Below are 144,179 nucleotides of genomic sequence, written 5' to 3'. Positions count from 1 at the left end.
CAAAAACAGCAATGATCCCAATACTGACCCCTGGGGGACACCACTGCACACTTCCCTCCAGTCAGAAAAACAACTATTCACCACCATTCTCTGCTTTCTGTTTCCCAGCCAGTTCTATATCCATGCTGCCACTGTCCCTTTAATACCGTGTGCTTCTATTTTTCTTACAAGTCTCTTATGTGGCACTATATCAAATGCCTTTTGAAAATCCATATAAACTACATCAACTGCATTATCTTCATCCACCCTCTCCGTTACTTCATCAAAAAACTCTATCAGGTTTGTTAGACATGATTTGCCTTTAACAAATCCGTGTTGGCTGTCCTTTATTAACCCATATCTTTCTAAGTGAAACTTTATTTTGTCCTGGATTATAGTCTCGAGAAGTTTCCCTACTACTGATGTTAGGCTGACTGGACTGTAGTTCCCGGGTTTATCCTTATCCCTTTTTGTACAGGGGAGTAACATTTGCAACCGTCCAGTCATCTGGCACCACCCCGGTGTCCAAGGAGGATTGAAAGATTGTGGCCAGAGCCTCCGCTGTTTCCACCCTTACTTCCCTCAGTAACCTCAGATGCATCATGTTCGGACCGGACTTATCTACCTTGAGCACCGTCAACCTTTTTAGTACCTCCTCTCTGTTATGGATTATTGGAACAAAATCCTGTATATTTTACTTGTTTTCCAATCAAAGTCCCCTGCTACTGAGTAATTTGCTTTATATGGAATGTCATATGACCCCTTTTACAGCTGGGAGGCCCGGAGAGTTTGAGTGAATGTTCTTCCATATTTGAATGTTGGAAAACACAAATGCAGTAATAAAAGGTAAAATCAGGGAGTATCAGTGAAAAACCTTCACCTGAGGTAGATGTCTTGGCTTTCATATAATACAGTAGTACATCAGTAGAGTCACGAGAATGATACCAGGAATGGGGATGTTAGCTATGAGGACAGGCTGGAGAAGTTAGGACTTTTCCCATTAGAGCAGAGAAGGTTACGTGGGGACCTGATAGAGGTCTTCAAGACCATGAAAGGTTTCGACAGGCTAGATAAGGAAAAGCTGTTTCCGCTGGTAGGTGTGTCTGTGACCCGTGGTCACAGTCTTAAGATATGTACTAAAAGAAGCAGAGGGAAGGTTAGAAGAAAGTTTTTCACTCAGAGAGTTGTTCGAATTTGGAATGATCTGCCTGAAAGGGTAGTGAAGTCCGATTCAATAACAGCTTTTAAGAGAGAACTGGATAGGTGTCTGGGGAAGACGGGTTTGCAGGGTTATGGGGAGAAAGCTGGTGATTGGGGTTAGTGAAAGTGACTTGCTCTGTCAAAGAGCCGGCACAGACTCGATGGGCCGAATGGCCTCCTTCTATGCCGTAACATTCTATGAATCTATGAATCAAGTTGTCTGGATGAGAACTGAGAAAATGTATGTAATGTATCCAACTTAAACACTAATGTTTGAATAACCAACAGCCTTGGGTCTCTAACAATTTTTGATCAACTGTTTTTTATTTGTTTTGACAGCTTCAAGAGAAAAACAAAACAATAATTTCACTCCTGCATATATTAACAACACTTTCCAGGTCAGAGAATTCAATGCAATGAAACTTCATTAATCCCAATAAGAACACATATGTTAACAGTAATCGTTTCACTAAGTATTTGTTAAACTGCAACGTTGATCCATCCTTGAACACAATAAGTTCTGTGATGTTTTAAGCTCCTTCTTAGTTCAAGTCAATTACTATTGTTTTGTTGACAATATTTGTGAATTGAGCCGATGCCTCAGTAACCTCAGAACCAGAAGAGATGAGACAATTGATTACAAGGATTATACCAATGATATTAACACATGTTTAATCTCCATTTCCTCCACAAATCCGTCTTCTCACATGAATAGTGAAGATGTGAAGCAATGGTTCACACATTCATAAATTGGATTCACATGAAGAAGACCCTTTAATAATACTAATCATAATCTTTGCATTTGACAAAGAGTTTTTCATGTTGGGAAACGGGAGGACATCTCAATGTGCTTCACAGGATATACTGCAAAGTGTAGTGATTGTGTATTTGTAGGTGAACACAACAGTTAATTGTGCATAGCAGTGACCCACCAACAGCCATGAGGTTGAATGTCCAATTTTATTTGGGGGATTGTTGGCCAGGACACCAGGAAAAACTCCCTTCTCCTTTCTCATTTGATCTAATCCTTCAAGAATACTCCACCATCCTCTCATCACATACAGTATTAAGATGTTTCTTAAATAAGTTCAGAATTCTGGCCTCAACCAACTTTCCTCTGAAATAGTTTCTGGTATCTTTCCTGAAATTGCCTTTGTTACCTTGAATTTGTGCCCTCTTGTTCTGCTGCGTGGCATATCTGTACAGTACTATATTAGGTTTGGGTTTATTTTCTTGATCACATTTAAGATTTAATACATCTGTAAGAACACATACCCAGATGTCTCTTTTCAAGGTTAAAAAGCTCTAACGTGTGTAATCATTGCTCAAAGCTCGTTCCTTTAACACCGGTGATCATCTTTGTAAGATCTTTTCTGTCCTTGTCTGATTCCACAGATATCCCCAACTTGGTGTCATCTGCAACAACAAACAACGACTTGCATTTGTATCTTTTCATCCCCCTTGCGAAGAGGTCGCATTCTCACATCCTGCTTCCGTGTTGGGAGTCCCGTAGTGTAGCGTTTAGAACACTTGCCTTGAGAGGACCCGAGTTAGATTTTCGACAGGGCGGAACCTTAGGCAAATTTCCTTACTCCACGTGCCTCTGTTTACCTAGCAGTAACTAAGAACTTGGTTAATAGTCAATGGTGAATCGTTTTCTGGTGGTAATTATTAATAATCTATTTATTATTTGGTCACTCAATCCACGACTGCTTGTGGGACACTACTGTTCAATTGGCTACTGCTTTTCACCCACAAAATACAGTCAACCCACTTTACTGTGTATTCTGTGAAACGCTTTGAGACATCTCAAGAATGTGATAAGGTTCTATATCAATGCAAGGATTATTATTATTATTATCTAGCGCCCCTTACGCAAGGAGGGTCCCAGCGTGCTTCACAGTGGTGGGACCAGGGGGGGGCGGGACGGGGGGACATGGACTGATTAGGAGTATCGGAGGGTGGGGAATAGAAGTAGGAGAATTTCCAGGGATGGTGGGTGGGGGGGGGTGGATCGGGTCGGCAACCAAAACTTGCATAGCGTGGCGGGGGTTAGGGGAGACAGCACAGAGGGGAGAAAGAGGGGATGAGACTAATGGCTTTGTTTGGACCAAAGCCAGAGAGGGAGAGAGATAATGGACTGGGTGCAAATGAGGAGGTCAAGGAAGAGGTGAGGAAATGGAAATGAAATGAACAATATACTTAGCCTAATCTAATGTTCGTGCACTGAGTCTGCAAATCCAGGTCACTAATGGTCCCTGGTCAGATATCCCCGCTTAATACCCCTCTCGATTTCTATATTTTGACCTAGCTCTCCTAATAACTTCCCTCTGCCTCCTCCCTTCAGTCATTCCCGCTATAATGTCAATTTTGCCACTTCAATAATATACACTGCAAGCTTTTTTTGTTGCCTCAAACGGTCTCAAATTAAACACTAATACTTAAAGAAGCAATTTTGGCATCAATAGAAATTCCTAAGGCTATAATACTTGGCAGGAATGAGTAATGGCTAGCATAGTGATTCTATCAGAATACAATCTAAAATATAACCACCTTTTTAAATGGAGGAAATCATTTGGTTAGTGCCAAATTCGACTATGCTCTCTCTGTTGCTGACACCACCCTCAATAACTGCCCATTGGAAAGACAAGTGGTGATGTGACTGCAATTAAATGTGAGAACATGGGAGAACAAATGGTATTCTATCTCACTGCTGAATAGTCCACATCAATACTGTACTTTTGCAGAGAAAGGCTGGCAGTGGTGTTGTCCACATATTCCATGAAAGTTTCAAATTCTCTTCAGTCACAAATGTTTAGCTCCTTAGCTTGTCATCATATCTGACCTTTGATGAATGTGGGGAAATAAGTGACAACAATAGCTGGAAATGCTGTGAGAACTTTCTGCCTGTTCAAGTGGATGTTAAAGATCCCATGGCACTGCTTGAAAAGAGAAGGGAGTTTCTCCTTGCGTCCTGGCCAACAGAAAACAACAACAAGAACAAGATTACATTTGTATAGCGCCTTTCACGTCGGGAGGAAGTGCAAAGATGCTGGACAGTGTACAGCAATTCAGACCTGAGCTGGGAAAGAACTGGGAGACCCGACCCGAGAAAAAAGTGCTCTTTCACTTAATGGCAAATTGGCTGCCGCCTGCAAAATATAGTCACTATACTTTACAGTAAAATCCTGTGAAGCACTTTGAGATGCTTCGATGCTTATTCTTTGCAATGGCAAGCTCTATGGTTTCAGCTGGCTAAATTTCTGCAGTACTCACATTGCACAAACTACAGTCCCCAAACCTTGGCTCTTGCCAACCTGTACCTAATATTCTCCAGATTTTGGTACGCAGCTTTTGTCCTTTCTCGAGAGAGAGGGTAACATATTCCATTTCAGTCAAAGTGAAATTTGCATGAGTGGGTGGTACGAATCTGGTTTAGGAATCGTGATGGGATTCCACATATGTCAAACACACAGCTGGCCAAAAAAAAATTATCCATGAAGCATGGCTCTGCACAGTGATAGATATTGCTGCCTTATTTGGCAGGGTGCAGAGAAAACCCATCTCATCTTATCTTGGAATCAATACAGTCCAAAACCATAGACTGCATTGTCGTTGCCAAGGATGACTTACTCCATAGTAAGACTTATTGCACATTTCAAATCAAGAGATTTTGCTTGGGCTGTCACTTCTGTGCAAATTTATGTCTATGGTACAGCACCACAAGAGTTTGTAACACATAAAACAGTACTCTCATCAGGAACATCCTTACCATTATGCTTTAGGGGAAAATGTATATTTTCAAGATGTTGATAAATGAGATTCTTAAAATGATAGCATGATAAAAAATTTCAATTTACTCTCTGGAAGAATCATAGAATCACAGAATTATACAGCAAAGAAGGAGGTCATTCAGCCTATCGTGTCTGTGCCGGCTCTTTTAAAAGAACTATCCAAATCAATGCCACTCCCCCGCTCTCTCCCCATAGTCCTGCAAACTTGCCCTCCCCAAACCTGCGTATTATTGTATGAACTGACAACCCTTTGCAATATTTGCAAAAAAAAAAAAGTAATAATAAATTGGTCATTTTCAATCCATGACTGTTTGTGGGACATTGCTGTGTGCAATTGGCTGCCGCGTTCGCCCACAAATATAGAGTCAATTCACTTTACAGTATATTCACTTTACATTTTACAGTATATTCTGTGAAGCGCTTTGGGACGTCTAGAAGACGTGAAAAGCGCTATATCAAATGCAAGGATTATTATTATTATTATTATAATATGGTACCGTGACCAAAATTAACCATTCTTATACAGTTTGAGTTGAATTGTAAAACCATTAAATTGTAAGCCACCTGGGGATATTGTGCACTGTACACACCATCACTCAGTGGCACATGATTATGTGTGCCCCCATAATGTGAGTGACTACATTAAAATACAGTCATCTGGGTCCAATATTTCAGGCCTCATGTTATGAGTAAATGCAAAAAAAGTCCTAATTCGTGGTAGTCAGGGGACCACCATGTCACTTCCTGCAGGTTGGCCATGCATGTTACGTGCAGGAAGTGCCACTAACAAGCAAATGGTATTGATTTGCAGATCAGCTATGATCGAAGAAGATGGTGCAGCAGACTCAAGGGTCTAAAAGATCTGCTCCTGTTCTTATGTTGCTAACATCACTTCCTAACATCACACCTGCACTATGAATAAAAAGAACTGCCAATGTGATTTCCTTCACAAATTGATTTTGCTGTGCTTCCTGTGCATAACACACACGTGCATCACACATGTTGGCAGTGCTTTCTGAGCGTAGCTTGCTTAGAGGCAACACACCAGCAGTCATTTCAGCAGTAAACCAGAAGTCAACCATTTTTCAGAATGGGAAGCCAGTTTGTCAGCAGTAAGAGTCCACAGTAGACCTGTGCTCTAAGCAGACCCACATTTAACTGGTGGGTTTTATAACAGGGTTGCCTTTTACTATGGCTCTGTATGACTCAAGGTATCAAGTCATTCAGGTATTGATTGGAAAGCTCATGGGAATCTGTCCCAATTGTGGTGTGCATCAAGTCTAGCTTGGACACTTTGTTTCAGTACCTCCATAAAAGAGTCAATGTCTCTTTAATGATAGAAAAGTCCCAAAGCAGGTATAAGACTTGTGTCTAAACAGTTCTCTTTCACAGATCTGAAAGCTAACAGCTGCACTTGTATGGCAAGCATGATCTCTTTATTTTATCTGATGGGTCATAATATTTGAAGAAACTCCCTTCCCTTTTCAAATGCATCAAGTGCAATGAGATCATTAATGTCCACCTGAACAGACAGACAGGAAAACACTTTAACATCTCATCCAAAGGACAGCATCTCTGACTTTGCAGTGTTCTTGAGCACCGTACAGGAGCGTCAGTCTGGACTATGATTTCAAACTCTCAAAGTGAGATTTGAACCTACAGCAATGTCCATCAACTTCCAAAAGCAACAGTGCCAGGAGACACCAGGATACATGATCCAGGCACTGCCTCTGGTGGTATGTTTTACTTGGCACGGACAGGCTAATATACATAGATAACTGATACAAGCTGCCTCACCAACACTCCTCCCCCCATTAATATTAATAACAATCTTTGCATTTGATTTAGCGTCTAATCACTTTGTTGAGATGTCTCAAGTCACTTCACAGAATATACTGTAAACTGAATTGGCTGTATATTTTGTGGGGAAACGCGGCAGCCAATTGTGCACAGCAGTGTCCCACAAACAGTTGTGGATTGAGATTTGGTGATTAATAATAATAATAATAATCCTTGCATTTGATATAGCGCTTTCCACGTCTTCTAGACGTCCCAAAGCGTTTCACAGAATATACTGTAAAGTGAATTGACTGTATATTTGTGGGCGAACGCGGCAGCCAATTGCGCACAGCAATGTCCCACAAACAATCTTGGATTGAAAATGACCAATTTATTATTGTTTTTGTTTTTTTGGAGGGATTATTATTAGGCGTGTGGAGTAAGGAAACTTGCCCAAGGTTTCGCCCTCTGCCTGGAATTGAACTCAGGTCTCTCACTTGCAAAGCGAGTGCTCTAACCACTGAGCTACAGGACTCGATTATTCACTTTATCGCATCAATAGGTCAGTTATTAGCCTGGCTCAGTTTGCAGCACTCTCCCCTCTGAGTCAGGAAGTTGACCCACATTGGGTCTTTGAACTTGTATTCTTTGAACATTATCAGCTGATACTCCAATGCAGTGTTGGGTGTTGTATATCTGGCTAACTTCCCAGCTATTAATCACTTACATCATTCACTGTTTGTGGGACGTTGCTGGGCACAAATTTGCTACCGCGTTTGTCTACAAATTGCAATACAAATTTACATTTATATAGTGCCTTTGGGAATTAGGAGGACATCCCAAGCCACTTGACAGTCCTAGCTTGGCATTCGAGCTGAGGGTGGGAACTGAGAGGGCTGGGAGGGGAAAGATAACCAAAGGGACAGTCAAAGAGGAAGATCTTGAGACGGTCCCTGAAAAATACAGTTACTACACTTTATAGTATATCCTGAGAAATTCTCCTGATGTGAAAGGTGCTAAATCAAATACAAGTATTATTATTATCCATCTGTTAAAACAAATAATAATCCTTGCATTTGAGAAAATGCCTTTTTCAGCAAGCAGATGTCTCAAAAAGGTTCACAGGATTTTAATGTATGTTTTCTAGGGAAACGCAGTGTACTCAGAGATGGAGAAACCTTAACTACCGCATATCAATTAAGAATAATGTGCAAATTGCTTGCATCTCTGCTTGCAACAACAGGATGAGATCATGAGTTGTCTTGAAGGTCGCAAGTGTTTATGTAATGTAAATTAACAATTCAAATCAGAAATGGAGACCAGTTGCTGACAGATGTAGCCACTTATATCTGAGGCTAGACTCTAGATCAGACAGCATCGAACACCACCTGCATTATATTTTGAATGTGTCAGAGTTGAATTAAAACCTCGCGGGTGAGGGAATTTTAGGGGTAAACACATGCAGTTATCATTCCATCTGCTGAAAGAGGTTTATTCTTAATTGATCTGATGAATGCACTTGAAATTGCTTGATTCCACTTCATCTGCTGGAAGTATCAATACATTTCATATGAGGAAGTGACAAAATGCTACATGTGATATGATCATCATCATCACGTTGCCCATTTATCACCTGCACCTGCTGTCAGATTAAATATACATACTTTTGCTATATGTGAAATCCTGTAGTGTATTGGTTAGAGCACTTGCCTCGCAAGCGAGAGGACTGGGTTTGATATCTGGGCAGGGCGAAACCTTCGGCAAGTTTCCTTACTCCACATGCCTCTGTTTACCCAGCAGTAAGCAGGAACCCAGTTGTTAGTCATTTGGCTTTTCCAAGGGTAATAATTCCTTCTGAAAGTAATAAATAGAAAAGAGTAGTGGTGTTTGGTCACTCAGTCCGTGGGACACTCCTGTGCGCAATTGGCTGATGCGTTTCGCCCACAAAATGTTCAGTCAATTCACTTTACAGTATATTTTGTGAAGTGCTTTGAGACGTCTCGAAGACTTGATAAGGTGCTATATCAAATGCAAGGATTATTATTATATTTCGCATCACCTGAATACGATTCCAAGATGTTCTCATTGTAATGGAGAGTTCTTTCATTCCAGAAAGATGGCCTTTGAATAGTTACTGCAATTTAAGTACATATTTATAAGCAAACATCACTTCAGAAATTTATTGGAATAACATGCTAATGTTCTATTTTGCTTCTGAAGTTTTAAGTTTGTGTCAAAATCTCATACTACTGTCTTTTCGTGAATTAACTTTCACATCAGTAGATCAAACTAACATCTCAAGCACGGTCAGTTCCTTGGATGATGTCAACGACACTGTTTGGAAGCTATCCACGAGGATCAGTAATTCTGCAGACCAACTAGGAAACCTAAGTTGATACTAGGATTTGCATTTGGATCTCATGGTTGGAGGTCTAATTGCAAAGTTATTCAACTGGCACTTGTTCAAATTGATGTCTGCAGTGGAGCAATGTGAGACAGCAGTCTGGAGTTATAATGCCAGACTCAATACTGCTCCTGATTTGGACTGAATGCTGAGAAGCAGAGTTCTGTGCAGGTACAGAATTCTATTAAACTGACATCTAAAATCTGGTTTATATTTCTTAAAGAACTGGTAATGCTCCCAGATCGTTACTCTCTGAAGTGATCTCACACTATTTATCTATATTGGGCAGTCATTTTCTGTTTACTATTACAACAACAACAATTTGTACATAGGACTTTTCACGTGGGGCAGTGTCTTGGAGCACTTAGTAGTGGCGGAGCCTGATGCTGAGCTGGGGGGAGAGGGGAGGAGGGAGGTGCCCTTAAGTACAATCTACCAGTTAAAGTAAAGGTATACTTTCAATATCTAGATTTTTCGGGGGTCAGCTGGGAGTTTAGTTGTCATTTCTAATTTACAACAGCCATAAACTGAAATAGATGCTTTCTGGAAGAAAACAGATGTTATGAACATTGCGATGTCCTTTTGATAACAATTGAAACAAGAATTGTCTGAACCAGCAATTAGTGGAATTAACTTGAGGAACTGTAACAAATTATATAATTGTGATAAGTTAAATACTGCTCAAGTGATAACAACAACAACACATTGGGAGGACATCCCAAGGCCCTGGGCAATGAGGGGTTTTCACCCAAGCTGCGGGTTGGGATCAGAGAGGGGAGGAGAAAGGAGGGAAAATAACCAAAGGAAGTTCCTGAGACAGGACCTTGAAAGAGGCAAGAGAAGGGGTGAGGCGGATGGGTTCCGGGATGGAGTTCCAGAGGTTGAGGGCAGAAAGGCTGAAGGCCTGACCACTGTTAGTGGTATTAGGTCACAAAGCTTAGTGTGGGAGAGGATACAAACTGCAGAGTATTGATTAATCTGCAGCTTGTGGAGGGAAGAGTTGGGAAATCCAACGAGCAGAGTATTATCATCGTTAAGCCAAGACATAATGAATGTGTGAATGGTTTGTTGGGCAATGTTGCAGAGGTGGGGGAAGGCAGAACGGGTAATGGCAGGAATGTGGGATTAAAGGCAGTTGAGGGTCGAAGAAGACACCAAGTTTTCAATGGAACAGTTTTATAGAAGAAATCACTCCAAAATAAGCCTGATTAAGTACATACATCTACTTTACATCTTCACTCTGTGATCAAGTGATATGATAATTTCTGATGTTGGACCAATTAACTCTAGAAAGTCCATCTATAATGAATCATTATGAATGTAATTTATGTATGATTTAATGCAGTACAACGACAATCAGTATAGGCATGACTTAGCATGATCTTGTAATTTTCCATGTTGGTAAGGAATTTAAAATACTACCTATGTTATTCCTATCTGCTGCTATCCGTTTCAGATAATCTGACATCATATCTATCATAAAATTCTTAACTTTGTGAACTCAAATAGCATAAGTGATCTTTGTTGGATCAAAAAAACAATTCAACTAATCATTAACACATTCTGATGTATTGTTAGAAAATGTATATTCATAAGAACACTGAAGATAGATTTCCTTCTTCCACCACTTTCTTATATCTATTGATACTGTGAAATGTTGAAATAATAATAATAATATTCCTTGAATTTGATATAACACCTTATCACGTCTTCAGGACGTTTCAAAGCTCTTCACAGATTAAACTGTAAAGTGAATTGATTGTATATTACATGACCTTCAAGGCTGTTCCTATGAAGATGGCCAGTCAGACAGTCTTCACAGCTGTGCATGTTTATTGATGGGGCTGTTTTAGAATTTCACACGTTCAGTCTGTGGAGGAAATCATCTCCCATAAGCAGCAGAGTTCCCATTATGTCAAAATGTATATTAGTTTGGGGACTTGGTGGTGTCATTAGGTAACATGCTGTCTTTGTTAAAAACTGTATATACAAGACATTGATTAGGTTGCAGTAGAAGCACTGTGTTAAGTTCTGGATGCCTTGTTATGAAAAAGGCATGGAGAAGAAACGAATAAACAACTTGCTTCAGTACAGATCCCAAAACTGTTAAGTACAGAAGGTAAAGGACGGTACTGCCATGTGTCTGTATCCTCATTGCCAACAAATTCATTTTGACTAACATTTTGTCTTGTGCGGTGTCTCTCAGGGCTCTGTCCTCGGTCCCCTCCTCTTCACCCTCTATATGCTCCCCCTTGGTGACATCATCCGCAGACATGGGGTTAACTTCCACATGTATGCGGATGACACCCAACTCTACCTTTCCTCCTCTACCCTCAACTCCACGACCACCGATGTCCTGACAGCTGCCTGTCCGACATCGAGTTCTGGACGAGAGACAACTTTCTTCAGCTCAACGTGCGAAAAACCGAGGCCCTCCTGATTGGCTCACGTCAGCGCCTCCGAACCTCAGGCGCTGACAGCATCAGCATCCAAGGCTGCACTCTCCACCTCTCAAAGCCAGTCAGGAACCTCGGTGTTCTGTTCGACCCTGAACTGTCCTTTCTTCCCCACATCCGCACCACAACTGGCACCGCCTTCCACCACCTCCGGAACATCACCAGACTACGGCACTACCTCACCCCTCACGCTGCTGAAACACTGGTCCACGCCTTTATCACCTCAAGGCTGGATTACGGGAACTCTCTCCTCGTCGGCCTTCCCGGCACCTTCCTCCACACTGCAGGTCATTCTGAACTCTGCAGCTCGTGTACTGTCCCGCACCAGGCTTCGCGACCACATCACTCCCACCCTCGCTCGCCTCCACTGGCTCCCCATCCCCCAGAGGATCGAATTCAAGATCCTCATCCTCACCTACAAGGCCATTCACGGCCTTGCTCCCTCCTACCTCTCCGACCTACTATCCCCCTACTTACCTGCCAGTACCCTCCGTTTCTCTGGCTCCGGTCTGCTCCACATCCTCCGCCCTAACCGCCCTACCATCGGTGACCGGGCTTTCAGCCTCTCAGCCCCTAGGCTCTGGAATTTCATCCCCCAGTGCCTTTGCCTTGCTTCCTCCCTCTCCTTCTTCAAGGCCGGTCTCAAGACATTTCTCTTCAACCATGCCTTCACCTCCTCTCTCGACTCTCTATCCCCTCCTCGCTCCCTCCCTTTCCTCCCCTCACCCTTACCATTTCCCCCCTTCTAGGGTCCCAACCCAACTGTCCAGTGCCTTGGGACTTCCTCCCGACGTGAAAGGCGCTCTATAAATGCAATCTTGTTGTTGTTGTTGAGCAGTACTTTCAGTGATGAGTGTGTGGAGCAAACCTTCTTCTCAAACATTGTCTGAAATTGTATTTGGTACTTACAAATCACTTTATGCTCCAGCATCTCCTTACCTCTCTGACCTACAGCTTTACCCGCCCTCTTTCGCTGTCTCCAGCCTCCTGCATCCCTCATCCCCTCCCCTCCACCATCAGCAGCCGTGCTTTCAGACACTATGTGCCGAAACTCTAAAATCCCGTGCCTTAATCCTTCTGCCTTGCACCCTTTCCTTGCCCATGTTCAGATCACAACAGAATAACTTCCTCTTTGATCGTACTTACGGTCCCCTCCTCTCTCATCCAGCTCAGCATCAAGCTCCGCCATTGTTAAGTTCTACAAGACGCACCCCCAAGTGAAAGTCGCCAAATAAATACAAGTTGTTGGTAGACATAAAGTTATACATCGCAAAAATGGCCCAATAACAGAAACATTTGTTTTTNGTACTTTTCATGAAATTTATGAAAATATGTGGCTTTATTTTATGGTTGACATTTGTCATAAAGAATGTAGGTTCAAGCCTCATGTTGGGATGCTGAGCCTGAGAACTCATATGAAGAGTCAGAGAAGCACTCTCAAATCCTGTCAAGTGGAACAGTGTAGCAGGAATTAAATGTAAAATAATCTAGCAATTTTTACTTGAGGGTATCAACATCCATCAATAATTTTCCTCCATGATAAATGTAGCAAAGCAAAACAATTTTTTTTCAATTCTATTTTTCTGTCCTCATTGAAGTGATGGATGTTACTGCTGAGCAAGAAATAATTTTCCACTTCTTGCATCCAGCATCATGATCAAGAACTGATACGTTGCATAGCAAATTCCCTTTGCTCTCTGCAAACAGAGACCAGCGACTGCAAGCCAATGATATCTTTCAATGCACTTAAGTAAATAAGTGAACAGAACCACATGTATAACTGACTTCCATTCTTAATTAATAGCATTTGTTTGTATTATTCCTACATAGTTCCAGACACCAATAGGGAATGCTGTCTCCTTGGAAAGGTTTTCATGCGAACACTGTTGTTTTTAACACCACACAAGACACAATTAAGAGGCGTCTGTATCATCTCACTGGTACACAAGAAATGTCTAACGATAACACCTGGAGCTACTAGTATTCTAAAAACCCTACACCTTATTGTCGGAAACATATGTTAAATACAACCAAACCCTTTCTTGATGCATTTAAAGTACAACAACAAATTCAACAACCCAAGGTGCTGGAAAGCTAAGGGTTTGCACCCGAGCTAGGGGTTGGATTTGGGGGAGGGTGGGGCATGGGGGTTGGGGGTTGGGGGGTGAGATGGTCAAATTCATGATCAAAGAGGAAGGTCTTACGACAGACCTTGAAGTACAATAAAAGCAATAAAAATACAAAAAAGGCAGAGCTTACACTATTAGGTCTTATTTACAACATTTCTTTTTCATGGATTTCACATTTCTGCTTCTATCTCCACCTTTTATAAAAAGCAGAAACTGAACTCAATATCTCTGAGTTACCAATATTGAGACTCCAGCTTAGGCAAATGTGTTCCAAGTGCTTTCAAGATGTGGGCCAGGTGAACACTCAGCTAACAACTTGTATTAAAATGTTATGATAAAAAATATGTAAAAAGATGCCATAACACACTTTCAAATCCGCTTTTCCTCACAGTCAACAATCTTAACCTGTTCAGGTGCATGTTAAAGACTCATAGTTGTTTGTGGAACATTCGTGCGAGCAAATTATCTGCTATGTTTGCCTACAAAAATACAGTCACTACACTTTACAGTATATCCTGCTAAGTTTTTTGAAACATCCTCTTGACATGGAAGATGCAATGATTATCAAATGCAAGGATTATTAAGATTATTATTTTTAAATAAATGGAAGGATGACCTGAGTGGGAGCTCTGGGATGGGGATTTAGGGTAAGAGCGGGGGAGTGGAACTAGTTGGATAGCGCTTTCAAAGGGCCAGCACAGGCACGATGGGCCAAATGGCCTCCTTCTGTGCTGTAAGATTTTATGATTCTAAGTCATCCGTGTTTCTTATATTTTACAATAGTCTGATTATTATTTTCAGATCCGAGTTGTTTGGATCTGGAATGCATTGCCTGAAAGGGTGGCCTGAAAGCCAATTTGATAACAACTTTTAAGAGAGAAGCAGATAATTATTTGGGGAGGACAAGTTTGCAGGGCTATGGGAAGGGAGCAGGGGAGCTGGATTGATTTGGATAGTTCTTTTCAAAGAATCGGCATAGATATGATGGGCCAAATAGTCTCCTTCTGTGTTATATAATTCTGTGATACTATGATTTATTGCCGTAACAAAGAATAGAAGTTATGCAATACCTATGTTAATTTTCAGTTTGTGGCCATCAAAGCAATTCCTGCAAAAGGGGATGTTGCTAATGCATGAGAGACCAATGATTTGATTATCACTGTTGACATACTGCAAAATCTTGTCAATGACTACGTTGATTTCCTTCAGGAGGCAATACTGAACTTGGGCACTGTGTACTGCAAGGGATTTGCTGGGACTCACCAATCCTGAAGGGTCTCACTGTCCATAAATGGATGCAAGAAATAAAATAATATACAGTAACACTAAAATGGCATTTGATACAGTTTCTTTCACATTGGGAGGATGTCTCGAGGAACTTTACAGTGAATGTATTTTTGCAGCCAAAATTTAACCTCTACATATCAGATAACACAGTTTATTTGGTGAGTGCAACACAATGCAGTATAAACATGATGAGGTATATAAAAACTTCCTGCAGTTTATGATACTATCACCACTCTGCTTCCTACTCTAATTCCTGACTTTTGATTTAGTGTTTTTTGACACACTCTAGTAGAGTTATTCCAGATTTAATTTTGCCTTTTTATGTCTGGTTGAGATTTCAGTCAAAGCAGACAATAACCACTTTCTGAACATCATAAATCACAGTGTTTAATCTGTTCTTATTTTATGCCAGTTTTCTGAGATGGTCCAAAGAAATGAATTGGTTGCAATTAACACATCTGTAAATTAACATTTTTAGTGAGAGTACATATAACAGTTGGAAATATGTAAATTCACCACTTTAAAGGTGTAAAATGATAAGTGCTGCAGATAGATATCAATCCTTTTCTTTTTAATGAGAAAAGTCAGTCAGCTAAGTGCTAAGATTAATGAATGTGCACCTGCTCCCTGCCTCAGGGGCTTGGAAACTTCCCCTGAATGTTTCAATAGAATGTATTTGCCAAGATATAGTCAGAGTCTAATATTCATATCATAATTGTTATTTAAATACTTGGGTGTCTGCAATAGTTTTGCTATTTGGGATTTGTGTGCTGTGGACTGCACAAGTTTTAAGTAAATTCCTATAACCATCGCTAGATTTACACTGTTTGATTCATGATTTTTTTATTATTTTTTCTCTGTTACGACACAATCTTCATGGGTATTTAATAATATTGCATGCCTAACATTACTTGGACTGTCTCTCACGTTTTCAGGAGACTGTAAGCAGGTGCGTTGCTAACAGCTGTTTGCCAATTATGTCACATGAGTAGACAATAAACATTGTTCCACTTTGCCTCACTTATTCACTACATTGATTTGGAATTAAGAGTATACTAATGCAATGAGATGGTTAGGAAATACTCTGAAATGTGGGTAGATTGCAACTGTGTTACCCTCTTACACATTTCTGAGGAGCAGTGTGTAAGTTTGTGGTGGATAACAATAATTCTTGCATTTGATAAAGCATGTTTTACATCGGGAGGACGTGTCATGGGATTTACCATGAAGTACAGTGACTGGGTATTTTGTAGGCGAATGGGGCAGCTAATGTGTGCACAGCAATGTCTCACAAGCAGCCATGTAGTAAATGATCAATTTCAGGAGGGGGGATTCTTGGCCATGGCACCGGGAGAAACTCTATTCTCTTTTGAGATAGTGCGGTGAGAATTTAACATCCACCTGAAGCTTGATTTAACATCTCATCCAAAGGACAGCATCTCTGACAATGCCACACACCCCTAGCACTGTATTGGAGTGTCAGCTACACTGTCAGTTCAAAGTTTCAATGTAGGGCTTGAACCCACAACCTTCCAATGTTTGCTCAACCGTTTAGGGAGTTTACACTAAGCTTCCCATTGCTTGTCCAGCTAGGACCACATTAACCATTAGGGCTTCTTTGGTTTGTAGGATTATCAGAAACTCAATGGGAAGAATGCCACCCTCAGCGACTGGTCTTTTCCTCCAAGTGCTGCCAATGAGCTGACCTGAAGTACTGTGGCTCAGGTATGAGACCAGCAAGACTGCCATAGAAAATCAACTCAATTTTGATCATTCTATTGTCAGGGGTGTTACCTTGGAGGCAATGCCCTCCCCCCACCCACCACCACATCCCAAGAGATTACTCACTAGTTAGTTATTTGATAGCTGTTGTTTTGATCCCTGGCTAGGTGGATAGCAGGTATCAAGAAGTCCTCATTGATGACACTATCATTGAACATAAAGAAATGCATCAAGATTTTCTGCAGCGTGAATTAATTTCCTGGAAAATTGACCTTTCTCGGAACTTCCTTTATGATTTCAATTCCTGGTGCCGGAGCAGATTAGTATTTCCAGTAAACGCACGTTCCTTAGCAACCCAGGACCCTTTGAGATTCTGGCACTTCTGTTAATGTCTGATTTGTTTATAAACAATATCCCTTGTGCTTTGACTGTTTAATGAGTGTGATGAATCTTGCAATAATTGTGATTTACAATAGAACATTAATATAATAATAATCCTTGCATTTGATACAGAACCTTAACACATCTTCGAGATGTCTCAAAGCGCTTCACAGAATATACTGTAAAGTGAATTGACTGTATATTTTGTGGGCGAAATGTGGCAGCCAATTGGGTACAGCAGTGTCCCACAAACAGTCGTGGATTGAACTTTCAATTCAAAGCAGTAGGTTTCAAGAGGGAAGTAGACAGGCTTACGAAACAGAAGAGCTTGAAGGGGTACGAGGATAAGGCACGGAGGTGGGATTGAATTGATCTCCTAGCTCTGTGAGCCAGTGCGGACAGATAAGCAAATGGCCTCCTTCTGTGCTGTGGATATCTGTATTTTTATTTAAACTTTTGCCTAGTTTTAACCAATTACCAAGATGCCTGTTTTTAGAAAATATACACTTGATGGAGCATTGGTGACCGACAGCATAAAGTATCATCCTCACCTGTTAAACCAAGTTATAACACTGGTTCTATTATTTGTTTCCATTTTATTTTGTTCCGTATGGATTGAGCACAATGAGGATGGTTTTGACCACGAACATGTTTGATTTCAAACTTTTCTGTTATTTCTGTGCATAGAATATGAACACGTGCCTGCTACGTAACCAACTACATATTCTCCTTTCAAATAAAAGTGCTGTTTGAATGTTGTACTCAACAAACAGCCACAAAAACTCATGAAAACTCAAAACAAAAATAGAAGTGGCTGGAAACACTCAGCAGGTCAGGCAGCATTTATGGAGAGAGGAACGTGAGTCAATGTTTCGGGTCCACGACCCTTCATTAGAACTGGGACCTGTTGAGAGGGAGAAGCTTTTAAGGGCTAACAGAGATGGGGAGGCAACCCACACAGAGTGATGGAGAGAACATCAATGGATGGATGAGTCATCCTGAGCCAGTTGTGTACAACTCTTAACTACACTTCTAAAGCCTTGGAGAAGATTGAGTATGGGTAATGTGAGGTCCATCCATGCATGACCTAAAATTGGGCAATTTTTAACTCATTTACAAAATACTTACCTTGCATGCTGATGTTTTACTGATGTAGAGTCCTGTAGCATGTTGGTTAAAGCACTCGTCTCGAAAGCGAGAGGAAGTGGATTTGATTCACGGGCAAGGCGAAACTTTATGCAGGCAGGGTGGTACTAGCTGAACAAGCAGTAGGAATGCTTGCCAGAGAGTAATACCAATGGCAAGCTATGTGGTTTTAGCTGGTTAGACTCCAGCAGTACAGTTTTTTTTATGCGTGCCTACAGTTATGTAACCAAAAATGGCTGCTTTAACAAAGTTAACAGCAGCATTTAAAAGGGAACTGGATAAGCACTTGATGAAAAGAAATAATTAAGGAGTGTTTGGTGAGAGCAGGGGAATGGAATAATAGTGGATAGGACAGATAAGATGGATCGAATGGTTATGATTCTAAGTATAACATTGACAATTCTTATAATGTTAGAACTCAGTTTCTAGCATATTTATTATAAAAATGCATCTCTTTTCTGAATTGCTGACACAAAATTATTATTAACAATAATAATAATTCTAGCATAGCGCTTTTCATATCAGTAGGATGTCTCAAGGCGCTTCACAGAATTTACTGTATATTATATACACTCCTAGTAGGGTTCCTGCTTACTGCTAGGTAAACAGAAGTGTGTGGAGTAAGGAAACTTGCCCAACATTTTGCCCTGCCTGGAATAGAAACCAAGTCTCTCGCTTGCAAGGCGATGGCTCTAATCACTGAGCTACAGGACTCCACATAATCATGCTATAAATGATAAACTATTGGAATATTCTGTAGATTCATAAAGTTGCCCATTACACAGTATGTCTTGCCCTTTATTTCCAAGACAACTGAGAGCACAAAGTAATCTCATGTAGGTGGTTGACTTCAATGTAATGCATGTTCTTAGTAAGCTCTGCAAGCAAGCCATACAATATTTTTCTCCATCATATTTAATGAAAATCAGGCATTGGTCTGTACGAAGGTGAAGAGAACAGTAAAACATTGATAAAAGGGGAAAAACATAAAAGGATTACAATATATTTCAATTGAGCTGCTTTTCACAATCAACTGGGTATATATTTCTAGCCCCAAATCATTTTCATACTCATTTATTTTAGGACAGGTGGAATACTTGAGATAAGCATACGTAGTTTCACGAATACAATTTAATCCTGTGTTTAAGAAAATAGAGTTCTAAATGGATTATGGTAGTATTATGCAAGAACAATTTCCTATTGAGTTTTTGTTCCACTTGGGAGGCTATTCTGTTCTATGCGCTGAAGTTAGTGAATAATTAGATTTGAATATACCAGTGAGCAGACTTAATGAAAACAAATTTGTTTTTTGAACTATCTGTCCAGCTCACCTCTGAATCATTTGGTAAACTGGCTTTCCAAATACGTCAATTGAGCTTGTTAAAACCTTGTTCAAAATGTTTAAGGGCAAATGCCAGCAATTATATGAAGGTGGGAAAACAAATCTAATCGTTGGTTGCTTACTTCATGTCTGACTGGCCAATAATGTGTTTTTGTAATTGGAAAGCATCTAAATGAAAGCTGAAAATACATCAAATTGCAGAGCTGTACAACTGCAATTTATTTGTGAGATTTTTCCTTTGACTTAAAGGTTGTTGAAGTCTATTGGAACATATTTTAAAATGCTACAGCAACAACTTGCATTTATGTAGAGCTCTTCAAGCGGGGCAGCATCTCTGTAGCACTTAAAATAATAATCCTTGTATCTGATATAGCGCCTTATTACTTCATTGAGATGTCTCAAAGTGCTTCACAGAATATATTGTGTATTTTGTGGGCGAAACACGGCAGCCAATTGTGCAGAGCAGTGTCCCACAAACAGCAATGGATTGAGTGACCAGATTATTTGCCTGGACGGATTGAGAGACCAACTCTCCTAATGCCTAGTTTACACAGTATTACACATCTGTCTGTGATACGACCCTTGACATGAAGAGAGTGAAAAAGAAGTTCTTCTTTGAAGTTCTGGTGACCAACAGACCCCTCAGTTGCCATTGTCACTGCCAGTGACTGAATGATCATCAGCAGTAACTGAATACCAATGACAACATTCAGTATCTTCAGAATGGTTGACAGTTTCTTTCCACCCAAAGAATTGGAGAACGTTTAGAAGAGCGAAAGGAGAATTCTGAAACTTGTAGCTCTAAATTATGCAGCAAGACGCACAAAGTCAAACCTGTTTATTCATCATAATAATCATTGCATTTGATATAGTCAGTGCCTTGGGACATCCTCCCGACGTGAAAGGTGCTATATAAATGTAAATTTGTTGCTGTTGTTGTAGTGCCTTATTGCTCATCGAAATGTTTCAAAGTACTCTACAGGATTAACTCTAAAGTGTAATAACTGTATTTGTAGATTAATGTAGCAACCAATTTGTGCACAGCAATGTCCCACAAACAGCCATGACATGAATGACCAATTTTATCTGGGGGAATTGTTGGCCAGGATACTTCCCTTTTTTTTGAATAGTGCCCAGAAGATATTTAACTTCCGTGCTCCACACCTCTGTTTACCTTACAGTAAGTAGAAATCTGGTTGTCAGTCACAGGAACATAGGAACAGGAGGAGGCCATTCAGCCCCTCAAACCTGTTCTGCCATTTAATCAGTTTTTGGCTAATCTGTATCTCAACTGATCCTTTCAATTCCAATTTCCCGCTTTCTCCCCATAATCCCTTAATACCCGGACCTACCAAAAATCTATCAACCTCACTCTTGAAGGTGTGAATGGATCCAGCATCCACGGCCTTTTGGGGAGAGAATTCCAGATTTCTACCACCCTTTTAGTGAAAAAATGCTTCCCAATTTCACTCTTAAATGGCCTGGTTCTAATTTTAAAACTATGCCTTAAATTAGTCGATTTATGCAGATCAATTTTCCAGGGGTAATAATTCCCTTAAAAAAAATTGGTCACTTCAATCCACAACTGCTTGTGGGGCACTGCAGTGCGCAAATGGCTGCCACATTTCGCTGACAAAATATACAGTCAATTCATTTCAAAGTATATTCTGTGAAGCGCTATATCAAATGCCCTATATCAAATGCAAGAATTATTATTATTATTATCCTTAATAGAGTTTTGAAGGTTGGGATAGAGACAGCAGAGATGGTGGAAGAGAATTTCAGAAAGCGGTGATGTAGTGGCTGAAAAGTGTAAGGACTGACCAGAATTGGAGGAACAAAGAGTTTGAGCAAAAAAGAATTGCAAATGAGGACCATGAAGGGATTTGATAGTCAGGAGGAGGTTCTTAGTCAATTCACTGTGCACTGAGGGCCTGTGAAGTCTGGCAAGGCTGGGAAACACTTAAGATGGATGCAACTGAGCACAATTACCTTTCTAGAGTTGAGCTCACAGTCCTCGTTAAACAGAAAAAAAATCTTTTTTTTACTTATCTCTCTGGAAATCAACTGTCAAAATCAAAGTCAAGCAAAAAAACTCTATTGAATCCTGGAGTTTGCTTGATGTTTACTAGAACTGAGGAATCTATGACTATTCTCAATTGTAAGAGCTCTACCACATGGGTGGAGCTTGTTCTTAGATCTGATTTCAATACCTTCAAGGGGCACCTGCTACCATCTAAGTAGTATAAACATTTGGCTTTCAGACAATTAGCTTGATACAGATACTATGCACATCAAATATTGTAATGGGCAATTTTATTTTACTGTGTTGATGAATCAAGCGTTCTATACTTTTTTCCATCAATAATAAGTCTTGCATTTGTTGGTGCCATTCACATCACGAGAAAGACTCAAATCCTTTACAAGATACGCTGTAAGATGTAGTGACTATGTATTCTGCAGAATGAATCTGAACGTTGCAAAGTCCCACAAAAAGCCATGAAGTGAATGATGAATTTTACTTGGGGAATTGTGGGCCAGGACAGCGGGAGAAACTCCATTCTTTTTTTGAGTGCCATGGATCTTTAACATCCACCTGACTAGGCAGACGGGAAAATGGTACAGCATCTTATCCAAAGGGGTCAATTCAGTCAATCCAGCACTCCCCCAGCACTGCATTGGAATGTCAACCTCGATTTTATGAGTTTCAAACTCTGAAGTGGGGAACGAACCCAATAACCTTCTGACTCAGAATTGAGAGCACTACCAAAGGAGCCAGACGTTCTAAAAAGCTATGGCATAACTATGGCAATAGCTAATGTAGCGAGTCCACTCAGTGATAGGGGCATAGGTTTTTTTAATGGGATATCTACTTAAACCTCACCACTTTTGCGATATCAACAATGATAAATCTCATACGTAGTTTATACATTGACGCTTTGCCCACAAGACCCTACATAAGTAATCTCTGGATGAAAATGCGCAGCTCTAAGTATTATTAACATCAGTTCCTGCATCATGTCAAGACAGCATCTGTATAAAAGAAGTTGATTTTTAATTCCACACAAGGAGGAATTCCTGCAGCTTTGTGGAAATTAAAATCGCTGACACCATATGCAGCGCTACTTCTCTGTGGATACTTGGCCAGTGCATATGTTGATACACACTGTTTCCATTCTTGCTGAAATAAACGTGACTTCTGAAGTAATCAGTTGATTCAATTTAACCAGTCTTGCAGCGGCTGAGATTTTAACCGCTGAATGCCTGAAGAAGTGCTGTTTAGTGCAAAATATACAGTCAATGCATTTTACAGTATATTCTGTGAAGCGCTTCAAGACATCTCAATGAATGATAAGGTGCTGTATCAAATGCCAGGATTATTATTGCTATTTTTAATATTAGTGTACCTTAAGACAGTCACAAATCTCATAATCTACATCAAACGCACATTGTCTAGAATTAAAGATAGATGTTACACAAAGTTATCGTTATTTTGCCAATGAAAATTTATATTCTTCCATTAATTATTATCTTCAGCTTGGTGCTGTATTCAAATTTGAACGGTGTGGTGATACTTGTGTGTGTAACAGCAGGTTTTAATTCCCCGTGCTTCCGTCTCTAAAGCTACAGGTCCTGGGTTTAGCTCCAGCAGAGCTTTGAGTCCCATTGCCATTATAAGGTCATGCCACTTGATACCCAGCAACTATGTCAAATACAGATGGTATTCCTCAGATTACCCCGCCCTGCTCAAAACTCACTCAGGTGACAAGAGCTGATGTGCCCCTCTGAACTGCAATTTCATGGGACCAGATCAATTTCACACACTCTGCATGACACATACAGCCTATAAGAAGGTACAGCCTTACCCACTGATGCAGTTCAGGTTCAGCTGCAAAGTTTATTCTTACAGAACGATAATATGAGCCTGCAGCCCACTACAAGCAGAGGAGTGAGTGTTTCGTATGGAACAGCAGTAACCAAATATGGATATCAAATGTGATTATATCCTTCAAACAAATGGCAAATAGGTCACAATATTCTTTTAACTCATTCAAAAATCTGAGATTTCATAAACAAATAGTTTGGAGGTGCACTCAATGTCACCATGGCAGCCCACTAAAACCATGTTCCAAAGGAAGCAGAAGAAATAGAATGCATCTTTTGTTTGCAACATTTCTGACTTAGTTAGGCAACATGCAACTTATGTACACATATACTACACAAGAATCTCTGAACAGAAGATAACATGTGGTTCCTTTGCATTGTTCCTGTGCAGTGCTATGATGTCTTGTTTTGGGGATTCATGTACTAGTTCACAATATCTCAAGATTGATTCATATATCTAAGGCTCTCTCATCTTTCCAGAATACTCACCTTATGGTCCTCCCATCACTGCATTAAGCTTTTTTTTCATAATGAGTTCAGAGTCCTGGCCCGCAACCACGCTTCCTGATAATCTGTTTCAGCTGTTATCACACTGTGGGTAAAGAAATATTTCCTGGTGTCTGTCCTGAAATTGCCCTTTCCAAATAATGCCATTGTCTTGGTGCATCTGAAAACATTATTATTAATATTGACCTGGGTTTACTTTTTCAATCCCATTTAAAATGTTAATCACCTCTAACAGGTCCCCTCTGAATCGTCTTCTCTCAAGACTGAAGAGACCTAGTTTGTTTACCATTTGATCATACCTATTCCTCTAACATAAGGGATTATTCTCATTGCTCTCCTCTGCACTGGCACTAAGGCCTGATCTGTCCCCTTATGTTGTGGTGACCAGAACCATTTGGCCTGACCAGAGCACTATATTGGTTGAGTATGTTAGGGATTTGAACTTATCTGATTTGGTGATATAGCCCAGCATTTTGTTTGTCTTATTTATGCTGCCTCACACTGTTTTGACACGTTGAGAGATAAGTCAATTAACAGCCCTAGATCTCTTTCAGCTTCCCCCTTGGCAAGTTCTATGTCATCCATGGAGTTTGTGTGTTTCCTATTCTTAGTTCCTATATGTAGTATAATTGTATCTATCTGTATTAGACTGTATTTGCCAGGTATCAGCCTATGTGCATACCCTCACAAGTTATCTTTGTAAGATCTTTGCTGCCTCCTCTAATTCCACAGTTCCCCCCAATTTGGTGTCATCTGCAAATTTATACCTTACACTCCAGGTCCTTAATATCTACAAGGAACTGGAGGTTACAGAGGGGTCCCAGTTCAGACTCCTGCTTAATATCTCCCTGATTTTGACCTAACATCCCTAACAATGACCCTTTGCTTCCTTCCCCTGTGTCAAATCTGAATCCATGCCCTTGTCTGGTTCTTGATACCCAGTGACCTCATTTTGTGAAGGAATCTTTCTTGTGAAATCTTATCAAGCACCTTTTGGAAGTCCAGATATATTATGTCATGTGGCTTCTGGCAGTCAATTTGGGCTGTCACCTTATCAAAAAAAAGTCTATGAGGTTAGTCAGACAAGACCTATCCTTTTTGAACCCATGTTGGTTGTTATTTATTAGGTTATTTTTATACAAGTATTCCATTTTTTTTACCTATAATTGACTCCATCATGTTTCCAATTACTGAGGTCAGACTAATAGGTCTATGATTGCAGGGATGGTTCTGTCACAATTGGGTTATGGGTCCACCATTTGCTTGCTTCAAGGCTTTTGGAACCTGACTGGTGGTGATTGATTCCCTATTAACGTCTGTCAATACTACACAAATCTACTGCCTCAGCTCCCTATGTACCTTAGGGTACAGTTCACCGTCCTTGAGCCTAGCTAGAAACTCAGCCTGACTTATGTTAAAGTCCTGGAACTCAAACCACTCTGAATGTTGGGAGGCATATTTTCGGTGTCCTCCCTAGTAAAGAACCTCCAGGAAGTCACCATTTAATATGTTTGATATGGCCTGTTAGGACTTCGAACTCATTATGGTTCATCAGGCACTCCAACACAATGCTGTGGAGGTACAGAGGTGCTGTATTTTGGATAGAATGTTAAGTGAGGGACCCGTCTGTCTGTTGAGGTGGATGTTAAAGATCCCATGACACAATTTTAAAAAGATATGGCCTTTTTTTCCAGTGTCCTGCCCCCAAATCCCTGTGAAATAAAATTGGTCATTAATTTACTTAATATTTCTGCGCATAAAATTGGCTGTCAAGTTTGCCTACAAAATACAGTCACAACACTTTACAATCAATAATAATAATAATCCTTGCATTTGATATAACGCCTTATCACATCTTCAAGACATCTCAAAGCGCTTCACAGAATATATCGTAAAGTGAATTGACTGCATTAACTGCAATCCCATGAAGCAATTAATGACCGATGTGTTTGGTGATATAATACATAAAAACTTGATTGACCATTCTGACCATATCTGAAGGTTATTGAAATAAGAGTCCCTCGACTCTCTTTTTTAAAAAATCTTTTTGTACTTCAGTGTTAATTAAAATGTCCCCTTTTATTGTTCTTTAAACTCAAAAGATAAATCCGACAAAAGTCTCCAAGTGTTTGAGATTTTAACCCCTAATGGCCTGAGATGGTGCTAATTGGTGCAATTTACATTGATCTATTTTAAGATAGCCATAAATCTGACAATTTATGACAAACGTATGATCCAGAGTTGAGAAGAATGGATATTTATTATGTGAAGACTTGTTTCAATTAGTCTTCCACTATTATGCATTAATATTGAGATAATCTCCACGGTAGTGGTGAGAAATAAAAGTAATTTTGCATTACATTTCCAAAAGTTGATGCATGGCGAGTTATTTTATAAATTGCTATTTGTATTTGCAAAGCACACTTATAAATACGGCTTAAGCTCCATGCAAAATGCACACCTAAAATATACAGCTGTAAACAATATTTCAGCTCTTTCTGCATCAGCCACTCAAGGAAGGAACTTAACAGCACTGAAAAAATCTGGTCTTTAACATCGAACAATATTGAGTGTCCTTTGATTTGCTGCCGGCTAGAGCTTACTGAGACTTAAAGGGATGATCAATGTCACCATGGCAGCCCATTAAAACTGTGTTCCAATGGCAACAGAGGAAATAGAATGCATCTTTTGTTTACAACATTGCTGACTTAGTTAGGCAACATGCACCTTACGTACACATATACTACACAAGAATCTCTGAACAGAAGACAACATTTGGTGATAGCCATTTTCATCTTAAATTCAGTAGTTTACATATTAATATGCTTGAGTTAAGTTCAATTTGCCTCAGTGTCTATGATAACATATCTACATGGTTATGGATGCACAACCAACAAGCAGAATGAGTCAAATGCAAATATTCTCCATCCACAAATACGACATGCATAACATAAGTAGCTACTTTTGTAATTGTTGTTTATCTACTGCGACAGCTGTAAGGCAAGCTTGATGCCACACCATGCTCGTTCAATGAAAGCTGGCTCAAGATTGCCTGAGCTAATTTTATTTACAATCCGAACAGCTGTCAGAGCAACAGAAACTTCATCCCATCTGCCCGAGACAAATCTGAAATCAAAAACCACAAGGTGGGAGGAAAGTGTTCCAACAAGGGATAGATTTCAAAATCTTCAGCACACAGCTGATATCATCTGCCAGTTTCCTGATGAGAGGGATTGGAAGAAATATGCTTCTTTGGATAATAGTAAATGAATGGTAAATAATTGCTCTGGATCCACCTACACACATTCAGAGAGTTGACTGCCAAAAGCTGCGAAAGGGGTTACTTCATAGAAAAACTAAGTAAGGGTATCCAATGAAATCCTTATTGAGAGGCACCATTGATAATCAACAGAAATACAGCTCCACACTTCTCTAGTCAGAGTTCTGGAACGCAACACCACTGGACTCTGTCAAAACATGGTGGTTTGGATCCATAAAACCAGACCTGCATAATAATGAGGCTTGCTGTAAAAATGGTTGCTGGTTCATGCTTCTGAATAATCAATTCGCCACTGGCGTCACTTCCTAGGCCTGTACTTGCATAAAGGAAGACAGCAGTTGCTCTTGCGAGTGTTTCCAGTAGTTATTGAGATATCACTTCTAGGCCTACGGTTTACACAAAGGAAACCAGTCAGCTATCACCGGAAGCGAATTGCATTTCCACTATTCCACACCGGAAACTATACCGTGATATACCGAAGTATGCTGTATCAGAGTCCAACTGTATTCTGCAAACCTGTGAAGGAACAAGGTTACAATTACGTTAAGTCTACGACAGCATGAACCCTATTGTCTTTACAGCTGTACAACAACAAGTTGCAGCATGGACAAAGGTGATCTGAAGATGGACAAAGAGAGGGCAAGGTGAAGGGATTGAGGCAGAGAGTTCCATAATTTTGGGGCGTCGTGGCTGAAAACACAGCGCTGATAGTGGCACAGAAACGACGAGGGAAGTGCAGGAGGCTGTACTTTCAAAAGTGATGGAAATTATCCTCAGTTCTCAAGTTATTCCATCACTTTGAAAATGTTGGCCTAATGCCATTTTGGTTTCATCACCAACAACAACAAAATTACATTTATATAGCGCCTTTCACGTCGGGAGGACATCCATTACTCCACTGATGATCCTCTTGTCTAGGTTAAACTTCTGTGTGATTGATTTGTTATTATGTTGGACATCTTCACAGCTGTAACACTGCATCTCTGGATGAGTTACAATTTTATGGATTTCCATGAAACATACGTTCATGGTTAAATAGATTCCTATCAAAATTGGTACTTCTGTGTGATAGTTAGTATTTCATCCTCGCTCTTTTTCCATAAACGGAGAGCTCTGATCTCTCTTCCATTTTTTTCCTTCTCCATATTAATGGCTTTTATTTATCATCGAACTCTGTCTGCAATTTAAGTAATGATTCCACTCTACATGCATAGACATCCTTTAGATCACACACTCTCAGCATAAATAACCTTCATCCCTCTCTCAGTTCAGTGCCCAAATCACTAAACTTCAATTCAATTCACCCTTCCTTCAATAAAGGCAATACTAGATTTTGTTTCTTTGAATCCCTCAAAAAAAGGAGACACTTATTCATGTTTTCGCTATTCTAGCCAATAGGTGCCGCCTTTTGATCCTTACTTACCAATGTATCATTGCTTAATTCTAAATTCTCACATTTCATCAATTCCTCCAAAAATCAAGTTGTCTCCTCTCTGTTAAACATTTATTTTTCTTGCACCCACATTTAACTCTCCAAGCACAAAACTTAAATAGTACTACTGTAGGAGAAAGCTCTTATCTCTCTTGCACTCTTAGATGAGGCATCTTATCTGAAAAGTGATCACACACTCCCAACTGGCATCTGTTCTCTCTCTGTCACAACCTATCCTATAATTTTCTACTTTATCAATACTGCCGTGGTATTGCTCCACTGACCTTTTGGTCTGTATCTCTGAAATTCAAAATGCATCAATGTTCATTCTTTTTCTCTTCCTTGTATCATCACTTTGTTATCAATTAAAATTTATTGCAGTGTCTCCTTATCTAACGCACACTTTCTCAGAATCTCAGGACAAGGAATTTGTAGACTTTTGCTCCTCTATTGATTTACTTCAACTTTGTCAATTTGTCTCATTCGGTAACCTTCAAGTCAAAAGGTTGTAGGTTCAAACCGCATGTTAAATCTTGATCTCAAGCACTGACTTGTAGGCTGGTAATTGAAGAGAGTAATATGTTCATAGATGGCTCCAGCATTTTATATCATATATCTTCTGTACTTAGCAATTTTAAGAATAATCGGGTGGAGTTGTGCATTTGATTTGTTAATTAACATCTCTCATGCTAATTCACATATTGTGGAAAATAATAATATAATAATCCTTGCATTTGATATAGCGCCTTATCACATTTTCGAAACATCCCAAAGCGCTTCACAGAATATACTGTAAGGTGAATTGACCGCATATTTTGTGGGCGATTCTTGGCAGCCAATTGCACACAGCAGTGTCCCACAAACAGTCGTGGATTAAGTGATCAAATTATTATTATTTATTTATTTTAATGACTAGTTGATACTTCAAATAGTGACTGTCTTATCAGTGTGCTAGAGGTGAACGCTCTCCAAGGATATTACACCCCGAAGATGGCATTGAACTTTGATGAGTGGGACGTCAGAGTAACTTAAAATAAGCAAATATCCTGGCAGGTATCAATATCACGATCCACAGACTAGAAATCCAATACGCTATCAATTGCTTTCTGTGGGCAAACATTGCAAACGGTGTCGGGGTGGGATGGGGGGTAGGGCAAGAACATTGGCATATTCACTTCAAGAAAACCCACAGACCAGTCAATATTTAACACACTCCTGGTTGTGTTTTAACAATGTTTTAATTGCCATCATAAGTATTAATTAAATACCATCTTTTTCACCTCAGTTTCCTTTGGTAAAATATACAGTTCACTTATTATTCAATTGGTTATGCGAGCTGATTGCATTCATTTAACCATAAATTGCAGCACAATTTTCTCAGAAGTTTGCAAGTACCTGCATTAGAGCATTCAGTAATGAGGAAATATGAAAATTCATTTGAATCTCACATAATGAGTAAAAATTAATTCACGTAGTGTTACTCTATTTTAGCATATTAAGTATCAAACTGATGACACTGAACACCAATGCACATTACTGCATATTAAAGATTGTTTCCCTGATTTGCTCAGATTAAAAAGAAAATGATTTTGAAACTCTCCATCCACCTCTGGATATTTTATCAATTTCTCACATCCTTCAAGCTCAATACCGAATTTGATTTATCCAGATTTAAACATTTGTAAAGTAAATTGTATAAGAAACAATCATGGATCGGATATCATACCATATGGATGTAATTAAAAAACATTAAGTATTTATAAAGTTCAATTGTGTAAGTGCTGACATGTGTAAATGGAGAAAAAGATGTGCAGACTATGCCACTTCTCCTTAGCAGAACAGCTTTCAAATATTTTATGGGATAATTCATAATCTGAACATTCTGCTGTTCTTACACTTCCTAAAAGATTTAGAATAAATTAATAAAATAATGGTTATTACAATCAACTGAAAAGCAGCCAATCATTGTCCTACATATAGCAAATCAGTATACCTTGTTGAAGTGAAATGGAAGATCCCATATCTGGAGAGTATAAATAAGTGGTGACACCCATTTTGTTATGTAGTCACAATGGCTGGCTTCATAAAGCCCTCGGACAGTCTGAAGGACGAAATTACCTGTTCTATCTGCCTACAGCTATTTATATATCCTGTTACTCTGAATTGTCTTCATAGCTTTTGCCTGAGATGCGTCCAAGATCACTTAAAGCACAAGTTGTCATCTGACAATTACACATGTCCAGAATGTCATACAGAGTTTGTTGATAAACCAAGATTGTTTAAAAATGCTGAGCTCGCCACAAAGGTGGAGCAAATGTCAAAGTGCCAGGAGAGGAGGCCTGTTTGTGACTATTGTTTTGAGGAGGATGTACCTGCCGTGATGGGTTGCATCCAGTGCGAGACCTTCTTTTGTGTAACTCATCTTCGGCCGCACAGTGAGAAAGCAACACTGAAGGATCATGCTTTGATGGACCCATCAGAGACAACGTCCTTACGAAAATGCGTGGACCACAAGGAAACCCTCAAACTTTACTGCAAAGAGGACCGTGCGTGTATTTGTACCCTCTGCAGTATTATTGGGCAGCACAAGAAACATACAATTTTGACTTTCGAAGAAGCGAAAAGTGAAGTTCAGGTGAGTGTTAGAATTTGTTTTCTTAATTTTTGTAAAGCACACAGGTACTAGTCTTTAAAAGCACTGTGGTTGTTTGATTTGAATGGGTTATGTGGACTGAGTACATTCACTTAACCATAAATTGCAGCACAATTTTCCCTGAATTTTCCCAGTACCTGAATTAGAGCATTCAGCAATGAGGAAATATGAAAAATAATTTGAATCTCACATAATATATTACTTCTTTAAAAATAATAATATTATGGGTTTCGCCCACAAATATATGGTCAATTCACTTTACAGTCTATTCTGTGAAGCGCTTTGAGACGTCGAGAAGATGTGAAAAGCGCTATATCAAATGCAAGGATTATTATTTATTAGTTAATGAGTAAAAATCTGATCGAACCTTAATTCTACCAGTAATGCTTGGTATACTTGATCAATTTTCATCTGGGCATAATATGGACAATGCATCTCCTTCCAATTGAACAGGAAGATAGGAACTGGTGTTGCAACTGGAGGCAAATTTTCAATATCATTTGACTTTCTTGAAATGAAAGAAGCAAGTAGGATAAAAAAGCTATGAAATATAAATCTAAGGCCGGATAAAATAGGAACACCAAAATGTATAAGTCTGCTTCAGAATTGTGTTTATCCAATCTTTTGGATAGACACAGTTCTGACAATTTTCTTGCATTAAAATAAATATGAAATTTGCCAGGTTTGGATCTGAAAATGTCAATTGGTTTGTTTCTCCCCAACTTGGTCACAAAATGGAAACTTACATTTGAGCCAAGTTTCCACTTTGACATTAAACTGGAGAAAGGGATTTTTTAAATAAATGGTTTGAATCTAACCCAGATTCAGGAGACCACTCAATCATAATAACAAAGATACAACTTGAAAACACTTTCATTCTATTTTTAAATATTCACTGCTTTCAATTCTAAGGAGTGCGGTACGTACCTGGAGTGGTGGGAGGTGATTTTCTGCTAGTTAATACATTTACTGACCTTGGCAGAATGAATTTATCACAGGATTATCCAATCATTATAAGTACTAGTCTGGCTCAATTGGTAGCACTCCCTCTGTGAGTCAGAAAGTTGTGGGTTTAAGCCCCACGAGAGAATTTGAGCTCATGGTCCAACTGGCGGCCCACGGGCCAATTTCATCGGCCCCCTCCCTCCAATTTATCTGGCCCATCCGTTCCCTTCATAACCGTAAATGTTATACTTCTGGAAGGATAACACAAAAATATTGCTTAACCCTGCAAACATTTCTCAAATAGGGCATCCGGCCCTTAGCAGCCAAACGGCTGGACCACTGTGTTAAGGCTTACACTTAACCCTGACCCCTGACTGTCCAGCGCCTTGGGACGTCTTCCTGACGTGAAAGGCGCTCTATACAGGCGCTTTGTCATTTTGTTGTTGTTGTTGTACACTGCAAAGCAATGCTGGGGGAGCCCTGCATTATCGCAGGTGCTGTCCTCAGGATGAAATGTTAAACTGAGGTCCTGTATGGTAATAAGGTTGTTATATCAATTGCAAGAACTATAACTATTATAAAAATCAGTCTGTATGAGATTAAATTTCCTTTCCTATAATTTTCAGTGAAGAGAATGGAACATGAAGATATTGGATAATCTGGTGTTAATTTTCTGCAAAAGAAAGAACTTTCATGTTGAAATGTCTCAGAGCGATTCAAAACACAGTTACTATTTTAGGCAAACACAATAGTTATTTGTACCAGCAAGATCCCTAAAAAAGCCAAACCCAATTTATCTGGAGGAATGTTGGCCCAAGACACAAAGAGAAACTCCCATCTATATTCTAGTAGGGTCATGGGATCTTTAACAGTCACTTGAACAGCTAGATTGTACCTCAAGTTTCTGTCTCATTAGAACGATGGCCCATACAACACACTACTCCAGTGCAACATGGTCAGCCTAGATTTATGATCAACAACATGGAATTAAACCCATAACCTTCTGACCCAGAGTGCAACAAACTGAACCAAATTGACCCACTGTGAAATATAATGGTGCTATGATTTTTTTAATAACCCTTTAGTGAACCTTACAAAGGGAATTGTAGATCCTCCCTGAAGCAAATCATTTTATTCTATTAAAGGGAAGCAGTCGACAGCAGGAAACAGAACCAGAGATTTTCAGCACAGATTGAAGCTATTTATCTCACTGTACCTGTGCCACTCGTCCCTATTTTTCTACGGTGCATTTTTTAAAAGTTAATCTCACTATCTAATTGTTTCCCCATATTCCTTAATGGTTTGAAGAGATCATCCTTTGGATGAAATGTCAAACAAGGTTTCATCTGTCTTTTCAAAAGAGAAGGGAGTTTCTCCCAGTGTCCTGGCCAGCAAATCCCCCAAATAAAACTTGCACAGATATAATAAATAGTTAAAATTCCTTTTATATTCTCTTCTTCTCTCCTACATTATCTGGAACCCAGAAAATAAAATTTAAAAAAACAGCGTAAGGAATCCTTCAAATCCTTCCCTCCCTCCCCCNTTTCAAAGCCCATCTCAAAACAAACCTCTTTGGCCACACTTTCAATCGTCTTTCCCATCCACATCCCCCTCAGCTCTGACCCTCAGTTCGGATGACTCTCCAGCACACTGTGAATACATTTTGGGACATTTTACAGATATTGGGGGGCACTACTGCACAGAATAATAGTAATAATACTTGCATTTGATATAGCATCTTATCACGTCTTCGAGACGACTCAAATCGCTTCACAGAATGCACTGTACAGTGAATTGACAGTATATTCTGTGGGTGAAACATGGCCCACGTTGCATTGTACAATCATTCACTGTAGTACAACAGTTAATCCAATTTGAAAATAAAATAGAAATGTTATCACACACCATACAAAACCCTACAAAAACATTCATGTCAAACCTGTTGGTAGCCAAGAAACCTAGTTAATAATTTCATATATTTCAAACATATAATGATTTCAAATAACAGCAGATACCCATTAAACTCTAGGCTTCTCGATTTATGTGCTCCATTTCCTTTAGATCTCAACCAAATGACACAAGATTGCTTGTTTTAAAATACAAAAAATAGATCAATAATGGCCATGTTATTCAATACATTTTCTTTTTTAATTTATCATTTCATATTTACAGATCTATTAATCAAGTATCTATTCCAACTAAATGAGTTCTGATTGACACAAAATTCCCTGCAGCTCTAGTCAGTAAGCGTATATCAAGTAACCTTCCCTGTTCTATATTTCATTGCAGATCAGCCTCTGAATAATTCCTAGCATCAGACCTACCCATAGAATCCCCTAAAGACTCACAGACAGGGCTTCCTTGCAATCCAATTATTTGCTTCAATTAGGCGAATTGCATCAGTGACTGTTAAATAGAGCAATGGATTTAATTAAGATGTTTTGAGTTTAGGAAGAAGTGAAAAAAGACAATTAACAGCTAATCCATCTTGAATTGTGGCTCCTCTTGGCTCCGCGGTCACTTCCCCTCCAACATCCACCCACCACCCACCCCTTCCCTCCCACACTCTGACTCCTACCCATCCTCCCCTATACACCTTCGTACCCGTTTCCCCCCTCTCTGTCACCAAACTCATCCTCTCCCTGAAACCTACCACCTGCTCCCTTGACCCCATCCCCACTCCACTCCTTATCTCCCAGCTCCACCTCCTTGCCCCACATATCACAGACATCGTCAACCTGTCCCTCTCCTCTGGCTCTATTTCCATTCCCTTAAAAACTGCCACCATCACTCCCACCTTAAAAAAACCCTCCCTTGATGCATCGCAGCTATCAAGCTACCGGCCCATCTCCAACCTCCCCTTCCTATCCAAGGTCCTGGAACGAGTTGTCGCCTCCCAGCTGCGCTCTTTCCTCTCCAACCATTCACTATTCGAACCCCTTCAATCGGGTTTCCGTGCTGCCCATAGCACAGAAACTGCCCTGGTCAAGGTCACCAATGACATCCTGACCATCTGTGACCAGGGCTCCTTCTGCCTCCTCGTCCTCCTCGACCTATCGGCAGCATTCGATACGGTCGACCACGCTATCCTCCTCCACCGCTTGTCCTCCCACCTAAACCTTCAAGGCCCTGTCCTTGAGTGGTTTAGGTCGTACCTCTCCCACCGTCTTCACTTTGTCTCCACAAATGGTTTTTCCTCCGGCCCCCGCACTGTCTCGTGTGGTGTCCCTCAAGGCTCTGTCCTCGGTCCCCTCCTCTTCACCCTCTACATGCTCCCCCTTGGTGACATCATCCGCAGACATGGGGTTAACTTCCACATGTATGCGGATGACACCCAACTCTACCTTTCCTCCTCTACCCTCAACTCCACGACCACCGATGTCCTGACAGCCTGCCTGTCCGACATCGAGTCCTGGACGAGAGACAACTTTCTTCAGCTCAACGTGCGTAAAACTGAGGCCCTCCTGATTGGCTCGCGTCAGCGCCTCCGCACCTCAGGCGCTGACAGCATCAGCATCCAAGGCTGCACTCTCCACCTCTCAAAGCCGGTCAGGAACCTCGGGGTTCTGTTCGACCCTGAGCTGTCCTTTCTCCCCCATATCCGCGCCACAACTGGCACCGCCTTCCATCACCTCCGGAATGTCGCCAGACTACGGCACTACCTCACCCCTCACGCTGCTGAAACTCTGGTCCACGCCTTTATCACCTCAAGGCTGGACTATGGGAACTCTCTCCTCGCCGGCCTTCCCGGCACCTCCCTCCACAAGCTGCAGGTCATTCAGAACTCTGCAGCTCGTGTACTGTCCCGCACCAGGCTTCGGGAACACATCACTCCCACCCTCGCTCGCCTCCACTGGCTCCCCATCCCCCAGAGGATCGAATTCAAGATCCTCACCCTCACCTACAAGGCCATTCACGGCCTTGCTCCCTCCTACCTCTCCGACCTACTATCCCCCTACCTACCTCCTGCCCGTACCCTCCGTTCCTCTGGCTCCGGTCTGCTCCACATCCCCCGCCCCAACCGCCCTACCATCGGGCCTTCAGCCTCTCAGCCCCGAGGCTCTGGAACTCTATCCCCCAGTGCCTTCTCCGCCTCCTCCCTTTCCTCCTTCAAGGCCGGTCTCAAGACCTTTCTCTTTGACCGTGCCTTCAGCTCCCCTCTCGACTCTCTACCCCCTCCTCGCTCCCTCCCTTCCCTCCCCTCACCCTGACCATTTCCCCCTTGCTCGGGTCCTGACCCAACTGTACAGCGCCTTGGCACGTCCTCCCGACGTGAAAGGCGCTCAATAAATGGAATCTTGTTGTTGTTGTTGTTGTAAGGAGAGAGTATTGCTTTGGCAGCTATGAAGCATTGGACAAGCAACTTCTGAAAGTAAAAAAATAAAAACTCAAATAAAGATTCACTTATAAAACGAAGTTGTTACACTTTACCATATATCCTGTGAAGTGCTTTGAGACTTCCTTCCAATGCAAACAGCACTGTATAATTATAAGGATTATTAAAATGCAGTCACTACACTTTATAGTGTATCTTATGAAGTGCTTTGAGATGTCATCCCGGCATGAGAGGCACTATGTCAAATGCAAGATATATAATAATAATAATCCTTTCATTTGATAAGGTGCTTTTCACATCTTCTAGATGTCTCCAAGCACTTAGAACATAAGAACATAAGAATTAGGAGCAGAAGTAGGCCATTCGGCCCCTCGAGCCATTCAATAAGATCATGGCTAACATATTCTAACTCCACCTACCCACTTTATCCCCATATCCGTTAATCCCTTTATCCACAAGAAATCTATCAATCTCAGTCTTGAACATGTTCAAGGACTGAGCATCTACAGCCTTTTGGGGTAGAGAATTCCATAAATTCACTACCCTTTGAGTGAAGAAGTTTTTCCTCAACTCAGTGCGAAAGGATTTACCACTAATTTTAAGACTGTAACCCCTGGTTATAGTTTCTCCAACCAGGGAAAAAAGTCTTCCACTATCTATTCTGTCGTGCCCCTTAATAATCTTATAGGTTTCTATAAGATCACCTCTCATTCTTCTAGATTCTAGAGAATATAGGCCTAAATTGCTCAACCTATCCTCATAACTCATCCCCCTCATCCCAGGTACCAACCAAGTGAATCTAAGTTGTAACCCCTCCAAGGCAGTACATCCTTTCTTAAATAAGGAGACCAAAACTGCACACAGTACTCTAGGTGTGGTCTCACCCGTGCCCTATAGAGTTGCAGCAAGACTTCCCTACTCTTATATTCTAACCCTTTTGTAACAAATGTCAACATACCGTTAGCCTTCCTAATTGCTTGCTGTACCTGCAAACTAACTTTTTGTGATTGCTGTACAAGGACACCCAAGTCCCTCTGAACGCTAACACTACCTAGACTCTCCCCTTCTAAAAAATAATCTGCTCTACTGTTTTTGCTACCTAGGTGGATGACTTCACAGTTCCCTACATTATACTTCATCTGCCACCTATTTGCCCACTCACCTAGCCTATCTATAGCTTGTTACATTTTTTTAATGTCATCCCCGGTGTTTACTCTCCCTCCTAGTTTAGTGTCATCTGTGAATTTGGATATATTAACTTCGATGTCCTCATCTAGATCGTTGATGTAGATTGTAAATAGTTGAGGCCCAAGCACTGATCCTTATGGCACTCTACCAGTCACATCCCGCCAATCTGAGAATGACCCGTTTATCCCTACTCTTTTGTTTTCTTCCCATTACCCATTCTTCAATCCACAGAATATACTGTAAAGTGAATTGACTCTATATTTTGTGGGTGAAACGCAGCAGCCAATTGCACACAGCAGTGTTTCACAAACAGTCGTGGATTGAATGACCAAATTATTATTGGTTTCTTTTCTTGAAGGATTATTATCAGGCATGTAAAGACTATTATTAGCATTATTTGTAGTAGTCTCTGATCAATTTCTGAGATTACAGAAGGGGTCAATGTCATTGATTTTATGTAGATACTACATCAACATAATTGCATTTGATCTGATTGCAAACTTTCAATAAAATACAAAAGATGGCTTTTCTCAAGGTGATGGAATGCTTCCACCAGCCTTGAAAATGTAATTTAACCCGTGTTGCCACTTTCATGTTACATTACTTTAATTTGCCTAATTTCCCGAAGGTGGAAAACTGGATTTTCAGTTGCAATTTTTAAAATTTATGTTATAGGTTATTTCAGAAATTATTTCAGAAACTATTTTCTTGCACGGGGTCAGAAATCACTGACTATCAGTCACATCACCACCGCCTGTCCTGACAAGTGTACTTCCACTTGAATCTGATCAGAACAGCTCTTGGAACAATACAGAAATTTGAGCTTCTTTCTGGTTACTTTGCAACATGCGTTAGCTGGGATAGCTGCAACTGCTCTTAAAATAATAATAAAAATAATAATAATAATTCTTGAATTTGATATTGAACCTTTCATGTCAGAGGATACCTCAAAGCACTTACACACATTTTTTATTGTGAAGTGTAGTGACTGTGTGTTTTATAGGCCAAGGCGGCAGCCAATCTGCGCACAGCAATGTTGTTCCCTTTGAGAAACAATAGCTAGCAATAGATTTGGGAAAAATGAGAAATGATGCAGAAAAGCTGCATATCCAAGTGGAAGGATTGATAGGGTAAGGATTAATTACCTTCTTCTGTGTGAACCTCAAGAATTAAAATAGCCTGGCTCAGCAAACCGATTACAGGCATTGACCAGAGCATTGTATAACTTGAGAGTTCAGATGAAGAAAAATTGCTTGGTATGAAATGTTGTGGAACAGCCATTGATTTCTAATAATCCTTGGTAAATATGACTCACAGATTCGAGAAGAATAGTTACTTATTATTTCATACATATAAAGATGAAGAGAATGCTGAAGCATCCTTTTTGAAAGAAAAATACTTTCACACATTTCATTTATATGCATGTATGCACCTGCAATTTTGAGACTTCCAAAATGACTGAGGTAAACACAAGAAACAAAGGGGGTAGCAATTACAATATTCTGGTGTGTTAACAACAACAAATAGCATTTATATAATGCCTTTTGCATTGGGAGGACAGCCCCCAAGATGTTGGAAAGTTGAGGATTTGCACCTGAGCTGGGGTTTGGATTCGGGAGGGGTGGGGGTTAAGGGGGCGGGGATGGTGAGGGAAAGATGACCGAAGGCACGGTCAAAGATGAAGGTTATTAACACCAATGGTGCTAACTAACATGGCATTAAAAATAGCAACCTGATGATAATTAACATATTGACTGGGGTACCGACAACTTCCAAGTCAATGGTCATTCCTGACAGTCTGACCACACAAACTGAACATTACCAAAGAAAGGTAATTCACTGACACCAGTGCAATTGTGCTGCCTGTGATTTACCAGCCTTTATTTCACTATGGTTTCAAGTAAATGTAGCTCACGGGAATCATTTTCATTTCCTGAAAGCAGTCTGCGCAGTTTGCTTAATCTGTGTGAAAGCTGAGAAATGACTGTTCTCTCTTTGAGGTCTGCAAAAACCTCTCTCACAAACTGACCTCACCGATGTGTGTTAGTTAAATTATTCTGTGTTGTAGACATCACTGCAATCACCTGACTTTCTCTATAAATTGTCTGACCAGAATATTAATGCAGAAGCCCTGAATGTTTCGTTATAGGAGCTGAGGTCTGATTTCTATCTTATTGTGATATGTTATCAAGTTTATCGGCACTGATATTTGGAACACTCTCCCTCAATCCCGTCACCTTGCGCTCTCCTTCCTCTCTTTTATTATCACGGCTAAAGACCTTCTTCTTCAACCATCCTTACAGTTGCTTCTTTTTTCCTCCCGGCTCAGGGTCGGGCTCCACCATTGTTAAACGCTCTGAGTCGCTGCCCCGGTGAAGGACACTATATAAATACAAGTCATTGTTGTTGTTGATATTGATTGTAAGTCATTATTCTGTGGTGATGGGATTTTTAGAGTCATGGTGCTTGATGTGTCAGAGATTCCTTGTGGTGGGAGGTCCCTCCAAAATAGCCTGAAACCTGATTTAAAAAAGTCCTAATATGGGACATGAGCCCAAATACGGTATTGCAGACTCATTACCACTCTTTTCTCCTGTTAATTTATTCTCTCCTCTCCTTCCAATTTGTTAAGTCTTGCACATTTCTTGGCTGACAAGAGTTTTCTGGAGAGCCTTCTGCCAAGGCAGCAATGCCAATTTACCGATACCAGTCACTAGGTAACATTTAAGATCAGCTTCAGTGACCTTCCCTCCAATTTTCCCTTTTGACGCATGGACAAGAGACACACTAAAGTGTCTTAATACAAATTGATCATTTACCTCCCTTTCCTTCGCTACAGAGCTGTTTTTAAAAACATGATCAAGTCTTAAGAATAAATGCAAACAAATGCTTTACATTTCCCTGCACTCAGTAAAGCTGACTAACACCAGAATTCTCCCTGGGGATGATGATAACTTACCTAACTCATTCAAGATACTTCAGGACATGGTTGCCATGGCAGCTAAAAAGAGCATTTACAAGATTTGTTATTGATGGCTGACTGCTCTTTCCAAAATCTCTTTTATGCTTATGTACTTGATAAAGGCTTGATGGATAAGTAATTTGCTCTATTATGAGACCAAGATAATACTTTTCGGGATGTATATCAATAGCAGGTTGCTGATGAACACTGTAATTAATTGCCTTTGCTTCCTTATCAGCTCACATTCACGGAGAAACTGAAAGAGCTTAACATGAGGAGGACAAAAACAGAAGAGGCTGTCAAATGCCTGAGGGAAATGAATTCACATGCATTAGTAAGTGTAACCTTTTAAGCTGATTTTTTTTCGAACCAGAAAATGTTCCTTTTTGGTTTCAGGAATATATTTCAAAATGAAACGTCAGAGAAGGCGTGAATAAATACTAAATACGTAGTAATAATAATAAACCTTGCATTGGAACGTAATTGTAATTGCTATCACACATATCTGATACTGCATAATAATATTATTTGCATTTGATATAGCACTTTTCATTTCCGGAGGGCGTCTCAAAGCATTTCACAGGATTTACTTGAAAGTGGAGTTACTCTGTATTTTTGTATGTGAACTAATATGGAGGAGGGGAAGCAGAGCTGGCAGTAACACATCAGGGGGTTCACTTGACGACAAGTGAATGTTAATAATTGCGACTAAGGTGAAAATTGCAATGTGTGATGTATTATTTGTGATATGTTAATTAACACCTAAGATAACACCTTAATTAACACCTAAGAACATCATTCAAAAAAATTGATCAATCGCTGTGTAAATTATTGAATGATCTACAGATGAACTATTGCCAAATCCCATCCCTGTCCCCCCCAACCAGTCACCTCCCCTTTCTTTCCAGCTCAAGAGTGTTATATAAATGCAGGCTGTTGTTGTTGTAATAAATTCAAAAACATATTGAGGTCTAATTTTGAAATGCTTACAATCCATACTCAACTTCTTAATTGTGACATCCAGTTGCCAAAATCGAAAATCGCTGTTCAGCTGTGCCTATCTATGTTAAGGGCTCCGAGATGCTACCCATGTGAAGGATGTTATATAACAACAACTTGCATTTATATAACGCCCTTCATATAAATGTAAGTTGTTGTTGTATAAAGTACAAGGATTATTATTGAAATATTATATAATACTCTTTTTTTCAAAGAGTTTCGCGTTTAAAATAATAAAGTTCACACTGTTTATTAGATATTGGTTATAAGATTGCAAATTCGGTATGCTGGATTACAGTTTAAAAAGTTCACATCGATATTTACATCAATGGACCAATAAACTGACACAGATGTACGCACATATATTTGAATGCTGTTTTCCATTGATCTCTCACTGGATTTCACCAGATTGGAGTCCTGTCGGCCTACAAAAAGTCATGAGTTGGAACATTGACTGGTCTTGGGACGTCTAAGGCTTAGCAGGGGTGAGAGTTGATTGGGGGGGTGTAAAATGAGGCCTGTTTATGTAGCAAGGGGAATGGTTATAGGGTGAAAGAGCACACAAAATATACAGTCAATTCACTTTACGGTATATTCTGTGAAATGCTTTGTGACGTCTCAATGAAGTAATGAGGCGCTATATCAAATGCAAGATTATTATTATTATTATTATTATTATTATGAGTGAGGATGGGGAAAAGAATTGAATGGAGTGTGCCATTCGGAGCAGCCTGCATGTCACTTGCTCGCTCTGACAGATGCACCACTTTGTTTTAATTTTAATGATTGTTCATTCACAATTATACTTAAAAGGAGTGTGCATCAGTATTCACATTTGAATACTAATGCAGAATCCTTCATGTATAATTGTATCAGACTGACTTATCATAATCGGTATATAGACGAGCATAGTGAGTGTGGCTGTGCTTTGAGTGTAAAGTCTTTGACAGCCCTGCATATTGAAAGCTTCTTTGCAGAAGTTTGAACATAAGTTCAGTCAGTTTTAAAAATAGATAATAATCCTTGCATTTGATATAGTGCCTTATCACATCTTCGAGACATCCCAAGGCTCATCACAAAATATATTGTAAAGTGAAATGACTGTACCATTTGTAGGCGAAACATGGCAGCGCACAGCAGTGTCCCACGTGGATTGAAGTGACCAATTTGCCATTTTTTTTTAAGGAATTATTACCCCAGGAAAAGCGATCCACCAATCGACTAACAACTGGTTCCTACTTACTAGGTAAACAGAGGTGTGTGGAGTAAGGAAACCTGCCCAAAGTTTCGCCCTGCTTGGAATCGAACCCAGGTCCCTCACTTGCGAGGCGAGTGCTCTAACCACTGAGCTACAGGACTCAAATATTAGTATATCTGTGATTTGGAGGAGACAAGATCATCATTAAATACATTTTGTGAGCATAAATTGTTGTGATTCAATATTTAAAAATAAATCCAGCCATCGCATAACCGAAGACAAAACTTAGCTCCCCCCAAACTTCACACATTTCGGTAACTTCCAGAATAGAAAAAACTCAAAGCTACAAAAACTTGACAGAATGCACTTACAGGAAAATAACAAATATCTTCACTGTTTCAAAACCTTTCTCTCAACTCTTAAATATCCCCTATTGACTGAGAGACTGAAATCCATGTCAGAATGATATTATACACACCTCGCTGAACAATTTGCTGCAGACTTTTAAATGTGAAGTGTGACAATGTGGCTCAATTGGAAGCACTTTTACCTCTTGAGTAGAAGAGTGTCAGTTCAACCCCCACACAATACTTTTGAACTCATACAGTCTAACCTGACACGCTAATGCAGTGCTGAGGGTATGCTGCATTGTCGGACATGCTGACCTTCGGATGAGACATTAAATTGAGGTTCCATCTGTCTGTTCAGGTGGATGTTAAAGATCCAATGGCACTTGGAAAAGAGAAGGGAGTTTCTCCCAGTGTCTTGACCAGAAACAATTGGTCATTCACTTCACAACTGTACGCAATTGGCTGCCACGTTCATCCACAAAACACCCTGTCTGCTTTACAGTATATGTTGTGAAGGCTTTGAAACATCCTCCTGACATGAAATGCACTGTATCAAATATAAGAATTATTACTATTATTAGAATTATTACTATTATTATTATTATAGAAAGCTAGCTTCGCTTGAATTCCTTGTCAAGATTTCCAATTATGGGCTGGTTCTTTTCCAAGAAATCATATTTTGTTTTTAATAGCAGCCCTTGAATTGAAAAAAAAGTACTAAGGTAATTCCAAAAAAATAAAACTCAAATGTGTTTGCCTTGGATCATTAATTCATACAGGCAGCATATGCTGGCTATCTAGAAAAGGCTGTTCAACATTATAAGGAGATGAAATCCCTTATTGAAGATGACGAGCAGCAGACCCTACTATTTATTGAAGCTGAACGCCAGGCTGCTACAATGTACATTGAAGTACAAACCAAGGAGTGGGTGGAAGAGCTAGATGACCTAACAAGGACTATTCAGCAGATCAATACCATTTTGAACCAGAGTGATTCATTCAGGTTTTTAAAGGTAACTTGTGCCATTTAATTCCTCTGCAAACCTACTATTATTCACTGTCATTCTCACATGTACCTCTAATGCTCTTGAATGGTTTAACAGACAAGTGAAATTATTTGTTAGACTTGCAACTCTTTTTACTAGTGTTTTTTATTGTCTTGTTTTTGTACAGGGAGCAAACTGTAATGAATATCGGTAAGTATGACTGTGAAAGCATTTGTGCTCGATATGTCAAAGAGTTATACATTATACATTTATATATCTTCTCACCCCTCCACCCACCCCCCTACCCCCACCCACCCCCTCACTCTACGTACACACACAATTTCCAGGTTGGGGTGAGGTTGGAAGAAAGTTAAGTGTGGCATGTCCAATTTATGTAATCTGAATTATCTGCAGGCACTTGCGAGAGTGACATTGTTCAGTCATAGTATGGAAGTCTGTAACCCAGAGGCAATCTTTCCCATGGAGCTAGACAAGGCTGTTTATTGCTGAATAGACTGCAAAAAAAGTAAGAGGCAGACTTGGTGGTGAAGTCACACTGCAACTTACAGGAGCTCATTGGTTCATATCCAAATCCGTCAGCTGGAATGCTTGGTCCTGACATTATCCAGATTAGAGAGGATAATATCAGCCAAGTTTCTTGCTCCTGGTCCCTTCACTGGTTGTGTGCATGCGTGGCAGCTGGTGTTAGACAAGCTAGGCTTGGCTTGGCTCTGATGCCCTCCACATTCAAGTGGTCTGCCAAGGCTCATCCATTAACAATGCTCACTTGGGAAGTATAACTGAGGACTCCTGAAAACACACCTAAAAAGACTGGGACCAGGAGCAGAGGCATATATATCAGTTGGTATTAGCTCAGTTGGTAGCACTCTTGCCTCTGAGTCAGAGGGCTGTGGGTTCAGGATTTTGAACTCACAATTGTCTATGTGCTCAATTGGGCCTGAGTTGACACTCCAATGCAGTTTTGGAGGTGGGCTGCATTGTTGGAGATGCTATCCTTCCGATGAGACATTAAACCGAGGTCACTTCTGTCAGTGAAGGCTGAAATTAAAGCTCCCATGGCATTACTCCAAAAGAGAAAGGAGTTTCTCCTGGTCTCCTGGTCCCCCAGATAAATTTGAGCATTCACTTTATAGCCGTGGGACATTGCTGTGCACAAATTGGCTGATGCATTTGCCTACAAAATGCACAATCGCTACACTTTATAGTAAATCCTGTGAAGCATTTCAACACATCCTACTGACATGAAACGTGCTGTATTGAATGTAAGGATTATTATTATTAAACGGCAGAGGTGAAAAAGTCAGGAAATAATTGGAAACACTAAATTTCAAATTCTCAATTACCATTAAATGGAAACATAAAGAAAAGAAATGAATGAATTGTGAAGGCAGACACTTGGTTCACTGCAGAACCTCTGTCTTCTTGCTGCCTACAGTTTTGTGCTACTGCAACTGGGAGTAATAACTTACAAGGAAATGAGAGTGTCCCAAAAGAAATCTGCTATTCTACAGCAGATAACTCCAGTTTCAGTAACATAAAAAGAAAAGTTAAGGGCCACAGATTGCAGTCTGCAGAGATGCCAACCACCAAAAATTTTGTGTGTTTTCTAACCCTGGGTCTTTTTAATGGGAAAAAGGTTGCTACTTGCACAGGGAATACGTGACCTCAGTCATATTATGAGAAAGAGCCGCAGGATTGAAATGAGCTGCCTGGTGCAGAGAGAGATGAAAAATTGGAACGAAGGCCATAACACCTTGCAGTCACTAGCAATGGTCTTGGGAGAGCTCAGATATAGGATGCTTGCTAGCATCCCTCCCAGGAAGACAATTAATATATTTTTTTTAATCCAAAAAGTAGATGTTTTTTATATATTGTTCTTCTCTACTTCCTTGGGCAATATATATATAATCTGTAATTTCCAATTCTGCTGAGTTTGCTGATGGATGGTGAACAGGATCGCAGAAAATTGCCAAGGGACACAGCAGTTGCATCTCAAAACACAACACAAGTAATTGCAGTCAAGTGTAGTGACTGGGTCACTGTAGGCCGACTCAGCAGCCAATTTGTACCCAGCAATGTCCCATAAGCAGTCATGCCATTAGTGACCAATTTATCTGGAGGATTCCTGGCCTCAGGATCGGGAGAAGGTGCCTTCTCTTTTCAAATAGTGCAGTGGGCGGATCATACTTTTAATGTTTCATTTAAAGAACGCACCTCCGACAATGCAGCGTTCTCCAGGACCCCACTGGAGTGTTAACTGAGACTGTAAACGCCCAATGTGGAGTTTGAACCCACAACCTGCTGAAGTTATACAGAAGGCTTGTCAAACAACAGCAGCAGCAACAACAACAAATTGTATTTGTACAGTACCTTTCGCGTTGGAGGATGTCCCAAAGTGCACCCAAGCTTAGGAAGGAAATACAATCTTGGAAGGTGTCCAGGGGGAAATCACTCGATTAATGCCCGGATAAAGGAGCTGAGCTACAATGAGAAGCTAGAAAGAGCTAAGTTACTTTCCTTTTAGAGCCGAGAAGGTTAATCAAAAGATCACCACAGAGGTTTGGATCAAGAAGGTCTTTCGGGCCCATTTTATCTCATCCTTCCAGCATACCCACGCTATCATCCTACCATCACAGTTTCCAGCTGCTTTGTAAATAAGCCCAGTATCCTGGCCTCAATCATCATTCCCAGTAACTTATTTCAACCACTAATCATAATAAATAATCCTTAATCCTTGCATTTTGATTTAATGCCTTATCACGTCTTCAAAATGTCTCAAAGCGCTTCACAGAATATATTGTAAAGTGAATTGACTGTATATTTTGTGGGCGAAATGCAGCAGCCAATTGCGCAAAGAGTGTCCTACAAACAGTTGTGGATTGAGTGACCAATTTATTATTATTTTTTTGAAGACATTATTACCCCCAGAAAAGCAATCCACCAATCGACTAACAACCAGATTCCTACTTACAGCTAGGTAAACAGAGGCGTGTGGAGTAAAGAAACTTGCCCAATGTTTCGCCCTGCCGGAATCGAACCCAGGTCTCTCGCTTGCGAGGCAAGTGCTCTAACCACTAAGCTACGGGACTCCACTGGGAGTCCTCTGGGTAAAAAAATACTACCACTGTCTGTCCTGAAATTGCCCTTTGGAACCCTAACCCTGTGTTTTCTTGTTTTGCTGTCTCGGTGATCTAAACAATAAGGGTAAGCTTTCTGCTGCTTGTCCAGGTAGGACCACCCCTTTCATTAGGTTCTTTGGTTTGTGTGACTAACAGAAGCCGAATTGGAATAGTCTCTGTCCCTGGTCTGATTCTGTCCTTCCATTTCTTGTCAATGAGCCAACAAACTACTGTTTTGGTGTTTATACATTTATAAAATCTCTTGTTTTTTTTTGCTACCTGCTAGTCTTTCCTCATATCCCTTCTTGGCCTTTCTAATCTCCTTCTTTGCTTCCAAATTTTCTTTTCTCTGCCTGATTTTCTTCTGCATTATTGTCTTTAGATGTATTTTATGCCTTTCTTTGAAATTTTATTTTCCTTTTGATTTCTCCACTCATCCATGGAACCCTACTTCTCTGCCATTCTTTCAGTCCAATTTATTTGTGCTAGCTCCTTTCTTATTTCATTGAAATTTGTTTTTTTTTCCCCCAGTGAGTACCTTTGTCCTTGACTGTTCTCTCTCCTTTTTCAATTTTACATAAAATCTAGAAACAGGATCAGAAAACATCTCTTCACACAAAAACTTGTGAAATGTACCACCCTAGAAAACCCCATTCACAGAATCAATTGGGATGTTTCAAAGAGAAATAAGTACTTGGGAAGTAAGGAAAAGAATTAAAGACCTGCCATTATTTGTCTGGTAGAACAGGCTCGATATACTGAACTGTACATTGTTTTGAAGAATAATTTGAGTTGAGAAAGGCACCATAAAATTGTGAGTTATTTCTAACAAAACAAAAGCTAGAATTAAAGCTCCATCAAATTAGGACAGTTTATTATTTTTCAGTACTGATAGCAATACACCATTTGTTGGTTGTCTATCTGCTATTAATCAACCATTCCGAGATGCTGCCCTGCATGAAGGACACTACATATACGCAAGTTGTTGTTATATTCTATATCATCCAGCAGTAATCAGTGTGCTGGCTGGTCCTCTCCACTCCATAGGTGGTAGAATAGTCTTGAATTAGGTCATGTATTGATAGCCAGAGATCTCATTTGGCCTTTAACAAGACAGGAGTGAAACAGAGATTTTCACACGGAAAAACAACACATTAAATGTGTGCTATTCAGTGAAGATCACAACTGCAGCTCGCCGAGAACTTATCCTGTGTGAGGGTGAATGCAAATAAATGCAATAATTTGTTGTTGAAAATATAACATAAAACATAAGAAATAGGGCATTCGGCCCCTCAAGCCTGCCCCGCCATTTAATAAAATCATGGCTGATTTTCTAACCTAATTCCATTTACCCGCCCTTTCCCCATATCCCTTAATCCCTTTAGTTTTTAAAAATCTATCGATCTCAGTCTTGAATATGTTCAATGCACTGAGCATCCACAGCCTTCTGGGGTAGAGGATTCCATAAATTCACTACCTTCTGAATGAAGAAATGTTTTTTTCAACTCAGTTTTAAAGGGCTGACCTTTAATCCTGAGACTTTGACCCCTAGTTTTAGATTCTCCAACCAGGGGAAACAGTCTCACACTATCTACCCTGTCAAGACCCTTAAGAATCTTATAGGTTTCTCTAAAATCACCTCTAATTCTTCTATATTCTAGGGAATATAGGCCTAGTCTACTCAACCTCTCCTCGTAGCTCAACCCCTCATCCCAGGAACCAACCTAGTGAACCTATGTTGCATCCCTCTAAGGCGAGTGTGTCCTTTCTTAGATAAGGAGACCAAAACTGCACACAATATTCTAGGCCCTATACAATTGCAGTAAGACTTCCCTATTCTTGTACTCTAACCCCTTTGCAATAAACACTAACATGCTATTAGCCTTCCTAATTGCTTGCTGTGCCTGCATACTAACTTCCTGTGACTGGTGTACAAGGACACCTAAATCCCTCTGAATACTAACCCTATCTAGTCTCCCCCCTCTAGAAAATAATCTGCTTTTCTATTGTTTCTACCTAGGTGAATAACTTCACACTTCCCCACATTATACTCCATCTGCCACCTTCTTTCCCACTCACATAACCTATCTATATCTGTTTGCATCCTCCTTGTGTCCTCCTCACAGCTTACTTTCCCACCTAGCTTTGTATCGAATGCAAATTTAGATACATTAAGCTCTATTTCCTCATCTAAGTCATCAAATAGTTTGTTCTGTTCTCCAAACTGTTAAAGCATGGCATGCTCAATGTTTAAATACTGAATGCTTGGGTGAAAAATTGGGTAGGAGTAAAATATATATTGAAACCATTTACTCAACAGTTATGTAATACTCAGGCAAGTGTTATCACATTTGGCTCTGGTTCAGAAGGGTGTGGGTCCAAACCCACATCAGAGATTTTGAGCTGACACTACAGCATGTTGGAGATATTGTCCTTTGGATGAATTGTTACACTGAAGCCCTGTCTGGATGCCAAACAGTCCATGACACTATTTGTGGTATACCAAATGCAAGGATTATTAGTATTATTTGAAAAGAGAAGAAATTTCTCTGGGTGTCTAGTGAATAATCCTTCCAAAAAAGGGTCATTCAACTAGGTGTTAGTGGAGCATTGCTGTGTACAAATTAGCTCCCTGCTGTGTTCACCTACAAATACACAGTCACTACACTGAACAATAATTACTGTAAAGCACTTTGGGATGTATAGGTACTATATCAAATGCAAGAATTACTATTAAGATATTGGTGTGGTGACATTAACTTAAAGGAGATGTTTAATTGATATTTACTTTGAAAATGATAATTCAGTTTTCCAATTTCAGTTGAAAAGTAGAAGTTATGTACTATAGTACTCCGTTCTATAAAATTGCCTTTATGTAATATTTAATATTCTTTCATTGTTCGGAACTTGTTCTGCACAGCGAGCATTTTTTAGTGTTACTTTTATTGTACTGTGAGATATTCCACATTATACACCTCTAAATGGAGAGCAGATTGGGGTCATTTTAAATGAAATTATTTGGACCTCAAGGGCAGTCTCGGTACTAATTGTTTAACACTTGTGGGGGGACATTGCTTTCGGCAAGAGTTTCAATTAGCAGAGCAGCTGTGTCGGACGTTGGAGGATGGGACAGTTTCCCTCCCAACATTTACCTTTCCCATAGGAATCACGTCTGTTCTCCAGCTCTAAGAAACGCACACACACACACACAGAAACAAGCACAATATTTTTTATTGAAAAGCTGGATGAAGGGCAAAATCATTATCCTTGCATTTGATATAGCAACTTATCACGTCTTCAAGACGTCTCGACGAGTTTCACGGATTATACTGTAAAGTGAATTGACTGTATATTTTGTGGGCAAAAGTCCTCAGTGAGCACTCCACCAAGGTTGAAAAAAGTAACAACACCAACGAACTGCATTTGGATTTATATAGTGCCTTGTTGTTGTTGTTGTTGTTGTTGCCTTTCACCTCGGGGGGATGTCCCAAGGCACTGAAGATTTCTGCAAAGCTCTCCTCATTCGTCACCCGTTTCATATAATAAAAAGATGTTGCTTTGTTAGAAGACAAACAAAGCAAGGCAAAAAGAAATCGTTCATATTATTTGTGCACTCTTCATTCTAACTATGTATCTTAGAGTCCCATCTCCTCCCCCCTCCCTCCATGCCTTTAAAGTCCGCCTAAAGACCTAACTTTTTGACCTTTTGACAAATGTACTACATTTGTGTCACCTCCCCCCAACCCCTCCCCCAAGCTTGAGCTCCCAGTCAGCTGTGATAAGTGTTTTGAGACATCCTCTTGATGCTATATAAATGTAAATTGTTGTTGGATGATACCAACCTCGGGTTTAAAAGCTTCTGGACTGAATGAGGATGCAAATGAGTAAATGAGATTTGGTTAGATAAAGTGTATTCTACGCATGAGACAAAGGGAGCAGAAGGGATGATGGAGAGAGCAACAGCAAACCTCCCAAGGCACTGAAAAGTGTCATAAATTAGTTTAAATGGTCAGCTAAATTGGAAGAAAAATTAATATTCTGGTTTTAGGAAGAAATTATTTTAAAGTCAGCTATTCTGGCATGTAATACATACAGTGTACTTTAATGAATATCATCAAAAATATCGGTAAAATTAGAAACACTAAATACCAGGGACCAACATTTAGATTTGTATTTCAACAGCGAAATATACCACACCCTAAATTACGATACCCCACAGGACATTAGGCTTCCTGTGCCAATTATGCAGGATTTTCACTTTGGAGATTAAATTCAGGAGATTAAATGGGTGCAATGGAATCCCTGATAGTGTACTTTCTACATAGTTTGTACAAGAAATGAGATCAATGTACAGAACAATCTTTTCTCATTCCATGTTTTCTTATCTTCTGGAAAAGCTTGAGTCTTATTAGATCAGTGTATAAAGGAAAGGCTGCAGGACCAGATGAGTGATCTCTGGTACACCATGATAGTAAGTACCCAACCTAATCATCAACCCACAGATTTCAGCTGAGACTAAAGAATTCTGCAACACTTTCCTCACTCGTCTCCCTAGTTTCACGTTTCATATTAATAAAAGTAATAATCTTTGCATTTGATGTAGCACCTTTTACATCAGCATAACATCTCAACGTGCTTCTCAGGTTTTACTGTGAAATGGAATGACTGTGTATTTTGCAGGCAAACTTTTTCATCAGATTTTGTATCCAAGGTCTCATTTGATCGTTACCTCCATCCTTACCTGGCTCCCAGTAGTACAGTTGATTAGCTTCATAATCCTCATCCTAACCTTCATTATGTTGTCCCATTATCTGCTCTATTCTGCCCGAATGCTCCATTCTTCTAAATCTGATCTCCTGCTTAATCTTCATTCCCTCAGTCCTCAGTGACTGACTTTAGTCACTATTTCAGCACTCTGTAATTCCCTCCCCAAATCCATTTGCCTTGTGCTTTCTTTTCCTGCCTTTAAAATTGTCTAAAATCCTATCTCTTTAATTGTGCTTACGGTCAACATCTCAAACTCGTTCCCTCCCTGCCCGGAGATCTCCATCCTCATTATGCAGCCCACCTGAAGATGTTCCTCCTTCATGAACACCACTATGTCAGTGAGTGCAATTTGCTGACGTAATTGAGCAGCAGGGATCGAGTGCACACCTGGCCCAATAGATCACCAATGAAAATGTCTGCACACCACTGTGAAAACTGGAATCATGCCGAATGTGCAGCACTCAATAAACCAAGGAAAAAACATGAATATAGATTTACTGTACATTGCATTCTAAGCTGAATCTGTAACAGACTCCACCTCACAAATTCAATATCGAATTTCTACCAATGTATAGAGCAATTGTGCACTTAAAACATGCTTTTTGTGCCAATTACGGTAGGCAATAATGGTGAGGGTGCTTTGCATCTAAGTCTTTTCAGACCTCGTTTAATTTTAATTGAAATATTTTTAAATGCCTTATTCTCTGCACTTAGACTTGCAATTTCCCACAATGTGAACCAGATCTTTAATGATTTTTTTTAGTATCAATTCGTTACTTAAAAAAATGTCACCGGTGACTCACGAAACTGTGGTTGACGATGGCAAACTCACTTCTCTGATTAAGTCAATCAGCAAGAAATTCAACAGTTTGTCCAAGCAAGATACCTCGGTCAGGAAAGCCCTACTGACATGTGAGTACAACCATGTTTTGCTTCATACAGCGCCTTTCCCTGTTAGGCAATGCAGTCTGGCTGGACACCTGAGTTGGGGATGGAAACCAAAGGGAGTGATCAGGAGAAGGCAGAAATGATTGAAAGCACTATCAAAGAAGTAAATCTTCAGATGGACATTGAAACCTTGAACTTTGTTCATGGACCAAATGGTCTATATCTTCTACAATTATTGATATAGCGCATTATGAGTAGTCAAGGTGTCTCAAAGCGCTTCACAGGATATACTGTAAAGTGTGCAAATATACTGTGCAAATGGTTCAAATGAAACACTGATTGTTAAAAGAGGGATTGAAAATGTAGTAATAATAATAACAATAATAATAATAATCCTTGAATTTGATATAGTGCCTTATCATGTCTTTGAGACGTCTCAAAGAAAAAACAATTCTCAAAGGGTACTTGCAACCTGGAAGTGGCTGCACTTGTTAAGTGCATGTCAGTTTTCAATTGTTGCTAGCCAGCCATTTCTTGGCTGAGAAAAGGCCCGTAATTCAAAGCACAACGCTGGCTGCAAACAGATTTTAGGATTGCAATGTTTTTAATGTGAGAATTTCACAAGAAATGTTGTAGTTTAATTTGCAAAATCGTAATTCGTTCTCAATGCAACAATTTTTTGTTTGCAAATACCACATTTCCACCCTCAATAGGTAGGAACGTAGGAACAGGAGAGGCCATTCAACCCCTTGAGCCTGTTCCGTCAAGCTATTAGATCAAGACTGATCTGTACATCAACTCCAAAGGCATATGCACTGATGATGTTGCACATCAGAGTTTTTTCTGGTTGAGTTTTGGTCAGCTAGGTATCCGACACATGAGGAAAGCCAGTACCATGCTTAAGATTATCCAAACCAGACAAATTGCACATATGTATGCCACATGCATACAGAAGTTTCCTATAAAGTAGTGAGTACTTCTTCCCTGGAAAGATGCACCTCTTTATTGAATTTGCAGACTGGTGAGAGTCAGGGCTTAGAGACCACAAAGCTTGCAGTGTAGTGCTAGAGTTTAACCAGCTAAAACGTCATAGCTTCCTGCTGCTTGTCCAGCTAGAACCACTATACTCATTAAAGCTTTGGTTTTCAGGGTTAACAAGCACCGAATAGGAAGAAACTCTGCTACCAGTGTCTGATCTGCCTTTCCAAGTCCTGCCAACAAGCCAGGCTGCCTGATCTGTCTTCAGCAGTGCCCTGAAGTACTGTGGATCCCCTTGGTTCAGGAACCAGACTGCTGAGACCACCATAGAGGGTTGACTCAATTTCAAATATTCCATTGCCGAGCATGTCACCCTGGAGCTAGGTCAGCTCCGAGGAGACCACATTTGCATCTCCCCTAAGGAGGATAGTCATTGTGGCAAACTCAATTTCATTGAAACGTATTTACCAATGATTCTTCTGCAAATCTGCCCTTGCTGTACAGTGATTAAATTTCACTGGAAAGAAAAAAAGAGAAACTAGTTATATCACAAATCCTACAGGATTTGCATATTTTATTAACACCAGTTGCTTGGTAACGCTTCATTACCATATGAAGACGGATTTTCAAAGTATGCTTACATAATGGATGCCTCTGTTTGTGATGCTATTACCCTTACAGCAACAAATCCTTTACCCTATTTTTGAGTTGCCTTCCTCCTCCTTGTAAGACTCCTCACCCCTTGTATTCATTAACTTTCCCAATATTTCACCCACAAAATACACAGTCACTCCACTTTACAATTCATCCTGTGAAGCAATTTGATTCATTTCAACAACTCGATAAAACGCTATATCAAATCAAGGATTATTATTATTATTAATAAGATAAATGTGCATGCAGCTATGTAATAAACAAGGACAATTAAGCTTGAGTTGTAAAGGCAGCAAAATACTTAATATATGTGAAACAAAAACAGAAGTCGCTGGGAACACTCAGCAGGTCAGGCAGCATCTATGGAGAAACGAAAATGAGTCAACGTTTCGGATCCATGATCCTTTGTCAGAACCTAGTTCAAATGAAGTTCTGACTAAGGATCATGAACCCAAAACATTGGCTCATTTTCCTTTCTCCATAGATGCTGCCTGATCTGCTGAGTGTTCCTAGCGACTTATGTTTTTGTTTCAGATTTCCAGCATCTGCAGTATTTTGGGTTTTACTTAATATAAGTGGGCAGGCACACAACTACAAGGCCTCTAATACTTTTACCCTCAAGCTGGCTTCCCAGCATTACAGACAATGACATGGTGTGACTTGCCCACCAATATGTCTCTATCATCCTATGGGGGTTATACCTATAACCTGATGCCTCACTTTGGAGGCAATATGGAGCTTACCATGTAGGAAATTGCAGGCAAAATCCCATGTTCCACTGCCTATAGTAGAACACCAAAGCACATGTAGCAATTTAGTATTAACTCAGATGAATCTCTATCTCAACACGTAATATTAAACATTAGAGATAGGAATGTAAAATATAGGGTAGAAATGCAGTATGCGATGACAAGCTGGGAGACTTTTGTTATAATGATTTGACCGGTCAATGCAGCTAATATTGAGCTGGCCAGCAGTGCTTTTTTGATCTGTGAATTTATTCAACTTGGTAATTCTCACTGACATGTTTGTACGTGCTTCGTCGAACAATCAAAAGCTCCTTGAGTGGAAATCCCATGCTGTGATAATTATCACATCACAAACTGCATTCTTCCCCCCCTGTAGCTCTAAATTAATCCTATTACATGATGTCTGTTTTGCATAACCCCATCTTCTCTTTAAAAGATGCAACGACCGTGACACTCGACCCTGTAACTGCAAACGAAAACCTTATCCTGTCAGAAGACCGTACAATTGTTCGCTACACAGATGAGATCCAGAAATCCCCCTACAGTCCCAAGAGGTTCGATGATACCCTCTACGTGCTGGGTTCCGAGGGCTTCACCTTTGGCATTCATTACTGGGAGCTGGTGGTGAAGAGCAAGTCTGACTGGGAGGTTGGAGCTGCTTACACATCTATGCCAAGGAAAGGTAAATCTTGGCTGGGTAGAAACGATGTTTCATGGTCTTTGGAATGCAGCGGTGATCAATATACTACCTGGCACAATAACATATCACAAAAAGTGAACATCAAGGGGAAATTGGAAAGGGTTGGGGTTTATCTGAATTATACCGGGGGAGGGTTAGTATTTTATGATGCTGAGAAATTGTTGCCTTTGGTCTCCTTTTACCATAAGTTTACTGAAGCACTTTACCCTATTCTGAACCCCTGCAATAGCAAAGGAGGGAATTTTGCACCTTTAGCCATTCTGCAATTGAAAGGAATTGGTCACATTTAAGGCTCTTGTTACCTGCCGAATATTTCGTGAAGTCTTTTTCTTGGACAAGCACATAAATAGATAATGCTTTCAACACTCAATGAAGTTCCAGTTTACTCAATTAAGTCTCTTAAGTTACTGAGGCTTAGTAAGCCTTTCAAAGCCTAAGTCAATAAAGTAAACTTAAGTTATCTTAATCACATTAGTTTAGTAAATTTCACTGAATTCCTTCAGTTGAATTGTAGCAGAACCACACAAAACATTTACTCCCAGCTATTACTAGTAGACTCCTGCTAGGGATCACTGGTAGTCAAAGTGCCCACCACAAGGCATGTAGTATTCAGATTTTACTTAAGATTAAATACATTTGTGAACTTTCTCATCTTTCCTCATCTCTTTAAATAACAGATGTAGTGAATTAATTGTCTGTCAAATACAACTGCAGTCTGGTTAGCAAAACGCCTTCCATATTATTGAACCACGTTTGTACTTCATTTACTTTTGGTCAGACAGATCATTCCTTTAAGGGCTGTATATCAGATGTAAAACCATAGGAAACCATAGCATGAAAAAAACTACTCAACTCATCATGCTGGTCCACCCTCAGACAACACAAGCCAGTTCTATCAAAGACTTCAGCCCATCCACCCCGTCTCCTCTATGTATATATCCCCTAAATGATAATCAGTGTAACATTTTACCATTCATTGTCACATACGAGCTGTTGAAAGCAGATTTCCTTCCCTTGACAGTCAAGTTTCCCCAAACAGCGAACTGGACCTCGGTTTAACATCTCATCTGAAAGATGGCTCATCCAACAATGCGACACACTTCCAACACTGTATTGGAGGGTTAGCATGGATGATATGAGTTCCAAGTCCTGAAGTGAGACTTGAATCCACAACCTTTTGACTCAAGCAAGAGTGAGCCACCAACTGAGCTAGACTGAAATCTCTATGTCCTATGAAATACTTAGCTCATGTTAGTTTGCATCTAACTCTATATCTTCCAACACCCATGCAAGTACTTGTCCAGCTTTTTTTTTGAAGGAGTTAATTGATGCAGCAACAACAACAACAAGATTACATTTGAATAGCGCCTTTCACATCGGGAGGACGTCCCAAGGCGCTGGACAGAGTAGAGCATTTCAGACCCTAGCTGGGGTCGGTGGGGGGGAGGGGGTTGGCTGATGGCATGGTCAAAGAGGACGGTCTTGAGGCGGGACTTGAAGGAGGCTAAGGAAGGGGCGAGGGGAGTCACTGGGGAATGGAATTCCAGAGGTTGGGGGCAGAGTGGCTGAAGGCTCTCCCGCCAATGGTTGCGCGGGTGGGTCGGGGGACGTGGAGCAGGCCAGAGCCGGCTGAGAGGAGGAAACAAGGAGATTGGTAGGGAGTTAGGAGGTCACAGAGCTAGGGTGGGGCGAGGTCATGGAGGGCTTTGTATATGAGGACCAGGATCTTGAACTGGATCCTCTGAAGGATAGGGAGCCAATGGAGTCGGGAGAGAGTGGGGGAGATGGGGTCACGGAGTTTGGTGCGAGAGAGGACACGGGCTGCAGAGTTCTGGATTATCTGCAGCCTGTGGAGGGAGGAGTTGGGAAGGCTGACAAGCAGAGCGTTTGCATAGTCGAGCCTGGAGGTGAGGAAGGCATGAACAAGAGTTTCAGCGTCCTGAGGGGTGAGGTAGTGGCGGAGTCGGGCAATGTTACAGAGGTGAGGGAAGGCAGAGCAGGTCATGGCTTGAATGTGGGGGAGAAAAGACAGTTGAGGATCGAACAAGACACCTAGGTTCCTGACTGGTTTGGTGAGTTGAAGTGTGCAACCATGGAGGTTGATGTTGCCAGAGCCTGAGGTGCAGAGGCGCTGGCGCGAGCCAATCAGGAAGGCTTCAGTTCACATTCAACGGTAGGAAATTTGCCCTCATCCAGGACTTGACGTCCGACAGGCAGTCTGTCAACACAGCGGTGGTCCTGGAGTTGAGGGTGGAGGCAGAAAGATAGAGTTGGATGTCATCCGCATACATGTGGAAGTTGACCCCATGTCTGTAGATGATGTCACCAAGGGGGAGCATGTAATTAAAGAGGAGAGGGCTAGGACAGAGCCCTGGGGGATGCCAGACGTGACAGTGCAGGGGCTGGAGGAGAAACCGTTAGAGGCAACAAAGTGGAGACGGTGAGAGAGATAGGAATCGAACCAGGCAAGGGCAGATCCATGAAGATTGAGTAAGGCGGAGAGGCGGTGTATGAGGATAGAGTGATCAACAGTGTCAACAACTGCTTTTACTGGAAGTATGTTCCACATATCCTGTACTCGAGGGAAAATATTTCTTCTAATCTCTTGTCCTGCTTGATGGACAATTTTAATTTTAAACCTGTGTACATATTACACGGATTGAACAGAAAGGTCAGAGTATTAGATTCCATTGTTATACTAACTCACCAAAGTACCAGTTTGCACTGCTGGGAGTGGTATGACATTCTTACCATGTGTAGAGCAAATCTGCCTTTCCTATTTTCTCTTTGCTGAACTGAGCACACATAGCTTAGCTGACTGCAAGATGGTATCTTAATGTTGTTGATAAGTGATAGTACTTTATTGTGGATGATGGATGATGTATTTTATAATAATCCTAGTATTTTATTATTGATGATGGGTGATAATACTTACTGATAATGTGAGTTGATGGTATTGTAATGTTATTGAAGAGCCGTTTATACAAACCTTTGTCATAAAGCACATCATATAAAGGATATATAAACTATATATAGTCCATACATATATATAAATATATATATATATGTGAATTGGATATAAAGTAGCTTCACCTTGAAACGTGTGCTCCCACTGGTTTAACATGCAAATAGGCAGTCTGGTTTGAATCTTATTTGATCCACGAAATTTGGTGGTGATTTGTCAGCACAGGTGCAATGTAAATTGAGAGTTGGCCAGCCACATTACAGCTCTGACACCCTCCCCCCACAGCCAAACACAAGCTACTTAGGTGCAAGACTTCACTGACCCAGTGAGGTAGAAGCATGAATGTAACCTTTCATAAGCTGAACCCTTTTTGTTCTGTGCAAGTAGTGGAACCTTTATGCATTGTGGAGATTGCTGAATTGGGTAGGTTGTACTGCAGTGCAGTTTGGCATCTCTTCAATGGCTCCCTGCTGTACAGCAACAACAGGAACAAGAGATACACTAATTGTCACCTCATTGAAATGTGAATGCCAGAAACAGGGCAATCAGGTGAGGTCAAAGATTCTCATAAGTAGCCAATTGCCCTGAAAGTTTGACATTGAAACCTCAATGGGAAGCAGAGATGAGTTAACAAGCCACTTACTTGAATGATCATTCTCTCCTGAGATTTGGGGAAAAGTCAATATCCCTTTGTTTTACTTAAGGCAAAGTAGGTGATCATTTTGCCTACAAAATATACAGTCAATTCACTTTACAGTATATTCTATGAGGTGCTTTGAGATGTGTTGAAGACATGATAAGGCACTATATCAAATGCAATGGATTATTATTATTTTGGATGGGACATAAGGCAGGGAAGGAGCACGTAAAGCTGTGGCTGACTGGGTGAGAGCAAGATAAAGGGGAAAGAGCTGTTGAAAAGTACATTGGATCATACTTATTGCATGTGACGTAAAATGGTAGTAAAATCCACAAATTACTGTCATTGCCGTCTACGCCTAGATTTATTACTAGGTTTAAGAACGTGTTACACCCACACTAAGCTGTTACGTGTTCAGCACTGTGAAATCAGATATCAATCAGAGTCTCCAAAGCAATGTGGAATGGGGTGTGTGAACCAGGCTTCCTGAATCATATCGCTGTTCATCTGGGATTGCTACTGCTTTGGTTCCGACAGCATAAAATCAGCATGATGTAACTGGACAGGAGTTTTCTGTTTGTTTTTTTTGAAAAGTGCAGAAAAGCTTTTCAGCAAAAATCACTCATTGTGCAGTCAGAGCCCTTGCTCCCTGCAGCCACTTCCCCTCACATCACTCACACTGTAGCCAGAGGCTACAGTACAAACTGAGCATCAAATCCTTGCTTTCTAACTGTTAGGAGATAGTAAGATGTATGTGTATTGATCTGAGCTCCAGAGATCTGTAACTTCTGTAACAAGTAGTGTGCATGGTAATAATTTAAGATGTTACTGTGCATGAAAGGGAACTCTTAGCTGGGGTGAAGCTGATTTGTTCAGCTGTATGCAGAGCAAAGCCTGTTCAAACAGCCCCAATTACATGCATCATTAGATTTGATGCGGGCATAGCGTGTAGCCTGGATATACTGATTGATAACCTCCTTCGCTGCATCTCAATAAAGTGCTTAGTTTTACCCGACCGTGTCAAGAACTTCATCTCAGCTTTGTACCACCACCACCAACAGCATTTATATTTATATAGCGTTCTTCACGTGGGGTAGCGTCTCAGAGCGTTTACACAACGTCATTGCTTGATCTGAGCTCGAGAGAGAATATCTGGTAATAAAAAGTAACCAGCCTCTGTCCTGAGGAATTGTGAGATCACAGATTCCTTGCTACAGAGCTGCCAACCAGGCAACTGTGATAGCTGGGATTGAGTGACAGCCACTGTGGGATTCCAACCCCGTACCAGCTGGTTACGATGTCAACCCTATCACCAAGGTCCTTCCAGGCTGAAAAATATATAGTTTGGTTAAACAAAATTACATATTCCCTCGAATACGATGGAACTCAAAATCTGTTTAATTCAGTGTTAAATGTTAACAGCAACAACGACTTGCATTTATATTGCACCCTTCACACCAGACAGCGTCTCGGCTTATATTGAAGTCAAGGTATACAGTGATGGTTCAATCCTGATCTACAGTCGAATCTCACTGTAGTGAACTCTGCTTAAAACAATCCCCCTGTTTTAACGATCCAAACAGCAGGATCCCGATTTCTGCATCTCTTTGATGCCAAAACTGTAGTTCAGTGGTTAGAGCACTCGCCTTGCAAGAGAGACACCTGGGTTCGATTCCTGGCAAGGCGAAACCCTGGGCAAGTTTCCTGACTCCACACGCCTGATAATAATCCCTCCAAAACAAAACAATAATAAATTAGTCATTTTCAATCCATGACTGTTTGTGGGACACTGCTGTGCGCAATTGGCTGCCGCGTTCGCCCACAAATATAGTCAATTCACTTTACAGCATATTCTGTGAAGCGCTTTGAGACATCTAGAAGATATGAAAAGCGCTATTTCAAATACAAGGATTATTATTATTATTAAAATCTTACTATAACAAAACCGAGGTATAACTATCTTTTCTGCTGGTCGTGAAGGGGTAGTGAAGTTTGACTGTATACAATCTGTACAATGGTTTGCAGATCAATCCAGTTGCGGCATATGAAACACACAAGATTCTGTGTAAGGAGCATTCAAAACAGGGGCCATGGCTGCTTTCCTGTGGCATTTCACATCACCTGTCACTTCTCATTCTCCTATCGTGGTGCTGAAACAATTAACACCAACCTAAAGTGCAACAGCTATAGTATCCAGCGCCTTCGGACGTCCTCCCGACGTGAAAGGCGCTATACAAATGTAATCTTGTTGTTGTTGTATCCAAGTAATCTCCCCGCAGCAAGTCAGAGCTGCACTAAAACTGTAATTTTAGAGGAAACAGTCAAGTCGAGTAAATAGAAAAATTAAAAAAAGGAATATCTAGACAAAAGTTATTTCATAATAGTGTAACACTGTGGGTGAAATCAGTCTGTCTGAGATGGTGCTACCACCCATTTATCACTCACAATGGAATGAATATTTCACATATTTTTCTTCTGTAATGGCTGCAAACTTGGAGTTTGTACATTTACACAATCAGAAGCTCATTGCAGTAACACACAGCAGTAAGTCACTAACTGAACCAATTATTAAAAACCCTACCTCAAGAGCCAACCACCACTTTTGATGTCTTGTTCATTGTGCATTAAACATGTTCTCTCCATCACAGAAATTCTTCCTAACAATTCTGCCAATATCACAGTACCTACAAAATACTATATGACCACAGTATGCACCGATTCATTCATTCATTCATTCATTCATTCATTCATTCATTCATTCATTCATTCATTATCACTGACTGTCAAGAAGAATTTCAGGATTTTTAAGCAGTTTATGATCTTTATAAAACTGACTACAGTAGATCATGTTAAACTATACTGTACAATTTCCTTCAAAGAAATGTAGCAAACATGTATGGGAAGTTGACCCTGAAGATAAAGACATAATGTATTTTCCATAATAATAATAATCCTTGCATTTGATATAGTATTTTTCATGTCTTCTAGACGTCTCAAAGCGTTTCACAGAATATACTGTAAAGTAAATTGACTGTATATTTGTGGCCAAACGCAGCAGCCAATCACGCACAGAAATGTCCCACAAATAGTCGTGGATTGAGTGACCAAAATTGTTATTGCTTTTTTTTCTTGAGGGATTATTATCAGGCGTGTGGAGTAAGGAAACTTGCCCAAGGTTTCATCCTGCCAGGTCTCTCGCTTGCAAGGCTAGTGCTCTAACCACTAAGCTACAGGACTCCACTATAGGGCAGAGACAAGTGAGGGCTTTTCCAGTAATTTGAAGAACGAAAAAAATTTGCATGGTGTAGAACCTTAGCACATCTAAATTTCAAGGAGCTTTACAGTAATTACTATAAATTGTAGTGACTGTTTTTGTAAACAATTTGAACACAGCAAACAGCCATGAGGTGAATTATTTATTTATCTAATGACCTGAACATCAGGAAAACTCTTTTTTTCATGGGATAATTAACATCTAACTGAAAATCAGGTAGATGGCACCCGGTTCAATGTATCAACTAAAAAGCAGAACCTCCAGCAAAGCAGTGTTCCCCCAGTTCTGTGTTGGAAGTAACAGTTTGGACTGTGAATTGAAGTACCAGAGTGTAGCTCCAACCCATGGTGGGAGATGAGCTCACCGTCTAGGCTGCATCAAAAGTTCATTAAAAGAACGATTGTACATGGAGTGGGCTTGTTGTTTGTTGTTTGGTATCGTGGATTTACTGCTTTGAGTCTCTCACCTCATTTTCTATGTGTTATTGTATGGGCCAAGTCCTATAACACAGTATACAACAGGAAAGCCTGTCCTGCAATGCACTGCACTAAGGTACCAGTATCCTGCATCACTCAGGATTACATCTATAATGGATCCCACACTGAGTTCCTGATCTAAGCCAGGCCATCTGAGGTGAGATGCAAAGCAAGCACTCTGCTTTTTGGCTATGACCTAGCTGCAAGTCTGCAAAACCATTTAGGGAAATGAAGTGGCACATAATGACCAAAAAGGAAGGAAAGTTCAAAAGATAGAACATAAGAAATAACAAAATAAATTGAACACTTAACAATTTTGAAATAGAGACCTTAATTTTGAAATAACCATTTTTGACTGCCTTTGACAGCATGACAGCAAACCAAACTTGACTCAGTTAGTAGCGCTTTCTTCTCTAGGTCAGAAGGTTAAGGATTCAAATCTCACATCAGGATTTGGCCTAACAGTCTAGGCTGAAACTTGTCATCTCGTGGCTATTTGTAGAATCTTGCTGGTACAAATGGCTGTGATTGCCTATGAATAAAGACAGTCATTCCTCTTGAAAGTGATTCATTGAGGCATTTTGATGTGACCAAGCTTAAATACCTGCTTTACTCATATAATGGTGCCGTTGATGCAAACAGATATGTTTGGTTTTTCAAATTGGATAATCCTGATCATGCAGGACTTTTAAACAAACCCTAACACATGTCACACTGCATCGCCGCAAAACTTCCTTCTTCTTGCAAGTTGTGGGCGCCCCCTGCTGGCAGATGTTCTCTTCAGTCTAAAATATTAACAGGGATGGGTCACTTCATTTTACACATTCTGTATTCAAGAGCTAATTTCTGCAACAGTAGATTAGGCTTGTTGGATTGTAAGGGACAGGTTGCCATCAAGTACAGCTGATTCCATTTTGCGTTGTGCACCAGTTTGTTATACGTACCCAACAGCACGTTCTGAATGCGATGTCTGAACAAATGCTCCCAGTCGTGATTCAGCAATTAACAAATGCCATTAAGAATTATGGCTGGCATGTCCCACATTGATTTATTCACAGATCACAAAGCTATATAGATCTCAAAGCGACATGAAAAGAGTCTGAAGCCAAAAAAGATCATTCATTTGTAATTTCATATGACATGGGGCATTTGGGACATAAGAATTCTTTTGGATGCTTCATAAATGGAACAAGATTACTAATAGGAAAAACATAGCTAATTTGCATTCTTTCTGCGTTAAAGACCAGTCAAGTCAATTGTGTTCAGTGAGACACGATGCAGTGTCGATGTTAGAATTTTTTTTATTGAAAGGAATAAACAATAAAAACAGCTTCCTTTGGTGAGAGACGATAGTTAGCTCATTTACGAGTAACTTTTTATAATGATTTCAGAACTAGGTTATTCTTTGCCACAGCAAAGGCGATTGGTGGACCGGATACAAACCAAACATTGAAGGAGAGTGGCATAATAAAGTGAACATCAATTAAAATAGCTACTGCGATAGCTATTAATCAATTATTGAAGCCCTGGTTTAGCAGTCTGGAGGGAAAATCCATCTCTTTCTCTTGAATTGAATACAATCCAAAAGTGCATGGAACCATAGATTTAGCAATGCTGATTTATTCTGTTACCAGTACCCACACACAACATGAATATAATTCACGAGGCATTGTACATTCATTACAGTGAGAAACAAGTCCACTAACCCTAGCAAGACTGGCTGTGACTTCCAGGCTTCATGTCTACATTTTATTATTTTTATTTTGATCAGTTGGTTATATGACATAAACCGAAACTCACCCCATGCTTAAGTGTCTCCATATCAGATTGAGAATTCCACATACAACAATGACAACAACTTGCATCTATATAGTGCTCTTCATGTGGGTAGCGTCTCAGAGTGCTTAACATTGGTGTAGTTTGACACTGAGCTGGAAAGGAAGGGGAGGTGACTGAAGGCATAGTCGAAGAGGAACGTCCAGAGATTCGGGGCACAGTGGCTGTGGAGCGGAGGGTATGACGGATGTACAGAAGACATAAGCAATGAAATCTTAATTTAGCTGGAAAGCTGTGTACATTCTGTCCCTGGAGAGATACATCCTGTTAACCTAATCTTGGAAAAGGTTAGGTGCAGCTTGGCAAGAGCCATTGCTTGGGGTACTTCTGGAGTTTAACCAGCTGAAACTGCACAGCTTACCTTACAAATATTGATTGGCAAGCTTCCTCCTGCTTACCCAGCTAGGACCACCCTACCATTAGAACTTCGCTTTTGAGGGTAAACAGTAGTTGAGTGGAAAGAATCCCTGCCAATAGTGATTGGTCTGCTCCTCCAAATTCTTATTGGTCTATTATCACAAAATATACAGTCAATCACTTTATAGTATATGCTGTGAAGTGCTTTCAGACGTCTCAAAGACGTGATAAAGGGCTATATCAAATGCAAGGATTATTATTATTTATTATTATTTATTATCAACAGTGCTCGGAGTATTGCAGACCTGCCTTGTTCAGCCTACTTTTGAAACCGACAAAGAGGATCAACATGCTTTCAATATTCCATTACAAAGCATGTAATCTTTGAGACAGCTCAGCCCTAAATAAAACCACACCCCTGCTCCTAAAATGATAATTCCTAGTTGATCAAAGCATCAATCATATTCCTATCAGCCTTCTGCAGTGATCCACACAAGGTCAGATTTTAATTTTGTGCCTTATAGCCTGTGCTATGTAACCTAGCGCATGATTATCTTTATTCATAAAAGCCTGGAATAGTGTAGTCAATGATCATCATACCTAAAGCCTTTTCCTTCTCCAACTCTTTTGATGGACATCTGTGTAAACCTTTCCTGTTTATTGTGTTCAACCATGTTCATTATATGACTACAAGGAATTAATATGTTCTTAATTGCTGTAACATGTGTTCATACCTTTCACCAACTGAATCATAATAATAATAATTTATTTTATTATTTTATTTCAGGCAGGTTTCGGTGCGGTAGATACTATGCAATTCTAAGTAATCCAGCCACTTTTGAACACATGAATGATTGGATCAGGGTTAAGGTTATGTTAATCATAAAACCTTCAAACACAATGGATGCTTATTTCATGGAATGACTCCATTGACAGTTATAGACACCCCGCTCCTCAGAGATATGTAGAGTTGCTATTTGCAATGCAGGCAGCAAAGTATTTCCTTTCTCTTCCCACTGCGATTATAGTTGTCTCTTAAATCACACTTCTGCAGTTATAATTAGAAACTCCTGAGAATGTGGGAGTAATGTGAAATAAGATGAACCACTGGAATCAGAAATCTCACACTTTAAGTGTCAGTTGCTGTTACCTGTGGAGTGCTTCACTCTTCAACTACATTTTATCCTGAGACATGAGCAAAATAATTTACAGCTTTTTTTTACAAAAAAGTCTTCTTTCATGCAATAATTTTATGCAAGTTAGCAATGAAATGCCTGTATAAATTACATACAAGAGACATCATTGCCAACACAATAATTGCCATTGAAGGATACACAAAGCTATCAGAGCAGATAAACTAAGTTATGCACGACTACTACCTTGTATTGAACATTGTGTGTGTCTCTCATTAAATCTGCTGTTATTAGAGAAGCATTTGAGATGGACAGGGAATAGAAAAGTCAACTGTCCCAGGTTTATCTGGTTAGATTACATCCTCCCGATGTGATAAGCGCTCTATAAATATAATTTTGTTGTTGTTGGTGTTGACAGAAATGTATTTGATTTGACCTCTCAAATAAAGAATTGTGGCATTTCATTCAGACATACGTTGTTACTATGCACTTAAAGAACAATAATCCTTACATTTAGTTTTGGGCCTTTCATGTCAGGACACCATAAAGCGTTTCACAAGATATACTGTAAATACATACCAGCCAATTGCGCATAGCAGTGTATTTTCTATTCGATGACAGACCAGAGTAATGGGATTAGAGTAGTTGGACCAAACGACCTCCAGAAATGCAAAAGTTCCCTAATTCCACAAATATACAGGCAAATACTGTATATACCAAACAAATCACCTAAAATTACAACAACAACAAAATTACATTGATAGAGCGCCCTTCACGTCGGGAAAGCAGAGGCATGATCAAAGGCATGATCGCAGAGGAGGTGCGTGAGAGTTACAGGAGCTGCAGAGTTTTGGATGATCTGCAGCTTGTGAAGGGAAGAGTTGGGAAGGGCGATGAGGAGGGAGTTTCCATAATCAGCCTTGATGTGATGAATGCGTGGGTAAGGGTTTCAGCAGCCTGAGGGGTGAGGCAGTGGCGGAGTCTGGCAATGTTGCGGAGGTGGTGGTAGGCAGTGCCGGTCATGGCGCGGATGTGGGGGAGATAGGACAGTTCAGGGTCAAACAAGACACTCAGGTTCCTGACTGGCTTAGTGAGGTTGAGTGTGCAGCTGTGGATGCTGATGCTGCTATCGCCCGAAGTGCGGAGGCGCTGGTACGAGCCAATCAGGAGGGCCTCAGTCTTGCTGACGTTCAGCTGGAGAAAGTCGCCCTTCTTCCAGGACTTGATGTCAGACAGGCAGTCGGTCAGGACGCCAGTAGTCTTGGAGTTGAGGGTGGAGGCAGAGAGGTAGAGTTGGGTGTCATCCACATATATGTGGAAATTTACCACATGTCTGCGGATGATGTCACCAAAGGGAAGCATGTAGAGGGTGAAGAGGAGGGGACCGAGGACAGAGCCCTGAGGAACACCACATGAGTCAGTGCGGGGGCTGGAGGAGAAGCCGTTAGCTGAGAAGAAGTAGAGGCGGAGTGAAAGGTAGGACCTGAACCAGTCAAGGACAGAACCTTGGAGGTTGAGGTGGGAGGAGAGGCGGTGGAGGAGGATTGATTGATCCACAGTGTCAAAAGCAATGGAGAGGTCAAGGGGGATGAGGAAGCAGAGGGAGCCCTGGTCACACAAGGTCAGGATGTCATTCGTTGCCTTGACCTTGGGCAGCACGGAAACCCGATTGGAGGGATTCATGGAGGGAGTGAGAGGAGAGGAAAGAGCGAAGCTGGGAAGCAACGGCTTTCTCAAGGACCTTGGACAGTAAAAGGAGATTGGAGATGGGCCAGTAGCTGGATAGCTGTGTTGGGTCAAGGGAAGGTTTCTTCAAGGTGGGGATGATAATGACTGTTTTGAGGGGGGTAGGAACAGTGTCAGATGACAGGGAGAGATTGATGATGTCGGCGAGTAGTAGGGCAAGACGGTAGAGCTGGGATTTAAGGAGAGGGGTGGGGATGGAGTCCAGGGAGCAGGTGGTGGGCTTCATGGAGGATATGAAGGTGATGATAGAGGAGGGGGTGACAGGTTCAAAGGTGTGGAAGGAAGGATGGGTAGTGGTCGGAGAGTGTGGGGGGGGGGAGGGGGTGGAAGTTGGGAGGGCAGTGGCAGCTGAATGGATTCGCTTGAATTTGGACTCAAGGAAGTCCAGCATTTCCTCGCAGTGAGAGTCGGAGGAAAGAATCTGCGAGGTTTGGCAGGGAAGGCAGAGGATCCAGTTGGTGGTGGAGAACAGAAGCCTGGGGTTGCCCTTCGCCTCCAGGATTAATCTGGAATAGAAGGACGAGTTGGCTGAGGCGAGAGCGGAGCGGTAGGTTTTGATGTGGTCCAGCCAGATATGCCGGTGGACCGTTAGGCCGGATTTGAGCAGTGTGTTCGAGAAATTATGACAAAAGGGCATTCATTCTATCCACCTTATGCTGTCGGATTCTGTAATTAATGTGTTAAATAATATCTCAAATTATATTTGTGATGGCTATATATATTTGAAACATTTGATCAATCTCACATGAGGGGAACTGGATGTGATGAGCTTCAAAGAAGATCCTTGCTCAAGAAGGAGAAACAAAAGGCTGTTTATACACAACAAACTGTTTTCATTCCTTATCAGTCATCTTCTCATGGAAAAATGGTCTGTAGCTGGAGAGAGCTATGTTGCGTTTGTTTTTGCAAAGGAACCATCTTGCAAAAGACAATAGGTGAAAGGTCATCTAACGAGCTGTATAAACGGAGATTGAATCAGAAGAAAGAATTGAAGAAGGAGAAGGATCGAATTGGATGTGTCATTAACAGAATAAGAATTGCCATAATACCTGGATACTTCTGAGTGATCAAATTGAACATACAATAACACCTGGATATTTTTGGGTCAACTGAGAAACGTGAAACAATACTTGGATACTTTTGGATGGACATATATATTTGATTAAAAAGGACACATTAAAATGGACATTAAGTTGGACATTGCTACTCTATCGCTTCCACAGCATTTGGTTTGGTCAACTTAAATCGTTGTGAACGACACTATAAGTGGATACGTAAGCATAATTGGATGCATTCTTTTAATTACTTATAACCATTACTAATCTGAATTAATAAACCTTGATCAATTGTACAACATTTGTGTCAGTTCTTACTTCACCTCAGGGTCATGAAAATAAATTAACCCTTGCAATGCTCACATAATATAATATATATATGTGTTCATAAAAGCAATTTGTTGTTGTATTTATATCCATCTACTTTTGCACCTGAGTGAAAACACTACTTTTATAAAATTAACACCAAACATTAATATTTAGTCACTACACATTCCAGAAAACCTGTGAAGCACTTTGAGATGTTTCACACAATAAGGTTTAAAAATATAATACAAATTTACTTTTATATAGCAACTTTCAAGTCAGGAGGACATGCAAGGCACTGGACAGTCCAAGATTTGCACACGAGCTGGGGGTTCTAGCTGGGGATTGGGGGTCCGAGGGGGGGGAAAAGATGGCAAAACGTGTGGTCAAAGAGTAAGGTCTTGAGACGGATGAAGGATTCATGGGTTAAATTACTATGTTTAGATCATGGTTTTAAAGGAATTTGAACTTTAGTAGTTTTCTTATGGTAATATTCCAATAAAGCATATCAAATGTGATTTCAATATCTGTTATAGTGTGTACACATTTATGAGGAACAGAAATGTTTAATTTATGGGTTCATCCAACTTGCCCAATGTACGGATTGAAATATTGTTACTCTGAACACCGTATGCTTCCTGATCAGTTAAATGTTTGCAAAACCTCATGTTTCAAATCTCTTACTGAATCCGAACATCAAATGTAACAAATCATTGAACATTATAATGTTCTTTGAATAGACTTTCATACATTTGTATCAGAGGGGTAAAATGTATTGAATGAGGGTTCTGAATTGTAGAAATTATGTCATTGTCTACTTTACTAGCCTTTCTTGTTCCTTGGCATCCAACATTTGAGAACAACGAATGGTCATTAACAAGTCAGATCACTTCTAGATTATGGTATGCAGGTTGTTAATTATAATAATAATAATAATAATAATAATACGGCATTTGAGCTGTCAGCCTATCATTCACTTATTTTATGGCTGTTTATGGAACATTTTTGGTTGCTGTACTTGTCTACAATTGCACAGTCACTACACTCCAGATGTCTTAATGATGTAATATGTTTTTATGTCAAATGTAAGGAGGTTTATTATAAACATTGTGACACCCTCTGCAACCAAGGGGCCTGCTGACATTCTCTGCTATGGAGCACACATGAACAATGGCCACTTGGGCAGGGGTATGGGACAACATCTGGGTCACACAGAGCCACACCCCTGCACGAGGAGGCTGGGGTAGAGGAGTAAGGTGGGGGTAGAAAGGCTGAAGGCCTAACAGGTGATGGGCCGGGCAACTTTCGCTTTTTTCAAGTGCGAATGGACTCAGAGGAGTAGTATTGATTACCTGCCATTGGCAGAGGGTTTTTATAAATAGGTTGCACATGTTCTCAGGTGTAAACCTGAACTCTCAGCAGGCTCACACTATACTATGTGTTTCACAATTCATCACATAAATTACTCAGCTGGTGACTTACAAAATATATTCATTCTTTTCTACAGAAGTGCACAATAAAGTTCTAAGAAGTACAATATTGCATTGAATTACTTTGAATGATATTGCATGATAAAAGGCCATTCAGCCCAACAAATCCGTGCTGGTGTTTATACTGCACACAAGCCCCACCTCTCATAATCCTCTCTTCTGTACCCCTCCAAGTCCTTGCCCTCATGTGTGGGTCTAGTTTTCTGTTAAATATGTTGATGGTATTTGCTTCAACCACAACTTCTGGCATTGAGTTCCACAATGAGTTCCTCCTAAACTCCCTATCAGATGTATTGCTCTCTATCTTATATTTATGCCTTATTGTGGAGCTTACTTACTTAAAATAACAACAAGTTACATTTGCATAGTGCCTTTCACGTTGGGAAGATGTCCCTAGACGCTGGACAGTCAGGGATTTAGATTCTTAAAAATAACTATGCTGGGGACATAGAAATAATCATCCAAGGGTAAATTATTGAAAGGACAATCAGAACTGAGGCCTTCATGTCCTCCACCATGGGAGAGTATTGCTGACCATGAAGCCTGGGACCGATTCCGTGCAACGGCTGACAGTGCAGACTTAATGATTGATTTACCCGAGGACTTTCTTGTTTCTGCAGCTGAGGTTGTAAGGAAACTGAAGCTGCAGCCTGCAAGGAACTCAAAATTCCCTGAAGCGGGCCCCTGTCAAGTAAGAACAAAGGGAAGGAGAGATATGAGGAGAAAGCAGAGGGCCTTTAAGTAGGTTGTTAGTCAACTGGCAGATTGCTTTTCAAGGGGTAATAATTCCTTCAAAATAACTATATGAATAAATAAATTGGTCACTTCAATCCACGACTGTTTGTGGGACACTGCTGTGTGCAACTGGCTGCTGTGATTCACCCACAATATATACAGTCATTTCACTTTACAGTATATTCTGTGAAGCACTTTGAGATGTCTCGAAGACCTGATAAGATACTATACCAAATGCAAGGATTATAATTATTTATTATAAGCTATGCATTTTAACTGGTTAGACTCCAGCAGTATCCCAATTGGGGTCCCCAAGTCTTGACTCTTGCCAACCTGAGCCTAATACTTTCAGGAATTAGATAAGCAGGATGTGTCCCTCCAGGCAGCGAGTGCACATTCCATTCCAATAAACACCTCTGGAATTTCCATGTATAGTGGAGTCCTGTAAAGTACTGGTTGGAATAGTCACTTCACCTGGGTTCAATTCCCTGGCAGGGCAAAACGTTAGGCAAGTTTCCTTACTCCACACACCTCTGTTTACCTAACAGTAAGTAGGAACCTGGTTGTTAGTCAATTGGCGAATTGCTTTTCCTGGGGTAATGATCCTTCAAAAATAAATTTGAAAAATAATAATGATTTGATCACTCAATCCACAATACACTGCTGCGTGTATTTGACTGACGCGTTTCACCCATAAAATATACAGTCAATTAATTTCACAGTATATTCTGTGAAGCTCTTTGACACGTCTCAAATATGTGATAAGGCACTATATCAAATTATTATTATTGATTATTATAGGTGGGATGCATGGAACTCTCAGTTTGATATGGTATAGATCCTTTCCAGCGCCTTGGGACGTCCTCCCGATGTGAAAGGCGCTCTATAAATGGAATCTTCTTGTTGTTTTTTGGGGGTTGAAACTAAAGAGAGAGAGAAATCAGATGGCTCAAATTTCTGTACTGAAAAACTGTAATGTTGTCAGAATCATTTTTATACCAGAGTTTATTGCAGCAATCTATCCAGTAACAGTGCTCGCATGAAGACATTTTATTTTATTAGAGGTTGGCTATTTTGAAGGCAGATTCAAATATTAGAAATGGCTATTTGTACTGCCCACTTGACGCCCATGAAAATAGCATCATTTGGATTGTGTACATGCTAGGGTGTTCATTCTCATTGTATGAAGAGTCTGTCTAATGGCGAGCTGTTGACTTGACCGACAGGTCCATCGTCAATCAGAGGTGAGGATGCTTTTACTTAACTCCTCCCCCCAAGAATATTTTCACCCACTGCCTAACGTGCTTACCTTGCAAGCAAGAGGTCCTGGGTTTGATTCCAGGTCGGGGTGAAATCTTAGGCAGGTTTCCTTGCCCCACATGCCTCTGTTTACCTAGAAATCAGTGGGAACCCAGTTGTTAGTCGACTGGCAGATGGCTTTTCCGCATGTAATAATCCCTTTGAAACAAATAAATAATTTGGTCACTCAATCAACGACAATTGGCTGCCGTGTTTCGCCCACAATATACAAGTCAATCCATTTTACAATACAATACAGTTCTGACAAAAAGTTATCAACCTGAAACATTAACTCACTTTCCTGTCTCCACAGATGCTGCCTCACCTGCTGAGTGTTCCAGCAACTTCTGGTTTTATTTCACTTCACAGTATATTCTGTGAAGTGCTTTGAGAAATCTCAATGACATGATGAGGTACGATATCAAATGCAAGGATTATTATTATTAATGCCTCTCTTCCCATAGGAAGCCCACTCAGCCCAAGTGGGGTTCATCAGTCAGGAAGCCTAATTTCATGGGGGATCTTGAGCCCAGAAAGTTTGGGACCCCTGTTCTAAAGCATTGTTTTGGCTTTACGTTTTCAAACCCATTTTTAATTTTACACACCACAATGAGGTTCCTTGTGAGATACCTTCTCTCAAGTCTGAGGAATCTCATTAAGTAGCGCCATAATTCAGACCGCAATAACATTGGCTATGATTTTATTCGCCAAGGAAGAGATTCTACAAAAATTGAAAGAGGTATGGTTGTTTGCAGTATTCAAGACATCGGTAATTTCAATAATTAATAAAAATAGTATTAGTTTAGTTAGAACCATATAATTAATACAAATATTATTGGTGTATTTAGAACCATAAATCAGTTACATTATTTGTCAAGTCAACAATATGTGGATCAGTTTAGATTATTCCCACCAGGAGCCTGTCTGAGGAATGTTTGGGGCTACAAGAGACTGGTATAAATTATTTTAGACCAATCTCTTGTTCATTGTTCACCGACAAAGAAATCGTTTCACAAGCTTCATCATTATTCACATAATCAATAACGTGCTATCATTCTAGCCAACTGCCTGTGTCAAGACCAGTGGAAATTTCCCACCTGGCTCAATTTAGGTTGTAAGCTATTAGCAGATTGGTGACAGTCCATTAATTCCTGCTACGTTTGGTGCTGCTATTGTACTCTTAGCATTTGTCATTCCCTGTGCTGGGGTTCCTCGCCTTCCATCCAAGCCATCAAAACGATAGAACCACATAGCTCTCAATCTGTGAGCACCAGAAAAGGAGCCAGTTAATTCCTAGTTCTCTATTCCCCAAATGAAAATCTGTATTGAAAGCATTTCCGAGGTTTGAAAGTGCTCCATTTTGTGATTAAGGTCTCATCTCACCTGCAATGCGATCCTCATCCCCACTGCAGTGACAAACGCAGCTATCGTCAGACACTGGGACCTTGAACTCATATAATCCAGGTTCACGCCCCAGTGAGGTGCTGTGAATATGCTGCATTGTTGGAGGTGCTGTCCTTTGGATGAGACATAAAAATCCAAGTTGTCTTCCTGTTCATGGTGGATGTTAATTTATGTGCAAATTGACTGCCACATTTGCCTACAAAATACACAGCTACTACACTTCACAGTAATTCATCTGAAAAATTTTGAGACATCCTTCCAATGTAAAAGACATTATATCAATGCAAAGATTATTATTGTTACAAAGTATTGCCTAAATTCTCAAAAATAGCAAGAAGGCAGATACCCTAACACAAGTTTCAAAATATTTGACTCATAAATATAGTAATGTGTTGCAAATAGATATTAGAGTATAACTTCACATAATTGTGCATTATGTATTTCATTCAGGTTATGCATCACGTCGCTGAGATGTCTCAAATTGTACACAATGTGATAAGGCGCTATCTCAAATGCAAGGATCATTATATATTTATTATTATTCATTGAGCTTTATCCTGGAGTACAGTTTTGAATGAGAAATATTGTCTAAATGTTACCCATTAACTTCTTAAGGGGGCAGTATTAAAATAAAAATGGACAAGTCATTTAAAATAGAAATTCATTTCTTACTTACAGTAAGTAAAATCTGATATTATTCTGGTTCACTTCATTTATCTCATTAAGCAGAGAAAAGGATTAATAATCCCTGTATAAGTGCTACTCTTTAAAAGGATTTGTAGAAGAAATCAAAATGCATATTAAACACACCAGCTATATTAAATCCGTCTCTGACAATTTTTTCTTTGATCTTCAAAATCCCTTTAGCAAATCTCTTTTTTAAAATTTGCTAACAGATGCACACTGTAAGGTTTTCCAGACTGATTGGTTCTAACCAGTTGTAATTCTGAGCACAGAAGGAAACAAAGGGAAGGCAGTAACAGTTCAGAGGTTAACACTATCTTACAGTACTTTGAAGATGAAATTACATATAATCAAAGGCTTGCCTGTTTTCCTTGGTGTGGGGCAGTCTGTGGGCAGCATGGGGAAAGAGAAGAGTTGGGCACTGCTCCTGAATGGGAGTTAGAACTGTGTTTGACCTCAGGTTTCAGCTTATCTACCTCCAGGAGGTCCAGGTTTTTACCTTGTGGTCCAGGAAGACTTTTTTCACAGGATATACTGTAAAGTAATTTGACTGTGCATTTTGTGGGTGAAACACTGCAGCTAATTGCGCACAGCAGTGTTCCACAAACAGTCGTGGATTGAAGTGACCAATTTTTTTTGAAGGAATTAATACCCCCTGGAAAAGTGATCCACCAATCGACTAATGACTGGGATTGAGTGGGTAACTATAAGGTTTTAGCTGGTTAGACTTCAGCAGAACCCAAACCTTGGCACTTGCCAACCTGCGCCTAATACCTGCATGAAGTCCGGTAGCATATTGGTTTGCGCACTCACCTCGCAAGCGAGAGGACCTGGGTTCTATTCCCAGCAGGGCGCAATGTTGGGAAAGTTTCCTTACTCCACATACCTCTATTTGCCTTTCACCCACAAAATATACATTCAATTCACTTTACAGTATATTCCGTGAAGCACTTTGAGACGACTCGAAGACGTAATAAAGAGCTATATCAATTGCAAGGATTATTATTATAATTATGTTACCTAGCAGTAAGTGGGAACCTGCTTGTTAGTCAATTGTCAGATCATTTCTCCAGGGCTTCTTTTGGAAACATTTTGGAAGCTTCTCCATCCCTTCAAAAAAATGTTTAATGTCATGGTCACTCAATCTATGACAATCCATTGACAGGCATATCACCTTGGGAGTCAGTTCAGCATTGAAAGGGCAAGAATAGGCAAAGGTTCAAGGTGATAAAGAAATGATGGGAGTTGGAAAGGCAAAGGACAAGCATAAAGAATCATGAAATGAAAGGACTGCGAGACAAGACAAATCGTCCTTTGTATTATGCATTTGAAGTGAATGTTTTTTTTAAATATTTCATTTTTGTGTGTGGTGAATCAATTATATTGCCTGTGTGCAATTTATAGATTGGTATTGCATTTTCTGTACTCTTTTAATGAATATTTTTTGTGAGGTGCTGTCCATTGTATTTTTCTTTTTCAATGAGCGTATTTCTTGAAAATGTTCATTGCATTTTATTTCTATCCGGATCGCACATCTGCACGATGGATCACCACACTGGATGTCTTATGGGGTTGAAATTCCATTAAATACCTTTACATGCACACATTGCAGGCAGGGGAGAGGGAGAAAGGCACATAGGCCGATCACAAATCCATGTTTAAAGCAGCAACGTAAGGTAAAAAGATTTGTTCCAAGTACTGTAGATAGAGAGACACAGTGGCAAACAGAAAGAGAAGCATAGATGTGAAGGGCCCACTTGGCTCAGTTGGCAGCACTCTCAGTTCTGTGAGATCAGTGGGGAGCAGCACTTCATTTTCTCAATAGGAAAACCTTTAAAACCATTCCAATTTAAGAACAAAATAGATAGAATGTGCCAGTCGTTAAAGAAAAGTAAAAAGGCAAGCTTTTCAATAAATTGTGTTAGCAAACTGCTTGTCACAAAAAGGCTGGGTCAAAATCCTGGAACTTGCAACCCATTCATTGTGAAAACACCATCAACACAAGGATTGCAGTAAAGAGAAGACCCCACCACCACCTGCTCAGGGTAACCAGAGATGGGCAATAAATACTGGTGAGATACCAGCTTTACCCATATCCAGAGATGACTTTAAAAAATACACATATGCAAGGCCTTCAAATGCTAAAGAAATGTATCAATGCCTCATACTATACAATTTACAGACATATAGTGCCTTTCGTGTTGGGAGGATGTCTCAAAGCATCAAAGCGTTTTATGCCAGGCACCAGAACCAGACTTGGGGAGGGGGGTGGGGAGAGAGACATTCCAAATGCAGGACTCACTTTGAACTACAGTTACCATAAAGTAAAAGCTACATTAATTCAAACCACTGATGATTATTATAAAAAAAGTTGCATTTGGTATAGCGCCTTGTCACGTCATAGGAGAGTCTCAAAGCACTTCACTTCAAAGCAATAAGTGTAGTTAGTGAGTGTGTATTTGCAGACAAATGCCAATGATTCATAACTCATCTACTCCTGGACCATTTTATTTTTATAAGGAGAATTCTAGCGATAGATAGGTTTTCATACATTGAAAAACACTTTCAGAATCTATTTCTTCTGCTAAAGTCACAGTGTTCAGTAAGTGAAATGTTCATGTAAAATTAAAGCTCTATTTGGTGAGCAAATGAAACATGATTTACAGATATAGAATAGAAATCTGCTTCCAAATGTACATTGTGAAACAAGATAAGATGGTGAAATGCTTTGTCATAGGTAGATATTGAGGCTCAAGGCACAACAACATTTAAAAGGGAATTGAATAAACATTTGAAAAGAAAGAATATAAAAGTTACAGGGACAGAATTGGAATAATTTAGCTTCAGTGGATGAGCTACCAGTGGCTTAGAGTAAATGGGATGGAATTAAATTTCTTTCTGAATGGAAACAAACAAACTTATAGAAAGATTTCAAATGAAATACCATAAAATAAAATATACAAAATGCAAAGGCTAAGACCAGGAATAGTTAAAGCTGGCTTTATACTCTGCAACTCTATCTGCTTGCATTTCTCCGTCCTCCTTCTCTGCATTTAAAACCATCTAAAAACCTTGCTGATTGACTATCTTTGCCATCACCCTTCGCCAAATTCTACCTTGCTTGGAATCCCACCCTCGTCTCTGTAAAGCATTTTCAAATATTTTTTCTAAGGGAAAGCTAGCTGCTGTATATCAAATGCAAGGATTATTACTTATTATTTTCATAAGTACCAATTATTAATAAAGTCTACTGTTTAAAACCAAATCTAAACTTTAGTGTCCTTTTTTCTCATTTTCTCCGGTCTGGCATGTGTCTTTCTGTTTGAGCTTCCTCATCTCGTCCTGCAGTATCCCACACAAATTGCTGCTGTTCATTGGGTGAGCCTCAGCAGTGAGTGTCGGTGTGGATTGAGTGACCAGCCTAACTGCTTCCCACCCGGCTGACACGCACAAATGCAAAGAACCAGCAGGGGTTGCTGAAGAGGAGCAAGGGGCAGGAACCTTGGCTGGTTTCCCTTTCCCTAATGCTAAGAAACCTCAAACTGACAGCCTTCCCATAGAGCTACAATTTAGACTTGGAATCTCAGCACAAACCAGAATTTGAACCAGCAAGCTCCTGGTCTCTATGCTGCAGCACTATACACTAACAATAATAATCATCCTTGCATTTAATATAGTGCCTTGTTAAGTCTCAGAGATGTCTAAAAGCGCTTCACAGAATATACTGTAAAGTGGATTGACTGTATATTTTGTGGGCGAAACACGACAGCTAACTGCACACAGCAGTGCCTCACAAACAGTCATGGATTGAAGTAACCAATTTTTTTTGTAAGAATTATTACCCCTAGAAAAGCAATCTGTCAATCAACTAACAACCGGGTTCCTACTTACTGCTAGGTAAACAGAGGCGTGTGGAGTAAGGAAACTTGCCCAACATCTCGCCTTGTTTGGGAAACAAACCTAGGTCTCTCGCTTGTGAATGAGCCACTGAGCTATAGGAGCTCACTAACCATTGGGGCTGCCCCTAAAATCTACTGCATCCCACACCAACAGAATTTTTGTTTCTTTAAGCTTCTTTACTCCACACACCTCCGTTTACCCAGCAATAAGTAGGAACCCAGTTGTAAGCCAATTGGCAGATCGCTTTCCAGGGGTAATAATCCCTCCCCTCACACAAAACAAATTGATTACTCAATCCACGACTGTTTGTGGGACACTGATTTGTGCAATTGGCTGCCGCGTTTCACCCACAATATACAGTCAAATTCACTTGACAGTATATTCTGTGAAGCGCTTTGAGACACTCGTGATAAGGCGCTACATAAATGCAAGGATTATTATTGTCAATAAACAGAAAGGACAATTATTTTTGCACCTTCATGGTCACCTGCATTTTCAGCTGGTTGCAGACCAGTGTTGATTCTTGGAGTTGAGATCCGACACTAATTCACAGTGATGGTGCACAGCTGTCACTGGGAATCTTTAATGGTTGGCCAGGTTGAGTTGCCCAGGTCCTGCTGAGTTAATGCAGGCACCCTGGGACGGGAGTCTGTGGTCGTTGTCAGCCGAGTGCGTCTGGGGCTCTCAGTTGACTTGAAATGTCAGTTCTCTCTGTTGTGACCCAGTGCTGGAGAATTAATGGCCTTCTGAATATTAGCAAAAATGTTTTATTAATAAACATAATTAGAGTTAGGGGGCTTTGCATCACAAGTAAAATATTTGGAACAAATAAAGATTTTCTGCATTGTAATTCTGTAATTTGTTGACCGAACACGCTTAGGTTAAAGGAGGTTGGATTTTGTGTGATTGTGGCTGCTTCTGTTCACATTACAACAAACTAACAAACAGAATATATACATATATAATATATCTTTCCTCCCTCCCTCCTCCCTGTCCCTCACCAAGCACATAACAGATCAGAGGTACAGGAAAATTGAAAAACTCAGTTTGCAGATATATTGAATATGCCACATGAATATTGTATATATAAATGCACAAGATGCATTTACTTTGATACAATGCAGATACTCAAACCTATCTGTCAGCACCGTTGTGTAAATGAACCATATTTTACAATCTACAGTTGGTGCTGAGGCAGCCAATTTGCACATCAGCTATGGTCTTAAAATTGTTGTCCGTATGCAGTTGTGCCAATAACTGCAAGTGTGCAAACTTACAATGGCAGATCGAATTCAGGATTCTCGTCCTTGCATACAAATCCCTACCTGGCCTCGCCCTCCCTATCTCTGTAATCACCTTCAACCCTATCAATCTGTCTGCTCCCTCCTCTCAGTTCCCTGCTTGACGTTCCTTGCCTGGTCCACCCCACCAGCAGTGGGCAAGCTTCCACCCATTTCTGTCCCACTCTCTCAAACTCCAGCCCGGAGTCCCTCTGACTCACTCCCCACTTTTAACAATAACAACAAATTCCATTTATACAGAGCCTTTCCTGTCGGGGTGACATCCCACGGTGCTGGACAGTCAAGAATTTGTACCTGAGCTGGGAGTTGGATTCGGAGTGTTGGGGGCCAAGGAAGGCAGTGGGGCACAGCTGAAGGACTCCTTGATTGAGATCCAGAGAGTGGGGGGGCACGAATGGCTGAAACCCCGACTACCGATGGTGGGGCGAGCATGGTGGGGAAGTGAACAGGCATGTTGCTGCTGAGCGGAGGGAGAGGCCAGGTTGTGGAGGGAGAGGGCAGGTTTCGGAGGGAGAGGGCAGGTTGCGGAGGGAGAGGGCAGGTTTGTGGAGGGAGAAGGCAGGTTGTTAGGGTTATGAAAGGTCATGGGGTGAGACAGTGGAGGGATATAACATTGTAAAGCCATCTTAAGGCTTACTGCTTTGATCACGCTTTTGTCTCTCTTCCACCCCCACCCCCCCCCCTCCCGCCCACACGCACACAGCTCTTTCGCCCCCGCCCTCCTTCAATTGGGTGCCCAGACAACTCTGTAACCTTCTCCTAACGTGACATGAAATACACTATATGAATGTAAATGTAAATTACATTGTGTCACATGGAACATGTTATATCAAAATGTTGGGGGAAAATAATCGTACAAAGATCAAAACTTTTTGACTGTTCCAAACATCTTCTGGTTACAAGATGTGCTTAAATTAACCTTTTCTGAAATATATTCCCATTCTTTTTTGAATTTTCCTTTACTGCTTTAGAACTGAAAAACAAGTGGGCAAAACGCGGGAGCCAATTGGCATAGCAATGTCCGACAAACAGCCATCGAGTTAGTGACCAATTTTATTTGTTGCCCAAGACATCAGGAGTAACCCCCTTTTCTTTTCCAATAGTGCTATGAATAATAATAATATTATTAATGAATAATGGTTCAATCCCCAGCTGTCCTTCCTACCCCACGTTCGATCCCTGATCAGGACCACTTTCCTCCACCTCTGTCATTGTCCACCTCCGACCGCACCCCACGCACAATGCAGCCGAAACCCACACTTTAGTTACCTCCAACTTGATTATTCCATTGCCCTCCTTGCCCTTCTCCCCAGCTGCACTATCCACAAACTCCAACAAATTCAGAATTCTGAGACGCATAAACCCACCCGTTCTAATCTCTGTACCCCCAGGCTCCACTGGCTCCCTAACACAGAAAGGATCGACTTCAAGATCCTCACAATCGTCTACAAATCCCTCCAAGCCCTGGCACCTCTCTACCTCTCTGACCTACTTTCTCCCCATCTACCGCTTCCTGCTTATTCCTCGTCCCCTCTGCTCCACCATCGGCTGCCATGCATTCAGCCTCTACACCCCAAAACTTTGGAACTCTCCCCCGAATCCCTCCGCCTTGCTCCCGCCTTCCCCTTTTTCAGATCACGTCTGAACATCTTCTTCTTTGATCATGCTCATGGTCACGTTCAAGACATGGGACTTGAACCCACAGCTTTCTGTTGATGATTGCAGACACGTTTTGAATCCCACTTTTCCATTATTCACATCACGTCTTGTACCACATTTTTTTAAAAAATCACTCTCCAGATTCTGTCAAACAGCAGCAAAATACAGAGTATTGTTAAGGATGAAAAGACCGGTTTAATCTGAAAATAACCTTTTCTTTCCCTGACAATGTGCCTGGATTTCTAACGAGAGAAGATTTTTACATGGATGCAGAGGGTTGACGAGCTTAGTATTTATACGAGACCTGCAGTGTTCTCTTTAACAGCTGAAGCGGTGCACAAACAGGATTGTGAAGTGGGCTAGGAGTGATGTGTTTCTCCTCAGCTGCTGATTTCCTTGGGCTCTGTCTTGTGCAAAAGACTGAAAGCTGCAACAGCAAAATTCAATTTGTGCTTCAGGTCAGATGCAGACCTGCTCCCTTGCTCACATGTCTTGCTACATTCAGTGTGAATAAGTATTAACCAGCCAGTAGACTATCCAGCCAGGTATAGAGTTCATCCTTTGAAGAGCTGCACTGGGCTTTTTGCAATATATCCATACCTAAGAGAGGATTTAAATTACCTAGTGTAACAACAATGACAACTTGCGTTTATATAGCGCCCTTCACGCAGGATAACGTCCCAGAGCCTATGACAGTGGTGGAGCACGACTCTGAGCTGGGGGGATGGGGAGTAGGCAGGGGGAGTAAGCTGCGCATTTGTGGCTGATTGTTATGGTCCCACTGAGCTATGCCTTTAACATCAAGCTATTATTATTGCTTCAGCGGTAATTGTCAGCCGCCTACTGTACTGGGGAATTGAGAGAAAGCAGGTCATCTGAAGGACAAGTCAGCAGGTCATTTCTTTCAGTCAGGTTGCCTATGCTCAATTCTCTGCTACAGTACAGTCAGAGTCCAGTGTTGTTTCAACCTAGTGGAGAGGTGAGTTTAATTAGGTCACTTGAAAAATGAGTTGTTTTGATCAGTCAGACATGTGACACACATGGAAATCCACCATCATGTTTAAGAGTCTTCAATCCAAACAACTGAGAGTTTCACATATGAATGGTTTCCATCTCTTTGGTACTGAATCCACTCTCTTTCCACAGGGGGATACACCTTGCTTACCTTATCCTGGAGAATTTACATTCAGGTTGGCAAGTGTGGAGACTCATGTGGAGTATAAACACCGTCACAGACTAGCTGGGCCGAATGGCCTGTTTCTGTGCTGCACAATCTGCGTAAATCTATGTAAAGTTGGGAGAGTCCACCGCACTAGAAGTAACAGACAAATAATGTGTGCTCACCTAATGTGGCTTGCAACTTTAACCTCTGGCCGTTGGACCTTTTGTACCGTCTCCGAAGAAGGTCTCAACACGGGGCATTTGGAAAGCAACAGACATCCTTTATGAACAGGCTGAGCGGTCAGTCAAAGGGGAAAGTACCATTATCTGCTGCTGTAGGAGCTGTTTGCTTCATTTACTTTACAGCACTGCTGGGACTGTTTTCAGTGGGAGCACTGTAAAGGAAATGCACCATTAAATAGCTTTAAAGCAGCAGAAGGAACAGCATGTTGTTTGAGAGGACAGTTTCTCTTCTTTGTTGGGAGGGGGGCAGCTAACCAGAGAGCTAAGACTGCCCTCAAACCCCACCTAGTGGTTCGCTATGCAATAGCACTTGAGGAGGTTAGGGACCACTGGTGTGAAACCTTTAACGGTCTTTTAGACCGTTGTCTTAAGGATTCAGGTCATGCAGCATTTTTGCAAATTCTCAAATTCACAAAAATCCTAAATTCAATCATATCGGAAACCACGTGTCCCAGCATCTTAGGACGTCCTTACGACGTGAAAGGCACTATACAAATGTAATTTTGTATTGTATTGTGTCTTAGAAGGAGGAACTGTGTAAAACTAGCTTCCAAATTCAAACTCAATTTAGGCTTTTTCATTAATTTACGCATTTTCCAAAATAGTGGGCGATTTTAATTTTGAAAACATTGAGCCTCATATATCTATTGCCTCTGCTCAGCTCAGCGGGGAGGCTTCACAAAGAGAAAGAGAGTAGTGTTTCCATCCCCATCCCCAGTACAAATAATCCAACTATTATCATTTCCTGGCTTCCAATTGACTGTGTTCTCATTTGTCCCTGGTTTAACATGTTCCCTGGTTCACAGCTGCTCATTTCACGGCTTTCTGTGTCTGACAAAGTGAGCAGGTGGTAGCGTTCATCTGGGATTTCTATTGCAATATTTCCTCCCATAGATAGGCCACAGGGGAGCCTGATTCCATGGAAAGTGTACTGAGAATCTGTCACTTACTGCCCCGGGGCAGTAAAGCTTATCTAGGGGTCATGGTAGGAACTAATGAAATGCTGTACACTCACATTTGCCCTTTGCTGCTCTAATACTCATTGTTCGACCCAATGATAAAGTTCAAGTTGGTGTTTGGGGCCCCCTTAATAGCAGTACTTTTTCACGTAATTGGTATTACGGATATTTTGGTCTTCTTGGGGGAAAATAGGACAGAGCCGGGCACTCGTGTGAACCAGTTCCTGACTAATCTGCAGTATGGCCAATTAAGTACAGAACAGAATGCTACATCGTCTCCTAGCAACCTTGGAGTGTCAAAGATTATTAAAACACTCAATTTCCAAGAGACCTATCCAGTACTGTGCTGTGGTTTGAAAATGCTAATCTTGTAGACCAGGCACTTTAATGCCTGCCCCTTGGGCCTTGTTTTTTTTTAAAAAACGGAGTCTTATATAAGTAACGATGATCCCCAGTGTTAGAGGAATGAGCAATGACTAGACAAGCTAAGACTCTTCACTCTTGAGATAAGATGACTCAGAGAAGACCCAGGTTCGATTCTCGGGCGGGGTGAATCTAGATAAGCTCCCTTATTTCACACGCCTCTATTTACCTAATAGTGAGTAGGAACCCGGTTGTTAGTTGATTGGCAGTTCATTTTCCACGGGTAATATTCCCTCCCCCAAAATATTAGGAATTGTCACTCAATCCACAACTTTTTGTAATACACTTCTGTGCACAATTGGCTACGCATTTCACCCACAAAATAAACAGTTATTACAAGATATTCTGTGTAACGCTTTGAGACGTCACAAAAATGTGATAAGGTGCTATAATCAAATGGAAGGGTTACCATTATATTATTATACATAATCAACGACTGGAACAGGAAAGGAGGCAGAGGACAGGACCCTGGGGACATGAGATCTGATGGGCCAAAGGGCCTTCTTCATCCAGACAAATCTTGTGATCTTGAACATCTTTTTAATGCTCAGATGGTGACAGATCAACGATAAATTGTTATCACTCAAAAAACAGTCTGTGCTCCAAAATATGTTCGGTGTCACAAATGAATTGAGGCTGCAGGGCGATAAAACATGTGTAAATAGACGGTTGTAAAGTCGTTGTCCACATGTCTATATAGTAATTTATTACCAGTAAGATATGATAGCTATTAGCAGCTCTAAAAGGGAGTTTAGGAGGAACGGCTTTACACAGAGGGTGTTGAGAATGTCAAACTCACTGCTGGAAAATGTGTTTGAAACACAAAGCATCAGCATACTGTATTTAAGAGGAAACTTCATGTATACATGAGGTAGAAGAGAATAGAGGGGTACAGGAGAAGGGAATTGAAGGCTCATGTGGAGTATAAACAATGGCATGGACTAGTTGGGCCTCATGGCCTGTTTCCTTGTCCTAGAGTTCTTTGCAATTCCACTGAAATAAGCAAGCGGAGTGAAAATTCTGCTAGGTGATGTGTTATATCACCACTGACAATGAAGACATTTTTGATAACAATGGCCATGGTATGTCCTTCACCCTTTCCTCCAATTCCACAATTGAGAGCTGCCGTTTCCTGCAGCCAGAAAACAAAATGGACTGCACACTATTCGAAAGACTGGGAGTTACGTGGATGTCCTTCACTCATGAAATAACTATTATGTTTGTGTGAATGATTATTTAATTCTCAGTCCTCCACCCCGGGGTCATGTGAGCCCAGATGTTCATCCACCTGCAGCTGTTATCTAATACGTTCCAATCAAGCACATGCTCTATTTAGGATTCTGTTCTAGTTTGGGAATTTTCTGCTAAGACGGGTGGAAATCTGGCACAGGAGTTACATTTTGTGACACCGTTGGCTTCAGACAGAGGCAGAATAACCAGTCTGCTTCAGAATCCAAATACTTTATTTAGAAAAATAAGTCTTTGTCTTTGCCTTCCAGGTCTTTGTAATGGATTTCATAAACGATCAACATAAAATGTCTTTATTTAGAACAAAATAAACCCATGAAAAAATAGACTCTTGTGAATACAAGACTATGGAAATTAAGCATTCCTGAGAAGCACATAAGTGTTCGGTCTTAAAAGAGACCTAGGGATGTTTGTGGGACTTTTTGCTTGCAGTCTAGGCTGCCACTTCAGATGAGCAGTACCTCAGATGAGCCATTAAACTAAAAGCCTGTCCAATAGTCCCCAGAGGAAAAAAGTTGGTCGTTCACTTTATGGCTGTTTGTGGTAGTGCCACGGGAATTTTAACATTGCCCTGAAAAGGCAGACAGGACCTCGGTTTAACGTCTCTTCCAAAGCACGGCACCTCCAACAATGCAACAACCCCCAGTACTGTATTGGAGTGCCAGCCTGGACTTTATGAGTTCCATAATCCCAATATAATGCTTCAACCCACCATTTTCTGGGTCAGAGGCACAAATGCTGACAACAACAAGATTGCATTTATAGACCAAGTATGGCTAATGTAGATGCTTAACAAATTACTTTTTCTCTTCCCGCATTACACATAATAAAAGATGATTAAAGTTTTGCAAACTCTGTTTAATCGGAATAAAAAGTTACGTTTTGTTAAGACATAAATCCTCTGTGAAGGACAGAGAAAATCAAAACATGCAGCCATCACACAGAGATGCCGATGACTTTACTACCATTCAAAATATGCAATCAATTCACTGTGCAGTCCATTCCATGACACGCTTTGAGACGTCTCAGTGATGTGACAAGGCGCTATATCAAATGCAAGGATTGTTATTATTATTATTATGAATTACCACACAATAAAATGTGGAAGAAGAAGCATTTCTCAAACACTAATTAATAATCCTGAATATTCATCACTGGAGTGCAGATGTTTCTGTGGGGGTTCTGCTGTCTCACACATGTTTGCTCCCAGTTAAATTAAATGGTATACTGTTGATCATTCTGAAACATTAGGTGTGGGTGGAATGCAACCTGGACCACCCGATGAGACTGGATTAGAAAGAAAACAAGATTTCCATTTAAAATAACATCTGACAGGAAAAGGTAATACTGTTTGACAGTAATTTCTTTCTTTCAAGTGGTTTGGAATTCCAAGTGACTGGTCACGTGAATACTGGATGATAAAGTGTAGCTGCTCTATTCATTCTTGGCGTTGACCATTGGTTTATTTGAGATCTCAAGAGAACCCAATGCTGCTCTCAAACTCACAGTATCTATTTAATTAAGTGTTATGTGCCTGAAAATCACGGAATCACTCTCTGCTTTCCTGCACAGCAGTGTCCATGATACTTGGTGAAGTGTGAGTGCAGAGTTCTATCATAGTTTCACAAGTGATGCTATGGTAAACAGGAGTGCTACACTCTCTAAATAACGATGCCACTTAGCTATCACAGAAATAGAGAAGGTTACTATAGAGAGACCATTCATCCCATCAAGTAGACAAGCTAGGGCTCTTCAATTGAAAGGAGGCATTTCACAGAGGACCATATAAAGTTACATAACATTTTAAATGGGATTGAGAAAGTAAACCTAGAACAATACTATCAGGTGCACTAAGGCAGTAGAACAACCAGATAGGTTTAGAGGTTACAAAGATCAATTTCAGGACAGCCTCCTGGAAGCATTTATTTACCCAGAGGGTAGGTAGCAAATTTCTAGAAAAGGTGGCTTTACACATGTTTTATTGTTGTTGTCGAGGCCAGGGCATTGAACTTATTGAAAGAAAGAAAGTTAGTGCTGTGATGGGAGGTTGGGAGGGTGAATATTTTGGAAGGATGAGATCAGATAGGCCAAAGGGCCTTCTCCATCTGAACCAGTTATGTAACTAGTGATTTGCTTCATTTAAAAAATCGAACCCTTCTGCTTCTTCTCATTCATTTTGTCTTTTTTTAAGTTGTTGTTGTTTTTCTTCAAGCATCTATATAATTCCTTTCCCAAATCACCTGTGAACACTGCTTTATCAAGGGTTTGTGGCAGATAATAATAATAAGCCTTGCATTTGATATAGCAACTTATCACATCGTTGAGACATCTCAAGGCGCTTCACAGAATTTATTGAAAAGTGTAGTGACTGTATATTCTACATTCTAATCTTTTTTCCTACCTTTTTAATTTTTTTTGTGCTAATCTTCAATTTTTACCTTCTTCTTATTGACTCACTGACCAGTGGAAATGATCTATTATTATTTATCCTATCATATTCCTTCATAATCTTGAAGTCTCCTATCAGGTCACCCCTTAATTTTCTCAGATCTGATGTAAGAACCCTAGTTTCTCAAGTATCTCTTCAAAGCACTCCAGTCCAGTGCTAGATGTGCGCTGCACTGTTGGAGATGCTTTTTTTCATATGAGATGTGAAACCAAGGTCTCGTCTGTCTGTTTAGATGGACGTTAAAGATCCCATGGGACTAATCAAAAAGAGAAGAGAGTTTGTCCTGATGTTCTAGCCAATATTCCCCAAATAAAATTAGTTATTCACTGGCCAGGTTTAGCCAACATAATGCAAAGTGACTGCTCTTGCTCTACAATATGTCATAGAATGTCCTCCAGATGTGAAAGACACTATAGCAAATTCAAGAATTATTGTTATACAGTTTCTGAAATCCCTTGGCCCTGTAAAATGCTACCGAATCTACGCTGCACTTTATCTATTAATTTTATTTCCTATTCACAGCACTTCAGCTGTAATGTATTTGAGGTCTTGCTTTCTTCAGTTAATATGATGAAGAACAATGTTAGGATTATCTGCAGATGGTGAATGCTGACCTATAATGCAGTTTGATCTTGCAGTATGGACCCCTCAGTCTGGGAAAGTGAACTTCTAAAAAATGTTATTTATAAAGTAACCTGTTTTATGTTAATCAATGTGATCTGATTTCACCTTTATAAATATAACCCAGTTATTACATATGTAAGAACATTAGGCATCTGTCTTTGATGCTTACTTAGTTTCAACTTTCTATATAGGATGTACTGCATTGACCTAGTTACAGTCAGTTTGTGTTGGCCCTAGGCAGCAACTTAACTGCTCAGCATACATGTCACAGTAACAGAGTGCAATAGTTACAAGGTAGCAGTGAAACTTACAAATAACTCAATGACGTATATGCTCTGCATCACAAATCAGATTAACCTCTGGCTCAATGTCACAAACTCACTATTTATGCAGGATAAACAACAATGGAAGGCAAGCAATATGAGTAAGTGTACACCAACCTTATATATGTAATAAACGGAGGGATAAAAAATAGCTGCTCAATGGCAATGCCAACATATTGGCAAGTTGTTGGCATGGGACCAATATCAGTTATTGCATTCAGGATTGTTTTTGTCTATGGGCCAATATGTGGTCCAAATTCTGGGTGAGTTACTAATGTTTGGAACTATGCAAACTCATTGCTTGTCGGCTTCCCCAACTCCTCCCTCCACAGGCTGCAGATCATCCAGAACTCTGCAGCCTGTGTCATCTCCCGCACCAGGCTCCGCGACCCTATCACCCCCATCCTTGCCCATCTCCACTGGCTTCCCATCACACAGAGGATACCTACCGTTCAAGATCCTGGTCCTCACCTTCAAAGCCCTCCATGGTTTTGCTCCTCCCTACCTCTGCGACCTGCTAACCCTCTACCATCCTGTACGCTCCCACCGCTCAGCGGGCTCCGGCCTGCTTCACATCCTCCGCCTGCTCGCCCCACTATTGGCGGGTGGGCCTTCCGCCACTCTGCTCCCACCCTCTGGAACTCCATCCCACAGTCCCTCTGTCTCGCCCCCTCCCTTGCCACCTTCAAGACCCACCTCAAGACCCTCCTCTTCAACCGTGCTTTCGATCTCCCTGTTTCCCCCCCTGCCCTCCATCCTCCCCCACCCTGACCCCCAGCTCGGGTCCATAACTCTGTCTGTCCAGCGCTTTGGGACGTCCTTCCGACGTGAAAGGCGCTATACAAATATAATTTTGTTGTTGTTGTTCATGTGATAATTATCTCCAATATTATTATACTAATAACAATCCTTGTTGTTGATTTTGCGCCTTATCACATCTCAAAGCGCTTCATAGAATACATTGTAAAGTCGATTGACTATATTTTGTGGGTGAAGTTTTGTTATCACATTGTCAAAAGTTCATTTTACTTCTATACATACTCTTGTTCCAATGGTGAACTGTACATCTCCATACATCCCACTGTGTTCGCAGCCAATGTAAGCTTACTGAATTTTGTGTTGCAAATTTGTTCTAGCATAAAGGTGTCACAGTTTGGGGTTGGTTGAATCTGGGACCAATTTGAATATCATTAAGGACTACTCTGGTCCCCGATTATGTGGTAAATATTGGGATGTTTTAAGATGGTGTTGTGTTAATTTATGGTGGCAGAAGATCATTAGATACTAGTGCTCCTTTCCTAGCAAGTGGAGTATTCCTTTTTGACCTGGATTACTGCCATTCTAATTCTGACTTGAGGTGAAGTTGGCTCTAAAGCAGGTCAATCACTGCTAGGTGGCGCTCTTCCACGTGATCAAAAAGACAAGCGGATGGAGTGATAGAACTGTGTATTTATTGAGTCCGCCATCTCGAAATAAAAATATAAACTTTAATGTTTAAACTGCAGTATATATCATTCCTTCCTCTTGTTTTGTCACCCTCCTAATCCTACCCTTGGGCAAGTGTCCTTACTCCACACGCCTAATAATAATCCCTCCAAAAACAATAATAAATTGGTCATTTCAATCCATGACTGTGGGACACTGCAGTGCGTAATTGGCTGCCGCGTTTGGCCCACAAATATACAGTCATTTCACTTTTCCAGTCTATTCTGTGAAGCTCTTTGAGACGTCGAGAAGACATGAAAAGCACTATATCAAATGCAAGGATTATTATTATTATTATTACCCTCCCTTCCCTCCACCCCTCCTGAGCTTGGGTCCAAATCCCTGACTGTCCAGCCCTTGGGACATTTTCCCAACGTGAAAGGCGTTGTACAAATGTAACTTGTTGTTTTTATTGAGCATGCGCAAGATGCCACCTATTGTTGATCGACCGGTTGGAGTCTGAGACCTCAAGGGATGGGGAGAGGGAAGAAAAGATAAGACAGGATTTGTGCTCTCACTGCTATTCATTGCCTCCCCTCCTTTTGGTTTGAAGTGCAGAGATGTATGTTGAGTGAGAATCAGTTCAATCACACTTCAATAGCTACTCAACCTCTGTTAAGGTTCACACATGAAGATTGATTACTTGGACAAGATATTGACAAATTGTTGGCATGGAATCAGAGTCTAGTTTCCATTATTTCTTCTTGAAAGGAGGCTGTTTTTGTCTGTTGGTTAATCCGTGGTCCAATTCCTAGGTGATTTACTAATGTTGTGAAACTTGATATATGATAGGAAACTGATTTGCCTGACACTCACTAATGTGCTGATACACCAGAGTTCAGCTGCCAATGCACAATAGTTTTAATCAAAATACTTGGAAAAAGTGTGGGTTTAGTAAAATAATTCTCATTTTTTTAATTCTCATTGAATTGAAAAAGTAGAAGGTAGTTTTACCGAATGTTCTGGCCAACAATCCCTCAAATAAATTTGCTTTTTCACTTCATGGTTGTTTGTAGGATGTTGTGTACAAATAGGCTGCCAAATTCGCCCACAAAACAGTTATTACACTTAACAGTATAACCCTTGAAGTGCTTTGAGACGTCCTTCTGACTTAAAAAGGTGCTATATCAAATGTAAGAATTATTATTATTATTATAAATACAACAACTTGAATTTATACAGCGGTCTTCAACATTTCGGAGCGCTGCTAGCATAAATTAGCATTAACCACACACAATATTGGGGGAAAGAAAACAAGGGGAGGGGATCAGAGGGTTGTTCTGAACTTCATACATTTTTATCTTTCCCTAAAAAAAGTCCCCTTCAAGTGACATAACACTTGATTTGGCAAATACTCACATGTGATGCTGTTTCCACAAGCCTGCCAAATACCTCACTGAAGTGGAGCATTCTCTCCCCAGGGAGAAATGGCTGAATGTAGTCCAAAGTGCCTCTCAGTACTCTCCAGTATGCTAAACAAACAACACTGGCAAAAGAAATGTGCTGAAGAGGCTATCAGTGACCCTGTCTGTCCTCCATTCTTAGCTGGAGGAGAATGACAGAGCCACAAAATATAGTAAGGGGGAAGGAGAAACCATCAAAGCCATCAAGACAGAATGTGTTACCGACCAGACCTGCATCTTAAACACTGGCTCACAAGATAGGTTATAGAAATGTGGAGTGCAAGCATTAAATGTATGTTTTTCGCCTGGATTTATTGTGTTTAAAGCAGGAAAGCTGAATGCCAATAGTTCTCATTCACATCCATGGAGCTGATAGAGCAGCATTTACTTTCATGGCAACCCTGATGTATAATTGATGGTAATTAAAATACATGAATTTTGCTTTGATTAAAGCATGTATAAAAGGGATTGTGAAAGCAGATTGATAGCAGTCACAACTCTGCTACTAACTAATTGGATTTATCATTCAGGGATTGCCACCAAACTGTCCCATCAATAATAATAATATAATAATCCTTGCATTTGATATAGCGCTTTTCACGTCAGGAGGACGTCCCAAAGCGCTTCACAGAACACACTGTAAAGTGAATTGACTGTATATTTGTGGGCGAACGCGGCAGCCAATTGCGCACAGCAATGTCCCACAAACAGTCGTAGATTGAAAATGACCAATTTATTATTGTTTTTGGTTTTGGAGGGATTATTATTAGGCTCTGTGTGGAGTAAGGAAACTTGCCCAAGGTTTCGCCCTGCCTGGAATTGAACTCAGGTCTCTCACTTGCAAAGCGAGTGCTCTAACCACTGAGCTACAGGACTCCACAAACAATGTGACCAACAGCAACAACAACTTGCATTTACACAGATAGCATCCTTCACAGAGGGTAAAATCTCAGAGCACTTGATGAAGCTTGACACCAAACATAATAAATAATCCTTGCATTTGATATAGCGCCTTATCACGTATTCGAGCTGTAAACTGAATTGATTGTGTATTTTGCGGGCGAAACGTGGCAGCCAATTGCGCACAGCTGTGTCCAGCAAACAAATATTTAAGTGACCAATTTATTATTATACATTTTTTTGAAGGAATTATTACTCCTGGAAAAGCGATCCGCCAATCGACTAACAACCAGGTTCCTATTTACTGCTAGGTAAACAGAGGTGTGTGAAGTAAGGAAACTTGCCCAACGTTTCACCCTGCCGGGAATCGAACCCTGGTCACTCACTTGCGAGGCGAGCGCTCTCACCACTGAGCTACAGGACTCCACAATAAATGTAGAAGATGCAAATCAATTTGGCCTCCACTCAGAAATAGCTCCTTAACCATGAATGGCCAAGAGCTTCAATATTCCCCGCCACCCCCCCCCCCCCACCGATTAAATATTCAAAATGACTAGAAGGATGTGTTTTTTTCCAAGCCGGAGAGAGAGAGGAGGTGACCAATGGCACAATCAAAGAAGAAGGTTGATTGAGGCTGAGGTTTGGGATGGAGTGGACGGGATGAGGGATGTGCAGAAGACTCTGCTCTGGCCAGCTGATTGAAGGGGTGGGTAGAGGAATGGGGTGTACGCAGGTTAGAGAGATAGGTTGGTGCAAGGGCATTAATGATTTTATGTGAGTGTGAAGATCTTGAAATCAATCCATTCTGCAATAGTGAGGCAGTGGAGTCTGGCAAGGACTGGGGTGATGAGGGTATGGAGCCTGGCATGGATGAGAACACGGGTGGCAGAGTTCTGATGGATTTTATGAGTGGTGGAGCGTAGGATACCGGCTAGATCGGCAGACAAGCTCACTGTCTGACCTCAGCATGTGTACAGCGTGACTGCATTTCCATGGCACCAATTTATTCTCTTGAAAAACAGCTCGATGCTGTGATGGGAGATGGGGGGTTGGTATTCTGGAAGGATAAAGTCAGATTGGTCAAAGGCTCTTATTTATACAAACTAATTTTTGATCTTGGGAACATGCCATACATATTTTATGTATGTATCTTTCTGAATCAAAATGAGTCAGAACAATCACAGCTGATATGAAACCAGTTGAAAAGCTTTATTGACTGAAAACAAATATGTTCTATGCAGATGTTTCAACAGGTAATGATTGAAGGCTTTCTTTTTTAAAAAATCAACAATTTCAAACAATATGTTACATTTATAATGTTAATATAAATTTATATTTCCTTTCTAACAGGTTCATTATGTTTACTGAAGCTTATAACCTGATGGCTTTGCAACATTGCACACCGTCATTTCATTTGAATTATATAAACATTAATAAAAAGCTGGCAAGTTGCTGATTATCTCAGTCATTATTATCTCGTGTGTGAATCAACAGGAAAGCAGGATGTCTGCCTGCAGTGCTGGCAACATCAGTTACTAGCTGGAGAAGGTGAATAACAACAATATTAGTAATCTATACATTTCTATGGCTCATTTCACATCGGGAGGACATCTCAAAGCTCTTCACAGGATATAATAATTATATTGCTTACATTTGATATAGAGCCTTTCAACAACAACAATTACAACACCACCAACAAATTGCATTTATATAGCACCTTTCACATCGGGAGGATGTCCCAAGGTGCTGGTCAGTCAATGGTTTGCACCCAAACTGTGTGCTGGAGTCAGGAGTGGTGGAAGACAAAGTGGGTGATGGTGTGAAGGTGATCAAAAGCGTAGTCAAATAGGAAGGTGTTGAGATGGACCTTGAAGGAGGTAAGGGAGGGATCGAGGCAGAGGGCCTCAGGGACGGAGTTCCAGAGGGTGGGTGCAGAAAAGAAAAAGGCATGACCTCTGATGGTGGGATGAGCAGGGTGGGGGAACGTGGATCAGGCCAGTACAGTACCCTCTGACCGGAGGGAGCAGACAGATTGGTAGGACTTTAGGAGGTCAAAGAGGTTGAGGGGAACAAGAGCGTGAAGGGCTTTAAAGTGAGGGAGGACATCTCAAAGCGCTTCATTAGATAATAATAATAATCCTTGCAATTGATACAGCACCTTATCACATCTTCTAGACGTTTCAAAGAGATTCACAGAATATACTATAAAGTGAATTGACTGTATGTTTTGTGGGTGAAACGTGGTAGCCAATTGCACAAATCAGTGTCCCACAATCAGTTGCGAATAAAGTGACCAAATTATTATTTTTTTTAAAACAATTTTAATGAATTATTAACCCTGGAAAAGTGATCCGCCAATCGACTAACAACCGGGTTCCTACTTACTGCTAGGTAAACAGAGGTGTGTGGAGTAAGGAAACTTGCCCAACATTTCGCCCTGCTGGGAAGTGAACCCAGGTCTCTCACTTGTGAGGCAAGTGCTCTAATCACTAAACTACAGGATTCTAATAGTATTAACAATAATCCTTAATTAATAATAATTATTTTTGAATATTGCCATAGGATCCTCAACGTCCACCTGAACAGGTAGATGGGACATTGGTTTTTAACATCTCATTTGAAGGACAGCACCTCTAACAATGCAACACACCCCCATTGGAGTGTCAACCTGGACTATATGAGTTCCAAATCCTCGCGTGAGGCTTGAACCCACAACCTTCTGACTCAGGTGTGAGTGCTACCGATTGGCTGATATCATGAGAACTGATAATTTTGTTTTGTTCTATTGCAGGAGTGTTCCGATTGGAAAGATTTATGTAAATCGCTGGACAAGGTTACAATTTTCTGCCCAGCTGTCGAAATTGTAGTCAGACTCTTTTCAGAGCACCACAAGTTGGCTCAATCATTATTGAGCTACAATTGTGTAAGTGACTCAACTCACCAATCATTTTCAATCTTTCCATTTCGATTTATCAGCACTCCACTCTGGGTTCCAGTAAATGACGAGACAGAGTGGGCTAAATTGGCTGCCAAATGTTATGCTTCTTTTGAAACCTATTTATAAATGTAATGTTGTTTTGTATTTCAAAATAGAGTTCACCTATCGGTGGCACAGACAGGTTAGAAGTGAGGACAGTGATGTTTCTATTAGGATTTACAGATCTCATGTCAACTTTATAGATTGGTCAGACATCTATTGTTTGCAGAGATTTGCAATGCCTAATAATGTGTGTGACAAATCATAAAGTGACACTAGAATGGATACTAACACTCTATTTACCAATAAAGATAAATAAAGATAGCTTCTCTGGTGCAGTGCTATGCACCAGTACTTTTCATGAGTGCAATATATTAGGAACTTAGGAGCTAGAGTACACTATTCAGCTCATCAAGCTTATTCCACAGTATGGCCTGTAAACCTGGCTCCCTGAAAGGGCTCGGGATTTTCAGGTAAAATGGGGTGCCAATTCACGGGGGTTTCAAGAGTGGAATCTGGGCAATAGCTGTCAGTCATCAGGGAGTGCAGGCTTTGGATGATGATTAGCTATGGTAGCTATCAGTCATCAGGGAGAGCGGGCTCTGGGTGATGATTGCCTGTTCCAAGGTTTCACTCACTCAAATAGAGGACTCTAGGGCGCTAGGTATCAGGAGCCAATCAGGAAATTTCCCATATAGCCATCCATACCTGAAGTGCTTTGAGACATCCTCCCACCAAGAAAGGAGCTGTGTCAAATTCTTATTTTGTGGAGTCCTGTAGCTTAGTCGTTAGAGCACTTGCCTCGCAAGCGAAAGGATCTGGGTTCGATTCCTGGGCGAGGTGAAATGTTGGGAATGTTTCCTTACTCTGTTTACCTAGGAGTAAGTAGGGACCCAGTTGGCAGTCGATTGGCAGATTGCTTTTCCATGGGTTATAATCGGTTATGATGGTTATAATCGGGTCTGAAATGCTGTACTCTGTCCAGTGCCTTGGGACGTCCTCCCGACATGAAAGGCGCTATACAAATGTAATCTTGTTGTCGTTGTTATAATCCCTTAAAAAAATTAAAACAATAATAATTTGATCATCAATCTACGACTGTTTGTGGGACAGTGCTCTGTACCATTGGCTGCCACGTTTCTCCCATAAAATATATTCTGTGAAATGCTTTGAGAAGTCTCGTAGGTGTGATAGGCACTATATCAAATGCAAGGATATTATTATTTATTATTGCTGATCTTTTAATCCAATTTACTTGCCTTAGCTACATATACTTGTACCCACTCTGTCCGTTCGTTCCTCCGTCCGTTTATTCCTCCGTCCGTCTGCCGGTCCATTCCTCCCTCCTTCCTTCCCTTTCTCCCTCCGTCCATCCATCTGCTGCTGCTGCTGACCAGAATCACTGACCAGCAATCATTTGTAGAGTACACTCCATTGTAACATGGGTATGAGTTTTCAGACCCAAACAATTGAATTGTAATGGTATCTGCACTTCATAAAAATGCATTACAAGGACTTGTGGTTAAAGTGAAAGCTTTCAGAACAAAAATTGTTGTAAATTGGATGAAAATTGGTTTGATGGATGGAGTTAATTACCAGATAGTTGTGCTGCAAATGGAACCTAATGTAAGGTTGAGCAGTATTGCCAAGGGGTGCTGAGGCCAATCACACCAGATAAACTTCTAATTCAGCCCCCACCAATGTTACCTCTGCATCTACAAGATGCAGGTTCACACTGGGCCGTAGTTTTATTAACCAATTATTTTATTTTATTAGCCAAGTTTTCTAAATCAGAAACATAGGAATATTCATTCCTGTGCCTAATAATGTGTGACAAATCATACAGTGACACAGGAGTGGATACAAACACTCTATTGTACCAATCAAGACAGCTTCTCTGGTGGAGTGCTATGCACCAGTATTTTATATGAGTGCAATATGTCATTCAGTACTACAAACCTGTTTCTGCCATTCAATTAGATCATGTCTGATCTGTACCTCAAATAATCCTATCAATTCCAATTTCCCACTTTTTCTCGATATGCCTTGATACCCTGACCTACCAAAAATCTATCACCTCACTCTTGAAGGCAACTAATAGTTTGCATGCAGAGAGAATTTTGTGGAAGTCAAATTAGAATAGCCGATTGAAGAGATTATAAGATAAAGAAACATCAAGATCAATTTTAAAATATAAATATCTAGTGGGAGAATTTTTTTTCTTTTTTTCAGCTAATCTTAGACTGCATCTATCCCTTGATTTCAAATCATAATTCTCTTGAATTTGCATTCCAGATGATTTCCTTGTTCCTGTTACCCCAAAACTGAGTGTTTCTGTTATTGGAGATAGAATATCCGATTCAGCAGTCTGCATGGTTCATTAGGACGCAACAAATCCCGCTGAAAATATTTAGATGTAAATTGTACTAATGTGGAGAACAGAGTACCAAAAACTGCATAAACACAAATTCCACATTTACATACATTTCCATCCTATCTTTTGGGATAAATTGGTCCATAGGAATACATCTTAAAAATTGGTGATGCTCAAAAGTTGGAAAATCATGTATGAAAAGCATATGAAGCAGCTATAAAAATCTTGCTATCCAGGAACCTTGAAGACATGAAGAATTTAAATATATACACATCGTTCCTCGTTTCTGGTGCATAAGACTCTAACACAGAATTCAATCAAAACTGATGACAACACATTTCTCAATAAGTCAAATTAATGAGCCAGCTGGTCCAACAGTATTGAAAATATTGTTTAATAAGAATGGAAATGTTTTAATGACAAAATGAAAAATCTTCTAGGATGTGAATTGTTATTTTTGCACCAATCAGCAGTATAGACTGTACTAAAAGGCCATTTGATACATTGAATGCACTTCTTCCGTTCACACTGAAAATGGCCTCTTATTATTTGGTCTTTGTGAGTAACCGCAGGTAAAACATCCAGGACAAAAAAACTCTTTATCAAAATGGCAGGTTTAACAAATTACATTGAACATTATGGATTTGGGCAAAAAGGTGGGGGACTGGATCTAAACGGATAGAAAATAATAATCCTTGCATTTCATACAGCACCTTTCATATGAGGATTACGCTTCAAAGTGCTTCATAGAATTCATACAGTCTCAACCGAAAAACAATGCAACCCAAATCCAGCACTGTAATGGGATGTTAGCCTGGACTGTGTGAGTTCCAAGGCCTGACGTGGGGTATGAAACCACAACCTTCTGACTCAGAGTTAAGAATGCCACCAGCTGAACCAGACTGATACACTATCTTGTAGAAAGCTGGCATGGGCACAATGGTCCAAGTGAACTTTTTCAGTGCTGAAACATTCTATAATTATAATCTCCTTTAATTGAACTCGAGCCTCTGATAGAGCATTTTATCACCCATGTCTAAATTTATCCTCACAAATGTTAATTTCATAATCCGCCTCCTTTTAAAATAAATTAATTGAGGTGCCATTAAACAAGTATAATGGGAGTCGATTTTACTTATTTCCATTCAAATAAAACTATGCTTAGCAATAAACAAAGAATTAACTATTTGTTATATTACACTCACCTCATGATCATGAACTCCCATTGCTGTGGTTAAAAGACCAACAAAAGAAGCTCATTATCTTCCAAGTATTAAAAAAAGCCTTTATTCAGAATGTTTTAAGATGTGATTTAGTTCAGGATGTGAATGTCTATGTGGTAGTTAATTTTACACTTACAAAAGCGCAATTCACTAGAGGCCTCCAGACCGTAGATAAATCAGTTTGATATGTAATTCTCAATTGGAAATCAAGCCGTCTGACCTTGATCTTGTAGATCAAACATGTTGGCCCTTAGGGTTCCATTATAGACTCTTCATCCCAGATGTGGTTAGCCAGTTACTGACCTCTGACATTACAAGGCTAAGAAATGTCAACATTGGGTTTGTCGTAAGATGTCTGAATTCCATATAGATTACAGTTTTGTCATGGTTTCTGATTCTTACTATTGATAGGTACAATCAGATGAATTCCTGTAGCTGGGTGATGGGCTCAATAGGAGAAGAGCTGGCTGGTTCTAAACCAAATGAATTATCAACAAAAAGTGTAACCTCCTGCAAAATATACGGACAATTCACTTTACGGAATATCTTGAAACACTTTATGATAATAGTACTTCCATTTGATATGGCGCCTTATCATGTTGTTGAGACGTCTGAATGCGGTTCACGGAATGTATTGTAAAGTTGAATGTGGGCGAAACGAAAAATACATTCACTCAAATTTATAATGAGCTTTGAGATGTCTCAAAGACTTGATAAGGCGCTGTACCAAATGTAAGGATTATTATTAACCTTCCTCTTCGACCATGCCATCGGTCACCCCCCTTGTCCTCCCCTTCCTTCTCCCTCCCTGACTCCAGCTCGGGTCTGAAATGCTGTACACTGTCAGCGCCTTGGAATGTCCTCCCGACAAGAAAGGCGCTATACAAATGTAATCTTGTTGTTGACGTTGTTGTTAACTGCAAGATGCAGTTAGGTCTTTGATTGTTTGGAAAAATTGGATTTCCTCAGATAAATAGTAAATGCAATATATATCTCATACTTATGGTCAGAGTTCAATGGCTAGCAAGTTGATGGTCAAAGCTAGTGATATGTAATATGTGTCCTCTGATATAATGAATAGGAGACAGTGAAATGTGAATTGAATAAATCATGTGTTATATAAAGGTGAACAGTAAAATAGTTCTTTATTGCTGCTATGAGCCAAAAGAACTTTATGATTCATTTTCAACCACTGGAATTTTGACAAAAGAAAATTTAATTTGGTCTTCAAACAGAGAAGAGAGAATTCTGAGAAGATCAAAAAACTACAGAGACGTTCTAATTTGAACGGACTGAGCTCTGGTATTTTTAAACAGTTGATTGGAAAGTTAACATGTACTGTAGTATACTGCAGTTGTGTTTCATAGTCTATTTTAAAATTCCATGATGCACTACAATTGGCCCGCAAAGTGAGTAGAATAATAATCCTAGCATTTGATTCGCACCTTATCACATCGTTGAAATGTTTCAAAGCGCTTCACAGGATATACTGTAAAGTGTAGTGATTGGGTATTTTGTTGGCGAAACGTGGCAGTCAGTTGCGGACAGCGGCCAAAAGTATGCAACAAAACAAATGTCATTTTGTCAATCTCTAGGATCTACAGAGTTCTTGTAAAACCTTCCCTTTCAGAGTTGCTGGCACTTCCAATAAAAGCTGTGACCCAGTATCTCACTTGTGCTTGCAAAAAAGAAACAATTCATAAAGTGAACTTGATCTCATGGTGTCTAATAATATTTTAAACATGTGCTTTCTGCAGCAATTTCTGACCAATCATTTGATAACTTCTTTTCATCCAGGGCTGTCCTCATATCAGCTTCCATCTGCTCTGGAGTCAAACTACAGCATTCATGCTTTTCTTAGTTCTGTCTTTTCCTACTAATTCCAGAATGAATCTCAATATAATCAACATGAAATTACGGTACAACTTTTTTGTGGAACGATTGTTTAGTTTACAAAATAAAATTGATCATTCACTTCAGGGCTATTTGTGGAACATTGTTTTGCACAATTTGGCTGCTGGGTTCACTTACAGAAAAACATGTTCAGTCATTACACCTGAAGACTATATTCTGTGAAATGCTTTGAGATGTCCTCCTGACGTGAAAGAGCTATATATAAAATGTAAGTATTATTTTATTATTGCGATGTAAAGCCTTATTATTGTTTTATCCTTATTTTCCCCAATCAGTACACTAAGAAAAGCGCACAGAGCAATGGAAACTGTATATCCTCCCAATCCCTGGTTGTTACATTTTGTGTTCTTGTTTGCACTTGGTTTACTGATATACAGAAATTGCCAAGAGCGCTTGGTTAATGGCAGATGCATTCTGACTAATCAGTCTTGTTTTGAAAACTATAACCCAGAGTTCAGAAAATAATGTGTTGAACTTACTTTTTCCTCTCCACTCCCACACTAAAGCAAAGCAGAAGTAAGGAGAACTGAACACTGTGTTCCTGATGTGCCAGGCTGCATGCATTCGATATTTACATTAACTAAGCCTGAGGCACATTAGCTGGGGAGATTTTCTTCTCATCGATATTCATAACTTTCATATTTAGTTATCTTGGAACTAAACTTTGGTAGCATCTGTTATATTATTTGCTCTCCGAGTCTGGACCACATCAGGATATCGATGTTCAATTGAAGACAGTGACCATTACATCTCATTCGGTAGCTGTAATAGGATTTTCATTATTGTTCACAACAACCACATGTTCAGCCACGAATAAGCTGAAAGATCTGCTGGCTCAAAATGCATCTGAAATACAGAGTTTCTGTTTGTGAGTCATAAGTTTAAAAGTACTCTTGTGCACTCTGTTTAATTTATATTTAGAGTGATTGACCACATCTGCATTATTAAATCTGGCTAGAAATCTCAAGGTAAGATCTATACAGCAGACAAAAGTTTCAATCCAGGATCTCCTCAGACATCAAAATGGATGAGTCAGACTTGATGCATAACTTACATGTTGAAATACAATACAATAAATTTGTATAGCCCCTTTCACTTCGGGAGGATGTCCCAAGGCACTACACATTTTAACCTGAGTATAATAATCCTGGAATTTGAAATAGCCTCTTATCATGTAGTTGAAATGTCTCAAAGCGCTTCACAGAATATACTGTAAAGGGAATTGACTGTATATTTTGTGGGCAATATTCTCTTTAACAGACAGGTGCTGTGTTCCCATTCACATTTATACCTGCTTTTCTGGTTGCGATAGTGTTTTCTATTTCTCCTGTTAGTGAATTCCCTGATCCTTTCTGCTTCAAATATTTGACTCATGTGGCCTGAAATAACTCATAATCTTAGCCTTGAATAAGACCATTGAATTCAAGAATTTTCCAAGATTCTGCACAATCTTAAAACCATGGTTTTAAGGCTAAAGCCTTAAGGTATTTTGGCCTGTGAAAGTCTTAGCAGATTACTGGCTCTGTTTTACAGCTTGACTAAGCCCTGGAGAGGGTAAGGATGTGGTAAATGATCAAAATTCCACATAGTCTTAAACTCTAAGACAATAGATCTTTATATTTAAGGTGGAATTTTGTGGAAAATTCTTAAATCCAGACTTAATTTGGAAGCCAATTTTCCACAGTTCTTACATGGAAACAACTTCAGGCCTGTGGGGCAACAGTAAATCACGCAGTGAGACCCCAAATGGATTATGATAGTTTGGGTCAAACAAAAGAAAGGAGAACATACTGTAAAATGCAGGCTATGAAAGGGATGCTTCCAGTGCAGCCATGTGGACAATAACATGAGAATAAGTCACCATTGCACAGACAGAACCTCCATCCCCTTTGCTGTATGTGTTATGCTCCTTAGTTTTCACTTACAAGGATTCCACCCATGCCAATCATCTCAGCTGCTTGGGTTCAGATCCCCTATTAATGGCAATTTGAACAACGTGTTCTGCAATGTAGCAATCCCCTACACAGGGACTGTCTTGGATTGCTACTGCTGTAATTGGAACAGCACAGGATTAGCACACAACAGATGTACACCGTAGATCTCTGCACAGTGGTGATGTGTGACTGGAAGTTTGTGTACTATGATTATGTTTTTTTTGGTCACCCAAGTATTTGCCACACGTGGAAACGCTTAAGAGTCTCCAAACCAACTACTGAGAGTTCCACATATGTATGGGCCTTATCCGTTCATATATAGTATAATTTGAATCTACGTTAAATGGCTCTGCTATGAGTTTACTGTCACAGGGGTACATGCCACTCAATATACAATGTTAGGGTCAAACAGAGTAAACACCTCTGTTTACCCAGCAGTAAGTAGGAACCCAGTTATTAGTCGATTGGTGGATTACTTTTCCGGGGGTAATAATTCCTTCAAAAAAATTGGTCAATTCAATCTACGACTGTTTGTGGGACACTGCTGTGCGTAATTGGCTGCCGCGTTTTACCCACAAAATATACAGTGAATTCACTTTACAGTATATTCTGTGAAGTGCTTTGAGACATCTTGTAGATGGGATAAGGAGCTATATCAAATGCAAAGATTATTATTACTATTAATAATCCTTCTTCAGTGTTTATTACCTAAGCTGAGCTCGGTCAGATCAACTTGATACTTGACTCTAAATCTTCAAAACCCAGGAAACATTGAGTGCTCTAATTTTGTCCATGGCTAATGTCAAGGGCTCGTAGCACTAAATTAGCAGGTAAGCATTTATTCTCATTCCTTCAACCCCATCGCTTGCTTTCATGGCAGGTAAGCATTTATTCTCATTCCTTCAACCCCATCGCTTGCTTTCACGGCAGGTAAGCATTTATTCTCATTCCTTCAACCCCATCGCTTGCTTTCACGGCAGGTAAGCATTTACTCTCATTCCTTCAACCCCATCGCTTGCTTTCACGGCAGGTAAGCATTTACTCTCATTCCTTCAACCCCATCATTTGCTTTCACAGCAATTTCAAGTTGCATCTTCCAAATTACCATCAAATGAAATGACCGTGTCTCGTGGCTGGTCTGTCATCGAGAGTGATGGCATTACCATAGAATCACCAGGGACCGTCTTTGGGAATGGAATTAGTGACCAAACCATGTGGCTAAGTCAGATGTACATTCTTCAGAGGATTGTCCATGTTTGTCCAGCTACTGAGACTGTTAAAACTATTAAAACCGACGATCTCTCTTGGCTTGATGTAACATTTTAATACCCTGCAGAAATGTGGAGAGGTTTTGCCATTTATCGGCTAATCACTAATCACTCATCTGCTGACACAGGAATTTTTCAACACTTTCAATAGTTGTTTTACTTCATGCTGAATTGCACGTTTCCCACTCATTTCTTTACAACTCATTTTTTTGTAACTCATTTAATATCACTTCTTTTAAAATGTTTCCATTTGAACTTTTGGGTTTCAGTCTTGCTCTGTTGGGAGCTCTTTCACCTCTGAGTCAGAGGTTTGTGGGACTTTGAGCTCACACACTCTAGGCTGACATACGAATACAATGCTGGGGGCAGAGAGGAGGGATTCTGCATTGTTGGACTGTGGTTAAAGTATTTTTTACTTAAATAATAATAATCCTTGCATTTGATATAGCGCCTCATCACGTTGTTGAGACGTCTCAAAGCGCTTCACAGAATATACTGTAAAGTGAATTAACTGTATATTTTGTGGGAGAAACACAGTAGCAGTGTCCAAAGCAACAGTCGTAGATTGATTGATCGATCACATTTTGTTAAGGGATTATTACCCCAGAAAGTGATCCACCAATCAACAAACAACTGTGTTCCTACTTACTGCTAGAAAATAGGCATGTGGAGTAAGGAAACATGTCTAAGGTTTTGCCACACCCGGGAATTGAACCCGGGTCCTCTCGCTTACAAGACAAGCACGGGACTCGACAAAATAGACAAATACATGTTGATGCTGTACCTAAATCCACTTGCTTTCAAAGGAAATCTATATTTGGAGTCCAGGTGGAGTTCTGTAGCTTATGGTTAGAGCACTCGCCTCGCAAGTGAGAGGACCTGAGTTCGATGCCAGGGCAGGGCAAAACCTTAGGCAAATTTTCTTACTCCACACGCCTGTTTATCTAGCAGTAAGTAGGAACTCGACTGTTAGTCAATCGGCGAATGGCTCTCCAGGGTTAATAATCCCTTATAAAAAAATTTGGTCACTCAATCTACAACTGCTGTGCGCTGTTTGCTGCCACATTTCGCCAACAAAATATACAGTCAATTCACTTTATAGTATATTCTGTGAAGTGCTTTGAGATGTCTCAATGACTTGATAAGGCACTATATCAAATGCAAGGATTATTATAATTATTATATGCATTTTTTGAAAACTGAATATATCCATGACAACAGGCACATAAAGGGCTACCTTGGGGAAGCTTGCCAGATATTTTTAAACTCCATATTAAAATTACAATTAGCAGTAGAGTAGCCCAGTACTGAATGCACCACTTTACACTGGGCTGCAACAATTACATTCCATGTATGTCTAAGCGGCATTGTTTCAATTATTCTATGACTGAAATTCAACACACTTTGGTATCATAGTTACCAACTTTCACAGCAATGCTCAAGCGGCAATGCTTAAGTGACCACAATTATGAGCATTCTGTTATGTTTAATATTTGTTTCTATAAATAACTAGGGCGAACGGAGGTTGACTAAAACTGAATTAATTATGTTTTTGTTGCTATAAGGACTCATCTGCTAGGAGGTTTATTGGCAAAGTGCCCTTGAAACCCAGCATGAGGCAGGAGGGAACAGGAGAACATTGGAGACAAATAAAATGAAGGCATTTTTGCTTTTCAGTAGTTTAAGAAAAAATTCTGATCAAACATCCAGTGTCATTTTTTTAAAAAACAACCGTGTTCAACATGAGAATCCAGGGGGGAGAATTAGTCTGGACTCCACCTCCATCTAGTGGCAAATGTGAAATGCACACTCCATTTCTGCAATTTACACGGCAAAACAACACAGAGAACAAAGCTTTTTGGCAGTCATTCGACTGTACGAATGAATTCAAATGTATACCTTGGACAAAGCCTTTTTCACAGACATGCACACATGGATGCGCAGTGGCCAAAGCAGAGGAGCATCCCAATGCCTCAGAGCTGCTCTTTAAACATTTTAGCAGTGAGAGCAGCCAAATGGGCAACATATTGCAGTAAACATCTAAACACGAGCAGGGAATGCTTTTACTAACAACAGAAGTGAAATAGATGATACATCTCTGATGATGTGCATCACTGTATGTACTTGTGAAATCAGCAAGCCCATTTTTATTTTAAAGTGCTTTTCTTTGTCTTGTTTGTTGTAGTTTTACACCTATATGTAGCACAGGGTTTATAACAATACATTTACAGACTCCTGCACTGCAGCATATGTGACACACATTGTTCACCCATATAACTCAGTCTTGAATTGTAATGTTTCAGCTCTCGGGTACAATTAGACTTTATTGGATTTTTGATCTGCATCTAGAATATTTTGAGTGATACAATTTTTTCTACAGCGCTGTGTATTTTCACCATTTTGTGCTGATCTGTGTTGACCAAGTCTAACTCCAATTACTACTTTCTTCCATTCAAATTTCAGTGTTCAGTTGGCGGTGGGAGGGATGGGGGCTGGGGAGGAATTGGACTCAACAAGCATTACTCAATATTACAAGTCACTCATTGCAGAGCAGTGTCAAGGAGCTTAAACAGGTGAAAAGATTATTAAAATACTAAAAAATAGTCAGAAATAATACTACTCAGAAATACTACCAAATACTACTCCATTGCAACATCCAGACTCAATGAACTGCCAAGCCTAAAAGCAATTGACGTCATGGAATTGTGCAAGATGTCCATTCTTGTAAGCCTGGTTCAAATCCTGCTGAGCAACTACAAAACAACAAAAAAATTACATTTGTATAGCCATGTCACGTTGGAACGACGTCTCAAGGCGATGGACAATCAATGTTTTGGACTCGAGTTGGGGGTGTGGAGGGCAGTGGGATGGAAGAAAGGTGACCAAAGGCACTGTCGAAAAGGAGGGTCTTGAGACAGGTCTTGAAGGTGGCAAGGGAGGGGTGAGACGGAGGGACTGCGGGTTGGAGTTCCAGAAGGTGGGGACAAAGTGGCAGAAGGCCCACCCGCCAATGGTGGGGCGGGTGAGGCAGGGGACATGAAGCAGGGCGGAGCCGGCTGAGCGGAGGGAGCGGGCAGGTTGGTAGAGGTTAGGAGGTCGCAGAGGTAGAGGGCATCAAGGCCTTTGAAGATGAGGACCAGGATCTTGAACTGTGATGGGAAGCCAGGGGAGTCGGGCCAGGATGGGAGTGTTAGGATCACGGAGCCTGGTGCTAGAGAGGACATGGGGTGCAGAGCTCTGGATGATCTGCAATCTACGGATGGAGGAGTTGGGGAGAGTGACAAGTAGGGAGTTTGCGTAGTCGAGCCTGGATATTATGAATGCGTGCATGAGGGTCTCGGTGACCTCTGGTGTGAGACAGTGGTGGTGTGAGACTACAGGCAAAAATAGAAGGCGTGTCTCTTATTTCTCTTCTTTTGTACCAATAATAATAATCCTAATAATAATCCTTGCATTGATATAGCGCCTTATTATGTCTTTCAGAGATCTCAAAGCGCTCTAAAGTGAATTGACTGTATATTTTGTGGGCGAAACACGGCAGCCAATTGTGCACAGCAGTGCCCCACAAACAGTCATGGATTGAGTGACCACATTTTTTTTGGAAAAAGGGAAAAAAAAACGAAAAACAATGCGCCAATCGACCAACAACCAGGTTCCTACTTACTGATAGGTAAACAGAGGTACGTGGAGTAAGGAAACTTGCCCAATATTTCGCCCTGACCGGGAATTGAACCCAGGTCCTCTTGCTTGCGATGCGAGTGCTCTACCTTTAAGCTGCAGGACTTCAATGCTTTTAATGTTTAATGGTAAGCAGGATCTCCTTGGAGTTGAACTGCCTCTCAGGTGACATGTTTGACACTAATCATTGGAATTGAACCATCCCTCTGTTGTGGTCCGATGATAGTCCGGGTCCTGAGCCAGGTGGGTCCGCAATACTTCAGGGTACTGCTGGTGACAGCACAGTCAGTCTGGCTCATAAGCAGGACTTGAAAGGGCAGATCAGTCACTGGGGGCAGGGAATCATCCCACTCAGCTCCTGTTAGCCCTGCAAACCAGCGCCCTAATGGAAAGGGTGGTAATGTTACTTTACCATTGTATAAAGCCCCCTCAACTTTTCTAAGTTCATGGAGGAGAATAATTCCTCTGATGCAATATGTCACCAGCACAGTTTGTGGACCACTGAATTGATATCTTTGCCACTAATGTGTTATATTTACAGGTCCACTCATTGCTTAAATATATTACACCAGAATCCGTGTGGGAGTTTCCACACGTTAAACACTACTGTCATTGTTGGTATTAGTGCAATTCTCATGGGGATTTCATCAGGACCTGCTTGGAAGGGAATCATTGATTATCAAGTAGGTGTTAACTCCTGTGTTTCCAACCTGGCAGCTGAGACTGCTATTTAATTGGGTCCACTCCGTATCTACCATCTGCTCCCGAGCTTCATTGCAGTAGAGGGGTGTATGTGTGTATGTGAGGCATCTTTGCTGTTAATTTGATATGTTGCGGGTAGGTGAGAGAAGTAGGTGATTCTTTTCCCCACTTAGAAGCTGCACCCCATGTGTTACAAGAATATGCTTTCCACTGTGTGGATAATTGTCACAGATGGCTTGAATCCCAGGAGTCAGCCTAGGATGGAGGTTCAGTGAAGGTTTGGAAGAAAGCCAAGAGGCAGAAGTACAGTCGTCCTGCACAAATACTAATGCAGAGCATAAAGATCTACATCCAGACATCCTGCTCCCAGGCCTTTGAAAGGGATACCTTCCGATGTTTCAATGCTAGGATGGTTCACAGAAACACGTTATCAATTGGATACAAATGAACTATGACAAAAGCATTGCTAGAATACAACAAAGATGAAAGCAGCTTTGCTTGATATTTTTTAAAAAGTGACTTTCAAATATAATTGGGAGACTTCCTTTTACTGAATTTGATAGATATGGATTTATTGTTTTAAAGCTGGATTTCAATGCTTGTATGCCATGAACCTCAAATCTACTGCACATGCAATAGAAAAAGAGGTTACAAAGCCACATTTAACCTGGGTTTGAATGTTCTTAAGCTCTCCGAGACACCGGCTGATGTGAAGGGTGCTATATAAATGCAAGTTGGTGTTGTTCTTCTTCTATCAATAACAAAAATCATTCCGCCTTCAACAATAATTTAAAATGCTTAACATCATCCGTGATCTGGATGATGGGACAGCCCCATCTTAGGAATCATTGATACCACTGTTTAGCAAGATCAGGAAACATTTCTTCCTATAGCAGGTTGTAAAAATGCAGTGCACTCTACTCCAAAAAGCCATTGGAGCAGAAACAATTGGTACATTTAAAAGAGAAATTGGATTGATAAAGGGACAAAATTTTGCCCGTTGTTGAAGATGCGCCATGAAATTTGTGAAGCAGTTAACATAATAACATTTGTGTATACAATATGGTTCAACAACAATTTGCATTTGTATTGTGCTCTTCACACAGGCTAGCGTCCCAGAGCACTGAACGATGGTATAGGTTGCTGCTGACTGGGGGCAGCCAAAGCGCAGGTGACTGCAGGTAAAGTCATCGAGAAAAATCTTCAGGTGTGATCTGAAGATAGGCAGAGAAGGGGCAAGGTGGAGTGATTGAGGCAGGAGTTCCAGATGGTGGTGTATAGTGGCTGAAGGCATGACTGCTCATGGTGGAGTGGAAAGGTCGAGGGACGGTCAATTGGTCGTATATATGTCCAAAGCTTTTTTTGTGTTGAACAAAAATCCAGTCATCCTGTTAGAACTGTTGATTAGACCATATTGTGTGCTTGATATGAACTTACCATAAACTCACTCATCAAATCCCGTAATTTAGAAGTTTAACACGTTAATTATTTTACAAGTTCTTTCAATCCCGTAAACGTGGGTAGAAGGTCATATACAAGTGCCAGACAAATATTTTAGGAAATCAATTACAGTTGCACATATGTATGAGTAACTCAAATTACTATGTTTATCTCATAGGTCATAAATTTTAGTTTTCTCGATTAAAACACTGTTGAAAGCAACATCTGTTGAATCTCATTTCATGCACCGCGCCCAGAATAATTAGGCTATTTGATAGTTCTTCTGCTTATGTGCACGAATTGGCCTTACATTTCAAAATCTGCAGTCTCAAAAAGCGACTCTTTCGTTGCAGGGCACAAAATGCAAATATGTGTGAAATTTATTACTTTGACAACCTCTTGCGGCAAATGTCTAAGGAAAGGGCATCATTTCTACTTCAACTCTTCAGTAATTTTTAGTGATGAAATCCATTCTATTGAGACAGGCAACCTTGGGTACATTTACTAGCTCAATACTGCTTAAAATACTGCTGTCAAAAAATAAAATATGCACCAATTTGGCCAAATTCAGTGAACTCCCTAAAACTGATCAAATTGTAAGAAAATAGAGTTGTTTGTTCAGGAAAAAGACATACAGTATTTATATCAATTGGGATCCTTCAGGCACTAACTCATGTCTGCATACTACAGCTATTCACACATACAGATCCAAAATGGACAGTTGAAGATCATTTAAGATCATCGAGTTGTTGAGGTGCTCTGTATTGACCGCTTCGAGATTCTATCATACCTCATGAAAACATTATAGGAGGTGGAGGCACAAGATCCAAACTACGCAATATATCACGACAATTTATAACAACTGTGTCCAATTTACAAGAGTATGGAGAAGACTTCTAATTGTCTTGTACATCTTGTGCCAATTTCTCAGTAGGATGTGGGTTCAAACCCGCACAGTGACTACACTTTGCAAAAGCTTTGTGGAGTACTTTGTCGAATTCTCAACTTTAGAAGTGCTTTATCAAATGTATATATTCTTATCATTGTACTGGGTATTGAATATTTATTATTGCACTGGATATTTTGTGTGGCAGCTCAGAACTTGTCACCATTAAAAAAGACTCTCTATCCTGACCAGCGGCAGGTAATAAAATGGAGGCAACAATAAACTTGATTAATTAAAATCGAAACCAAATTTAAAGCTGAAAAATGTACAACAACAACTTGCATTTATATAGCGCTCTTCATGTCGGACGGCGTCTCAGGATGCTTAAGTACCTGAAATACATCTGCTTCATTAGTCAAGAAAAAGAATCAGCAATGAATTAATTCACTTAGCAATTCTGGCAGCTATACCAAGTAGGAATATTTGATGTAGAAAATTGGGTCATGGCACTTACGAGATGGAATGCAAACCACTGCATAACTCAGACTTTTTCTACACTCATTAAAGCTGACGGATGGCAATGCTTGAGAATGAATTATTTTGTACCTAATGACATTGCAAAACATTTGCCCATAAGTTGTTGTGCCAGCTATTGGTAAGGCACTGCTCAATGACATTGGGGTAGAAATTCCACCTGGGTCTCGATATAATTAATCTTCTTAGCATTTCAGAGCGTGTAAAATTTGTAATTCTTAACCGAATGTTTGTTGCGAAACTGCTGGAGTTTAACCAGCTATAGCTGGAAGCCATTGCACTGAAGGCACAACCATTTGGCACAATTTTACAGGCAGCAGCAATCCGTTAACTTTTTCCAAGTAGCACACGCCTCATGCATAAGCCAAGTTAGTGGATTTTGGGGGAGCCAATACAACTGAGCCTAATATTAGGGAGTCTTAATCAACTGTAATCATCATCCTGGCATTTGATACAGTGCTTTATCATGTCTGCGAAATGTCTCAAAGCGCTTCACAAAATATACTGTAAAGTGGAGTGACTGTGTATTTTGTGGGCGAAACGCAGCAGCCAAATGCGCAGTGTACTACAAACAGTGATGGATTGAGTGACACACACACACAGACAGACACACACACACAGTGACACACACACACACAGAGGCAGCCCTGACTGCCCAAGCTCCAGAAAAAAAGTAAAATCCCCCCCCGCCTACCGGAGTGTTGCCTGGCTCTGATACTGGAAGATGGCGAGCTGGGTGGGGGGAGAGAGAGGAGCGGAGAGAGGCAGAGAGAGCTTACAAAACACTCCCAGTGACTGCCAGGCCACAAAGACAGGGAAGAACCACAGAACTTGACATATTATAATAATTATAATACGTACATTTGATACAGCCCGCTACAAGGTCAAACATATCCACAAAGATTTACTTACCTATTGGGAACTAAGTGTGTGTGTGGGGGTGGGGGGTGGTGGTGGCAGAAGACAGGGTGCATGCAATCCAAATGTTGAACTAGGTGAAAACAGACAATTCAATGTTGACCTTGAGGATGGACTTGTCATCCTCAAACTTAAAATCCTCAAGTGGGACTGGAGATTAGAAGCATTTTTTTTAATGCTTTTAAGACTGTTGGATATATGAAATTGACTTCCCATTCCTGCCTACATGAGAGAGAAGGGAAAAGACAGGTAAAGATGAGAGGAATAGGTGGAGTACTCTGTTTTCGAGTTGTACAGGTAGCTTAGTGGTTAGAGCACTCACCTCACAATCGAAAGACTTGATTTCTATTCCTGGCAGGGCAAAATGTTGGGCAAGTTTCCTTACTCCACACGTCTCTGTTTACCTAGCAGTAAGTAGGAACCTGGTTGTTAGTAGATTGGCAGATCGCTTTTCCGGGGATAATAATCCTTCAAAAAAAAACAATAATAATTTGGTCGCTCAATCCACGACTGTTTGTGAGAGACTGCTGTGTGCAATTGGCTTCCGCATTTCGCCCACAAATATACAGTCAATTCACTTCACAGTATATGCTGTGAAGCGCTTTGAGAGGTCTAGAAGACATAAAAAATGCAATATCAAATGCAAGGATTATTATTATTACAGTGTATGTAAGAAAGTAATTGGTTTTGTACTGATTAACTCTTTCACAACAGAACAGGTATCTGCTTGGGAACAGTCTTGGAGGATATAGATATAGATGAAATGAACAGATTTTCCATGAACTCAATGGTTTCAATGTTGGAAAAGAAGGACACAGAATATCTGTTTTCTTTGGATTATTATATATATATATTATATAAGAATACTACTTCTCGTAGTTCTTGTTTGTGGTTTCAAAGCAGTCCATTTTCCGAAGCATTTGTTTACACATCGCAAATGCTTTCAATTTACAGAAAAACTTTTATTGTATTAATATTTATACATGATGCCCATTTGCTGTCTGTGTTTTTTTCTGAAGGGATGAGAGATAGCAACATTAGCCTAGCTATAGTTTTTTTTCCATGTGATTAAGTTGTGGCCTTTAAATGTATCTTCACCATGTTGCACCATGTCTAATTAAAATAATGAAATATGCAGTGTTAGATTACTTACCCAATATACCCAATTGCACACAGCAATGTCCCACAAGCAGTCGTGGATTGAGTGACCAATTTTTTTTGGAGGAATCATTACCCCCAGAAAGCGATCTGCATCACGTTGTCTAACGGCATATATCCCTGTGTGCTTAGGCACTGATGTAGATAATGCAGACAGCATATAGTTAATGTGTACTGCACACTCAAATTGAAAATAAATGTATCTGTATCACTGTCAAAGTCTCGCTAAACTATCTTCATTTGAGGCTCTGAACATGCGTCAATTGTTGCACTCCTCTTGCACTACTTCTGCCGACTTCACTGCTCTCCTCTCCTCCCTAAACCTCACCCTTCATATAAACTCACCTACCCACAACTGTGGTCATGCCCTTGACCTCGTTATCACCCACGGCCTTGACATTTCCGACCTCAGCATAGTGGACAAGGCCATCTCGGACTACTTCTTCATCTCCTTCTCCTCTCACATCCCTCTCTCCTCCACCAAGCCCTCAACCATCCTCTACCGCCCTTGGTAAAGGCTACCCCTTGAGACCCTCACAAAGACCCTCACATCATCAAACATCCTATCCCTCTGGCCCTCCACCTGCAGAGATCCTGAAGCAGCCATCCATCCAGGACCATCTCCAAATACACCCAATCCCCCTGGTACAACAACCATCTGGGCCTCCAAAAAACAAACCTGGCTGCTCGAGCGCAGATGGCGGAAAACTGGCCTGACAGTTCTCCGCGAACTGTGGCTCGAGCATCTCCACAGCTACCATCGTTCTTTGACACGCGCAAAAACGGCCTTCTACTGCAACATCATTTTGGAGACTAAACACAACCCTAAAATCCCTTTTTCCATCACTCACTGCCTGTCAGACCTCAGGGGCTGGTTGAGCGCAAATTTCCTTCAGCTGAACACCGATAAGATGGAAGCCATACACTTTGGCTCTCATCGACGTCTAAAATCTCATGGTTCTTATCTCCTCCACTTACCCGACCTCCACTTAAAGCTCTCCGAACCCGTATGCAACCTGGGCGTCAGGTTCGATCCCCAATTATCCTTCCTCCCCCACATCCGATCCCTCACCAGCACCGCTTTCTTACACCTCCGACGCATCACCCGTCTCCGCCAATACCTCTCCCCAAAAGCTGCTGAAACCCTGGTCCATGCCATTGTCACCACTCGGCTGGACTATTCTAACGCCCTCCTCACCGGTCTCCCCTCCAATGCCATCTACAAAATCCAGATTATTCAAAACTCTGCCGCCCGCATTCTCACCCGCACCAAACTCCACTCCCAGTCCTTGCCAAACCGTACTGGCTGCCTGTCCCAGAGAGGATCGATTTCAAGATCCTCACCCTTGTATTCAAGTCCCTGCACTCCTCTGCACCGCCCTACCTCTCTGACCTCCTCTCTCCTCATAACAGTGCCCATTGCCTTCGTTCCTCCGGGTCCGGTCTCCTCCTTGTCCCCCATGTCCTCCGCTCCACCCTCATTGGCCATGCCTTCAGCCACTATGCCCCGAGTCTCTGGAACTGCCTTCTTCACTCCCTTCGCCTCGTTTCCTCTCTACCTATTTTCAGGTCTCGGCTGAAGACCTTTCTTTTCGACCGCGCCTTTGGTCACCTTCCTCCCCCTCCTACTGGCTCGGTCCCGGGATCCGTTCCTGTGAAGCGCTCTGAGACGCCGCCCGGCGTGGAGGGCGCTATGTAAATCCAATTTGTTGTTGTTGTTGTTGTTCACTTAAGTTTATAAAACAATAAAAGGAGAAGAAACCAATTCTACAAATCTGACAGCTGCTACTGTTAATGCTTCATACTCACTAAAACAGCTTTTAAATATTTATCTTCAGTACAAAACAAGGAATGCAACAAAGCCAGAGAACTCCAAAGGCCTAACACGCCTGCTTCCAAGCTTCATTCTTGTGGCAAACAATTACAGTGGAACAATTAATAGCTAAACAGAATTTTGCAAAGTGTTTAGGCCAAACTGTGCCTTTTGTCAAAACAAACTGATTTTGTTTTTGCCATAGTTAGATTTAAACTGCTCGAATCCAAATTCACAGTTACAAAATTGGACTTGAAGACACAAGAGGATGTCACCATGTTAGACTTTGCAGGGATGAATGTTTAAGTTTATGCCCTTGTTTTGCCTTTCTGCACCCATGTGGATGTTACATTTTCACACAAACATACACACACATACGCACACATATTTAAATACTCACAAACTAGAAATCCCACCTGGGTCTAGTCAGTTCCCTGTAGTATGGCTCATATTTCAGCTGATCTCCCCACAGAATGAAACGTTATTCTTCCATGAAGGTCTCTGGTTCATAACTGGTAAAATTTACCCACTGAGATCAATACAAATTGAATGTCAGTCGTGACTGGGATTTGCGCTTGAGTTTGTTGTGTTACTGAAGCTGCTGACCTAGGATATACTTTAATTTGCATTTAAAGTGCTCACAGCATCTCTTTTTAAAGATTTGTGCCAAGCAAACTGATTTTGTTTTTGCCTGTTAGATAGTACTGAGTAAATAGCACTGAAATGCATTAGTTCAACAACAACAAGATTCCATTTATAGAGCGCCTTTCACGTCGGGAGGACGTCCCAAGGCGCTGTACAATTGGGTCAGGACCCGAGCAGGGGGGAAATGGTGAGGGGAGGGAAGGCAGGGAGCGAGGAGGGGGTAGAGAGTCGAGAGGGGAGCTGAAGGCACGGTCAAAGAGAAAGGTCTTGAGACCGGCCTTGAAGGAGGAAAGGGAGGAGGCGGCGAAGGCACTGGGGATAGAGTTCCAGAGCCTAGGGGCTGAGAGGCTGAAGGCCCGGCCACTGATGGCAGGGCGGTTGGGGCGGAGGATGTGGAGCAGACCGGAGCCAGAGGAACGGAGGGTACGGGCAGGTAGGTAGGGGGATAGTAGGTCGGAGCGGTAGGAGGGAGCAAGGCCGTGAATGGCCTTGTAGGTGAGGATGAGGATCTTGAAATCATTCCTCTGGGGGATGGGGAGCCAGTGGAGGCGAGCGAGGGTGGGAGTGATGTGGTCGCGAAGCCTGGTGCGAGACAGTACACGAGCTGCAGAGTTCATTTCTGTATTGTTTACAAATAGTTTGTTAAAATAAAACATCCATTTTTAATTGCTGTAATGATCCTTATTTATGTTTTCCTTCATGTCTATCACACTTTGTATGAAATATGTCAGTTTGGAATAAGCTATTTGACCCAACAAGTCCATGCCCAACAGTGTTTATACTGCACACAAACCTCCACTCCTCTCCTATACCATTCTGTTGGCTCAAACAAGGGCGTATTGAATTCGTACCCAAGACCTCTTGATTGGGATATTGGGTTCAAGTTCTCTACCACTGTGTTATACCCCTACATGCATTTCTTTATTATTAATTATTTTACATGGAATCCTGTAATGTATTGGTGAGAGCAATCACCTCGTAAGAGAGAGGATCTAGGTTCGATTCCTGGGCAGGACGAAATGTTGGGCAAGTTTCCTTTCTCCACATGCCTCTGTTTATCTAGCAGTAAGTAGGAACTCGGTTGTTAGGCAATTGGCGGATCACTTTTCTGCGGCTAACAATCCCTCCCTCCAAATAAATAAATAATAATTTGCTCAAGAATAAGAAACGCATGTACTCAATGGATGAGATAGAATTTGCCAAAGAAGAAGCCGAAAAGAGATTAGTTGACCCATTCCTCTCTATGTCAAAGCAGTGTGAGAGAGCAATGAACAAGACAAATACAATAATAATAATAATCCTTGCGTTTGATATAGAGCCTTATCACATCGTTGAGACATCTTAAAGCGTTTCACAGAATATATTGTAAAGTGGATTGGTTATCTCATGGGTGAAACACGACAGCCAATTGAGCACAGAGGTGTCCCACAAACAGTCATGGATTGAGTGACCAAATTATTTTTATTTGTTGGTTTGATTTTTGAAGGGATTATTACCGCCAGAAAGCGATCCGCCACTCGACCAACAACTGGGTTCCTACTTACTGCTAGGTAAACTGAAGCATGTGGTAGGAAACTTGCCTAAGGTTTTGCCTGCCCTGGAATCAAACCCACGTTCTCTTGCTTGTGAGGCGAGTGCTCTAACCAATACGCTATCAGATGTTGGACTATATTGCTAAATTAGTTGAGTTTAGATCCCCAGGTGTCATACTCAAGCTGTATAGCGCTCTGGTCAGACCACACCTAAAGCACTCCTCAGCTCTTCCCTCCACAAGCTGCAGATTATCCAAAACTCCTGCTGCCCATGTCCTCCCCACACCAGTCTCCACTATCCTATCACCCTCATCCTCACTTAGCTCCATTGGATCCAGTGGATCAAGATCAAAATCCTTTAGTTCTCGGTCCCACCCTACTTCTGTGACCTCCTCAGACCCTACCCACCCAGCCGCTCTCTTTGATCAGTGAGCACCAGCCTGCTTTATGTCACCCATTCAACCTGTCCCACCATCACCAGGCAGGTATTCTGTCTTTCTGCCCACACTCTCTGGAACGTCAGATTCACCCCCATTTTCACCTTGTTCAAGATCCATCTCAGGAACTACTTCTTTGACATGGCTTTTGGTCACCTTTCTCCTTCCCAACCCCCACTCCCTTGGCTCCAATCCAGTTCAGGTGCCCAGCCAGCACCATTATGCAATTTGGGACATCCTTCCGACATAAAAGATGCTATTTAAATTTCTATTGTATGCAGTTCTGGTCACCATGACATAAAGGGGTTGTTCAGGCCCCAGAGGCAGTGCAGAGGATAGCAACAAGGAACATGAGAGGAATAAGCTACTGAGTAAGCAACTATTGGACAAGCTAGGGCTCTTCAGTCTTGAGAGAAGACAACTGAGAGGGGATCTAATAGAAATCTATTAATGGGACTGAAAAATGGGACTGAAAAAGTAAACACAGAACAATACTTTTGGAAGCACCAAGACAGTAGAATATGAGAACATAAGTTTAGAGTTGTAAAGGGCAATTGAAGGACAAATATCAGGAGTATTTATTTACACAAAGGGTAAGTAATGACTGAAATGGGTTGCCAGGAAAGGTAATTGAGGCCAAAATACTAGATTCATTAAAAAATATGTTTACATTGTGATGGTAGGCTAGTAGGATGAGTATTCAGGAGGGATGAGATCAGATGGGCCCCAACAACAGGAACAACAACAAAATTACATTTGTATAGTGCCTTTCATGTCAGGAGGACATCCTAAGGTGCTGAACAGACAGAGGTCGGAGTGGAGGAGGAGGGAGGGCAGGAGGGGAAGCAGGGAGATCGAAAGCGCGGTCGAAGAGGAGGGTCTTTAGGTGGGTCATTGAAGGTGGCGAGGGAGGGGGCGGGATGGAGGGACTGCAGGATGGAGTTCCAGAGGGTGGGTGCAGAGTGACGGAAGGCCCGCCCGCCGTTAGTGGGGCGAGCAAGGCGGGCAATGTGAAGCAGGCCGGAGCAGGCGAACAGGGTGGTAGGGGTTTAGGAGATCAGAGAGGTAGGGGGGAACAAGACAGTGGAGGGCTTTGAAGGTGAGGACCAGGATCTTGAACTGTATCCTCTGTGTGATGGGAAGCCAGTGGAGTTGGGCAAGGATGGGGGTGATAGGGTCAAGGAGCCTGGGGCGGGAGAGGACACGGGCTGCAGAGTTCTGGATGATCTGCAGCCTGTGGAGAGAAGAGTTGGGGAGGCTGACAAGCAATGAGTTTGCATAGTCGAGCCTCGATGTAATGAAGGCCTTCTTCTTCCAAACTAATCTTGTGATTTGTGGAAAAGTAGTCACAGTTCTATTGCCTTGAGACCTTTATATTGTAATTTTATTGCTTGTAGTCATAATGGATTGTTTAATTGCTAAAGCATAAGCCTTGTGTTAAGTAATAGTAAAAAACGATTCTTTGGGAATCGGAATGTAGTCTGCACTGATGAGTTCCTTGTGAACCATTAGTAAGTGCCTCTGACATAAAACAAATGATTTGTTTCTCTTTTGCAAATACCATTATGCTTATCTAGACTGTTTATAGTAATAATAATCCTTGCATTTGATGTAGCGCCACATCACATCATCAAGGCATCTCAAAACACTTCACAGGATTTACTGTAAAATGTAGTCACTGTATTTTTTTAGGTGAATGCAGCAGTCAAGTTTTGTACAGTAAGTCTCACGAACAATGGTGAAGACAACAACCGATTTTATCTGGGGGGATTGCTGTCCAGGACACTGGGAGAAACTCCCTTCTCTTTTTGAATCATGTCATACTCTAACTTTATTGATGTATTCTCACTGGAAATTTTACCCTTGGGAGAGGAACCAATAGTGAATTAGCACGAGAGATTTATTTCAATAGAGGGGCATACTTTAGATTAATAATAATAATAATAATAATCCTTGCGTTTGATATAGCACTTTTCAAGTCTTCTCGACTTCTCAAAGCGCTTCACAGAATAGACTGTAAAGTGAATTGACAGTATATTTGTGAGCGAAAGATTGATTTGGAAGTCATGACTGGGTCTGAACAGAGCATAATGGAATAGATTTACTTATAGATTTAGCTACTGCTTAAAGTATTAACCAGTGGACCAATAAAACCACTTCAGATTTTATTTCAGTCTTGATGGGAGATATCTCAGAGGGTCCTTTGTAGAAGTATATAAAATGTTCAGTAGAGGAGACATGCAGAGTAAACAAGTACAAATAAGGTTAGCTCTGAGTACTTCAGTTTGATTCAGAAGTCATGAGTGATAGCTAAACTTTTGACAAGAGACAGCAAGATGACAGGTTGCATAAATCAACAAGGCAATACACAATGTGACACAGAGAGACAAATGAGGTGTGAAGCCTTTCACACCAATTAACTTAATGTTGATTGCTTCCCCAGAACAGAGAAAATGATCAGACAATTAGAGGCAGTATTTAGACCAGGGAAAGCAGTAAACAATTCTTTGGGAATAATCCAGTCAGATGATTTCTATTACCAAATAAACCAGATTTCAATTGTTTTCTAGTGTATTTTTGATACAATTAAGAGACAGAGGTCAACAGAGCCCAAAGGTTGAGTGTTCATCCTAATTAATAGGCATAATAGACATCCCAAAGCAGCCACAAACTGAAAGACCAATTTTATTTGGGGGATTGTATAGAGAAACCCCCTTCTCTTTTCAAATAGTGTTACAAGATCTTTAACATCTATCTGAACAGGCAGACGGACATCAGGTTACCATCTCATCCAAAGGATGGCACCTCCAACAATTCAGTGCTTCCCCCAGCACTGCATTGGAGTGTCAGCCTAAACTGTGTTAGTTCAAATTCTTGATGTTGAGGTTGAACCCACAACCTTCTGACTCAGAGGCGAGAATGCAACCAACTAAGCCAAGCTGACAACCAAGTTGACTCCTGAAGTAGGAGAGGATTTGACATTATACCCATAAACAACTCCATGGGATTCAATAAAATCTTATTTCAACGAAATACACACCACAATAAGAATATAGACAATTCAAAAGAGCACATGACAGAATATACTATAACTAAACTTCCAAAACTGTAATTGTCATTTTCAAACTCTTAATACTTGGAGTAATTTAACCAATTATTGGATATGATTAGATACACATCTAATTCAATTGTTTTAATAAGGATCCACCAATGGTACACTTACTGAGAAGATATCCTAGAATTACAGTATTTGGCAACCTTGGCAACAGTTCATTTAAACTGGTCCCTAGCACGCATAGGATGGAAAAACCTTTCAAGCTCACAAGTTAAAGCAAGGGAAATGTTTTTGTGAAGGTTTACTTTGATTCCTGTGAAAAATAGGCTGGAAATATCTTCTATTTACCGTTATTATCGAATACAGTATTTGTGAAATAGACTTGACATATTGGCCCATCAGGACGGCTGCTAATTTATCTAGTTTCACTTCTTTGCTCCTGGGATTCCTTAATGGTCCCCTCACTGATGCAGGGATTTCCATCTTGATGAAAGGGAAAATGACATGTGGTATTTATCTTACCTCAATCCATGTGTATCTCCCATCAGCTGATAACAGGGTCTGCAAATGTAGATGATTAAAAAAAGCAAATGCTACACAAAAAATAATGGTGATTGTGTATTTGTAGGGAATGATGATACTTTATAGTGGAAAGTTTAAGTCAGATGGCCCTCTCTACCTCACTATACTGCTGGGAGAGAAACTTTTTTGCTTCCAGCTACATACACTTGGCATAATAATAATCCTTGCATTTGATACAACAACAACAACAACAAGATTGCATTTATAGAGCGCCTTTCACGTCGGGAGGACGTTCCAAGGCACTGGACAGTTGGGTCGGGACCCGAGCAGGGGTGAAAGGGGAGGGAAGGGAGGAAGCGAGGAGGGGATAGAGAGTCGAGAGGGGAGCTGAAGGCACGGTTGAAGAGATAGCGCTTTATCACATCTTCAAGACGTCTCCAACAGCATCACAGAATATACAGTAAAGTGAATTTACTAGATATTTTGTGGGTGCAATGCGGCAGCCAATTGCGCACACCAATGTCTCACAAAGAGTCGTGGATTGAGTGACAAAATCATTATTATGTTTTTTAAAGGGATTATTACCATATGGTAAAGAATTGAGTTCTAAATTGTGCTTAGTTCAAGAGATTGTATTTAATTGGGCATACTATTCTGTAGAATTGAATGGGATATGGTTTAGAATTCAGAGATGTTTCACGTATACAATGGCCATTGGTAGTAAAGCATTTGAATATTTTCTAACATAATCAGTAATGTATGGGTCATTGCAAAAAAAAACACAGCGGTTCTATTGAAACATTATGTAATCATTGACAATCTGTGAAAACTCGCTTTCATTCTTGACATGCTTTTATTTTTTTAAACCTCCCAATAGAATTATTATAATCATTGTTAACCAACATGATCTGAATTGAAGCTTTTCTTAACTATGCTGGGATATGGAATGTTTTACCACAAATAGCTATGAGAGCCAAATACAAAACAGCATTTCACTCACAAAATACAAAGTCAATTAACTTTACAGTGTATTCTGTGAAGCGCTTAGATGTCTCAATGACGTGGTAAGGTGCTATAGTAAAGATTATTATTTCTATTATTATTATTTAAAAGGGAAATTGGGGCAAGAGTTGAATGAAATAACAGTGAACAGTTCCAATGGGTCAGCTAACTCCAGAATGGGTTTAAAGTCCCTTTTTATGCTATGAAGTTCCTATGTTGCTATGTTTCTATATTGAGGAAGTAATGTGGTGGTTAAAGTTAAAGAGGAGCAACTTTTGATAAATTTGTTTTCTGTTTTATTTTCAAACTGTCTTTGGGCTTTTTGGATTTTGTTCAAAAATGGTACTTTCAGTGGAATAAAGTTTTCTTGTCACACTACACAAATCTGATGTTTCCGAGTGTAAGTCAGGTCAAAGGAACAACACAGAGTACAAAAAAGACTTCATTATCATGTGATGATAGAATAATGATAAACATTGCATTTGATACAGTGCCTTTCATGTCAGGAAGACTTCTCAAAGTGCTTTATTGTAAATGATGTACTGTAAAAGGCAGTAAATTTAGGGGAATATGGTAACTAATTTACATACAGCAATGTCCGACAAACAAGCATGAAATGAATGACAAATTTCACTTGAACGATTCGTGACCAGGATACTGGTAGAAACTTTTTTTTGACCAGAGTCACAGGATCTTTAGATGGATGGGACCTCAGTTTAACATCTTATGCAAAGGGCGCACTATCCAACAATGCAGCACTCCCCCAACTGGAGGGTCAGGCTGGTCAATGAATTTACACTTCTGTTGTGGGGTTTCGAACCCACAACCTTCTGACTCAAAGGAAAGAGTGACATCAATTGAGCAAGGCTGAATCTGTACTGAATGTTACCAAACCTCTCTATTCACACTGCTACTCAAAAGACAAGTGGACCACATTATGTATCAGTATGCTTCAACTATGTATATTGCCAATAATATATCAGTGTAACCCATTTTATCTTACTCCTTTCCACTTCTTTTCCTCCTTTGCACCCATTCCATGTTCCTATTCTTACACCCACTGTCCAGTTGTTGCTTTTCAATGTGACTGAATACATTTCTGCATAGGATGGAGTTGACAGAATTAGCAGCTATTTTTTCGTCCACTGTTGTATGATCTGAAAATCCTGCTAAACTTGATGTTCCCCGCTCTTTGTGTTATTTTCATCTACGCCAATCCAGTTTAAAGTGAAGGCTTGCTTCTTAAACCATCGAAATATTGCTGCCATTACAGCTTTTCTTGATGGCTCAGCCCTCTCATGATTTTTTCTCTCCCTGACATCCTAGATTACGCTTCCCATTTTACACACATGCTTTCCTGAAATGTTATTTATTTGTCCAAGATCATATCCCAAATAAGTCACATCCACTTTTGATTCTGTCAACAGCTCACCTTAAGGCATGACAGTTTTATAAAAAAATACTTAACATTCAGTTTGCATTGTATGTCACATTTTACATTACTTGCTGTTTTTGGCCAGTTTGTGCAATTGCAAACACAACCCCAGCAGAAAAGAAGTCATCATTCAGAGGATTCGGTTCTAAAGCTACTCACTACATCTGCTTCACAATAGATATAATTTGGATCAATTTTTTGTCATTTGTTCACTAAGAAATCCGGAAATCGATCACAAAAATTTGCACGTTCTGATTCATCCAATCAACTTCCAGAATAGTGTTCCCTTGAGTTGACGTAATGTAATTTTGATCTTTAAAAGGAATTCCTCTGTGGTGTTAATTAACCCCCAAATCCCATGAAGAAATATCGGAAAACTACCCCTATCCTGAGTTTTTTTAATGTGGAAGTCGATACGTTAGGATTTTAGGTGGGATTTAAAGACAGATACAGAGGAATTCGAAAGGGTGGGGCGAATACTTACTGAAGACTCAGCCACCAAAAGTGTATGAAACGTTGGACTAGTAATAACATTGATTTCCCATGATGTTGGAATACAGCATCAAATGGTGTTGACTGACCAGCCTTTGTATGTCTACAAATCATTTTGAACATTAATTGCATTTTGTTAAATTTTATTTTGAATCCAAAGTCACCAGGAACACAAAAAATTAACAAAATGTCAGGATAGTGGTGAATTACAGAAAATTGCTACTTGTGACACAATCACGTTTCACTTATACCCGTGAGACCTGTGCAAACAGCATACTATTTGTAATACTTGTATCCTAACATATATCCTGTCTGTAACATCCCCAAGGAGCACTCTGCTTAGAATACAATCTGACACATGTGAAAACCCATCTCCATGCTTAAGAGTTTCCGAACCAAACAGAGTTCCACGTTATATTTTCCAAACCAAATACATTTCCACATCACTGGAATGCACTGCCTGATAGGGTATGGAAGCAGATTCAATAATAACTTTCAAAATGGAATTGGATAGATACTTAAAAACAAAAAAGCTGCAAGGTTATGACGAAAGAGCGGGGGATTGGGACCATTTGGAAAGCTCTTTCAAAGAGCCAGCACAGGCATGATGGGCCGAATGGCCTCCTTTTGTGCTGTAGGTTTCTATGAACGCACCTTGCTTACTTAATTCCAGAAAGCATGAGGCACAGGTTGGTGACAGTCAAGGCTTGGGCACCCCAGAATGTGCATTCAGGGTATTGCTGGAGTACCTCTGCTGAGAAGGCAATCATAAATCTGCAGAAAATCAAAATCACTTTCCTCAACTTCATCTTTTGTATCTGTATTATTGTAGTCAGTGCACTTGCTTACTCTGAATACAAGTTAAAAATTCATCTTGTTATCTTCAATCAGCAGGGAATCTACGGTTTGAGCACATCGTATATGCTCTTTGAAACGTTACTACATTATAATAATGTGCTACAAGCTTTGCTAAAGTTTTACACTGAGCCCAACAATGAAAAATTTATTTCCGAATGATTAATCTGTAAAATTGATAGTGTGTTGGTATAATGAAATCAGCCATGTACAGAAAGATTTCATGCTCCTGCTGTTTGCCATTTGGATAGCAAGAGGAGAAGCAAGATTCCTGATAAGAACCATACTCTGAATATTTTATTTCACAGGTAAGAAATCTGCTGAATGCAGATCTAAACTTGTTATGATCGCTTTATTGACTTTCAGAACACATTGGTCTTGTTTTAATACTGATGTATTTTCACACTGAATTTCAGCAAGACAAATGAACAAACGTGAGGAAAAACTAATCACTGTCAGGAGGAAATGATAAATATATATCACCAGAATTTCCCTCCAGAAAGATAGGTTATTACCAGGCGAGGATCCTGTAGGAAGAGGTATAGGGCAATTTATTCAAACTAAATGAAACTTGCAAATACACCACAGTCAAAAGGCTTATGAAGATATAAAGAATTGCATCTGACGATATTATTGGTATATTTTTTAAAACGCAAACGTTATTCACAGGAATGCATTCTATAATGCCCAGAAATCCCATAAAAATATAAATGATTAGGCCTTAGGAATGGTCACATTTAAGATCAAGTGCATTGTATTTGTTTCAAAGTCAGACTTACATTACATTGATGAATTCTGCAGGAAAGTCAATGAATACAAAAGATAATAGCAGCTCTGCCAAACATTATGGCTTGGATACATCAGCCTTTGATGCAACATTGAACATTGATTTTCTGTGATTCCATGTTCTGTGACAAGCAGTAATTGTACATGAGAAATGTAACATCATATTGTACATGGGGAGTTCATGTTTTTCAGACATGCCAATGGGGTAAGCTTGGAGTGGAGATTAGGTGCCTGAAATTCTCCCTAATTTAGCCTGTCAATGCATTTTGCCTTAAAAGGTAAGAATTGTAAATTCTTAAATTCAGTGTTAATTTGTAAGTTGGCATCTTCTGCCTCTTAAAAACACCCAGGTTCCAAATTAACACTGAACGCAAGAACTTTTCACGTTCCAAACAAACTTCAATTTTAAGACAAAATGATCTTATGTACAAAGACAAGATGGAATTTTTTGCCTTAGGCATCATCCACAGAGAGGAAGGAAAGTTTGGAAGGCAAATTTTCTTAAGTCATCAGGTTCTCCCCTTACGAGTCAATTCAAGAGTCACATTGTGTTAGAATTCGCCTTAATGTTTGTTGTTAAAATAAATCCTTTAACCTTGGAAGGAAGTGACTTACTCAAATTGTTTTCTAAAAAAACTGATGAAGTATAGTTACAATTCAACAATGTACTTTTAGTCATTTTACAATACAATTTACACTTATGTAGTGCCTTTCATGCCAAGATGAATTCCCAAATTTTACCACAGTAGTTGATTAAAAATTTTGTAGTCTCCAAGTATGGTGGAATGCCTTCAAAATGATGGAAAAATCTTCATGGAGTTTGGAATTTAAAAATCTCCCCTAAATGGTTCACTCAACTGTGCAGGATTTTAAAATAGGGTCCAGAATCAATACATGAAAAATATAATCATTCTGTGCTCCAAACAACAACAACTTGCATTTGTATAGTGCCATTCAGGTGGGGCAATGTCTCAGAGTACTTAACAGTGGCGGGGCTCGACGCCGAGCCGGTGGAGGGAGGAGTGACTGTCGAATGGGAAAGCCTTCAGTCGTGATCTAAAAAAGGGGAAGGCAGAGGGATTGTGGGAGACTTCCAAAGCTTCGGGGCATAGTAGCTGAAAGTGCGGCCGGTAATGGATAGAAGGAACATTTCCCTCCAGCAGGATCTGCGGAATATGAAAGGCCTTTTTTTTAAAATGGAAAATAATTGCTTTACTGTATCTATTGAAGTCTTTCAGATTGCAATTGAAGATGTTCATTGTTATGTTTAAGTCCAGAGAGGGAGGCACTTGCCATTTTATATGCACTTGGTGTATTGGGTGCAGAAAAAGACAGCTTTAAAACATTTTAGCAATGCAGCTTCAGCTGCCACCTCAGAGACATGCTCTTTACCTGCTCCTTATTGTTCCATTTGGGTGCAGCTAACAATGACCTTTCAAGACGGAGTTTGCAGAAAGCCTTCTGTTGTTCAGTCGGTTGTGATGTGAGCCATAAATATTTGTGTTACAGTTTGATTGCCTGCATCTCTCTATACTCAGGACCTTTAAAGGTCTTTTATGGAAGATTTACTCCTTAAGGGTAATGACTTAAGAAATAATTACTGCATCACTAAGCTGCATGCATCCTTGTCTGATTATATTAAAATGCTTTATTTACTGTGTTATTTCATTCAGAATGTAAAATTATTCAAAATTATCAAAATTATTCTTCAGATGCTGACTAAATATAAATACTTGCATTTACAATTGACTTGCATTTAATCACTTTGAAATTGAAGTGAGCCAAGACTCATTTCTTTTCTAGAATTTAGAGTGTCCAATTATTTTGCTAACTTCCTCCTTATTAGTATATACTTTTCTGCTCCTGGTCCATATTTCTTGTCTGCGTGTGGTTATAGGACTTGGTTAATAATCCTTGCATTTGATATAGTGCCTTATCACGTCTTCGAGACATCTCAAAGCCCTTTACAGAATATACTGTAAATTGAGTTGACTGTATATTTTGTGAGCAAAATCGGCCAATTGCGCACAGCAGTGTCCCACAAATAGTCATAGATTGAGTGACCTATTTATTTATTTTTTAAGGAATTATTACCCCTGGAAAAGTGATCTGCCAATCGATTAACAACCAGATTCCTACTTACTGCCAGGTAAACAGAAACATGTGGAGTAAGGAAACTTGCCCAATATTTTGCCCTGCCGGGATTCGCACCCAGATCTTTCGATTGCGAGGCGAGTGCTCTAACCACTGAGGTACGGGTCTCCCTCCGGTACCCTGGCCAAATGCCCATTGTTCACGAATGAGCAGCGAGTGTCAGCAGGGCACTTGACTGTTCAGGGCATCACGACTAAACCTGACTTCTCCCAACCCATTGCCACACACACAAAAACCAACACACAACCAGTAGAGAGTGATATTCAGGGACCAGGAGTAGAACCCTGACTGGTTTGCCCAGGATAAAATTAACCTTCCCACGCAACTCCAGCTGAGACCAGAAAACATAACACACAAGAAGGATTTGAACCAGGTTCTTGAGTGGCAGCTCTATCCATTCCGTGTATCAGCCTCACTCAGTTGGTAAGCCTTGAGTCAGAAGGTTATGGGTTTGAACCCTCACATCAGTATTTGGAACTCATGTTGTATAAGCTGGCACTCCAATGCATGATGGGTGCGGGGGTGGTTACTATGTTTATTCGAGGTGCTGGCCTTCAGATGAGGCCCCTTCTGCTGATCAGGTGAACGCTAAAAATCACATTGCACTATTCGAAAAGAAAAGGCAGTTTCTCTTGGTGTCCTGGCCAACAATCCTTCAAATAAAATTGTTCATTCACTGTATTCGCTGTTTTGGCTTCAAAGTATATCCCGTGAAGTGCTTTGGGATATCCTCATGTACATGAAAGGTGCTATACCAAGTATAAGGATTACTATTATTCTTATACCATTGGGCAGTACCCCAAAATTCATTTTTTCCATTTAGTTACTAAAAATGTTTGTGCTATTGTTGCCAGGATATTAAACACCTCAGTTTTCACTTTTTCATAGAAACTCATGTGTCGTATTGGTAAAGTTATTCGAAAAAAGTTTCAAGTAAAATATCTGATTTGGTTTGTCTTCCCTCCCTTCCCATGGCACTAGTCAAAAAAGAAGGGAGCTTCTCCGAGTATCCTGACCAATGATGCCCCAGATTAAAATCCTTAAAGATCCCATGGCACTGTACAAAAGAAAATAATAATTTTCTTGGTACCCTGGCCACCAATCCTTCAAATAAAATTGGTCATTTACTTCATACTACTACTACTAATAATAATAATCTTTGCATTTGTTATAGCGCCTTTCATGTCAGGAGGATGTCCCAAAGCACTTCACAGGATTTACTGTGAAGTGACTGGGTATTTGTGGGCAAACACGGCAGCCAATTTTGGCACAGCAATGTCCCATGAACAATCATGAAGTGAAATGGCCAAATTGATTTGAGGGATTGTTGTGTAGGGCGCCGGGAGAAACTCCCTTCTCATTTTGAATAGCGCCATTCATAGCTGTTTGAGGATCATTGCTGTGGGCAAATTGGCTGTTGTGTTCACTTATAAATATAGTCACTACACTTTGCTTTTTTTTGACAATGCATGAATCATTGTATGTATCAATGGAATCTGTGTTTACTGCATTGAGCATTTGCAAGAAAAAATTAAACCACTTTAAGCATTTTGATGATGCCCTTTTAAGGGTAGGTGAAAATTCAATTAAATGACTTGCTTTGTCACATTTGTATCACAGATGCACAATTCAAGTTATGAAAATAACTTTGGAGTTGCCTTTCACATTTAATTATTCTTTAAAAAAGCCATATCCTGAGGAAATATTGACCTTTACTCTGCTTTTCCAGCAGAACTTAAATGTAGAAAATACACAACAAGCTGATGAGCATCTGACAGAGAAAGATTGGTTAATGTTTCAGGTTTGACCTTTCATCAGAACTACAGGTCACACTCAAATCATTAACTTCTCCTCCTTCAGATGCTGTTTGACCTGCGGCTTATTTCCAGTGTTTACTGTGTTTTAGTTCAGATTTCTATCATTTTGCAGCTTTGCTTTTTATCATCACTTAAATGTATATGGCTCTTAGTCACTCCCATCAGCCTGAAGTATGTGATTCCCATGAGGAGGTAGAACCTGACAACCAGGTTATGTTGTGTACCCGAAAATATTCCATTGACAACAGCAGTGAATATAAAGGAAGGATATTACTGGGAATAAACTGCAAGGCACTATTCAATGAGTCAGTGCAGAGGAGATCAATAATACTCATCTCCAGTGCTAAAGGGATAATAATCCTTGATATAGCAGCTTATCACGTTGTTGAGTCGCCTCAAAGCGTTTCACAGAATATATTGTAAAATGAATCGACTGTGTATTTTGTGGGCAAAACTGTGTATTTTGTGGATGAGTGCTGAGGGATGACGAGATAAGATGGGATTCTTCATCCCTGAAAACAGGTACTTATAGAGCTAAGTAAGATGTTAAACAACAACAACAACAAGATTACATTTACAGAAAGTAAAACCAGACCGATATTTTCAGATCTTTCAATAAAAACTTTCAAAATGGAATTAGATAGGTCCTTGAAATGGAAAAAAATTGCAAGGATGCAACAACAACAAAAAAATTACATTTATAGAGCGCCTTTCACATCGGGAGGACGTCCCAACAGTCATGTGTCGGGGTCCGAGCATGGGGGAGGGGGGTGGTGAAGGTGTGAGGGAAGGCAAAGAGGTGGGAGGGAGACCAAAGGCACGGTTGAAGAGAAACGTCTTGAGACTGACCTTGAAGGAGGCAAGGGAGGAAGCGATGCAAAGGGACCGTGGGATGGACACCAGCCTGTTTCATCTCCCCTGCCCAATCCACCCCACTATCCATGTGCAAGCTTCCAAGACATTCCACCCTTGTTCTCTGGAACTCCATCACAGAATCCCTCTGCTTCACCATCATCCCCCAGCCCCCTTTAAAGCCAATCTTAAGACCTTTCTTTTTGACACCTTGGCACCTTCCCCCTCTTCGGCTCTTCAGCTTCCTCCACCCCAAGCTCAAACTCCCAATTGGCTCTGTGAAGTGGTTTGAAGTGTGAAGTGCCCTCTGACATGAAAGGCGCTATATAAATATAAATTGTTCTTGTTTTCCAACCAGTACCGTCTCCTCTTCCAGCTCACTGCTCACTCCCTTTGTTTCACCATCAGTGGCTGACCTTTCAGACACCATGCACGTCCTGTGGAACTCTCTTCCAAAACCATTTTGCCTTCTCACCTCTCTCCTCGCCTTCAAAATGTTTCCTAAAACATGTCTCTTTGATCATGAAGGTGATCAACATATTGTTTATTGTTTCTCTGCTCAGTGCCCAACACTATAATTACTAAATTCGTTTAAATGAAAAGTTCTTTGTGCTTTGTGATACGCAGTTGCTTTCTGGGAGCATGAGAATCAATACTTATCTAAAAATAATAATCCTTTGATTTGAAATAGTGGCTTGTCACATCAAAAAATTTCAAAGTGCTTACAGGGTTTTCTGTAAAGTTTAGTGGTTGTATTCCTTGTAGATGAACACAACAGTCAAATTGCACACAATAATGTTCCACAAACAGCCATAAAATGAAGGATATTAAAAAAAATCTATATATATGACCTAAAAAGCTATCCCTGTGATATCCAAAGGGACTTCTGACAATGTAATTAGTTCTGAAAGAGAAGCTATATGATTGACTTTGTCTTATAATAATAATAAGCCTTACAAATCGTACAGCACCATTCACATCGAGAGTGTGTCCCAAAGCACTTCACAGGATATAGTGTAAAGTGTAGTGACTTAATATGTTTTCAATCTCATCCACCCAATCTAATCTATTTTTACACAATGATACTGTGGCAAAGGTTATAGTGACTCAGTACCTGAAAATATGTGGCATTATATGAGGTGCTGTAGCAAAATCTATTTTTTAAACAACAACAACTTGCCTTGCCCTTAATGCAGGACAATGTCATGGAACACTTCACAGTGTTGGGGTCGTGAAAGGTGACCATAGGTACGGTCAAAGATGTTTGTTAGACAGGATTTGAGTATAGATAGAGAGGGGGGCAAGATAGAGGGTAGGAAGAGCGAGTCCCGGTAGTCAGAGGCATGATAGTTGAAGGCTTGGCTACTAATAGTGGCCTAGAGGAGGCAGGGCCTGGAGGACACAACAAGCCTGAGTTAGCCGAGCAGAGATAGATGACAGAAGAACAGGGTAGAAGAAGATCAGAGATGCTAGCGTGTGAAGAGATTAATAAGTGAGGATTGGGGTTGAAGTTGATCCATTGGGAGATAAGGAGCCAATAGAGCCTGGCAAGGACTGGGGTAATGGGCATTTGGGGTTTGATGCAGGTGAGGATGTGGTCGGCAGAGTTTTGAATTCGATGGAGCTTATGGATGGTGGAAGCAGGGAGACCAGCGAGGGTAGTGGACCATACACCATATTATAATATCGGTGTGAAGACAGATTATCTCCAATAGTCTGACCATACTCTGATCGTAACTGGTTTTTGAAAAGCAGTAAAATAATTCCATTTCTTTTCTGTTCAAAATTAAAATTAAGCTGAATTATTTTAGAGTATACTGCACACCCCTAGATTTTAATTGTGCAACCAGGAACCATCCTTTGAATTAATAATTCTAACACCTTCAAAACTGACATCAACTATGCATTATATAGCACAAAATCAAGTTGATAAAGTTCAGACCATTCCCTTTCATTTCTCCTTAACTTATGCCTAAAGCAAACAATGAACTTCAAATTAGCCAAGTGTGCTAATGTAAACTCAAATGAGGCCAATTTCTGTCAAAACTATTCGTTTGTTACACATTTCAGGCACAAATCCAATGCCACACTGAGCAGTAAAATGAATGCCTCTTCATTGTCGGGTGATGGTTCAGCTATACAAATGTATAAAGTACCCTGATGTCACTGTTTCAAGACACGATTCCACAGGCACCAGCTGAACTCTCGTACCTTGCCAAAGTGGCTATTATTTACTTGAGAGACGTGATCAGTGGTGGCCCAGCTATGGACCACGGGCTAGAAGTGTCTGGCCTGTGGGGTCTTCAAGAAGCACCCCCTCCCATCCCCTCCCAAACCCCCACTCCCTGCCCCAAACATTCGCACAACTCTAGATAAGCCCATGTTCGATCGATAGTGTGTTTTCCGTTTTTTGAATTGATTGAATATTTCTTGATTGAAGGCATCAATGCAAGAAATAATAATAATAATCTTTGCATTTGATATATTGCATTATCACGTTGTTGAGACAGAGAGCTTCACAAGATATACTGCGAAGTGGATTAATTGTCAAATATTCAACCAAGATAATTTATTTTGTTGGCCGACTATAACGTTTGGCCACAACTGATCTAGATAGTGAGTCTCAGCAATATTCATTGACCTCAGGAGTGGAGTATCATAATTACGCTCAGTTTTGTCCTAATAGATATATATATATATATATATATATATGCATACATGTTCTATTCAAAGGTAGGAACTGGATTAGGCCAATAATTACTATATTTATATAGCACCGAAATAAAACACTTAGAAGAACTTTACAGAATGAGACTAATTAAAAATGAAGTGAATGTTGGTATTTACACAAACATAGCAGAAAATTTATGCAATGTTCCACAAACAATGGGAGAAGTAGCCAATTATTTAGAATTTTGAGGGCTGAATTGGATGAGGGATTCACAAAATAAGTCACTGCACTTTACATTGTTATATCCTGTGAAGTGCTTTGAGGTGTCTTCTTGATGTGAAAGGAACCATATCAAATGCAAGGTTTATTATTTTATGATTATTAAACCAAGATAATTGAGAGGAAAACACTTTTCATTATCGTAGCAAGGAGATCTTTTGACACTTACTTGAATCAAAAAGGCAGACATGACCTAAATTAAAGGGATGATACAATACAAAGCCAAATTACATTTGTATAGTGCTTTTCACGTCGGGAAGACATCCCAAGGCACTGGACAGTCAGGGATTGGATTTGAACTGGGGGTTGGGATCGGGGAGAGTGAAGGGCAGGGAGGGTAGGAGAGTGGCTAAAAGCTCAGTCGAAGAGGAGGGTTTTGAGATGCGCCTTGATAGAGGCAATAGAGGGAGTTCCACTGGATGGGGGCAGAAAGGCTGAAGGCCTGACCGCCAATGGTGGGCCAGTCTGGGCAGGGGACATGGACCAGGCCACAGCCTCCTGAGCCTAGGGTGAGAAAAGGTTGATATGGAATCAGCAGGTCGCAGAGGTAGGGAGTGGCAAGGCCGTGGAGGGCCTAGAAGGCGATGACAGGATTTTAAACTCTATCCTCTGGGGTATGGGGAGCCAGTGGAACCGGGTGAGGGTGAGGTTAATGGGGTCATGGAGCCTGGTACGGGAGAGGGCATGAACTTCAGAGTTCTGGATGATCTGCAGCTTGTGGAGGGAAGAGTTGGGAAGGCCGACAAGCAGGGAGTTGACGTAGTCGAGCCTAGATGTGGTGAATGCGTGCATGAGGGTTTCGGCAACCTGAGGTGTGAGACAGTGGTGGAGCCGGGCGATGCTACGGAAGTGGGGGAATGCAGAACGGGTCATGGCATGGATGTGGGGTAGAAAGGACATTTTCGGGGCAAACAAGATGCCAAGGTTCTGGACTGATTCGGTGAGGTGAAGTCTGCATCCTTGGATGGTGATGCTGTTAGTGCCATGATTTTATGGAAAGGAATAATAAGAACATAAGAATTGCTAGATGAAAGAAAACCAAGGTCCATCCAGTTCGTCTTCCACCATCCTGGCAATCTCATGACATGTCTTATCCCAAACTATATATTACATCCCAAGATATTATTTCCTAACAGAAATGTATCTAACTTGTTCTTGAATAAATCGACACTTTCTGCTTCTACCATCCTCCTAATAATATCCTTATAACTACAGTATACGCAAATTCCTTGCTTTTGGAATTGTGCCTGTAATGTTAAAACATCTCAAAGCACTTCACAGTGAATCGCTGTCAAGTGTTGTTACTATGAATATGTAGGTAAACATAACAGCCAGTCAACATGACATATAGGGTGGTTCCTGGAGAAAACAGTGTCAAGACTTGAGCCCATTGTCTAAGCTGACACTTTAGTAAAGTGAACTCCTGATAGCTGGACCCTGGTTTAACTTGTGACTACCACGTAAGTCACAATGCTGTCAATATCCCAGCTGTTTCCCATGCAAAATTGTAATAAGGAACAAGTAACTTGTCTTATTCTAGAAATTCTTGTAAATACTCACAATGTAAAAATGATCAGATAACTCGTCCTATAAGATGGCATCTTGCTTGATCGAAGCCTCCTGCCCTGTGACTGGTGCAAGCTCTTGTTGGAGCAGCTCTCATGCTCGGATGCATTGCAGAGGCTTTGGGTCTATTTGAGGCCACACCAAGGCCTCTCGGCCCGCCTTCCACCATGGTATGGCCCTCCAATAGATCAGAGGCCTCTGCGATAGGATAGGATGGAATACAGGTCGACATTAAAAATTAAGAAGAGAACAAAGTTTCTCCCAAAGTCTTGACCAACAAGCTTCCAGGTTAATTGATCATTCACTTCACCGCTGTTTGTGTATTCAAATGATCTACTGTGTATAAATTAGCTTCAGATTAAGAAATGACAGGATTATCATTATTATTAAAATGGGAGAATTCTGTATTCAGTACAAGAGGTTTGAACCTGTCAGAGCACATAAAAAGTAGGAAAGGTTCCTTTTCCAACAGTGAGCTTCCTCAGATTAACAATCAGAAAATTGATAGACAAAAGAGGAAATAGGAGCTGTAAGAGTTGGGCAGAAACTATTCATAGCACCCAACAAAGAACAAGCTTCTTCGAACATTTAAAATAAGGGTATAAAGGTCATGAATGCAAATGCAGTGTTCAATCTAAAATGCAAAAGAATTTTTTTCCCCTGGAAAATAACATATGTTGCATTATGTGACAGGCTGACATTATGTTGGAAGTTGCCTGTTTTAAGCATGAGAAGGACTCTGAATTATTCAGAGCTTCAGCGTCCATATCTCTAACGTAATTAAACTTTCATTAGCATGCCAGTTTATACACAATGAATCGTCTGCCTGAAAAATTCTACTGGGACCCCCTGGAAGAAATAAAACTGCTGCATTGGGATGCCTGAAGGAAGATTGTGGTGTGATCGTGCATGAAAATGAAGTCCATTTAAAAAGGGGGTTGGTATGTAAAGGATTATCAAAATGAGAACTGTCATTATTCAAATGTATGTTTTCTCACCTTCAATCTGTTATAGCTGATCATTAACCCCTTAAGGATAATTGCTCATAGTTTAAATAGTGAGGTGTCAGCCTGGTTCAGTTGATGTGATTCTTGTCTCTGAGTCAATAGGATTGTGAGTTCAAGCCCAATGCCAGAACTTTGGATTCACAGTCTAGGTTGACACTCCAATACAAATGCAGTGCTGGGGGTGTTTTGTGCTGGCTAGATGCCATCCTTCATATGAGATGTTAAACCAAGGTCCTGGCACCATACAAAAAGAACAGGGTGTTTTCCTTGCTATCCCAATTACTGAATGGATCGATTTCAAGATCCTCTCACTCATTTTCAAATCACTTCATGCCTTTGCGCCTCCCTACCTAGCTGATTTGCTTACCCCCCCACTCCCCCAACCTCGGCTCAGTCGGCTCCGGCTTCCTGTTCATCTCCCATCCCCTCCGCTCCACCATCGGGGCTGTTCCTTCAGCCACTACACAGCAAAACTCTGGAACTCCCTCCCTCAATTCTTCCACCTTGGCCCCCTCCCTCCCCACTTTCAAACCCTGCCTATAGGCCATCCTTTTTGATCGTGCTTACGGTCACCTCTCCCTCCTTCTCCACCGGCTCGGGGTTCGACTCCGTCACTGTCAAGCGCTCCGGGAATCTACCCCGTGTGAAGGGCGCTATATAAATGCAAATTGTTGTTGTTGTATCTTGGCCAACAACCTCTCAGATAAAGTTGGTCATTCCATTCATGGCTATTTGTGAGACATTGCTCTGTGCCAATTGCCTTCCGCATTCAGCTACAAAATACATAGTCACTACACACAGGAGTTATTGTAAAGTATAGTGACTATGCCCCACAAAAAGTGAATAACTATTTTTGTCTGGGGGATGGTTGGTCATGAAAAACTCCCTTCTCTTTTCACATAGTAATAATGACAAGAATTTGCATTTGATATAGCACCGTATCATGTTGTTGAGCATCTCAAACTGCTTCACAGAACTGTAAGGTAGATTGATTTTACATTTTGTGGGTGAAACATGGTACCCAATTGTGCACTGCAATGTCCCACAAACAGTTGTGGATTGAGTGACTAAATTATTATTTATTTTTTAAAGGTTTATGACTCTCTGGAAAGCTGCCTGTCCATTGACTGACAACTACACTCTTGAGGAGTAAGGAAAATTGCCTAAGGTTTCGCACTGCCCAGGAATTAAACCCAGGTTCTCTCGCTTGCGAGGCGAGAACTCTAACCAATATGCCACTTGTAACATTGACTGACTGTAGGGAAGAAAGCAGAGTGTATGGTTAGGAGAGCTAGTTCAAAATGGGGTGAGTTATAAGGCAGGGTACCTCAGAGGTGTGTACTGGAACCTCTCCAGTTCCTTGTACATATTATTGATCTGGATTTTTAGACCCCATGTGAGGCTATTAAATTGCAGATAACACAAAGTTGAGGAGAATTGTGGAACCAGAGGAGGCAGCAAATGTATTAGAAAAATAACTTGCTAGGGAATGCACAGGGCAAATGAAGTTCAGTGCATAAATACAAGGTTCTACATATTGGAATTATGAATAGGAAACACATGTACTCCTTGCATAGAATAGAACTTTCCAATGAGGAGGTTGAATAATATCTAGCTGTGTTGGTTGACTCAAAGATACATAGACATAGAAACAGGAGCAGGCTATTCAGACCATCAAGCCTGTTCCATCATTTTATAAATTATGGCTGATCTATAACTCAAGTCTACTTACACAAACTTGTCTCATATCCCTTAATACTCTGACCTAAGAAATATTTATTTACCTCCAGCTCGAAAATGTGAATGAATCCAGCATCCACAGCCTTTTGGGGAACAGATTTCCTCTAACCTTTAGGTGAAAAACTACCTCCTAGTTTCACTCCTAAATGGCCTAGCTCTAATTTTAAGAGTGATTCAGATCCTCAGAAATTAGGTTCAACATGTACAGTGTTCTTGTAATAAAAAAATTTGCGTACAATTCTGGTCACTGCAACATAAGCCCTTGAGGCAATGCAGATAAAAACAATAATGATAATAATAATCCTTGCATTTGATGTAGAGCCCTATCACATCTTCGAGTCGTCTCAAAGCGCTTCATAGAATATACTGCAAAGTGAATTGGCTGTATATATTGTGGGTGAAAGATTGGCCTGTTTCCATGCTGTATGGTCTATGTAAATGTATCTATTATCTAGAGTGAGCTGTAATTCCTTTCATTACATGCTTAACGCACATTAATTAAAAATAGTAAATTCATTCACTCTTGTTACCTTCCACCCTTTGCAACTTTAAAATGTCAAAACGAGTGTGAATAGTCAATAGCGTTAGCAGAAAAAAAGCCTGTTTCTCTGATCTGAATGAAATGCTGTCTTCTCTACATCTATAGTTTAAATCCATCCCTGAAATAAACTGAATCTTAGAAAAAGGAATATATTTATCTATATTTTCTTCACTGGTGCAGAGAATAAGCTCACCTCTGGAGGTGGGAATGGGTTATTAAAATACACTTTTTTTTATACTTCACTTCAAGTATAAGTCAGCAAGTCTTGAGGCAGAACATAAGTGAAACAGGCAGTTCTGGAATGAGATCAAAGATTAATTGTATTCAAATCATGGTGGATCCACAGCTGTGTACCACTTGCTACTTATTCAGCATTTGTCAAGCACACAAACTACTACACAACAACATTACATTTGTAAAGCACCTTTCACGTCGGGAGGACTTCCCAAGGCGTTGAACAGTCAGGGATCAGGACCCAAGGGTGTGGGGAAGGGTTGGGATGAGAGAGGGCAGAGCAGGTAGGAGGGTGGCTGAAGGCACGGTCAAAAAGCAGGGTCTTGAGTTGTGCCTTGAAGGAGGCAAGAGAGGGAGCAAGGCGAGGGGATTGTGGGATGGAGTTCCAAAGAGTCAGCGCAGAGAGACTGAAAGCCCGGCCGCCAATGGTTGGGAGGGTCAGGCGGGAGACGTGGAGCAGGCCGGAGCCTGTTGAGCGGAGGTAGCAAACAGATTGATGGCGGTCAGCAGGTCAGAGATGTAGGATGGGGTAAGCAAAAGAGAGCAAAATTAATTCTGGTGCCTGAGGAGAGAAGATTTTACTGAAATTCTATATGAAATGGTATGGGGAACTACCAGAGTTTAGAACCCACTGTTCTAGCTGGGGAGCTACTGCAGCATTGGACTGAGAGGCTGAATAGTCTGAAATTTCTATGATTCTACGCCTGTGGATTTAGTATAACTGAATAAAATAATATGATTTTGTGTGAGAAACTCAATCCATGGTTGTCTGTTGGCTCAAGAATCTCTGACTTGAACCTACATGAGCATTATGAGGAAGAGAATCATGTGGTGAGCAACCCTTCCATCCAGAGAAAAACAAAACTTCAAGGTGAATTTAGTAGATGCAGAAAACCATATAAATTTACAGCACAGGAGAAGGCTATTCAGTCCATTGCATCTGTGCTGGTTATTTTGAAGAGCAATCCTTTCAGTCCCATTTATATACCTGCCTTTTCCTCGTAGTCCTGTAGTTTACTTCTTTTTAGTTATCTATCTTTAAATTCTATCTAAATTTCCTTTTGAAAGATAATATGGATTCTGCCTCAATCACTGTTCCTGGTAGGCCATCCATTTCACAACCACTCTGTACATGAAAACATTTCCACTAATCTCCCCATTTGCTCATTTGCTAGCTATTTTAAATTGATGCCCTCTAGTCACAGACTCAGAAATAAATTTTATCCCTGGAAAGCGATTCTCCAATTGACTAACAACCAGGCTCCTCCTCACTACTAGGTAAACTAAGGTTTTAACCCACCTGGGAATCGAACCTGGGTATATAACCTGCAGCTTACTCACATCCTGGGTGCTGCCTGGTTCTTATCCTAAAATAGCTGACCTCTGGGACATTAGTTCATCAACAACATCATTTCCTACGTGCAGATCTGATGACCCAAAAATCATCTGGTCTTGTTTCCTGCGATTAAAAAAGGCAGATCACTAGACCAGCGCCAATGTCACTTCCTGCCTTGTGCATGCACCGCACACAGGACACAGTGTCAAAAGTGACCTGAAGACAAGAACTAACCTTCCATGGTTGGCTAGCGTTTTATGCAGTGAACAACATCAGTGAAGCTGACCATTGTGTCTCTCTATATTGTGAGCTGGGATTTTATGACTCTTAACCAGCATAGAACTGTAATCCAGTTGAGTACTTGCATAAAATCCACAAATAATAATAATAATACTTGCATTTGATATAGCACTTTTCTAGATGTCTCAAAGTGCTTCACAGAATAGACTTAAATTGAAATGACTGTATATTTGTGGGCAAAATGTGACAGCCAATTGCACACAGCAGTGTCCCACAAACAGCCGCGGATTGAAATGACCAATTTATTAATGTTTTATTTCTTGGGGGATTATTATCAGGTGTGTATTCCCAGCTTCAAAAATTAAATATTTAAGGTTTTGTTCTGTAGTTGTCTGGGGCAGTCTAACATCAGGGGCTTTGTCAAAACTCGGATTACACGGCTGCTAATACTCCTTTTAACATTACACCTTGTGTAATTAAAATATAAAAAGGATTTTGAGGAGATACTTTCTGAAAGAACATGGTACCAGATTTCGTTCAACAAAATACCTGAAATCTAAAACACTGCGCTTGGGTAGAAAAAGGAAAATGTGACAATCATAAAGGGAAGTTCAAAGCTCAAATTATGTACAAATGTCCACATACAGAGTTGTATAAAGGTAAAGAGGCCTGAAAGCAGCTTCATTTAATCAGGTTTAACTTTTAATCAGCTTTTCAGACGTAAAATTAACTAATCAAAACTGGTTCCACCTCTATGCATTAACAAATGATTGATTGAATCCATTTTAAATGAATAAATCAATTTTGTTTGAAATTCAATTGCTCTCTGGTGTTCTTTGGGAAAGCAGCTGAGACCAACATGAATTTACTAATGTGTAGCGGAAATGATTTACAATATGATCAGTGATGTTGAAAAAACATAGCACTGGTTTATTAATGGACAATACTTAGTATTGTACTCGTGTGTCACTACCCTAGGAAATCATTCCATTTATCAGCTTTTCTGAATTATCTTAGGCCCGACAAAACTAATTATCAGTTTCTTGACCTTCAAACTCAAACTTGTGAGAAATGTAATCTAATAGAGGAGCCTGTGATGCATGTAGTAGCCTGTGATAACTCTATGCTCTGCACACTTGGCAAGCAATCTTTGTAATTTCTGCCCCTGAAGGGGTCACCAAATCATATAGAAAATGGAGAGATAATTCTTATACTTGCCAAAAATAACAGATGATGCCAAGAATTGCAAACATGAAAACACTCGAAATGTGGAACTGCCTGCAGGCGAGGAAGGAAATAACATAATAATTCATTCAACGATAGGTGCCTGCATTACAGGGGCTGGATGATGAACAATGGTATAGTGACGGGCTGCTCTTGCTACACCAAACTCACTCCAGGTTGCTTCATAAATGTTCAAAGATGGAAAATAATAATTGCATTGTTCCTTCCCCCGCCCCCTCTTCCATTTCTGTTCTTCTTTTTCTACCTGTTCGTTTTTGGGAAATTTATTTTTATTTCCCTGTAAATTTAAATTGTCACCTGGTGTTTTCAGTGTCCTGTTAATACTTTGTATTCTCTTGTAGGCTCCTTCACAGGAAATAAACGTCAATCTCATCTGACACAGCGGTGAAATAATAGCAGCAGTGCTCCACAACACCATCTTGGTTTAACACGGAGACCATAATGGATCAATCACTGGTTGGGGTAACAGTCAAACTGACAAACTGGCAGATATTGTAAATGACTGACAGAGTAAAATTTTCAATAGTGTATTAACTAACATTGGTTGCCATAAAGACATCACAAGTTGAATTCCACCAAATCCAAGATTGTAAGACTGTTTTGTCTCAATATTTAAGATTGCTCTAAATTAAATTCAAGATTAATTTGGTTCCTTTTGGAGTAAATGGATGAAATAAAAATGATGATTATATTTCTGAAAATAAGCACTCTAAAGAACCATTATAGCATTTTATGAATCAGTTAAATTGGATCTTTCATCAGATATTTGCATTTAAAAATGAAATTATATGAGGGAAACTGAACTTTCCCAGAAGTTCTAGAAGGGAAAAGATTTCAGTGTTGAAAACGGAAGTCACTGGGAACACTCAACGGGTCAGGCACCATCTGGAGTGAGTTAATGTTTCAGGTCGATAACCTTTCGTCAGAACTGTTTTAAAGATTTTTTTGATTTGAAATGCTGAGAACAAGTATTCTAAGAGTAAGGCATTGTCATATGAGAAGTGGCTCCAAGGTGACATGCTTGGCAACGGGATTCCAGAATCTAGCCCTCTGTGGTGGTCTCTCATCCGATTCCTGAGCCAGGCGGATCTGCAGTATTCTAGGGCACTGCTGATGACAGCACAGCCAGCCTGGCTCATCGGCAGGACCTGGAAGGGCAGACCAGTCACTGAGGGCAGGGAATCATCCCACTCAGCTCCTGTTAACCCTGTAAGCCAAAGCCC

At 40.5% G+C, this 144,179-nt stretch overlaps 1 protein-coding gene across 1 annotated transcript; it reads left to right on the top strand.

Moving 5' to 3' along the window:
• The first annotated feature begins 24,585 nt into the window (after positions 1-24,585).
• LOC103177242 (E3 ubiquitin-protein ligase TRIM62-like) lies at positions 24,586-96,561 on the top strand. Its single transcript, XM_042334426.1, has 8 exons — positions 24,586-24,599; positions 30,824-31,358; positions 41,046-41,141; positions 44,134-44,367; positions 44,528-44,550; positions 53,011-53,159; positions 55,947-56,349; positions 96,486-96,561. The coding sequence occupies exons 1-8, from the start codon at positions 24,586-24,588 to the stop codon at positions 96,559-96,561; spliced, it is 1,530 nt and encodes a 509-aa protein (XP_042190360.1).
• The last annotated feature ends 47,618 nt before the right edge of the window (positions 96,562-144,179 follow it).

Source organism: Callorhinchus milii, unplaced genomic scaffold (genome assembly GCF_018977255.1).
Source record: "Callorhinchus milii isolate IMCB2004 unplaced genomic scaffold, IMCB_Cmil_1.0 Scaffold4, whole genome shotgun sequence".
In the NCBI taxonomy this organism is placed as follows: Eukaryota; Metazoa; Chordata; class Chondrichthyes; order Chimaeriformes; family Callorhinchidae; genus Callorhinchus; species Callorhinchus milii.
The sequence above is the reverse complement of the archived record's forward strand: the minus strand, read 5'-3'. Positions and strand labels throughout refer to the sequence as shown.

Excerpts from the sequence above, each read along its gene's own strand:
- LOC103177242 (XM_042334426.1), top strand. Across the intron at positions 44,368-44,527 it reads ATTCATTCAGGTTTTTAAAG|GGAGCAAACTGTAATGAATA; the intron begins GTAACTTGTGCC and ends GTTTTTGTACAG. Across the intron at positions 44,551-53,010 it reads GCAAACTGTAATGAATATCG|TATCAATTCGTTACTTAAAA; the intron begins GTAAGTATGACT and ends GATTTTTTTTAG.